Source organism: Brachionichthys hirsutus, chromosome 4, assembly GCF_040956055.1.
Source record: "Brachionichthys hirsutus isolate HB-005 chromosome 4, CSIRO-AGI_Bhir_v1, whole genome shotgun sequence".
Classification (NCBI taxonomy): Eukaryota; Metazoa; Chordata; class Actinopteri; order Lophiiformes; family Brachionichthyidae; genus Brachionichthys; species Brachionichthys hirsutus.
Window position 1 is genome coordinate 12944919 of NC_090900.1, and position 137500 is coordinate 13082418.

The 137500-nt window shown below is 45.9% G+C and overlaps 7 protein-coding genes across 7 annotated transcripts in view; 4 read left to right on the plus strand and 3 right to left on the minus strand.

Moving 5' to 3' along the window:
* Positions 1–5113, plus strand: part of neff1 (neuronal intermediate filament family member 1) — a 5660-nt gene extending 547 nt beyond the window's left edge. The window contains exons 2-5 of the mRNA XM_068760903.1: positions 739–1056; positions 1274–1398; positions 1632–1909; positions 4902–5113. Coding sequence (XP_068617004.1) covers positions 739–1056; positions 1274–1398; positions 1632–1909; positions 4902–5113 — 933 coding nt within the window. The remainder of the gene's footprint in view (positions 1–738; positions 1057–1273; positions 1399–1631; positions 1910–4901) is intronic.
* A 4999-nt stretch (positions 5114–10112) lies between these two features.
* cds2 (CDP-diacylglycerol synthase (phosphatidate cytidylyltransferase) 2) lies at positions 10113–21394 on the plus strand. The gene is made up of 13 exons (XM_068738332.1): positions 10113–10166; positions 11944–12086; positions 12316–12412; positions 12566–12663; positions 13951–14090; positions 15537–15595; positions 16234–16316; positions 16439–16526; positions 16611–16679; positions 17837–17989; positions 18592–18711; positions 18980–19083; positions 19744–21394. Exons 1-13 carry the CDS (start codon positions 10113–10115, stop codon positions 19877–19879), a joined length of 1344 nt encoding a protein of 447 aa, XP_068594433.1. The 3' UTR covers positions 19880–21394.
* Positions 21395–23058: 1664 nt separating this feature from the next.
* Positions 23059–31991, plus strand: arhgap25 (Rho GTPase activating protein 25). The gene is made up of 11 exons (XM_068738496.1): positions 23059–23113; positions 25678–25880; positions 26282–26369; positions 26659–26772; positions 27138–27342; positions 28597–28732; positions 28818–28891; positions 29044–29165; positions 29544–29698; positions 30018–30550; positions 30992–31991. The coding sequence occupies exons 1-11, from the start codon at positions 23059–23061 to the stop codon at positions 31191–31193; spliced, it is 1887 nt and encodes a 628-aa protein (XP_068594597.1). The 3' UTR covers positions 31194–31991.
* Positions 31992–34058: 2067 nt separating this feature from the next.
* On the plus strand, positions 34059–35912 carry bmp10 (bone morphogenetic protein 10). The gene is made up of 2 exons (XM_068738556.1): positions 34059–34470; positions 34852–35912. Exons 1-2 carry the CDS (start codon positions 34059–34061, stop codon positions 35910–35912), a joined length of 1473 nt encoding a protein of 490 aa, XP_068594657.1.
* A 7121-nt stretch (positions 35913–43033) lies between these two features.
* Positions 43034–45883, minus strand: ch25hl3 (cholesterol 25-hydroxylase like 3). Its single transcript, XM_068760906.1, has 3 exons — positions 45875–45883; positions 43862–44334; positions 43034–43391 (listed from the first exon to the last, which is right to left on the minus strand). Exons 1-3 carry the CDS (start codon positions 45881–45883, stop codon positions 43034–43036), a joined length of 840 nt encoding a protein of 279 aa, XP_068617007.1.
* Positions 45884–48132: 2249 nt separating this feature from the next.
* erlin2 (ER lipid raft associated 2) lies at positions 48133–54715 on the minus strand. The gene is made up of 12 exons (XM_068738554.1): positions 54674–54715; positions 51975–52082; positions 51695–51776; positions 51385–51431; positions 51035–51096; positions 50829–50954; positions 50442–50515; positions 49550–49608; positions 48956–49047; positions 48775–48864; positions 48382–48461; positions 48133–48297 (listed from the first exon to the last, which is right to left on the minus strand). The coding sequence occupies exons 2-12, from the start codon at positions 52079–52081 to the stop codon at positions 48133–48135; spliced, it is 984 nt and encodes a 327-aa protein (XP_068594655.1). The 5' UTR covers position 52082; positions 54674–54715.
* A 12438-nt stretch (positions 54716–67153) lies between these two features.
* Positions 67154–70283, minus strand: znf703 (zinc finger protein 703). The gene is made up of 2 exons (XM_068738392.1): positions 70014–70283; positions 67154–69529 (listed from the first exon to the last, which is right to left on the minus strand). Exons 1-2 carry the CDS (start codon positions 70281–70283, stop codon positions 68021–68023), a joined length of 1779 nt encoding a protein of 592 aa, XP_068594493.1. The 3' UTR covers positions 67154–68020.
* Positions 70284–137500: the final 67217 nt, after the last annotated feature.

The window sequence follows — 137500 nt, forward strand, 5'->3', positions numbered from 1 at the left end:
GGGTCATTGCCGTACTGCCATGTCAGCTGTTGACAGCACCGCCTGCTCCAGTAGAAAAAGCCTGAGTCAGCATTCGGTTCATCAACGCAACAGTCCACCTCAGCAGCCTGCTCATGTATGTGTGTAACCAGAAGACATGCAGTCTATGGTACAGAGAGTCTGCACTAAGCAACACAAATATAGCATGGTACTGCAGGTACTTAATGCATTTCATTATTCGATTGGGATTATGTTAATAATCTGTTTGATTAGAGTTTGCATCAATGCACATATTCCAGAGGTTCCACCAGCATCACTGCTGTTAGCAGGTTGTTCAATTCATTAACTACCCATAGTCCCATGCGGCGTGAATGACTGAGTTGTCTCAGTGAATCTCAGTTCTCAGTGCAGTCAGGGGGCACACTTCATCCTCCCTGTGGCACAACTTCATTTTCTAAACAAATGTGTAATGGAGCTCACCTCCAGGAATTTGGTGCCCTCCCCTGGTAGGAGGACGTCTGGCTCTGATGAACTGTGAGCAGGCTTTGAGTCATCTGTCAAAAATGCTTGATTCAAGTCCTGTCAGGAGTTTTTGAATACATTTAGTGCAATTACAAAAAAGTACAATGAAGTATTTGAGCAGAATGTGAACATATGTGCCATTTTCTATGTACGCTCACATGGATTACTTAATAACAAGTGTTATTGTTATTTATAGATTTAGCTATCATTTCCATTTTCCCCTATTCCTGTGCTCAGGTGTCGGTCGAGATGGACATGAGCAAACCGGACCTGACCGCTGCCCTGAAGGACATCCGAGCTCAGTATGAGAACCTGTCGGCCCGGAACCAGGCCCAGGCAGAGGAGTGGTACCACTCCAAGTTCACCAGCGTGACTGAGGCGGCTGCCCGCAACCAGGACGTCATCAAGCACTCGAAGGAGGAGCTGATCGAGTGCCGCAGGCAGGTGCAGGCCCGCACCCTGGAGCTCGAGGCCCTCAGGGGCCACAACGAGGCTCTGGAGAGGCAGATTGCCGAGATGGAGGATCGCCATAGCAATGAGATTGGAGAGATGCAGGTAAGCGAGGGACACGGCACGGTGCGGTTTTGGTGTTTCATTATGGTTTCATGTTTATTGATAATTAGATAAAAATCATTCTAGTAAATGTGAATAGAACAAACCATAAGTCTCAAGGGAGTCGTATGTCATTATCTGCATATTATAAAGTAACTTTGTATTAGACAGAATCACACTTCCTCATACCTACGATGGCAAAGTGATGGTGTTTGTGCAGGATACTATTCAGCAGCTGGAGGCGGCTCTGCGCAACACCAAAGGAGAAATGTCCCATCATCTGCGTGAATACCAAGACCTGCTGAATGTCAAGATGGCGTTGGACATCGAGATAGCTGCCTACAGGTGGGCTTAACTTCAGGACGTATCGTCCATGTAAAAAAGCCACTACCTAACATCAGAGAAACCTTTTCAGAAGCCTCCAGCCAAGATCAGCGAGAAAAAGCAGCAAAAGAACATTTTCTGTTTGAACATTTTCAAGTATATCAGAAAGTGAAAGTCTGTCTGTCTGTCTGCCTGTCTGTCTGTCTGTCTGCCTGTATGCCTGTATGCCTGCCTGTCTGTCTGCCTGCCTGCAGGAAGCTACTGGAGGGTGAGGAGTGCCGCCTCAGCTCGGTTGGAGGCGCGATGATCCAATCTGGCTATCCCGGCTTCTCCTACATGTCCGCACGCTCTTACACCCTTGGAGCCTACAGGAAGTCTGGAGCCAAGCCAGAGGAGGAAGAGGAGGAGGCGGAAGAAGAGGAGGAGGAGGAGGAGGAAGAGGGAGAGGAGGAGGGTGAGGGAGAGGAGGAGGAGGAAGAGGAAGAGGAGGTGAAGCAGGCAGAGAAAGAAGAGAAGGAGGAGAAGAAGAAGGGTCCCACGGAGAAGAGCAGCAAGAACTAAACCGCTTGTTTCAGCATCATTATCATCTTCATCACGATCAAACACAAACTCCAGATGCCTGACACCCTGCGTTCTTTTGTTTGCTCTGTAAACTCTGCTAGATGGAGCTTTTAGATGGGATTAGACAAGAGAGTTTAACCCGTTTACTGCATGACATACACCACAGAGACCCGCAGTTCGGTAATCCTTCCCGATGATATGAGCAACAGTGAAAGTTCCATTTACGATCTATAGTCCCAGCGGGAGCAACCAAGGGCAACAATGCCATCAGCGCGCACACTGTAAGATACGCGCACAGATCCGAGGGCGTGGTCCAGCCCAACGTTTATGGTGCTATCAGAGGTTTTCAGGAAAGAGCTGTGGAGTACTGCGAGTAAAACGAAGCTCTCAAGGACTGAAGCTCCACCCACACATTCCTAAATCCAAGGTGGTTGCCCAGGAAGGTTTAGATCTCGCGCTGTGCTTTCCTTTCCCCCTTTCAGTTACACTCCATTGCCTTCTGCATCTCAGCCTGCGAGGACCGTGTGAAATGTACCGCTAACTGCTCTAGCCCTTTTCCAAACCCCTTTTTATTTGCTGCCCTCAGTCTCACCACGGTGAGAAGGCCACACGGAGCTCAGAGAGAGCGCCCTGATCGGAGCGCCGCAGCTTCTCAATTACTAATTGCTTCTTTGAGAATGGAAAAAGTAGAATTTAAATTGCTGCTCTATATAATTTTTTTTGGGGGGGCGGGATTAAGAATAGCTCCCCCTGATTGATTCATTTGTCATGAAATGTATCGGCTGTCTCTCCTGAGTTTAACGTTTACCTACAATCTACTTCCTTCATTTCCCCCCGTCTTGGGAGAAAACGTTTTTTCTTTCTCCTTGTACAATCGTGTCCCTAATTTCCTTTAATTTGGCCAGATTAAGGAGGCAGACTGTTTGTGTCAGGCATCTGACGATGACACTGACGGCACTCGACCCAGACTGTAAACGGCAGCTGCACATCCACTGCAGGAGTCACATACAGAACGGAGCTGCATATAAGGGCTAGTTTCACCTTAACCCTTTCTTCTATTACTTTGAGATTTTTCATTTCTATTTTATCCCCTGTTTTTTTCCTTTTTGATAAATGAATCAATCATTGAGCATGAAAGCATGGCCTGACTCTTTGATCTTGAGCATCTGTTGGATGGGATAGATATGTGCTTGTTGTGTGTTCAGTTAAAATATTTGCCTTAACCATGACTCAAAGTGAAAATAAAACATGCTGTGTGAAAGGAGGCTTCAGAGCAGACCTCTGCTATACAACTGTGACTGTAAGTGCTGCTATCTCATGCAGTGATATCCCTGTCAAAGCCAAATAAAGTCATTTTAAAACACTCTTTGTCTTCAATAGTATTGGCACATACACACACAGACACACAATTTTGATGATGGATAAATACATATATACAGTACATATATATGATGGATGCGTTTTACTAATAAGAATCAATTCATGTGAAAGTAATTTTACTCTACCTCGGGCGCTTGCAGCAGAAATTGAAAACATGGATTTATAAAAGTAGGATTTGTAGTTGAGGTTTGAGGTAGTATAACGTGAATCAATGTCGAGATGACAAACTAAACACAAAGGGTAGATAGGAGAACAGACACATTACTTAAAAATTGAGTGGTAACAAGTCTCACAGTTGAAAATAGGAAAGCAATAAAATCAAATATGATGTGTTTATTGCTGGTGTGAAGCTGCTCTCTAATTTTGATCTTTAATATTCCTCTGTTTTCTGAAACCACCACTTCATATCAAGACATAAGCAGTTGGAGCGTATCCCAGGATTCCTCTGTAATAAAAGCTACTGCTAAGAACGACGAGCTTATTGATCAGTCCGACGAGCTGCGACTCGACTTCTCGTCTTCAGAGACATCCATGAACAAATGCTTTATGCTTTTAAGTACTTGACGGTCGCTCTTCAGTCATTTATCATATCTTAGATTTAAATTGCTTCAGCCTTTACACTTCAACTGCCATCGCAAATGCTTACTATTATACCGACACCATAACCTTGTAATCTTTTAAATCTCATAATTGCTGCTGATTAGCCCCGCCTCCGCCTTTTGCACCATCGCCCTGACGTCGCTGCCACTCATTGTTCCGATATGAGCATGGCTGCCTGCTTTCATCTTTCCTTTCATGTGTTGGTTTCTCGGGCTGAGTGCTCCACACCATCCCGTCCACCCAACAGCAAAGAGTGATCAACATCCTTTGATCCTTTGATGTTGACAGGTCAGGTTCCTATATAACTGTAATCTGCAGTGTGATACTCACTCATCATCGAGTGACTATAGTAATGGAAAGCCAAAGAGTCTGGTCAAAACAGCCAGTCAAACCATTCAACATGAACCGACAAGCTGATGTCAGACAGCGCTGCCTTCTGAAGACACCTGCAAAGCCCGTCAATGAGATGCTGCCCAACAAACGGCTTCCCAAGAGAAACCCGCTGCCGCCAAATAGGCTCCCACAAGTCAACAGGGCAGAAGGGGTGCCCCCAACAACCCGTGAGGGGCCATGCATCTCCACCAGAGAAAGAGTCTCTCGCAATGCTGTTTCCTGTACCAGAGGCATCCCATCCACCAACGTAAGACCAATTTACCAGCACAAGAGGCAGGAAATGAGGACGTTTGGACCACTGGAGGTAGAGAAGCCCTCCCCATGCAAGTACCTACAGAAAAATTCTAGACAATCTAAGTTACCTGACATGGGGCCGTTTCCAAGACCATCTCATACTGCCGTGACGAGGAAACCACCTGTTCCCAAACAGACGGAAGTCTCTCCTGTGAAAATTCGTCAGGCCAGAAACTTTGTGAAGGAAGCCAGAGAGCAGACGTTTGTTCCAGTGAAGCGGGAAGTTACCGACACCAAATACACAAAGAAAAAGGATTATGGGAAAGTCCCTCAATATCTGATAAAGCTGAAGAAAGAGCAACAGAAGGAGGAGGAGGAGGTGCAGAAGCTGGTGAACAAGAAATTCCTGGTAGAAGACAGATGCAATGGAAGTCTTCTGCAACAGAAAGAGCGGGGCAAGACCAAGACAAATGCTAAGTTTATCCAGAGCTTTAGCGAGCTCAAGTTACAACAGACCATCTGGGATCGAGCCAGACCCGGCCGTAAAAAGGAAGAGACAATGTTATGAGAGAGGCAAGAAGCTGTTCAGAACCAGTGTGATTCTGAATGTGGACTGCATATTTAAACAAAACATGCATTCCCTTTCTTTTCTCTTTTTTTTTTTTACCTCTAAATGACCTCTAAAAACTGGGAAAAAAATGACCAGGAGGTCTGGATCAGGCCAGGGGGCGCAGCACCGACCTAGCAGCACGGCCGCTCACAAGTGTTCCTTTAACTGGAAAACAACTGAATGTATTATAATTCACCACAGTAACACTTTCACTAGTTAGTGGGGAATCCTGTCAGATTCTGGACCAGTTGAAGGTTACAAGGCTTGCTGAAAGGCACTTCAACACTTTTTAATTATCTGAGGTGTCTATTTATCTACTTTGATGCTCAGTCCCAGTCCTGCACGCCACCCCACATGTTTGTATGTGTGTTGTTTGAGTGTGTATGTGTGTTGGTGTGTAAATAGAGAATATTAAATAAATAAATAAATGTGCTTCAGACGATCAGCGAGATTGATTACTCGTGTCCTTATAACCGGGACTTGCCCGTGATGTAATGTTCTTGGTTGCGTGTAAATAAGACGCCAGTATGGTGATTTCAGCTTGGTTTATTCTGCCGCTCGACCGGCCATCTTGACTTCCATTATAAATTGGTGTGAACAGCAAGTTTATGATGAGCAAGAGAGGCTTCAGGTAGGAGAGTACTGGAAGACTTGGTGGTGGAACCAGGAAGTGCAGAAGTGGGACACAGGAAAAGAGGTAAGTTAAGAAGAACTGGGACAATAAGAGGACCAGAAGAGAGGAAACAGGAGTACAGGGAGATGAGACGCAAGGCAAAGGTAGAGGAGGCAGAGGCCAAACAGGGATTGACTCCCCCAGCCATGCAGCAGAGCCGTCCTTGGTTTGGCCATGCCGATGTCGGTGCTGGTGCGAGCTGAGCTTTGCTGTTGTGGCGACGCATACATATTTGAACCGCTGTCCTCCTCCCTCCGCTGTCCCTCCCCGAGACCCTTTGAGCAATAAGTACTGGACCTCAGCATTTAACAACCTCATTTTCTTGTTCCTGTCACTGGAAGCCCACATGTAATCACATTTAGTCTTTACAGCCAGTTAAACAGACGGATGGCTTCTGGCAAGAAGACATCACTATGACCTTGCCAAAAAAAATGAAGACGTCCTGAGTGGTTTTGGTTATTCTAGTCTCCTTCCTGGGACTTCATATCTTACACTTTGCACCATAAAAGAGAGCATTTGGCAGAAAAGTGCACTTTCTTGAGCTCTATTCTGTATTCTCGATGATCTGGTCCCTTTTCTGTTAAAAAATAAACCCCATTCATTCAACTCTTTGTCTATCTCGGTCTCTCTTTCTCCCTCGCTCCCACCGTACCTCCACAGCTATATATAGACTTCTGCATTGCAGATGTCCCACCGCCCTGCAGTTCTTGAGGAGCTGAGGACACCCAGGCAAAATGCTTGGACTGTCTAAAACATACAGGCGCGGGGGGCAGATGAGAAGGCGTAAACTAACTGTGATCCATGAAGCAGCGCTGTTACAGCCGGACAGGACGCTACACAGTAGCCGCGAACATTTATAGTGGGTGCAGCATAACTCAGCAAAGTCCAAGCTGTCACACTGCAGCAAGGATGAAGTGTCCCCCCCCCCCAGCGTCGACGCCGCAGTCATCATCTTTAGGTGGGGAGGAGGGTGGTCGAGACAATTCTTTATTTCGAAAAACGAGCAAGTAACGGCGACAATGAAGAAGCAGCAGCCATTAAAGGACTAATAAGAAGTAGGATTTCAGAAATCTATTTTAATGTCATACTATGTAAGTGCTGTTTGAAAATATCATGATAATAAACTGAAAATACAGCCTATCTTGAAGAACCCTTATTTTTCTATTAGCATAGGATATTTTTACAATTCATTGAAAGCCGTTCAAAGAAAGGTTGAAGAAATAAAAGCAAATTAATACATTTGTTTTTTGCTTTAATGTTTTTGTAATTAATCTGACCTGTGTTTAAATCCATTTGAACTTTTGCACAGTCAAACGACTTATTTATTGCTATAACTATTTTACTATGCATCCTCTGTAAAGCGATTTATTTTGAAAGGTGGTATACAATCGATTAAGAAAGAGTAATAATAAATAAATGATCTGCTCAAAGTCACCCATTACTGAATGGGTGACTTTAAATCCACTGAGCATCATTCACGACATCCCGTGAAGCTGCGAGGCCCTGGCCGGTGAGTCATGAGCCGGTGGGCACACATACAAAGTCACAAACACACAAACTCACTCCCATTCCACCCCCACGTGCAATTCTAGTGAGCCTTTGCTGCCTCCCAGTGTTTAAGGGTGGTTTTACAAGTGAGATTGACTTAAAGAACACATATGATACTCTTTTTCCCACAAGTTAACGCAGCTCCCAGACTAAATAGCAAACAGATGCTGCAGGACAGCATCCCTCTTTTCTGTCTCAAAGAGCTCTGTCAGAAATGCCTTTGAAACCAAAACTGAAACAAACAGCTGTCACCGTAAGTTAGGTTTCCTCCAGGAGTCTTTCTGTACTTGATTACAGAACTCTAGTCTGGAACTGCCAGGGAACAGGACCTCTAGTCCTGTTCCCTGGCAGTTCCATCCTCAGCATCCTTCTACCGATATAGTCCCCGTCTCTCCTCTGGACATGTCCACACCATCAAAGTCTGGTCTCTCTGACCTTGTCTCCAAAACGTCCAACCTTCACTGTCCCTCTTATTGTCTCATTTCTAATCCTATCCAACCAAATGAGAACCTCAGTATCTTCATCTCCTCCATTTCGAGCTCTGCCTCCTGTCTTTCCCTCAGAGCCACTGTCTCTAAGCCGTCCATCATGGCTGCCCTCAACACTGTCTCTAAGCCGTCCATCATGGCTGTCCTCACCACTGCCTTTTAGACCTTTCCCTTCATCCTCGCTGACTCTCTCCTATCACTTTTGCTCTCTCTCCTTTATATTGCAGAAGTGTTTGACCTCAAGAGATGTTTGCTACTGGAAAGAAGGCAATACAATTTTACATGACTTATCAGGTGATTATGGAGCTAAACAGCTTGTATGTGTGTTTATTTTTATTTTTATTTATTTATTCATTTTGAACTTTATTAACAAAAACAAAACAAAGCGATGTGTGTTTATGTTAACATTTATTATCTGTATGAAATTAATCTGAGGGCAACAGTCTGTTCACTGAGGACAGCAGAATCCTGCACTGGTTATCAGAGAACCTGCCACTGATCATTGTTAAACGACACACGCTAATCTAATAAATGGCCATTTATTATTTTACATCAAAAGTACAGCAAATGTGTTTTCTGCTGATTAAGATTGGAATATGTATTGCTCTTGGTAAGGTTAATGAAAAGTTTAACTTTGTTCCCATCAAACACTTCATCATCACATTTACAGTGAGTCAGCGTGTGTAAAGTATGAACCATGGGCAATCCCATGTAAATGATGAAACATCTCAGAAGGCCTCTTTAATCGAGAATCTGCTCAAAAATGGAGTCCCTGTTATGTAATGAAGAAAGAGGGTACATTGGGTCATCGGTGATGCTGTATGTGCTCGGAGAATCGATAATAGGAGCACCTTTCCATCAGTGTTTGTGCTGAATGTAGCCCACACCTCCAATGACATCAGGGGACTCGGGCGACAACATCAAGTTACCCAGAATGCAGCTAAACAGTCCCAATGGCGCTTTCAAAATAACGCCTTGTGGCACACTTGAACGCCAGCCTGTCGATCAGGTAGACGCGTTTCTGTTGCTCCCAACTCTAGTGAATCATCAAAGATACAACTACACACCTCCTGAATGAGAGTATCTCTTTAATCTGACAAAGACTAACTTAGTTACCTGTTAACTGCAGAAACCCTTTATTTTAACTCAATAAATAATGGTAATAATAAGACCAAACAAGATGATAGTTGTTAGTCCTTCTAACAGTAGTAGTACTACTAGAATACAGCGAAAGAGAGATGTTGTTAGTCCTTCTAACAACGATCATCTTGCTTTGTTGAAATACACCCATCATTGACAGAGATGTGAAAATATTCTACTTACATGCAGTTTTCTCTTGCTGTTGTTACTTTTACTCCTCTCTTACTGACCCGCCTGTCTCCTCTTCATGTATTATTTTCTTATCTAGACTAACATTTCTGTTTGAAGCTTCTAAGAGACATATTTGTCCTGTACTCGAGCTGACCCCATCATTCTCTGTGTCTAATCACACGAAGACTCTCGTCCTTCTCGTATCCATCCTGTTTTTGCTTCCCACCAGCAGTCTTTGCTTGGCCCCTTCAGCTCCAGGCCTGAAAATCACCTCCCAACAGTCCAAAGCTCCAGCATGCCATTAAAGTGCACATCTAACTAATTAGCTACGGTGGCAACGACAAAAAAAACCAAGCAATCATTCTCTCTTCCATTCACATTTACCATTTTACCTGCATTGCATGTTCTTGGTGATGGGAGGAAGCCAGAGAGCCCACAAAGAACCCACGTATGCAGACACAGGTAAAACCCTCATTTAGAATTTCAAAGATCTTTTTTTTTTTAAAGAAAAGAAAATATATATTCACATTCACTGAAATGTTATGGTATTACAGTTAAGTCTGCTATCTTTTCAGGCTATTTTAAAATGCAGTCATTAAACACAAACATTAAGATATCATCTGCTTTTTGCAGTAAAATAAACTACTTACGTCACACTGAGATACAGTTTTTTTGTCACTTATTATTATTATTATTATTATTATTATTATTAATGATAAATACAAGTGGACCCAGAAAGTGGACTTTATTTTGAAAACCGGAAGTCTTCTTCTTCTTCTGCTGCTCCTGCTCACTTCGGATCGAATGGGCATTTCCAGTGAAAAGTGTCTCCGGGCAAAACCTAGCTGGGAGGTTAGCGGAACATCTGTCACGACAGACACCGAGCGTCTCGGAGCACGGACGCCTCGCTGTTGCCTTTAGGCGACGACCTGCTAGGATGACGGAGCTCAGGCACCGCGGAGCCGCAGACAGCGAGCCGTCGGAGGACAAGGTAACGTTAGCCAGGCTCGAAGCCGATGCTAATGCTAGCTGGTTAGCTATCGGCGTGAGTCTAAAATGGACCAAAACTCAGCGTTTTGTACGTTGCTGATATTTTATTTTTAATATCAAAAATAAGGGATAGAACTTGAAACTAAATTAAATACTGAAAAATATAATACAAATCATCCGCCGAACTACTCATAAATCACATTTGATTGGCTGATGCCGCTTCCGGTCTTCCTGGGTTGTGAAAACGGTGAAATCAACAGTCGCCGCTTAGTTATTAGACACATTCCGACATGTTCTCCTTATATAGTGAACCAACGGCTTCCTACATGCGCGCTTAGAACGCACCAGACGAAATTCTGGTAACATTTCGTCTGAGGACTGGTCTTTGATGAGCTACTGTTTATTCTTGTAGCTGCTCGCCTGTTTACTGGTGAACCCCGCAGGTGTAGCATCAGCCTGCCTGGTCTTCCTCAGCCGTAAAGGCTGCTTGATGCAGTGACGTCCAGGAAGATGTCTTCATTAGTCTCATACTGAAGGAGAGTAAATCGATGTCTGAGAAGCTGCCAGTGAATTTTACTCAGAGCCAATAGCTCATTTCTGAAGGATGAGTTCTCCTCTGTTTCTTAAAGCTCTAAAATCTCTTAAACTGACAGGAAAGGGCACGACCTCTCACTACTTCCACATCTAGCTGTCGGTGTTTCTCGTCTGCGAGAAAGCTTGGAAGGGGAGGAGAGCTGGTGTTAAAGGAGCAGCTATTTTTAACTCGAGCATCCTGAATGACGGATGCTGTCTCCATAGAAACCAGCAGGCGGAGGCTGGGTCTGCCTGCTGTGACGTACTTTCAGATGTCAGGGTTGGACAACTTTTGACACTGCTTACAACATACTTTTTCATATCGTCTGAAGCAAAGTCACAAGGACATTTTGGATTCTTTTCATGCATTAAATCCATAGAAATGTGGTGGTCACTGGTCACACAGTAGAATCGATGCTAAAATTATCTTGCACTGAGGATTATGTACATGCGGGTGGGGAGAGGGGGGGTTGCAAGCATCAGGCTGTTTGGCCAAAAAGTGAGACGGGTGGTGCCACGAAACAGCAACGCCATCTGACTGTCTGCTGCAGGCGTGGGAGGTGAGAACTCAGCCCCCCCCCCCCCCCCCCCAGCAGCAGAGAGAGCACAACAGGGTGAAAAGCAGGGAACAAGCTGACTGGGAGAAACTTGGCTTGTGACTGTCGATCGGATCACAACCGTTGTCTGATGTTACCACAGAGAGGTCGGCGTGTGTTTTGAACAGGCGTCCATCAGTAAACGGATGGTTCTGAAAAATCAACACTAGCCATAGAGGTTATCTGGCGCTGTGGTTAGCCGCCAGCACACACAATCCTGCACAGGCAGTCTCCATCGATTTACAGAAGATTGAGTAAATACAGTTTGGAGCAAAGTTATTCTTTCCCAATGTGTAATAAATCCAGTGGAACAATATTCTGTTCAGCAGCAATAACAGATTGAGTATCTCAATATAGCAGATTCAAATGTTTTTTCTTCTTTTAATGCAAAACTCTGCAGTCTGCAAATGATGAACCCCTAAATAGAATTCCTCATTAGACACATTCACGCATCGGAAGTTGTTAAAACATGTTGGCGGACTTCACAGACTCGGATCAGATCAGTAGAGGCCTGAAGGTTTTCCAATCCGGGCAGTTGAATGTTTGAAATGCCGAGCCTGAGGACCTGCTTCTGCTTCTTCTCGTCGTCCTCTGTCTGTTGGCTGTCAGGGCTCAGACGGCGAGCTGAAGGTGGACAAAGATACGGTGTCGGACAGCGACTCTAAGGTGGACTCGGGGGTCCCGGAGGTGCCGGTCCCTGCTGACGATACCCCCGAGGTTCTGAACAAGGCCCTGTCTGGTCTCTCCTCAAGGTGCTTCTCAGCGTTGATTGAAGAGTAGTCTTTACTCCTGAGTGTTTGTAGAAATGAAAGGTTTTCTCCAACATTAACATTAACAAGGTGCAAACAAGGATAGTTTTTACAGATATGTTTGCAGTATGTATCTTTTACTGTGCCCTTAAGGGTAAACACAACAAACATGGAAACATTAATGGTCACCTGCTCCCTAATGTGTGTGTGTGTGTGTGTGTCTTCTCTTCAGATGGAAGAACTGGTGGGTGCGTGGCATCCTCACACTCGCCATGATCTCCTTCTTCTTCCTCATCATCTACCTGGGCCCCATGGTGCTTATGATGATTGTGAGTAGTTCGTACTCGTGCAAAATCTTACTGAGTTTCGTATCCTACAGAATTATTTTAAATCGTGTAGAAATTTGTAGCGGCAAATAACAGAACCGAGTGCTTTTATAACGCACACTCACTCTCCTCATGGTGCTGTGTGTCTGTTTTTAGGTCCTCTGTGTTCAGATCAAGTGCTTCCACGAAATCATCACCATTGGCTACAGCGTGTACCATTCCTACCACCTGCCCTGGTTCAGGACGCTGAGCTGGTGACTGCACACACACACACACACACACACACACACACACACACACAGCGAAGGCCCCGCCTCACTTCTTTCTTATTACTTTGTCTTGTTTTTATCATGTAGCAGACTTCTTCAGGTTTGTTTCCTGACCTGCTCAAATCTCGAGTAGCTTGTAGATCATGAAGCCAATCGGCAAAGCAAATGTTCTGAATCATCAGCGTTGATTGATCGTAGCTGTTAGTGGTACAGTACAGTAGGCTGTAATCGATAGCCACGACCTCGCATTCATTATGCCTGGAAGATCAAAGCTGCGTCCCATGTTTGAACTGGCGTTTCTGATCATTTACATCAGGGGTGGGCAATTATTTTCTCACATGAGAAACAGAAAATATTCTGGAGGGCCGGGCCAAACTCAATTCTGCATAATAATAATAATAATAATGCGATGGTTTTATAGAGCATTTTTCTGACACTCAAAGATCCTTTATATTGTGCATTATTCATTCACTCCATACTTGGTGGTGGTGAAGTTACTATTGTAGCCACAGTTACCCTGGGGCAGATACAGCTGCCCCGGGGCAGACTGACAGGAGCGAGGCTGCCAAGCGGCCCTCCTAACCACCACCGACATTCACTCGCTCACTACATTCACACAGGCAATGTGGATGAAGTGTCTTGCTCAAGGACACAACAACAGTGAACACGTGTGCTGGAGCCGGGAATCGAACCGCCGACTGTTCGATCATAACCACCTGCGCCACCGCCGCAAGGGGTTAATTGTATTTCTTTATAAAAAAAAGCTTGTTTTGACAAGCTTGTAAGAGTATATGTTATAATTAAGCAATAAAAAATTGAGGTTGACTTGCAAACAATGCCCTTATTCATTTAAATTTCTCAAAACAATGGTAAAATAAATGTGATCGTTTTACTATTTGTGACTTATATTAGTGAACATTTTCATCCACATTTACTTCAAAACACATTTTGAGTTCAATATGCCTTTGGAAAGTTGCCTGAAGGTTCTTGGCATCCTAAAGACATCACAGATGCATCATATTGAACCGTCACTGAATGCAGTTTTAGTCCATGCATGAGGGAGTCAACCAAAGGGCCGTATGCGGCCCTGGGGCCGTACATTGCCCAGGTCTGATTTACATCCTTCGTGCAGAGAAGTTCATCAGTGACTGAGATATGTGGAAGTCTCAGCCTCTCCGGCTTTTGTGCAGGCATACTGAATGCAGTCTGAGTAGTTCCTGTTGCCATAAAGAGGTGAGTAGTGTACGTTTGTCTCACGGCTGCACCCCACAGGTACTTCCTGCTGTGTGTGAACTACTTCTTCTATGGTGAGACGGTGACAGATTACTTCTTCACGCTGGTGCAAAGGGAGGAGCCGCTCCGCATCCTCAGCAAATACCACCGCTTCATCTCCTTTGCGCTGTACCTCACAGGTACGGAACACTGAACCTCCAGCCGAGCGTCCAGACTCCTCCCGTCTTTATGTTTTTATATTCTGTGTGAATTTTGTCTGAATTATTCATACTTCCTTAGATCTCTACGGCCAGTCTCTCAGGACTTCTGTGAAATTGGGCCACAGTAGTCGTGTGTCATTATATTTCAAAGTTAATCTCTGTCTCAAGTTTCAACAGCTCTCCCTCGCGCAAGATTTCAATTTAAGGCTCTTCTTGAGCGAGACTTGCATGTCTGGTTACCGGAAGGAAGACATGTTCCTCTCTAAAAAAACCGGGTTGACACCTGTCAACCTCTAATCTCTTTGTATATCCACTATGCAAAGACAATAAAGGCTTTCTATTCTAGGATTCTGTCTGTACACCTGTCAGACTGATACAGCAAGGATGACATAATAACCACTAGATGAGGTGATCTGCTACACCAATGATGTATGATTCATTTAAGAATATGTAAATATAGGGTCAAGCTTTTAAAAAAAAACAAAAAAACCCGAAATGTATTCTTCAACTGAACAGGATTACCTTGTAAATGTGTCATTTAAATGTGTTATTCACAGAGAACATGGTTTTTCATGGATCCATATAACTGATTGTGTCAAGGAATTTTCTTCAGGCTTTTTAAAAAAAATAATCTTTTTTTTAAACATTGTGAGATAAAGATTTATCACTGATCCTTATGATCCAGAACATTCTTTTTTTTTTTTTTTTATTGGCCATTCTAGGCTTGTGGGGCCTGTAGCAGGAGTGAATGTGGACAAATGGGCAGAGTCAACCTTTTTAGTTTAGGTTAATGAAAATCATTTGGATTCGGGTTTAATTGAATTCAAAGGGACTCTTGGACTGCGGTGGAGGGAACGTGCTCCACGGAGGGTTCCTCTAGTTAGGGTGGATATTTGAGAGTTGGTTATTTCAGGCATCAAGATAACTGGAGAAGATCCACTTCCTGTGCTGTAGGTTGTCTGTTCGTACAGTCGTGCTGCTAAAAACTGCCGGTGCCAAACAGGAAGCAGACGGGAAGGAAGCGCCACGGTTAGCTTCTGTTCAAAGTGAAACTGAACACCCTATGCATTCTGGGATGCTTTCTTGTGCCAGAAAATGCTCAAGTCAGTGTTGCAGTTCTGAGATGCACAACTCCAGTGTCTGTCCAGAACGTTTAAAATGACCAGCTTTGTGTTCTGTGGACCGTGACCTCATGTCTGCCGGTATAATCCCTTTTTGTCTACGCGCCGTTGCCCACTGTCTCACGGTGTGAAACAAAAACCTCTACCTTCATTTCCTCGCTGCACATTAACTCTGGGGGTCGTCGAAAGTAGGTCAGGCTAAATATAGCTGCGTTTGACCAAATATGACTTCTTTGTTCCACCTCCAGGTTGACGCGCTCCTGGATCGTGCCTCGTTTTCACCCAGTATCTCGTGTTATTGCAGGGTTCTGCATGTTTGTGCTGAGTTTGGTGAAGAAGCAGTACCGCCTTCAGTTCTACATGGTAAGTGGCCTCCTCCATCCTCCTCGCCTTCAGCCTCGAGGCTCCTGGGTTATTGACGAGGCTGGATAAAATACAGGCAAGTGTTGGGAAAGCTCTTGTATCGATAAAGTACGGGATGTTTGCATGCACCTGAATATTCCTGTACGTCCTGTAAGTGAGTAGGACTGCTAACTTAATCCTTCCAAACGTGTGGATCTGAGCAAGATGCTATCCGAACACTAGATTATTTTCTGTCAATTCAATTCAGTTTTATTTCTATAGCTCCAGATCATAACAGAAAGTTATCTCAAGGCACTTTACAGGATTAGCAGGGAAAGACAGAACCAACAAGAGCAAGCGCTTTGGCGACAGAGGCAAGAAAAACTTCCCTTTAACAGGCAGAAACCTTGGACAGAACCTAAAACTCATAGTGGACGGTTGGGTTGAGAAAGAGAGAGAGAGACAGTGGTAGAAAGACAGAGACAATGACAGAGAGGGAGCGACAGAGACAAGGACATGTAGGAGGAGAGTCTCAGGAGACACTGTAATCATGTCTCGTCTGTTCAGCTTGTAGTACTAACTCTGTCATCACTAATATTCGGTAATGGTTGTATTTAAGTACAAGTAGTAGAAGTAGTAGTCTTGTTTCCTCTCCACAGTTCGGGTGGACCCATGTGACCCTGCTGATCGTGGTGACTCAGTCTCATCTTATCATTCACAACCTGTTTGAGGGCATGATCTGGTAAGTGAGCAGTCTTCCATCATCTCCACTCCTCTAGTAAAAAAAAAAAGAAGCTGAATGTTGAAATTCTGTTGAGTTGAGTGTGTCCATTGTTTGACTCTGTGTCTTCTTCGTCTGTTTAGGTTCATCGTTCCCATTTCCTGTGTGATCTGTAACGACATAATGGCCTACATGTTCGGCTTCTTCTTTGGCCGCACCCCTCTCATCAAGGTCGGTTGTCTTATTGTTATTATTCAGCAATAAAAGCACCGTCTGTGTAAAAGGGGGGCGATAACCCGGTGTCTTTACTCTCAGCTGTCACCTAAGAAGACCTGGGAGGGATTCATCGGGGGTTTATTTGCCACCATCGTGTTTGGCATCCTGGTAAGAAAGGAACTCATCTCATGCCTTTATAGAGGTCTCGATGTTTTATCTGCATTTTGATTCGTTTTGGAATCTTCTCACATGTTTTGGGAGGTTTTTCAGAATTATGTTGCACAGCCACCCAATAACTTCTGTTTTTAATTAGGATTGAAGAGTTTGGTAGACAAATTGAATGCTGCATTAAAGAACCCATTTGTTCGCATTAGAGAAGAGAGAGTCCACCTTGGTCTGTAGGTATGTGGTTCTTGTGCTTGACCTGGATCAGAGGTTGTCATATTTAGAGCTCCGTTTACAGAACAAGCTCTTAACGGAGCCGCTGATCAATATTTCTAACTGGAAGAACAATCGACCCAGTCATCGAACTTGATTTAAACTTGAATGAATACAATTTAAAACTCACAGTATTAATAATTCTGAAATAAAATGGATGAAGTCGTTAATAGTCGGTAACATTCTGTTCCGTTTTTGTTTTTTACCTCGGCTGTATAGTGCTTGTGTGCACCTTCGTGTAGTTCATTATATATCTATAATAATTAAAGCATTTGCATTTCCATTGAAACAGAATAAAATAATAATAATTTACCAATACATTATAATGTTCAAGTAAACTGCTGAGGGTATTTTTTTTATGTTGGTTCAAAAATAATTGCAACGCTGAAACGTGATGATTTCATCAGATCAGCCTTGAGAAATCGACTTGGCTGGTTGAATTTGTTTATTTTATGAGGAAACATCCATTAGACTAGAGGAACATCTATCTGGCAGAAGCAGAGAGAATTCAAGCTGCAACCCGGTGCGACGTTGCCGCACGAAGCGGAGCTGCTGTTAGTCGCTGAACGCTGGACACGGGGTCTTCCTGCTGGTCGGGGTCCTGGCATTTTCCTTCCTCATTAGTGCAGACATGAGCAACTACAAAGAACTACAAGGCGGCTGTGAACTAAACATTGTTTCTATTGGCTTGTCAGGATGTGTTGACCATTGAGATGTGCGACATGTAAATAAATCCTCCTTGTCCTCTCTGAACTGCACCGTCCATGAACATCTACGTTCGGCAGCAGCGGTGTCGATTTGTTTTCCATCATGTGACGGTTCTGGAAGTTAAAATAAGGAGGTTGATGGCGTGACTCCAGAATAAGTGATGGCTGCTCTCCTCCCAGCTCTCCTATGTGATGGCCGGCTGCCGCTACTTTGTGTGTCCGGTGGAATTCAACAACGACTCCAACAGTTTCCAGGTGGACTGTGAACCATCGGAGCTTTTCCAGCTCCAGGACTACGCCCTGCCCAGCGTTCTGGAGTCTGTCACGGGATGGGTAAGACTCCGCTGCCCTACCTCCCGTTCGCCATGCTTGATTCTTCACAGAGACGTTCAAGTGGGGACATGCAAGAATTAAGTTCACATGACTTCGATGATGTGAGAGAGGCCTGCACGTGCTATCCACTGGGCAGCAAGAAGGTCGCGGGTTCGAATCCGCCTTGCGGGCTTTCTCTGAGGCGTTTGCATGTTCTCCCCGTGTCTGCGTGGGTTCTCTCTCCGGGTTCTCCAGCTTCCTCCCACCGCCAAAAACATGCAGCCTAGATCCAGGTTGTTATTCCTCACGTCTTTTGAGGGATTTGTAGCCGTCCTACCGATGAGACCAACTTCATGCTTCTTTAAAGTGAATTGATTGAACGGGGTTGTAGTGATCAGGCTGGGGGGGGGGGGTCTCTAGTGCAGTTTGGTATTTTAGTTCAAGTGAAAATACATATTCTCACATCCCAGTTATTTATAGACGAACGTTTTGGCTCAATAAACACAATTATTTAAAACGTATTTCTGATACTGAAGTATTTTGTATGTACTCTGGTCCCCCTGGTTCAATGACGCGCTACTGATTGAAATGGAAGACGCAGCGGTTCTCTCTTGTCTCCACAGACCACGGTGCGGCTCTACCCGTTCCAGATCCACAGCATCGCTCTCTCCTCCTTTGCCTCCATCATGGGACCATTCGGTGGTTTCTTTGCCAGCGGCTTCAAGAGAGCCTTCAAGATAAAGGTAGGGATGAAGGGCAGCTGAACTCATCCCTCATCCCCCCATGTTTGTGACGTAAACTTTAGTTTTCTATGTACATATTTATATATTATGCTGAATTACAACTCAAATATTCTGCTGCAGCGCGACCCGGTAACGGACAAAGCGGTCTAGATGAATGAATGAATGAATGAATGAATGAATGAATGTACTGCAGCCTGCATCAAAGCCAATGCTCTTACCGAATGTCTCGGGTTGCTCTTCAGCGCATGCTGCCTGTTTGTCCTTTCAGGATTTTGCCAACACCATCCCGGGCCACGGGGGCATCATGGACAGATTTGACTGCCAGTATCTCATGGCCACGTTTGTGAACGTCTACATTGCGAGCTTCATCAGGTCAGCATGACTTTATTGATCCGTTACTCTGCCACAGCCTGCCTGTCTGTTAGTACGTGCTGCAGCTTCTATTGTTTCCCAAATGCTGGTAAAGTTCGAGGCGCTACCTCTGAACCCTGGGTAGTAACCCCGCCGACATTTAATGATGGAAACACACAGCAGATAGCAGATGTGGGCTTTTTAGACTTTTGTAATTGCATTCAGTTTCCGGTGGTGCCATTCTGAAAGCAGTTTGGGTTCAAATGCATTTCATTGCTAAGTAGATGATGCGCTTCACCGACGGCATGTAATGATGAAGCTTTTCCTGAAGGCTGTTGCTAGGCAGCGGGCTCGCTCTGTAGAGAGCAAGGAGCTGCAGGATTTCTGCCGCCTCGCTTCTATTTTCAGGCTCTTTGGCTTTCGTGGAGGCTGCTAACTAAACTTCCTCCATATTTAGTAACTAACACCACAATAAATCAAAGCCCTTGCTATAGTATCACTAAGCGCCACCACTTCTGAACAGAGATTTGCTCATTTATAGAATTACAATTGATTTTAAGTTGCTAGCTGGAGCTCACATCAGGAAAGATATCCCCCTTTTTTTTTATCAGTTCCCTGTGAACGAAGATGAGCCTTGATATTTGGGAGGTTTGTGTTTGATTTTCTTCTCCCTTTGCTCAGGGGCCCCAACCCCACCAAAGTGATTCAGCAGCTGCTGGCCCTGCGTGTCGATCAGCAGCTGCACATCTTCAACTCTCTGAAGGCTCACCTGATGGAGAAGGGCCTGCTGCCGATGCTGGAGGAGGTCGCTGCCTAGAGCCACCCCCCCCGATCGGATCGCTGCATACTCGGGGCCCCGGAGCTCTGGGACAGCGTCTGAGGAAAGGAGCTGCAGCCTCGGGTCATTCCATCGTTTGGGTTCACTCACTCTGCGAGTCACGTTTCTGACGTCCGTGTTTTCAGGTTGATTTAGTGAATTACTGTGCTGTTACACATTTCCACGAGAGCCAACTTGTATCTATTCACACTGTTGGAAAGCTGTTGTCTGCCTGTTTACAGGATAGCCTCTATACCTATTATTGTGTGTAAACAGCTTGTTGTACTTTGACTTTCAATGCACTGCTCCCAACTCAGTTATTCACTGTAACCCCCCCTCCCCCCCCACACGCCAAATTTAAGTTTAAAGTTTCTTTCTTGTGATTTTTTCTATTTATGCATAAATGTTTTTATATGTCGTATATTCTGTTAAATCTGCCTGTTTATTATTCATACTGTGGTGTTTTCACAGCCATTCCTCATTTCAAAGCTTCTCTAGCTTCAGACGCACCAGTTGATATGACATCATATCCTGCGCCCTGATGTCTGTGACGGATATGACATCATATCCAGATGCTGAAGTATTCATCTTTAAATCATCTTTTGGTTTTTTTTATGTCTAAGGAGCTCCTGCTGGTTTTAAGCATTCACTCGGCTGGTGGGATTGTTGCATTATGGCGTCTGGTTGCGACGCTTCTGCACCGCCGTCGTCTGCGTCTACGTGTTGCATCCTCTATCAGGGCTGGGCCGTGAGTGTTTCAGATGCTCACTGCTCCAGGGGAGAAGCGTTGATTTGTCACTGGCTGGCTTGGCCTTTGTGTTCTGGATGTGACCTCATGAATGTGGTGTGAAGGATGGAGTTAGACTGCAGTCAGGAGAGGGTTAACGTAGAGGTGAATGCCACCGTTTAATGTTTGTTTCATACAAGCTGAAGCTAATGTTCACTGCAGGACTGCTGTAATTCTGTAGCCATGCTAGCCATATGATGAAGGGGCTGTAATGAGCGGCTGCAGGGCTTTTATTTGAATGAAATTATTAATTTTGCTCTGTGGAAAAGTCACCGATGTCACAGAAGGGAAGCGACGTTTGATAATATTCAGAAACTTCTGATGAATATGTGTTGCATTGTGGGATATATACTGTTAATAAGATAGTTGGGACTACGAGTCCGGATGTCTCGGGATCCCATTCACCAGCCTGAACACTTATTCTTTTACGCCATCACTGTTTTTTTTTTTTTTGCCTGCTTGATGTGTAAAACTAAATTGCCCAAACCTTTGTTCTCTGTTCGGTTAAGTGTTTAAATTAAATATTAAAAGGTTTGTATTTAAGTTTGACTGGAGACCTTGATTCCATCTAAGTCTAATTTCTTTCTCTTTCATGGTTGTCGTGGTTGCGTGGGCGGGGCTTGTTACGGAAGGTAAAGGCAAATGACATTTCCAAATGTTCCAAACGGCTTGTTTTATTAATCAGATTCTGGCTCGTTGCCAAACATCAATCACCTTGTCCATCAATTTGTGCACAGTCATCATTTTGTCGTCAGTCAATAATTTATTTCCCCTTGTTACACCAAGCCAAATAAACTCTGGACGTTACTGCAGCTGTTAGTATGTAGTATTTATAGCATAGTACGCAGGTGACTTATATATTACAGTATTTACATTGGAGTACACAGGTGTAAACTAGCCACAGCTCATTCTGTGCGCGGTCTTCTAGGAGGAAACGGCAATAAATATATGATTGGTTCAGCGCTCAGTGTAGCAGCAGCTTAGTTTATAGATGTCTGTATACACCCAACGGCTTGTACACGTGCGTGTAGTCCTTCTATACATTTCCCCTAATCAGAAAGTTGCATATATTTTCAATCAAAGGCCTTTTATTTATTTTTCTGTCTCCAGATTTAGCTCAGTCGTGGCAATGACTTTTATCAGCTTTAATATCTTTCAGATGGAATAAATCGCTAAGCGGCTCCTGTTCTATCGTCACTTTTGATCGTCACTCGGATTTCGATTGTTTTTCTTCACGTTCTTCTTGACGTGCGTCTAAACCTGTCCACCGTTTCTAGATTGTACATTTGAGGTGCTGCTTCGAGGAGTATTTACAGTGTCGCTGCCATATTTGAGAGCATTTTCCCGCCGTCACTCGTGGCTATTTTCGAGGCTCTTCCCAGCAAGCCGTTGTTTGTGTCGCCTCCTCATGGGCGCTGCCCTTCGTTGTCTCCCTTTGACGGGTGTTGCTGCCCGATGCAGCCGTTCACTGCCATCCCTCTGCCTGGGCTCATGGATGCCACTAGAGAGAGCTGTAGCTCCTGAGGTCGACTGATCGAGGGTAACGCTGCTTGCCTGGCACATTCCATGATCCAAAATGTTGGGATTTTCTCCCAGGGCAGCAGAATACAGAAATTAACATGGTGATATTACAGATTATTCCCACACTGCCACTTTGCTGATATGTCTCCCCCCCCCCCCCCCCCCCCCAGTAGGACCCTTGAGCAGAAATGTATGGGAGTCCTGACTGTCATATCCTGCAGATTCCCTTTGTGGAGGTTTTATTTTGTGGCTATGGGTTCTGTACGATTTAGTTGTACTATTTATTATACTGTGCAATGGTTTGTGTTTAGTTGTGCTCTTTTTGATGCCGATGTGCTTTGCCTTGAAATTTAAAAAGAATACAAATAAAAATCACGTTTTGTGTGATTCCTGGTTTCTTCTTTCTTGATCTTTCTAGATTTCTTACATTTGAGTAAATTAAGTGCGACTGACTGCTTTGAGTCACGGCAGTCTGAGCTGTGAAGCAAGAGACGTATTCAAACACAACAAATCATTTCCTTTATAAAGACACCAGGTGATACTTTTATATATATATATATATATAAGTGAACATTATTCATTTGGAATTCCACCACGTGAAGCCCTGCATCTTTCCGTAGATTAGCTTGGAAGCCGTTTATACAGCGCAGGTATGAACAGAGGAATGAAGGCAACATGAGGGAACGCGTTTTGAAGGGCAGAAAAAAGGAGAGATATCAACCACAGGAAGGAGGAAGTGCCATCTGCAATATTTCCACTGAATGTCTGTGTATGCATCAGATGTGCATGTGTGTGTGTGTGTGTGTGTTCCAGTTGGATGTGCATGTGAGATGAAACACTCCTGAGATATAAGTTAAGGACATTTTGGACAATGTCTCTGAAACTACCTCGCAACTGGGACTTCAGCACCTTCAAGGCAGAGATAGGTAAGCTGGAGGTTGTGCTGCGTTCACTGTCAGTCGGGTGGCTTCTAATCCTCACCGGGCTGGCACGTAAACTAACAGTAAATGAGGTATAAATTAAACATTGTTTCATTCCAATCAAAACAGAGTCGGGTGTGGAAATTGTTTTCCCACATGACAGATGGGATGTACTTTTAAAATGTGTCATTGTGTTAAACTTTATTTATTTTATCCTGATGACCTGCAAATGTGGGGTTTATTGTAGAACAAAAGTACATCTGATAAAAACCCAGTGATTAACACTTTCATCGAAACTAAGATGAATTTATTTCATATTCAGGGATTTCTTACCATTTAAAACTTTAAACTGTGCTTCTTTGGCCACTCAAACCGACTAACATGTCGTCTCGGTCAGACATTGAGCAACCTAAGTCTGCCTCTGTCGTCATGCAGAGCAGACACACTAACGTCGTGCTCACTACTGTGGTTTGCTTCGGGTGGAATCAGTGAGCGAACATGCTTTGTTTCCTCTCAGGCTCAGAACAGTTGCAACATACAGATAAAAGCACACAAGCCCCGACTGGATCGGTTCTCTGTGGTAAAATCCTGCTATTGTACGCAGCATCATCATTTCCCCTTCTGTAGCCAGTGCTGCTGCTTGTTCAGAGCTCTTGAGGGAAGTTGCTACCAGTAGTGCTTCATGTTGACTGACTGTCACATGATCTCCCTGTTCTTGATTTACTGTCAAAGCATAACTTCCTGCAGGTTGATGACCCCATTCTGATTCTTTTACCTTGTGCTGAGACAGATGGCAGAACTTATAGTGTGATGCAGGCTCTCGGAAAAAGTGATGAAAGAGCTCAGTTTCTGCAGAAATTGCACTTTGAAACTGTCTGTATGCGAATGTGTCCATACGAAACGCGTGCATGCATATTTACAGTCGTAGCTGCGCATGCAGGACAGCCACAAATGTGAATGCTGCTTTAAGGATAAAAACAACGACAACTTGGCTCAGATCAACGCATTAATTAAACCCTATTCATCGGCCGAATCATGCAGGATGAAGCATTTTTATTTTTTTCCTTCTCTGGTGCTTTTAGGATTGGTGTGATCACTGCGGTGGTTCCACAGGGTCCCAAGTAAAATGGATGACTCTGCTGCAATAATGATTTCCACCATAATTCCATCAATAAGAAATACAGTGGTGGGATTTCTTCTACTTTATATCATAAAATGTGAACACTTCAGGGAGACACTTGCTTAATTTAGCCCTAATTTTAAAACAAGGCAAAACAGCCGACCTGTCTATTATAAAACAATCCAAGTTTGTTTTAGGAAGAATTTAGGAGAATTAAAATAAAATAAAATGTCCCCCCTGTATCTGTATCCTTATATGACTCAGGACTTCTAAAATGTAAAATATAACATATTTCCATTCATGGACACGGAACACTTCTTTGTGATGATGTGGGAACGTAAGCTGGTCCCATCTTGAGATTTTAAAGGAGCAGTCTGTGCTTCAGCAGAGGGAGTGGCGTGACATTTGGCCTCAGGGCTGCACTGGGGAGGGAGCGTGATGCTGTTACAGCTAGACCAAAGGACAGTCCAACCTCCAGTGTCGTCGGCCCTGGTGCAAAGACGCACCAACTTCCTGTTTACCCCAGCACAGCCCTTCCTCTTCTCTTGTTCTCCGTCATTTTGTTTAACAAGACACTGTGAATTGAGGAACAACTGATCTCTGCAGGCCAACCGTCCTGCGTAATACTCAGGCTGCCTCCGTCTGACTGTTGTCCCTGGGCCACGTAGACGTCTGCTGCTCTACATCACTCAGGGGAGACGAGCGAAGGAAGTTAATATAGTTGTTTATTACAGCAGATGAATCAATCATCATCAATCATTGAAGACGGTCCTGTGGAATCCGGGCTCAGGAGGTGGCGGCGGCTGTTGATGCTGCTGCGACCAATGGAATGATGAAGACAGTCAATCTGCATGGGTGATGATGGGGAGGTGGAGGGACGTGTATAACAGCATGACTTAACCTAAGACAGAGAGAACGGGTTTTAAATCAGAAAGCAACGAGCTCATTGGCTAACAATGTAGCCCTATTAGCTGGAAGAGACTGGCGAGGTATAGCTCAAATGAGGCCTGGATGACAGGATGGAGTGACAAACAAAAGGACTCAAAGATAAAGCTTTGCTTTACGAGAGGGACATTACAGACAAACGCATTTCTCAGTTTCTTTTCTCAGTCAAAATATATGACACCCGAGCTTCAGTTGAAATAATGATTGCGCAGACTTGAAGCGCTGACCTTTCCAGCTTATTGTCTGATGGCCGGCTCTTGAAGGCCACAGCGCTATTCCTGCAGAACAATCACATGCATTCATTCACCTTCCGCAGGAAACTAGGTTGAACACAGAGCGATTTCCTTCCGGCCTGAAACTGTATGACCAACCACTAAGAAGGCCACGCTCGGTAACCCAATGCGCTGTCATATATAAAGAGCGAGCGTCCCACTTGCTGCTGAGCGTGTCTATGACACAAGCTACCTCGGGGTTGTTGCTAAAGGTTTTGTGTGGTGTTTGGCAGCACGATCCAAGAGCGTGGCGCCTGGAGAGGGAAGCCCCGGCCTGGGCTCCCCGCACTCCGGCAGGTCCATGGAGAGGCCGCTGAAGGCCGGCTGGCTCAAGAGGCAGCAGAGGGGTTTAGTCAAGAAATGGCAGCAGCGGTACTTTGTGCTGAGAGGAAGCACTCTGACCTACCACAAAGATGACAAGGAGACCACCGTCCGGGTGAGACACTGGAAGGCTGTTTTAGTCCTCTCTTATCATGCTTTTTCTTCCTCTTTCTTACAACTTTTCGGTCATTATATAGTAATAAATTACATGTGCATTGGTTATTGAGTTGGAGCAGTAGCTTGCAGACGTGGTCAGTTCCTATAATGTGCAGAGTAACCTCCTAGAGCCTGAATAGACCCCAAATGAAATAATGATCAGCACTGAGTGTCCACTCGGATATAAAGCCTTGTAGCACATCTCTGCAGCATCCGCAGTGGAAGCGCCATCCGAAGGCTTTACGCCATTCATTTAACAGTTAATATTAACGGGGGTCTTCTGGATGTATTTTGGTGCTGTTATTATTGGTCCCTTATTTTACCTTTTCTGAGCCTTTGCTCCTCTTTTCTGGGGTGTAGGGAGTCATCCAGCTGAGGTTCAGTAAAGTGAATGAACTCCCTCTGAACCACGACGACCACGGGAAGTACTTCTTTGAGATCATACCACGTAAGGATGGAGCCACCGTGAATAGATCATGGAGGTGTTGAACGTCCAAAAGAAACATCAGGGTGTAGCGGTGATATATTCGTGTTGTCATTTGGACTCTGTCCTTTGTCACAAGTCATTTTTAATCCTTCAAAAGTTACGTAAAAGTGAATTTCAGCATACTTTAATAAATGTCACATTACAGAATAGGTCAAGTGTCTCTTTCTTATGTCTGCCTGTGTAATTGACCTTATCCTGGACTAAAAGGAAGTGAGAATGAACTCATTGTCTGCCTTCCCATCACTCCCAGGCACAACTGGAGACCGAGAGCGATGTCCCTATGTCTTCATGGCAAACTCGCAGAGCGACATGGAGGAGTGGGTTCGCACTCTGCGCAGGGTCGTCGGCGTCCCAACAAGTGGAGGTTCAGTACACTGTGACACCATTCAACTACGACTTTTGCCTTTTTAAGAAGAAGAAAGAAGAAAGCCTTTATTTTGTCATTGAATGTTACAACTGTTACACTGCAAGCACACAACAAAAATTACATTTACACCCTCGTACCAAGGGCCCCTTGAACCAACATAGGGGCCCTAGCATGCAGAGAGGGCATAGGGTGAAGGCGCCGCCGTGATCGGCGCACCTGGAGCAGTTGCTCAAGGGCACCTCGGCAGTGCTCTGGAGGTAGACTGGCCCCTCACCAGTCCACACTCACCTGAGGATAGTTGAAGCCCGTGCGATACGAGAGCCGCGCACCTTCTAACGTGTCTGATGATACTGTCTCTGCAGTGTTTGGAAAAGGGCTCACGGACACAGTAACGTACGAGCAAAGGTTTGGGCCTCGCATGGTGCCGATCCTGGTGCAGAAGTGTGTGGAGTTTATCACAGAGCACGGTCTGAATGAGGAGGGCATCTTCCGCCTGCCGGGGCAGGACAACGCCGTCAAGCAGTTCAGAGACGCCTTTGATGCCGGCGAGAGGCCGTCCTTCCCCAGGTAATCCATTCCCAGTTCAGGTCAGACTAGAGCATACGTGAGGACAATATTGCTTAGTAGATAGCTGGTTAATGGGAGTCCTTAACTGGGACATCTTGATTTGATTCCACACCAGTGGTGTGTAAATGGGGCTGCTGCCCTCTGACCAAAATGCAGGTGATTTAGCCGTAATCGCCACAAATCCACAAAATGTAGTCTTCATCAAATTAAAGCCAGTAACCAATATGTGTTCATTAAATAATTACCGGTACTCCAGAAATATCAAAAATGATCCTCAGCAGGTTTCATTTCAAGTGAATTCCTCTTAACCTCGGTGTGCAGTGCCGTCTTGATTACGCTCACACAAACCTGACCAGCAGCATTAAGCTGAAAGACGTCTCGAAATTCTTGAAATCTCGTCGGTTTCCCCTCGTGGCACAAAGCAGGTGGAAGCTCATGAAGATAAGACGTTTCTGATGCACCATGAAAGAATAAATCAGGCAAAAGATCTCTCTGAAGCCGGCTGGTAAATGTCACTGCTATAAAAGGAGAAAAATCCGTGACCTCAATCGAGTCAGAAACATCACGAGTGTTTTTTTATTTTGCTTCTGAGGGAGGACAGATGAGAGAAATGCAGGCTGGCTGGTCGGCTGCTGCTGCTGCTGAGAGCTGAACACCACATCCTGTTCTGCAGCAAAGCCTCCTCTGACTAACGCATGCATTCACACATCCAGTCTGTGTGGGGGAAACAAACAGCCAGTAAGGCCGGCAGCAACAAACAGCCAGTAAGGCCGGCAGCAACAAACAGCCAGCAAGGCCGACTGCAACAAACAGCCAGTAAGCTTGACTGCAACAAACAGCCAGTAAGCTCGACTGCAACAAACAGCCAGTAAGGCCGACTGCAACAAACAGCCAGTGAGGCCGACTGCAACAAACAGCCAGTAAGGTCGACTGCAACAAACAGCCAGTAAGGCCGACTGCAACAAACAGCCAGTGAGGCCGACTGCAACAAACAGCCAGTAAGGTCGACTGCATAATAGTTCAGATTAAATTTTAGGGCAAATTATGAACCAGAATCCAAGCTTGCTGTACAAGAATACTTTATGTATAAATACTTCTTTACGCTACAGTACTCAGAAGCCAGTCATCAGGAAAAGTAAAACTTTGACATCAATGTATTTTTTTAAATAGACTTTAATTTTTTATTTATTTATTTGTCATGAAATTGACACTTGGTCTCGTCTCCATCTGGACGCCATGCTTCTCCTCCCACAGTGACACAGACGTCCACACAGTGGCATCCCTGCTCAAGCTGTACCTGCGTGAGCTGCCTGAGCCCGTGGTGCCATGGACTCAGTACCAGGACTTCCTGGACTGCACCAACATGCTGGACTCCAGCAGCATGGAGGAGGTGGCTCTTTGTTTGATTCAGGGGGGAACCACATTTGTGTAAGAGGGATGCTATAAGCACGCGTGTCATTTTATCGTTTGCTCAGGGTCAGGAGAATTTGAAGAAACAAATCGCTCTTCTTCCCAGAAACAACTACAGACTTCTCAGTTACATCTGCTGGTGAGTAGAATAAAAAGCATTGCGGGACATTCCGCAGAGGAAGGCCCAGAACTGGAACGATGCACTTGTATAGACGTGGGTGGCATGCTGGTCTCGGGTCAGTTTGATCTGCATCTGGTAACTGTGCTGATGACTTTGTTTTGTCTTTGCAGTTTTTTATTTGAGATTCAGCTGAACTCGGATGTGAATAAGATGAATGTGGAGAACTTGGCCACAGTGATGGGGATCAACCTGCTCAAACCTCAGCTAGAAGATCCCGTCACGGTGATGAAGGGTAAGAACATGTCGCTGGCCAGACGTGACTACCTTAAGACCTTTACGTTCATTCTGCTCTGCTCCAAAATAAGATTGTCTAATCGGCGAGCACGTAGAGTGTGGCTTCGTTTAAGACATTATCTCGTCAAATACCTGTAATTGGTCAAACTGATGACTCATTTCGATGCTTTACATGCAGAAGAACATGCGTCCTTGTTAATCCCTTAAACTCTGCCTGAAATCTCTGCAAAGCTGCTGCTTTGTTTTCTTTTCTTCTGACACTGACAACAACAAACAGTAATTCAGCTCAAGTGAATTTTCAAAAGTGAGTCAAGAAACATAAAGTTAAAACATTTCAATCCTGCTTTCTGACATCGGTGTTTGTTCTTCTTGGCAGCGACTCCTCAGATCCAGAGGCTGATGACGGCAATGATCAGACAGCACGAGACTCTGTTTCCGTCCTCCACAGACACGCTTCCCTCTCCTCCCGCTCACAAGGCCCAGAGCCACAAAAGTACTCCTCGCAGCTTCGTCGGCTGGGAGTCCACGGAGGTGTGATCAGCCGACCACGAATGAAACCTCTCCCGGTGTCAGACCGGATCCCGTCCTAGTGGAATAAGGAACACACACACTGGACTATCCAGAATAGTTCCTGCTTTGTTTATTCCATCAGTTGTCTTGGTTTATTGACATAATCTCTGGATTAAACACATTCCCTTTCAATTACAATGTTTAAACAGCTGTTAACGAGAGGATATATTCGGTGATCCCATCCCCATTCTCGTCATTGTTGGCTTCTACATCATCCCAAATGTTATATGTTTGTACATATAATGTTTGTGATTATTATTCTGGTTTGTGTCTGTCTCAGATGGGAGATGCGTCCCTGTCTGAGTCTCCGGAAGACGAGGACAGTGACAGTCCAGGTCCAGGTCCGGACAGTTCAAAGTTTAGCTCTTCTACGGACGACTGGCATGAAACTCCCCGCAAGAGGACTCAGACGCTCCCCGCCTTCAACTGCCCCCTCACGGGGGTGGCAGCCAAAGCCGACGTCCTCAACCGGTGGAGTCACATCCAGCAGGGTGTGGAGGAGAAAACCGGGACATTGTCTGATGATATCTTTAAGATGCTCGACCTCGGGAGTTCCGCCTCGCTGCTTGGAGGGCCTCAGATCGGTTATAAGGGAGGAGAGGAGAAGTTGAAATGTCCGAGAGAAAATAAGAGCACTGGTTCTTCTGCTGCTGGCCTACAAAAACATTGTCCTGACCCGGTGAGGTTTGACTCCCGGCCTCCCCTGGTTCTGACTCACCTGAAGGCCAGAGGGAACCTGGAAGGGACTGGTTCAGCTCAGCGGGTCAACAGCAGGTCTGAGCAGAATAACGGAAACCAACAGCTTGTCGACAGGTGAGGAATCAGTGCTTTTTACACACCAGACGATCCCTCAAGCACTAAACACTTGATAGCGTTATTTTCATGACAACATTAAAGTGTTTCTGTTCAGAACCTGTTTTGATTTGACAACCTTCAGGTCCTCAAGAATCTAAATCTTTCATTTATTTATTGTCATAGTTATTGGAGACTTGAAATCCAAGGAGATTCAGTTCTTTAATTAAAATGCTGCAATCACCGGGGCTGGAGAGAAACATAAAAATGTGGCATGTGGGCACCGCCATTCTTTTTAACGCTGCCATAAATGTGTGTTTCAAACTGCAGTTTCCTATTCAGCCACATGAAAATGCAAAGGCGGATTCATTCATTATTATAGCACTGCCGAGTGCTGCTCGCTGCACGTTGGTTCCAGAAGAGAGCCGCAGTACAGAGACTCTCCTCTCTCCTGTTTTACAGCCTGCAGAAGGAGAACAAGGAGCTGAAGGCCAGGGTGGCCGAGCTCCAGGCTGCTCTGGAGGCAGAGTGCCGCCATGTGGTCGCTCTGGAGACCTGCCTGAGAGATGCAGAGCGCAGCCGAGACGAGGCCCAGAGAGGCACCGAGGAGCTGCAAAGAAAAATTCAGCAGTTCCTCAACACACAGTCGCAAGCGCACACCTAACAGCCATCCTCAGAGGCACTAGAACATTATGCATACGGTAAATGTCATCCTCCTCCAGTAGGACCCCGTAGTAGCAGCATAGGTCCTCTCTGTTGGAGGAGCCACGGTGCATGAGCCTTGATTTGTGGAGCCGTTAGACTCGATATGCAGAAGAAGATCATTTGATCAGAATAACTGGACTTAATAGAATGAGGTGCAACACATATTTAACACAGAAAAGTATTGTCGGTGAAAAGCAGTGACGACTCCCTCAGAGACAAATGAGCCGGTCTTATCTGCAGTGAATCCATGAAGCGTCTGCTGTCAGCATCAGGAATAAAGCCAGGTCTGAAAGCAGTGAGCATTGCATATCGTTAGCCTCATAGCAGAATTGCCTAAGACTTAGGTAATTCTGCTATGAGGCTAACGATATGATGGTAGAAGATTTGCAGCATTGTCTGCGAATGTTAGCGCACCAACATTCAGAGTGATTGTACACTAAGTACGGCTGTAACTCTGGGTGATGGGGACATTTCTCATGTATTCAGTCATGAACCAAAATATCAGGTACGATGAAATTCATTTAAATGTTCAGCCAAACTGCTCACCAGCATTCAAAAAATATAATTTGTTTCCGTAACAATGTTCAAAAATCTATATTTATATATATATATTTCCCATAAGAATGAATGGAAACTAGATGAATCCGTTCCTGCGCACCAGATAAATGGCCATTTACATGCCTACAGTTCTATTAATATGTGTAACTAAACAACAGATAACACATAAAAGTGTAAATAGTATGAAAGCCAAAAGCAAAATAAAAGTTCATTTAACACAGTTCTGTATCATTTGATACCGTTTGAGCTGTGTGTCGGGAGGGAAGAGAGAAGGGTTATTCCTTTGAAAGGGACTGTCCTCCAAAAGGACTGGGCAACTGGGTTTCATTTCCTTCTCTTTCTCTTCTTATGGAAAGTGGAAATCATTGATTTCTCCATATTGTCCTGAGCAGCAAGATCCCAGAAACATATTTGATGATAATTTCCTTCTTCAATTCAACAGTTGTTCTCACTGCTTTCCTCGTTTCTTCTCCAGTAGTATTACTGCTGGCTTTCTTTGGATCCATGACTAAGAGAACAAAGCAAAAACACGCACACAGTCTTTCTCCTGTGGCAGGTCGTTCAAACTGAACCCACTCGCGTAGACTCGATCTTCGGCTCCACTCGGGTATTTGAATTCCGAAAATTTGTTCCGTCTTCTGATGCATTTTAAACAAATTTTTTCTTTGTTCAAAAACCGAGTTTTTTGAGAACCAAAGTCGTTAGAGAACTGAGGTTCCGCTGTATTGATTTTTAACATGAAATACTATGGAATTAAATGTAAGCACTTTAAGCTTCATTCTAGCAACACACTGAGGCCCACAACACAAGCCAGATGGGCTGACTTTGTGAATACGCGTGTGTGTGTACGTGCGTGTGTGTGTGTGTGTGTAAAAGGACACATTATCAAGCCCTCTTACAGCCATCAGGAAGACGTGCTAGTCTGTTGTAGCAGCGGTTTAACAGTGTGTGAGATAACAGCATGTCTGTCAAATGTCAGCTTGGCAGACGAGTGGCAGAGGCAGGAAAAGCTCATTCTTTCCCATCTCCGGGTCGCACCACAATCAGGAGTGTATCGGCGGGTCACGCAAAGGCGCTCAGGAATGAGGGAACAGCCGCGCAGAGGAATGAGGGTTCAGGTGGTGAACGGGACGGCTCGTCAAAACCTCTGAGGGGGTCGACATGAGTCATCGTTAATCTGAGCAGAACCCATGTCTGTAGAGTGGACGTCTGACTGACTGTTTAAATGCATAGACAGTCAGCAACGCTCTGTCGGATGTTGGAAGACGTTCTCTCTGAGTCACCTGTGGACCGTACCAACGTCTGACTTTTTGTTGTCTCCCGAATGAAGGTGAGGCAGACACATTTCAGAGCGCTGATTGTCACTTTTGCGAGCGAAGAACGAGCACAAAGGATTATTTGATTGCCTTCATGAGGCGACTTGCAATGTTCTGCTCAGTATCGCTCATCTGTGATCATTAAGACCTCGCACCTCATTGAATTCCAATTTCATTCGGACAAGTGTTTCCTCGCAGATACATCCTGTTGCGTTCAGCGATATCAGCAGATACTCTGAATATGTTGCCAAAAAGGAGACGGTCAATGGAGCCCAGACAGCAGCGAGCAGAGCTCCGCCATTTACAAAGCAAATAAACACATGAGGAATATCAAACCCCGGAGCACCCACCCAAACAAAATAGCACTTCCACAAGGAAGAGGCTGCAGGACAGTGTTTACAAAATCCTCATTAAGGAAATTGTGAGATAACAAAATGTGCATCACACAGAGCTGAAGGCTAGCACGCACGCACACACACACACACACACACACACACACACACACAGCAGCAAGCACAGAGCAATGCAGAGCCCTCCATATCTCAGATAAGAGACAGAAAGTAAGAGCTTGGGGAGACGAGAGCAGATCACCGAGAGACCCACACAGGAGAAGACTCAACAGAGATGACCAGGACGGACGCGTCCAAGCCCCGGCCGCCCAGTCACTGGAGCTGCAGCACTGCCATCAAGGACATCGGAAGGTGTGCATGAGCGTAAATGCTGTGAGGTCTGGGATTGAGCAGCAGGAACACACACTGAGAGGCTCACACTGCTCATTGCAAGGGTCAACAGCACTTCTGTCTACGGCCGGGGACCAGAACTATTTTAGCCCGCTGATTAGGTGGCTGAGATTTAGGAATTTAAGAATCACAATAACTTACTGTTGCATTAACCCATGCAGAGATAGTCCCTGAGCGATCAATAGTGAAAGCTGCAGATTCCTTTTTCCCATGGCGAGAACTTGGGTCTCTAAAGTGGGAATCTTCTGCAGCTCCGAGACTTTGCTCCCGCTGTGCTTCATGCTGCTGTTCTCGCGGCCTCCGTGCGGACAGGGCAGCCCGATCTACGACACCATTCAGAGGCATCGCCCCGCTCCGGGGCTGGGAGATGGGCACGGAGGGGGGGTGGCGGATCCCTCGCTGCTGGAGCAGGACAGCAACATCAGCGTGCTTCTGGAGAGTATGAAGGAACAATTCCTCAGGACGTTCAATTTGTCCGGCTTTGGTCCTCCTCCTCTGTCTCCTGGAACTGGAAGCCAACGAGAAGAGCCTCCTGAGTACATGATGGAACTCTACAACCGTTTTGCGAATGACCGCACTGCCATGCCCACTGCCAACATCATCCGCAGTTTCAAAAATGAAGGTAAAAAAAAACAACAACTCAGGATCCTGCAAAGACAACCAGTTGATCATACTGACTAGCACTAGCATGATTGTTTTCTGTCATGAGTACTGACCTTTTTTTGATGATAATGTTTTTCATTTCAATGAACTTTGCAGTTTCCTCATCACTTAGTCAAGTCTGCAGAACAAATAGAAGTGAATCTCAGAATCTCAAGTTACCGTATGCTTGGCTTTATGATGAGTCTAGCATCGGAAATATAGAAATGCAATGGAGTTGTTCAAATCCAAGCCGCAGTCCTGACAATGAGCACATGAGATGGGGGGGGGGGGGGGGGCTCTATACGCAGGCTCGGGCTAGGATGTGTTGAACAAGCTCTAAACATGAATTCGTCTTCCTCAGATTCATCTCCCAGCGTCGTGGGTGCCGGAGTCAGGCGCCACGGCCTCCTCTTCAACGTGTCAGTCCCCCATCACGAGCACATCACGGCAGCTGAGCTTCGGCTCTACACACTCGTCCAGACTGATCGCCACCTTTACGCTGGCGTCGACCGCAAGGTCACGGTCTACGAACTGGAATCCCCTGACGGCGTGAATAACATAACCGAAGAGAACATCGTGAGAGGTGATGGATTCCGAGGGGGAGGGGAACGGGCGGCGCTGGCGGAGCTGGCTTCGCGGCGGGTATACAGCACCGATGACGGCTGGGAGGCCTTCGACCTCACTGCCGCCGTTCAGCGCTGGTGCAAACCTGACAATGGTCGCACGCGCCAGTTGGAAGTGCACATTTCAAACGTAGTTGGCGAAGACACCGTTCAACACATTACAGAAGCGAAGCACGCACCTGAAGGGGACATGGAGATCGACACCAGCCCTGAGGAAAAGCACAAACCTCTGCTGATTGTTTACTCTGATGACCAGAGCAGCGATCACCGTGACGACAAGCGTGAGCTAAATGAGATGATCGACCACGAGACCTCTGATATGGCTCTCCAGAACGACTTGGGCCCAGGCCTGGATGGGATGTGGGGGGAGCTCGGGCGGGACAGAGATGACGAGTACGAGCCAGACGAAGAGGATCTCATCCAGATGCGCTCAAATCTCATCTACGATACGGCGTCCCGCATTCGGCGCAATGCCAAGGGAAACCATTGCAAGAAGCAATCCCTGTTTGTCGAGTTCAAAGACATCGGATGGGACAGTTGGATCCTCGCCCCCACTGGATATGACGCCTTTGAGTGCGCAGGCATTTGCTCCTTTCCGTTGACAAAGCACGTCACCCCCACCAAGCACGCCATTGTGCAGACACTGGTCAGCATCAACAGTCCTCAGAAGGCGGCGCGAGCTTGTTGCGTGCCCACCAAGCTGGACCCCATCTCGCTGCTGTACCTGGACGACACAGGCGTGGTCACCTACAAGTACAAGTTTGAGGGCATGGTGGTGGCTGAGTGCGGATGCAGGTAGTCTTTGGTTCAAGTTGATTTCTCTGTAAAGTCTTATAGCAAGGGGGGAAACAATGAGTTCAAGGAGAGAGGCCAGAACGCTTGTCTTGGACAACGACTGGAATCGCTTGGAGGATAACTCACTGAGGAAGTGCTCATGTGACAAATATGTGTGTTAAACTGCAAACCAGAAACACGTGCTTCACAGAGTCGAGACTATCTGTGCGTATCACACGGTGGAGAGATAACGCGCTGCAGAATCATGATGTGAAGGTGTGTCGTCACAGTCACAAGAAAACAAAGGCACAAATTTCTCAACGGTCCAAACCACGCACATCCTCTACTGAGGGCCTGTGGGAACTACTGGGCCACCCCCCCCTCTCCTTCCCCCCTGAAATCTGTCTTCCTCTCCACTTATCTGTCCACCCTACTGAATGCAACAAATAATCAGCACTTCATGCGTCCTGTGCAGTGAAATGGCCTCTCTACGGGAATCTGACTAGGCATGAACTCTCCAGGCCCACCCCCTGCCTCCTGCAGCCCCCCCACAATAGGTGCTGTGCAGGGGGTACCAGCGGCAGGGTTATCTATCCCAACCCTGTTTCCCACTTCACATGCCTATTTCCACCCCCCCACCCCCCCACCCTGAGCTACAGAGATAGCAAGGTGTGGGGCGTTGAGAAACATGTATGCCACCACTCGGGATTGAAGAACTTGACGCCATTCTGGGCAACATTTCAAGAGTTGGGGTCGGCGGGGGGGGGGATTGGACAATTGGGGAAGGGGTAGCCCACATTCTATCCTTCACTGTCTACTCACTGACCAGCATGCAATTGTCCGACTCATTTTTATGGATAAGTTAAGGAAAAACAGGAATACAGTTTTTAAAAGGCTTTTCATACATCTGCTGTTTGTGTCAAAGAAAAGACTATTTATTGTTCTAATTTATTAATTTTTACAACAGATAACTATATATATATATATATATAGAGAGAGAGATATGTACATTTGTAAGTTACTTAGTTTAGAGCAGATTTTGTATCTAAGACAATGCATTTGCAGAATTAAATCTGTTTTGTTGAGGGGAGAAATGGTGAAAAAATAAAGAGTAGCATCTTCACAAATTGTGAATTAATCATTGATCTGTTTCCCAACAGTTTAGACACTTTGTTATTCAAACTGTAATCTCATGTTAAGGTGAACAGAGATATTTGCCACACTGGTGTTATTTTAACCCTAATTGTACTTGATCAATTTTCCATTCAACTGTATCAATCACAGGATATTGATCTTTCAACCTTTCCCTGATAAACTAATCGTCAGACTTACGACCTGTGCGACTCGCGACAGTTTCGACCGCACTGGTCTGTTTTTTCTTTTGCTCTGTTTACGACGTGCTTCTACGACATACCAGAAAGCATCATAATTTAACATGAGCTGATTTACGACAAAACCCTCGGAACCAATTGTGATCGTAAATCGACGACCGGCTGTACTACGAGGACGAGGCCAGACCAATGATCTAATGCATCTTTGTCAAATGACTCAGTCCGACAGTATCAGCTCAGAGGTCATAGTTCATAGTTGACACACAAACATCGAACCATGGGAAACCGAGTGGAAGGCCTGCCAATGAGCAAAACCGATGACCTGCTGCTCACTCTGACAGCGAGCAGATGCAAACAGTTGTGATGGAAAACCTGTTTATGAGGAGTACTACTTGAATATCAAAAAGGTCTGGAATCTGGTATCGCTTTCTGTTCCCACTGAAACGTCTGTGGCTGTTAAAACCTCTACGAGTGTTGTTCACGTAGCAACACGATAAATAAGGGATGCGGATGACATTCATAAAATGAAGCATGTGCAATGGTCAAAGGTGATTATTTTAAATGGAGCAGATGCAAAGGAATATGAAGAATTCAATCGCGTAAAGGCTGGTAATTATTAGTGCTCACGCAGTGACTTGTGTATATGTTAGAGATACAAATCTGAGGGACGGTCTGCACTGATTCATTATTTACTACAACATGAGCTAACTTTAAAAAAGTTTTGCAGATTCCTTCAATCTTTTGGGATAAGTGCACATTTGCTGAGCGCTGAATGAGGAGCTTCACACCACTCTAGTGGACACAAGAAGAAATACAAGACAGGCTACGGCTAATGCATTCATTAGAAAAAAAAGTGTGTTTTGTGAGGCTTCGATGTGAAATTACTGTTGAATGGAGCCAGGCAAGTTCACTGCCCTGTTTCTAGACTTCATGATAAGCTAAACTAATGTATGGCGGCTGCACGTTCATATTTCCTGGACAGATCCAAATATGGCATCCATCTTCTCAGCCAGCTCTGGACAAGCATATTTTCTGTGTGAGAGGGTTCGCAACAGACGACCAATGTTAGTCCCATTATTTTTGAGATAGCTTTATAAGTAGTAGATAAAGAGGAAGTGCGCGGTACGTCTGGGCTAAATATAACTCATATTACTTTGACTATTAATTAATGTCCTCCCCCTGTGTCTCAACTGCAGTAAAAAAGTATTTGTTGCAGCCAAAGTTTCTATTCTACAGGTTAATTACAGTCGTGTTGGCTGTTCAGCTTCCTCGCGTCTTTGATAGCAAGTCGCTAATGATGAGTGTGCTAAGATGAATTTGAAATCAATCATGTCTGACACTCTCATGTAAGATGAGGCCGGAGGGTTGTCTAAAAATGGCTGCAGACCAGAGGGCAAGAAGACAACAGGCCGTCTTTGCTATGTTAAGCTCACTAATTGAATATTTACAGGATGCTGGAAGAACTATGAATCTGGCCTTTGTCTCTGTCTTTCAAGAAACATGATGAAATGGGAAGTTTTTTTTCTCCCTTTCTGCTGAGGATAAGGCCTGGTGGAAAGAGCCATGTGGTTTTTCTCTTGTTGTTTTGGCATGGCTCCAACTGTCAAAAAGAAAAAATAAAAAATAAATTGTTGATATGTTGGAGTTTGAAAGAGATCAAGACTAAGGAGCACACCTAACAATATATAAGCAATCTGAACCGTTCCTCATGCACAGACGGTTCAAAGAGCTTCAGAAAGCCGTGAGGTTCTGACATCTCGATGTCGGCTGCAGAAAAACAACGGTAAACTGTGAACGTGTCTTTTTCCGCGTGTGGCCCAAAGCTGCATGACTCGCCCTGACTCTGACGTTGGCCTGTAATAGGGCCTGATTGTTTCCGTTTTGGGTCAGATGCTTATCAGTCCATCTCTTGCACCACCACCACCCAGTACTCATATCTTTCCTTCCTAAGGTCTCTTTTTCCCATTAATGTACACTTTGTTTGAGAAATAACAAAACAAAAAACAAAAACTTTTTAACAAAGCTTATAGTTACCGGTAATCAATACAATAATCAATATGCTGTCATAGGCCAGCACTGGTGGCATAACCTCCTATGACACACTGAGCTCCTCCCTCTCTATCTGATTATTCATGTTATAAATATATGTCAGTAATCTCTCTCTCCTCCCTGTAGTCTTGTGCTCTCTCTCCCTCTGTTTGTCCCTCTTTCTGTCTCTTAGTCTGCAGGTCCTTCTGTCCGTGGTGCTGCAGAACCTGGACCTGTGGCCTTCAACACTGATGTCCATATCGCTAGCGTTAGCATTTATAGTTTTATACATTTTGTTTTTGTCTGCTCCTGCTCTGTGTTTCTATCTCTTCCCTATCCATCTCCTTGTTTTTGACCCTCCTCCTACCTGTCATTCTCTCTCTCTCTCGTTCTCTCTCTCAACCCAGCCGGTCAGACAGATGGCCGTCCACTATGAGCCTTAGGTTCTGTCCAAGGTTTCTGCCTGTTAAAGGGAAGTTTTTCCTTTCCTCCGTTGTCAAAGTTCTTGCTCTTGGGTTCTGTCTTTTCCTGCAGGTCTTTCCCTGCTAATCCTGTAAAGTGCCTTGAGATGACTTTCTGTTGTGATCTGGCGCTATAGAAATAAAATTTTATTGAATTGAATTGAAAAATATCTTCCTCCACTGCTTTACAGGAAATGGCCTATGATGTTGCGAAATTTCAAAAAGCCCACTGAAAGAGTCAGTAATGAAAAACAGATGTTTTGTGCAGGCCTCAAAATATCACCTTCAGAGTTCAGACTGATTTCAAAATGAGTTCAGGGCAGAGACCGTCATTCATCATCAAAATGAATGACTTGCATTCACTAGACCCTCTAAAAATAACTTCTTGGTCTTTATTAAAGCTGAGGAACATCTAATTTACGAGTACAATACTTTTAACATTGCACAATTAAATCACTTTATCTCTGTGCAAGAATCGTATTTGTCTCTTCACTGACTCCTTTAAGTGTCACTAAGTGTTAGACCACATATCTCACTGTGATGGAAGGTTGAGCAATCTGGAGCTCTTCACTATCCGGTTTTCATGTGAGAAAAAAAAAGAGGCGTAAGTGCAACAAATCCTCCAGCATGCTCCCGGCAGAATCCTGCAGGAACTAAATACAGAGGATCCCATTATTAATGGACTTAAAAGGTTGTTGATGACGCCTCTGTAGAAAAAGAAAATTTCTCAGGTTACAGCTGCAAATCGTAACTGATGTTCCACTCCTTAAGAAAGACATGTGTTTTTGATTGTTCAGTCAAATCCCTGTGGATCCCGAGGCATGCAAATCACTAACCGCAGCAGCCCAACAGAAAGCTGAACCTGAGGTGAACGTTATTTGGTTATCTGTCCTCTGTGTGGCGCTACGATGCGCTGGCGACGCTTTCGGGGTGTACCCCAGCTCTCGCCCCGAGAAAAGCTGGGATAGGCTCCAACGAAAGACAATCTGGTACAAATTACACAAAAGAGTGGCCAAAAAAAAAGGAACGTTTACAGTAAATATTTGCATTGTAGACTAAATATTTAGTTTAACACAACTGAATCTTCCTCTCCTGTTAAGTTTCCGATCATATGGTACCGATCCTTTTAGAGAAAGCAGGGCTGTGTGAGTTTTTACAAGACAATGAGTTATTCAGTCAGGCTTCAGAGCACATCATAGCAAAGAGACAGCATTAGTTAAAGTCACCAATGACCTTTAATCTAATAATAATTATAATAATTATAATACTACTAATTATACTACTATTGTAGCCACTGCTGCCCTGGGGCAGACCGAGAGAAGCTCCATCGGCCCTCCTGACCACCACCGACATTCACTCGTTCATTACATTCACACATAGGCAGTGCACCGTAGCTCTGCAGAGGATTCTTCAAAAGAGCTTCTTTTGTTCCGAGTAGATCCACGTTCCAGGAACCCAGAATATTACATGTTTATGAGACATATTTTCTTCTAACGGGGCGGTTTCTCATCTCATGTGTCCAAACAAGCTATTCTCCTGAAAGATGGAGCTTGTGAGGCAAGCCCCCCAACAGAGATAAACAGCGAAGCAGTAGGATCCTGTTTTACAGTTTTATGAAAAGCATATGGCTGATTCTTTATTTCCATCACTGGCTGCTATGATATAAAATACCTTCTTCTTCTTCCTCCTCTATCGGCTCGCCACAGCAAATCAACTTTCTAGTCGATCGCATGTTTAAATGCATTTATCCGGGCTTGGGACTGGCTCAAGGGAGACGCTGCCCGTGCTACTCCGGGGCTGCGTTTATTATATAAAATATACTTGTATAAAAAATACATCCGATGATTTGCTGTATTTGTGGTGACTGACTGAATACATTGATTTCCAGCCAAGTTCTGGGTCATGTCTTCTGAATGGTCGTAGCAGAGGCGGCTCGTGGTCAACGTGCCCCCCCAGTGGAGGGTGGCTTATTCACATACTGTGCTGCATTCATAGGCTAATCATAAAACCCTTTGTTTGACAGTATTTAATGGAAATGGTCAGGGCTGCTTGATAAAAACTACAAAAATAAAAGGATCAATATTTGTCTTTTAATTCTTTAATTCTTAAAATGTAACTTTTCCCATTTTATTATACTCTCACCTTTTCCCAAACTCGATGACTGTAAACATAATTCCTCCTCTTTGTGACGGCACCTACGCTGTTCAGCCCTAACCCTTAACCTTACCCTTACCCTAACCCGCCCACCACGTGAACTGGACCATGTGAGATCTCCCCAGAGTGTCTCGATGATGTTGAGGCCAGGAAACGGAGACGGCCAGTCCAGAACCTTCACTTTATTCGGCCGTAACCAATGAGCTTCGGATCGTTGTCATGTTGGAACGTCCAAGTGCATCCCATGTGCAGCTGAGTGCAAACTTTCCAAACGTACTTTCTGATATCATGCTGCGTTCATCGTGACGTCAATTTAGACCAAGTGTCCAGTGCCTTTGTTGCACACGCATCCCTCAAACATCAGCGATCCACCTCCGTGTTTCACGGTGGGAACGGCACACCTTTCATCGCAGGTTGACTCCTCTCCAAATGTAGCGTTTATTTGGGGTGTATTTTAAAGCAATATACTCAAAGCCATAATATTACATCAGTTCACAATAATTTTTATTCCACAACTGAAAGCCACAATTAAATTTGATGCTTGAAATTTTCCATTTGATCCGCAGCCATTTTCGGTACCGCTTCTTTGGACTTTTCTTTGGGATCTGGCTCCCAAGATCCGTGAAGTCAACTTTCTCCTCCAACTCCTCGTTTTTCCGCTCAGTGTGGACAATCTGATTCCCAGAATCGCCATCCTCCTCCTTCCTCACAGTGATCTCCTCCTGTTCTTCATGGAGGTTCCAGATCTTTCCATTTGATACGCCGTTGTGAGCTCTTCCTCCAGGTGAAGCTGGAGCTCCTTCAGCGCTGCCATGGCGACGGTCACCTCCAGCTCCTGCTTCAATTTCTCCTTTTCGTAGAGAACTCTGGCCTTCTCTGCCTCTTCAAAGAGAGAGCGTCTCTCCTGCTGGAACTGGACAAAATCATCGTCCGATGATTTATGAGCAGCACGGAGGTTAGCGATCCCGTTTCTAAATCTCTGAAACGCCGCTTGCTTGGCCGCCTGCAGCCATTCCACAGCCTCCGTATTCCGTTGCTCTTGTCTGATGTGCTCGTGCTTGAGCTTCTTGTGGGCCATATGCAGCGCCTGGGTGTCCAATCTTTCCCGTTTCAGCTTCAACTGGGCGTGCAAACCTCTGAGCACAACTGCATATTCCACCGTGTCCTCGCGGCTACTCTGATGAGCGGTATGTGCCGAACAGCTGGTCCCAGTGGGTGAAGTAGGGGGCGTAGTTTCCCTTGTGCAGACGATGGTGGACCTGGTGGTGGGGAGCGCCTCCCAGACAGGGCAGCAGCCGGTGCAGAGCCCAGGGCAGGTCGTAGCCACAGTGGTCCTCCACCGCCAGCCAGCTGTTGCAGAGGTGGAAGAGGGCCTCGCTCAGAGGGTGGCAGCCCACCGCCCAGGCACTGCCCACCGCCAGCAGCAGCAGAGACAGCAGCTCGGCTGAGCTGGAGTCCTGAGCCACCAGAGCGAAGGGTGTGTGATGTCGGTGGTGCAGCTGGTGGATGTTCCAGTAAAGCCAAGGAATCCTGATGTGAAACACAAAGGAGTCAGATGTAAGGAGGCGGCACCTCGGGGCGGCGCTGCAGCCAATTGGCCGCACACGGTTAAACAGGAACAGGTGTGTCGGCAGGGAGGTGCCAGCTGTCGTGGGACACCAGGGCGTTTGCCGGGTCCACGCTGTGTTTATTATTTTCCTGGAATATTATTTATGTAGCCTAATGCCGGTGTTTTAATTCACGTTTGAACATGCACACGATAAAAAAGTAGTAAAACATGAATGTATCGCTATTTATCAACCAGGTACTTCTAAATCAATGATTCATCCGGACAATGAGGGGGAAGTCATTGTTTTCTGCAGTGTAGAACTTTTGATTGTTTTCTGTTCATTAGAAAAACTCAATGAGCAAAGAAAACTCGAAGTAAATCCAGATCGCGTTCCGGGCTCTGTGCGACTGGATGAGTCCAAATCACGCGCAACGCGGTGCGCGCTGCTCACCTGTGCATGCAGAAGTGCCACACGAAGTAGACCGTGTCAAAGAGCAGCAAGCACGAGAAGACTTCTACAAAGAGCTGCCAGCAGGACGGAGCCGGCTCCGGTAACGGGGGGCTCCTCAGCGCCTGAAGCAGCGCGGTGGCCGGCAGGACGGTGGACGCGTATTTGTACAGGACCCTCCCAAAGCACGCAGCCCACTGCCCAAGGGACGGCGGCGGACCCGAACCTGCAGCGATCCTCCACAGCCGGACGCGCCGGCAGACGCTGCCCAGCGCGTCCAGCGCCAAGAAAGGCGCGCAGAGCAGGACGTGCGTCAAGAAGGCGAAGGTCGCAGGGAGACAGGGAGAGAGCAGGATGTCCCTCCGCTCGCCTCGCACATAGTCCCACAGCGGCTGCAGCGCAGGCGTGTGCGCCGAGCCGTGCCCGGGGGAGGATGCGTTCATCAGCATTCTCACTTTTTCATCATCATCAAAAGGCTGCAAAAAAATAATGATAATAAAATCAAATGCAGAAGCTCCTTTGAAGCGAGTTTCAGGTCCAGAAGGATCCGTCAGGGATCAGTTAGTCCTGCTGGAGAAGCCTCCTGTCCGTGTGATGGAAGGAGGCGGGCTGTGGTCATGAGGGGGGGGGGGGGGGGGGGGCTGGCCCTCAACAAGTCGGGGGGACTTCCAGAACACAAATGTTCAATCACCGAGACAAGAATGAACTGGCTGCGAATGAAAAAGTTTCACTTTCGGTTCTCTCTGTGTCTCTGATTCCTTTGAATTGGTCGCGTTTGAGGAACATAACAGGAATAAAGACAAAACCATTAAGTCATTAATTTATTCTTCATGTTAAAAGTGTTTATATAAGAACACACACGCACACACACACACACACACACACACACACACCAAGAGGCTGTACCTTCTTTTTTTAAAGCTTCTCTCCAGATGCAACATGTTCACAATTTTCTTTGCCAAAATTAACTTTCCACTTTTCTAGGTCACTTTATTTATTTATTATTCATTGATTAATTGAAACAAAACATTTGCAAAATAAAAAAAATGGGTCGTTGCTCTAAACTTCTAAAGGCATAGCGAAGAATATCAGAAACCCAAAAAACCCCAGAGATAATTAAACATGATTTTCCAGTAAGTGCAGTTTATCACATGACCGATCTCAGTTTACACAACAGACAGTCGTTCCTCCCGGATTAAAGTCGGTTCCCATCATCTCTCTGGGTCAGATATCCGATGAACTCTGGGGAGGCCTCGCGTTTTCAGCCTTAATCCGACTGTACTCAATAGTTTAACAAACAGCAACAATCCATCACACAGTGAGACAGCATTGCTCTCCTGAACCTGATCCTGAATCAGCTGCTCCCCGGAGCTTGAGTGTCATCATTGGTCAATCAGCTGCAGCTTTATGACTGTTTAAAACGTTTGACGTTAACGATTTCTAACAACCAGCCCAGGACTGTAAAAGCCTGGATCTGGGCCCAACCCCCCGCTGGTCCCTCTTTGGACTTACCCAAAAGAGTCACATTTAATTTCACCGGTTTATTGCTCCAGAGGTTAAAGTGAGACGCAAACATTTGGTAGTAATTATAGGTAAAATAGAAACAATAAATTCATGTCAAGGATGTAGCTGTGACTAGTCATTTTCCTTGTGCCCCCCCTCTATGAATGGAGGGGCGGCAGTCCAGTAGTTCTATTTCGATGGTACATATGAAGATCACACAGCTATGAGCTTTGTGCATCCCTCAGTGAATCAGGAATCAGCTACAATATGATGCAATAATTCATTCATTCATTCACTGACTAAGCTTCTTCGAGCATCTCATTGATTTTCTGTTTATTAATCAGGAATGTTTACTTCTACCTTTCTAACTGCCCAGAAATTTGTGTTTTAAAGGTCCCATATTATGAAAAAAGCACGTTCCCCGTGTTTCTACACTATAATGATGATTTTGTGTCCTTATCAACCCAAAAACAGTGTGTGTGTGTGTGTGTGTGTGTGTGTGTATAGAAACACTCTCCCCATGACTACGCTCCACAAAATTTGGTTTCCATTTGAGTACTGCCCAAATCCAGCAGACCAGTGAGAAGGCAGATAAGCAGCTGTAGACGAATTTCAAATAAATTTTTATTAAAATCAACCATATTCTACATCAGATTTGACAATGCAATTTATAATAATAATAATAATAAAAAAAAATATTCAACAATATTTCATGAACAAATCAAGTCTCAATTTCATATCATACATCACAGCTGAAATCAGTGCAGCATGCTCGTCTTTCAGGCCATAGTCAGTTTTCATGACCTGAAAGACGAGACATTCTTACGAGAATGCTCAGTTTTAGGGTTAACAGGACAAACCTCAGAGATTCAAACCAACAATTAATAATAATCACATTACAAGACAAGACTAGTTAAATGTGTACCTAGTTACTATGAATCCAGGAAAAGTCATCTATTTCTCACACGCTCGTCTAACATAAGGGATTACCGGTATTTGGAAAACACAATGATCATAAACATTTTCGTTCTCACCACCTCCTCTGCTCAATGTGAATAACCAAACTCAAAGGATTGCTGCATCTGAGACAGAGAGCTTAAGAGCCCCCCCCCCCCCCTATATCCAGGGAAATGCATTCACTACTCTATATCCTGTGAAGATGCTAACAGGATGCACAAAAAGCTCAGATACATCAGAACAAACGACAGAAAATGGCCCATTTTAAAAATCCGATGCCACATCTGGGTGACGGTGTGCACGACACAAGAAACACTCCAATGCAAAACAGAAACAAGTGTCGTGCTTCCACGAGGGGCACGCAGTGAACACACAAAGTGCTGCACGCATATGCAGCAAAACGAGGCACAACTTAATGCAGTTGTGCAAATTAAGTTAATATTCAACCAGTCCTGTGCACTCAAAAGACATTTAGACAAACATCCAAACACAACGTGATATTACAGCCGACAGCCAGCAGCTGTCACACGGTACATTCATCATCTCTGCTCGGGACACACGGGCGCCCTGAAGGACACGGAGGACAGTCAACGAGTCCCCGTGGAACCAGCGGCGCCACAAGACACTCCTGTCCTGGAATGTAGAGCAGCATCACATGCAGATTTACCGGATAAAAGGCTCTTTGGACTGGTTCTGAATCGGCTCCAGTCAGAACTAAGTGTTTGTTAAAACCTTCCATCGGTGCCTGATTTAGTCGCTAGCATCTCAAGCTAGCTAACGTCCAACTTTCTGTATTAACCCAGCAGGCTAGTTATTCCCAGACCAATCGTTAGCATTCTACACATTACTTTGTGTGGCTGCAGGCTATGACAAAATAAAAGTCCCATTCACGACAACACATCTAGGGTGTGTGATGCTACTAGGTGTCAGGCTAACATTAGCATCTCTATTCTGGATTTAGGGAAAATTATGTCCCAGCATCCTGCTACCCATGTTAGCTTAACGTTAACACAAGAGCATGCGAGAAGAAAAAATAAATAAAATATTTCTATAAGTAATGCTGAACAGCGATAGGAGAATGCTGTTTCTTTACTTTCATGTCGTCTACATTTCAGCTGGATGACATGCGATACGCAGACGTCGAGCATCTTAAACACACACCTCAATTCCTCCTAAATTATGTTTAAAAAACACAAACATGGCCAATGCTAAAATTTGGAAACCAGTCAGCTGGCAGATTTAGTAGAAGTTATTTATTTTTGTTCATTTCGTTCATTCGTCCATTTATCTCAGACATTATCGCTCTTTGTGCTCAAGAAATAGAAATAAACTTTTTAAAAAGGGGCAGCAACATAAACAAATTCGGCTTAAGACACAAATTTGGCCGAACCCTAATCCTGGTAGCCTCAAAATCTTAACTGAGACCAACTTCCTGTTTTAATTCTAATCGGCTGGAACCATTAAAGGCGTCAGATTCAGGACCGTCTGGTCAACGACGGGTCGGCATGGTGACGAGCGGAACAGCAGCGGAGACAATCGCTTCCAAGAATCGTTTTAGAGGAGTGATTGATTTGATTGATTATATGCCCACGGGAGACGCTATATTAGTTTCTAGCATCTCATTTACAGAGTCTCTCTAGACGATCTGAGTTTCTCCTCAAACGCACGTCCTCTGGTGTGAGGTAGGATAAAAACATTTTGTAGGTCGAACTCTAATGAAGTGTTTAAGAAGGGGGGGGGGGGACCCGTCAGCCAGCCTGGGGGGGCCAGGCCCCTGCCCTCCTGGGTGGTCCTCTGGGATCCACTGCTTCATTCTAATCCATGATCTCACCAACAGTGTCCATGGCTGCAGTGGCCCTGATGGAGCTCCCTGCAGAGTCCACAAACATCTGGGGAATGTCGTTCCCAAAGTAGATTTTACTGTTGCCTGCGATAGCTTTGTACTTCATCAGCTGCAGGTACTCTGGCGTTAACTTCATCTGCAAGAGGAGGACTTCCGTGAGAAAACGGACCCCCCCTGTCATCCCCTGCGCGTCCTGGCTGAGGAGGGACGCACACGTTACCTTATTGGCCTCAGCAGCTCTCTGCGCGGAGTAGAAGTCTGCATCTGCTTTGGCTCTCTGCCGGGCCAGGAAAGCGCCGTCTGTGAATCAGAAGGAAACGCAGCGATGAGCTGCGCGGTTTAGAACGCTTCGGTAAACGCAGGGACCCGGGGAGTAAACGGGTCGACCCCCGGACTCAAACAGTACGCACTCTTTCACGTAGCATCTTGACTTTGTTCACAACAAACACAGTTGAAGTTTGGTTCTTTGTTGAGGAACCTTACACTGATTTACCGCAGGAAAACACACTGTTGAAGGTTTCCTGCATGGAAAACGCCGCTTTGTCCATTTCCTTGAGAGTTTTGAGAGGCGACACTGGCAAAGAGAGAACTTCTCCCATCGCTGGATACAAACCTTCGATTTCTGAGATCTTTTTTTCGGTTTCCTTTTCCATGACCTTCTGTCCAAACTTGATCTCTGCTACTTGTGCCACCTTCTCAGCCTCTATTAAACAAAGAGGCACCTTTTAATCTTCAGCCTGCAGAGCGTGAAATGTCTCTGAACCACAAAGGGTGACTGGCGTTTTCGTCCTCACCTATGATGGCTCGAATCCTTTCGGTCTCGGCCTCTTTCTCCACCACCTTCTGTGTCTGCTGAGAGATCAGCAGCTTCGTTTTCTCGCTTTCCCTGCAGACATAAACAAGACCTTTATGGAAGCCCACGGACCGCGGGGGGGCTTGCTCAGAGGCCTGATGGACTTCTCCCTCCCTTCTATTAAAATCATTTTGCCAGAACATTTCCATCCGCCATACTGTAAGACTCTGCGTTCAGTCCAGTGGGTGTCAAGTTGTAATGCGATGATTGGAATCACCATCTAAATGTGACTAAAGCCCGCAGGAATGAATGGAAATATACAAACTTAACAGTCAGACTTTAAAGATAATAGATTTCTCCATCGAGCCGCGCTTAGAAGAACAAAAACAAAGCAATGATTTCAAATAAAAGACCCCCAAAAGCTAAATGAAAGCATCATTAAATTAACATTAACACTAAGTGAATGGCAGCCATGAGGTGAATGTCAGCGAGAAGCTGGAGAGTAAAAACGTGAAACATCAGATACACCCATTTACAGAGTAAACGATAACACAGGCCTCACGGATCAGTTAATGGTTAAAAGAAAAAAACTTACATGAGCTCATAGTTCCTGCGAATGCTCTCTGGAATATTGGGTTTAGTGACACGGACCGCCTGAAGACGGAGAGAGAAGAAATGACACAGACAGAAACGGTCAGCGCTGTGAGGAGGGCAGGAGTGTAACAAGAAAAGAGGTTCAATCAAAACGTCAGTGGGAAAGGAGCACTGAGATGAGACCATCCTGCCCCGGCGACCTCTGAACCCTTCAGATGATCGTTTCTCAGAGAGCTGCGACTGTTATTTCAGCTGTTTCCAGAGATTTGTCAGAGCATTAAAGCCCAGCGGAGTGTTAAACACTCACAAATGATGCGAGTCAGAGAGGAAAGAAGAGATCAAGTAAGACGCCTTTCAATGGCAGCGATAATATTGTCTTTAAAAGGGAAACCTCGTCTTGCTATGATGAACCCGACAGGAAAGGAGCTTTAAAGAGGCAGAAGAACTCGATCCGGCACGGAGACAACGGTTCAAACGGGACTTCTGAAGGATTTCCTCATTTAGAACGCGATGGCGGCGACGCTTTTAAAAGGCCGGCACCTCCCGTCATGCTTCATAGTCCGTTAATCATCGTCAGTGGACAGGACAGGAAGCAGACAGGCAGCTGAACAAGTTCATCGCACGGCCACACACACACACACACACACACACACACACACCTATGGACAATTTAGTGTAACAAATGTGCATAATTTGGATCCTTTTGTTGGTGGGAGGAAGCCGGAGAACCCGGAAAGAACCCACACAGACACGGGGAGAACATGCAAACTCACAGGTTTGGATTTGAACCCGTGACCTCCTTGCAGCGAGGCAACAGCGCTAACCACTGTGCCGCCCTCCTGATGACTTGGCTCTTCCTAAAGAGACTGGGCGTTCCTCGGCGCTTGCCGTACCTGTATGATGAGCCCAGGCGCCATGCCCGTCAGGTCCTCTTGTAGGGTCAGCTTCAGGTTTTCATCGATTTGGTCTGCGGGTTGAGAGACGGAGAGAAACAAAAGTGAGTCGGCGAGAAGAATTAACAAGCAAACAAAACACACGAGCAACACTTAGAAGACGTTTATGGTTAATGTTTGGGCCAGGGGGAACATTCGCTAACCGGGTTAATGTGGCGCCCCAACACCAAAGCAGCAGATTTTACCACAGGCTGCCGCACCTGGCTCAGCGGCTGCGGCAGTCTTACACAGATGTGGTTTGTAGCGGGGTCTCGGCTGCCCGAGGAGCCTCAGGCTGACGGAGACAGACGCTCTGAATTAGCGGCGAGTTTACAGCCAGGCTCTCACCGAACAAGCCGATGTAGACCTCCTGCAGGGCGTGGACGCTGCAGAACTGGTTGAGCTCGTGGTGAACCTTGTTGAATATCAGCGCCTTGTCGTAGTCGGCGGTGAAGTTCCTCACTATGTCGTACACTGGGCAAACGGAGGAGCGCGATGACGCACGCAGATCCGTGCCGAATCGCCGTGCGTCGGCTTCACTCTGGAGACCTTACCTGCCGAGGGAACAAGGTAGTTCACCACTTCTATGCGGTCGAAGTAAATCATGACTCCTCCACTGAAACAAGAGGGAAACGCGGCATGTAAACGACGGAGGAAGCAGCTCCTGCAAACCCAGGGTGTCATCTGAGCCCAGCAAACGGAATCTCCTTCACACGAACGTGGATAATAATGAACGACTCAACCCCCGGGGCTCAAAATGATGACGTCATGAAGTAAAAAAAACAAAACAAAGAGCGACTTCTGTGTATTTATACAACTATGGAGTAAGAAGTCAAAGACACAATCCAGCATGAAAACGTCGCAGCGACAGCCGACACACTTTTAGATGTTTTAGCAGAGCTACCTTGTGCCGCATGGAACGTTCTTCACCTCGTCGGTCTGCAGCGTCGTCTGAGAGCCAAACACAAATATAACGCGTGTTAAATTCATCCTGACAGACATCACAAACACAAACATCACTGTGAAACCTGTGAATCACTGCAACTGTGTTGTGTTCCGTTAATATATCAATCGCGTTATGGATTACGTTACACACGACGACCGTACGAAAGCTGTGTGTGGATACTTAATGTCTGAGGATGAGTCGCATGCAGGGAGAAAGGAACCACACGCCGCACGGAACCTTTGCCCTTTGGAATCTTACTTCTACTCACCTGAACAGGTTTGTATGTTGTGATGAACGGAAGCATAAGGTGGAAACCAGGGCTGCTGGTGGTGGTCAGGAGAGCCCCTCCTCTGCAACACGCGCGCACACACACACACACACACACACACAGCTCTGGTATTACAATAGCGGCTCTCAGCAGTTAAGTTGCTTCAGGCACACAGCTTTGAAGCAGATGCTCTCGTCTTCATTTTGTGTTTCACAACAGACCATTTTATTACAAACTTTTCCGGCACTAATAAAAAACCCGAAGCTGGCGGCAGCCTCACCTGTAGTAAACTCCAGTGTGTCCCTCGTCGATCTTGTGCACGGAGGCCAAGAGTGCTGCTCCTCCCAGAGCAGCGATTATTGAGACTATGGCCCCCCACTGTGCCATCCTGGCAGGCAGACAGGCAAGAATGAGAACATGTGACTACGAGCAGATGGAAGCAGACTTCCTCTTTTGGTTCGGCCTTAAATACAATAAACTAGTACTACAAATACTAGTGTGCATTCACCCGCTCAGCATAACCCACATTGAGCAGCTTGTGCAGGGCTGGAGCTAACTTCTGGTTCACTGGTTTATCTCCTCCCAGCTTAGCCAGGCATCAGCTGGGACTCTGTGACCTTGCCACACTTAAAGAGGATTTAGACTAAAGTGCAAAGAGGTTGCAGCTTCAGCTTTCGTATAAAATGAACCTGTCATCTACAACAGGGGTCCCCAACCACTATATTTTCCGTTGTTCAGGTGTTTTATTTTGAAAAATAAACAGATTTTCTCAGACCTAATATTTGCCTGTGAATCATCACACGTCAAGATGCTTAAAAATAAACCCGTTAAAAAAAAAAACTTCTTTGGAGAGACAAACTGAGGAGCCAGAAGAAGAGTCGACGACCTCCAAGAACAAGAAAGCTTCTTTTAACAGGCAAACCAAGAGTCAGACTTAAAATACGGGTTTATCTACAGGTGACTCATCCACCAAGGCCGCTCTGCATAACATGTGGAGACAAGCTAGAAAACGGGACAATGAAGCCTTAAAAAATGCTTCGACAGAGAGACCAAGACCCCTGGATTAAAATATAAGTAGATATTGGTGTAATAATTGGTTAATAGTTTATTACCGTAATTGCTGAACTATTATGCGCACCTGTGAAAAAGCCGCACCCACTGAATTAAAAAAAATATATATTTTGTACTAAAATAAGCCGCACATATTCGTAAGCGGCAAGTGCATTGAGACAAATGATATTTAACGGAACACGGCTCGTAACGATATCCGCAGCAGGTCTCCAAGGTGAACAGCCTCTGGCATGTTAGAATAAGGGAAGTCGGCAAATCAGATCCGTAACTTCGGGATAAGGATTGGCTCTAAGGGCTGGGTCGGTCGGGCTGGGGTGCGAAGCGGGGCTGGGCTCGAGCCGCGGCTGGGGGAGCAGTCGCTCCGTCGCCCTCCCCTCTCCGCCCGTCGGAGGCTGCGCGGCGCGCGCGCGCGCCTGGCGGGGTGTCCCCGTCCCCCTTGCCCTCGTGCCCCTCATCCTCCGTCCGCGGGAGCGTGGTGCGGCAGGGGTGGGGACGCCCGGGAGGTCGAGGGGGCGGGTTCCTTCCCCGCTACGCGGCGCGTCCGACGCCGCGTAGCGGATGGCGGACAGGCGGCGGGGACCGGGTACGGCGGTCGGCGGCGACTCTGGACGAGCGCCGGGCCCTTCTCGCAGATCTCCCCAGCTACGCGCAAGCGGGGCTTTCCCTCCGGGCGGGCGGGCGTTAATTTTGTAACGAAAATAAATAGGCTTTAACGAAACACGGCTCGTAAAGAAAGTGGGAAAATATACGTAAATTTGCCGCGTCGTTGCATAAACCGCAAGGTTCAAAATATTGGAAAAAAGTAGCGGCTTGTACACCGGGAATTACGGTACAAGTGCATACTATAAGATGGATTGGTCTTCTTTAGCCGTTGGGGACGGCTGGTGTACATATACCATTTCCTGTTGAATGTAAGAGCCTATTAAATACTCCTTATTTTGTGTAGTGATGGTTCCAGTCTGCCTCAGTTCTTTGTAGCAAACTGACACATTTCTTCTTCTAGCAAATAAACAAATAAGTAAACTGACCCCTGAAATATATGCCCAGGGTCACAGTAACAAGGAGTGAGCTGTACATGAAAATTAAACATTAGCTAAGAGGACAGATTATTCTGTTGCCTAATTTAATCTATATGTTATGGTGTATTTGTCAAAATAATAAAGCACTTTATTGACCTGCTTTCACCAGCAGGAAATGTTTGAAATGGGCTGAAAAATGATTAAAAACAGTTACAAACTAATGACAATAACAGCAAGTGAAATATCCGAGTCAGCAAATCTTGGTATGAATCTGCCTTTTCAAGTACGGTAATATGACACGAATGAAAACATATATTAATGTTATATTTCTACAGATATATCCCACCTTTAAATGCTCCTTAGATTAATATTCTGTTCTGTATACCTCACTGGAGTGAAAAGAAGAAACTCTCACTAATCCGGGACAACAACAAAAGGAGTTTCCTTCAGCTCGCTGGTTTTACTCACAAGAAACCAGGAATGATGACGTACACATGTTTATGGCATTAGTAGGAGTAGCATGGGCAGATATCTCTTTAACGTGGCCTTAAATCTCCCAGTTACACGCTACATAATGGCTAATAACATAATGTAACACATGCCGAATGGAAAAGGGGCATTAAATGATTTGTAGAGTCGAAAAGGAATCCATGACTTTTCAGACAGTCAATTCAAAATACACATATAATTTACGAACATTTCGTTTAGGCTTGGAGGCTAGCTATCACAACAAAAGTTCTTCACCGGGATCCAGCAGCACATCCTGCAGGCTTAGCTAATGTCACAAGTTAGCATGACAACATCTGCGCGCTTTCATTTCCTTTCAGCGACTCAATGGCGCAGAAACAATATTTAAACACGTACATTCTCCTTAAAAGTTAAGTCTTACCTGCTTCTAAACGAGAGGAGGAACAACAATAACTTCTTCTTCTTCTTCTTCTTCTTCTTCTTCTTCTGCTTCTTCTGCTTCTTCTTCTTTATTTTACAGCGGATGGTGAATAACTCATATGCGCACTACCGCCCCCTATCGTGATGGAGGTGTTCGTCCTGCTTAAACGATAACAAGGTGGCTATTAAGAGCACTGTCCCTATTCTGAGCTCAGTTAGAGTTAGCCAATTAAGATGAAAAATAAAATAAAAATAAAAATATACATTCATATCTATTTGTTTTTTACCAGCATACATTTAACAACACATTCAAGGGACATACAAGACACAAGAGTTGAGCAGCTTCATTGTACAGGAATATAATCTACATGATAAAAACAAATGCTATTAAGCCAGAGGCTCAGCTCATATAAATGAGGGAGAGAGGGTGAAGTGCACCATGCGGGAGATCGAGACTCTATCTGCACTCCTCAGACCGAAATATCCCCCTCGTTCTGCAGTGATTTGAAAGCCTGGAGTTGCGTTTCTCCTCAACTGGCTTAATAGCATTTGTTTTTATCGTGGAGATTATATTCCTTTACAATGAAGCTGCTCAACTCTTGTGTCTTGTATGTCCCATTAATGTGTTGTTAAATGTATGTATGCTGCTGCAAAACAAATTGCCCTCCGAGGGACAAGTCAATAAAAGTGAAGTGATATATTTTCACCAATAATCACTAGATCCCTCAAACAATGATGCAGATCACAATAAAAATCTAATCCAGTGTTCCTTTTAGACAGAATTGAACCGAGGTTTATTTCATGAACATCAGATGGCGACAGAGAACAGCTTAACCAGTTTATTTTCATGCATAAACTGTGGAGCGGGCCGCTTCGTCCCGTCGCCCCCGACTTCCATCAACATCTTTCTTGTTGGAGTCTCAAACTTCTGTCCTGTACTGCTGTTCTTTTTTAGATTCATTTGCTTCGGACACTATTCTGTTGTTGGCTAAAGCCACGGACAAAGTGTGACATGTATTGAAGAAAATTAGCCTACAATCTACCAATTTAAAAGGGCAATCACTGAAAACCCAAAAAAGAGCATTCATTTTATCTTCAATCAGCAGCGAGCCACTGGACATGGCACCAAGTAAGGGCCTTGACACAGAAATGACTGTGAAGCTTTATTTTTAGATGTTGGCCTCTTGAGACATTTACAAAGGATCACAGCTAACCCCTAGGTGCCGCAGTGGCAGCTCTGTGCCGTGCATTTTAACCAGAGAAGGGCGGGGTGGTTGAGGGGAAAGAGAACAACAGAGCGAGGGAAAAGAAGTTTGTCAGAGTTCATTAAGTATCAAGGGAACATCGCTGGAACTGGCAGCGTAAGCCGCGCCGGGGCCCTAGTGCCATTAATCACGACTGACAAGAAACCAGGGGCCGAGGGAGGAGGCGGAGGAGGCGGAGGGGAGGCATGGCAGCGCTTCCAGAGACTCTGGTAGTGATTATAGAAAGGGGTGCAAGCAGCCCGAGCCAGGGGCGTTGAAGGTAAAACGCACCACAGCCAAAGGTACCTTCGTGAGATCACGCTCACGTAATCACTGATTTCGGTTTGAGGAGTGCAGATAGAGTCTCGATGTCCCGCTTTGTGCACTTCTCCCTCTCTCCCTCATTTATATGAGCTGAGCCTCTGGCTTAATAGCATGCAGGAGGAAGAGAGTGCAAGTGGAAGGCCATACATCTCTGTCGAGCCCCCCCCCAGAAATGTTGTGGTAGCTCGCCACGCTGTTGCCACCCTGGAAGAGGAAATAAATGGAGGACAGAATGCACGGGAAGAAAAGAAAGAGGGCAGCTCGTGACTGGTGAAGATGGAGGCCTCTGTTAAGTGCTGTGCTTGAAAGCCCGTCCGGCCTCATTAGCTGTCAGTTGCAACAATACTGAGCTGGCAGCGAAGACTGCTCCCAGTCTGGGTGCCATAAATCACAGGCTGACAGGGCCCTGACAGGGCTGGGAACCGGCACACATGCAACGCTGCGGCTCCATTTTCTGTTCTCTCCCTCTTTTTTCTGTTTTATCTTCCCCTCGCTCTCTCAGTCACGCCCTCTCTTCCCCCACTTTAATCTCTCTCCCTCTCTATCACACACACACACACACACACACACACGCACGCTCACCTACACACACAGTGCAGTGTGTCAGCAGGCAGTCCCAGACACATGTGCTCACACACACATTGGCTTTTGGATCACTTTTTGCAGGAACCATGCATAAGTGTTTTTTGACATAATGGGTTTGGAAACGTCTGTGACTCTTTGATGGATGAAATGTGTGTGTGTGTGTGTGTGTGTGCGCGTGCATACGGCATGGAGTTTGTGCAGCGGCCTTTTTCATGCTTTCTCGCAGCGTTTTCAAGCACATGTGACACGCGACCGTCTCGGCCTGACTTGAATTCGTTGTTTGTAGTCTTGGAATTGAATCGTGGGGGAAAGCTGCATTAAACTAACCCGAAAACATGAGGGCCCTCTTCTGCCCCGTTTGATGCAGTATGCTGAAATATACAGTATCAGTACCCTGAGGACAAACTCAAAATGTTTAATGGTTAAACATTTAAATTATTATTATTTTTAGTGTTTTTGAATGTTTAAACAAAAATGCAACATTTTTAAATTATAGCTTTTTTTATTTTGTAATTGACGCGTACACTGGATGGAAAGCTTAACTCTTGTGTACTGTTTGCTCGTATTTGAATTTGTTATTACGGTTTTCTTTTTTTCCTTTCCATGCCTTTTAAATATTAGCTGAAATAAATTTGTTGCTCAAATTTAGAGGGTGTAAGAACATATTGAATGTAAATCTAAAGCTGAATCAGATCCAGGTTCACAGGAGGACGAGGGTTGGGGCGTCAGGTCGACAAACGCGGCGGCTCTTCCAGCAAGGCTCTGAGGGGGGGGGGGGGTTGCATGACTGGATGTGCATGTGGAGGATGTTTTGGTCTGTTTGCAACCGTCTGTCGGCGTCCATTATGGTGACGCGTGATGATGATGTGTGTGACACGACAGGAAAGGAAGGAAGTTACAGAATGCAGGACTGTGGCTCATTAATCATTGGTCGCTGGCACATACACACATAAACACACGCATATGTGTATTTTAAACACACACAAACACGCATGAAGCCCTGAGTTTGCAGCTGGAATAAAGGCGACTGAACATGTGTCCTCTCAGTGAATCTGCACGGTGTGTGTGTGTGTGTGTGTGTGTGCGTGTGTGAACGTGAAAATCAACGGGAAGAATTCTGTTAGGGCAAGCTGAAACAATAATTAGAAAAAACGCTGTGAAGATATGGATCGGTTGGTTTACTGGCAAACATGAATTACAATTCAGATTTATTCTAAACAAAATATTGATTATATATCAACTTTAAAGTGATGCATTAATCCAGTCTGTTGCAAAGCTTCTGCTCCCAGTCTGAGGCCAACATGAGCATCATGACCTGAAGCCACGGTTTAGCTGCTCTCATGAATCAAACCTCTTTTCATCTTCTTTTCGCTGTGTCATCTGTCGACGTTACTGATCCAGAGTTTAGGTTGTCCTGCTCTTCACGGAGAAGAGAGCCCATCTTGCACAGCTGGCCTGCTTCTCTGGTGCAACATTAATCTTCCTCCACTTGCAAAAATCTGCCTTTAACATCTTCCTGGAGGGTGTCCGCCTGCTCTTGCTTCATGGTGTGAGTGTGTGTGTGTGTGTGTGGGTGGACAGGGTAATTGGTCCAGTCTTAGACTGAACGATGCTCCAGTCTATGTACAGTGTGGTGCTGTGCTGAGCTGTGGGGGTGTGGGAACGCGATCAGAGAGGACTTCAGAGGGAACTGAGGAAGAATGAGGAAATTGCAGACAGATAGGACTAATGGCCGTGCTGAGGGAAGAGGTTGCCGGGCCAACAGCTGCTAGCCATCTATCTGGACGAGCCCGGAGAGCCGGACTGGACCTCTTCCCAGTGATGCATTGGCCCTGTGGAGATGAGAGTCCAGGGACATTCTGTCAGAGCTGGGTCAATAAGTATTAGCAGAACATTCACAGAGTTTGCTTATAAAATCGCTTGAATTGTCAGTTTATTCAAAAGCAGTGACATAAAACTTGGGTTATGGGGCTGGAGGAATCCAGCCTGCTGACGCCGAACGGGAGAGAACTATGGGTTTGATTCATGTGCACCAAAACCATTATATCTGTGGGGGGGCATTTGTTGGCATTAATGCTACAGCTTGACAAGTTATTTCACACTTAAGAATGTACGGCTTCATTCTCGGGTTCGTACTGTGATTCTTCCCATTCGGTGTCTTATATTGTGTGTATGTACCTTCTTGTTTACCTGCCCTGGTAGTGCAAAAGGAAATCAGCTCGGAGCTACATCTGGGGAAAAGCATCTCCTCTAAGACGAACGCATTTGTAAACAGTCCCTGATGTAAATTAACTCGAACTAACGTAAATAAAATAAAAAACCAAACACAACAATGTCCGCGTCAGTGTGCCAACGTCTGTCAGAGTTCTCTAGAAGCAGATTACTGCCCAAAGTGCGCGTGCCTCATCCGTTTGCTTCCAGAGATCGTAAAGAGAAGTTTAATCATAGAGATGAGGATTGAGTCGTGAGTTGAACTGTCCTCTCACTGCCTGATGGGACCGTCGTGCAGCAGGTTCATCCTGAAGTCTCCCTCAGGATAGGTGGCGTTCAGAGTCTCAGTTTTATCTGCTGAAGCTAATGATTCAAGGTCCTGGTGCTGCTGGCTTGGAGCCGGACACAGTTCTAAATAAACATGCAAATGAGAACGTGGTCCTTAAACTGACCTCATCAGACCACACGCCGATGCCAAGCTGCAAGATCATTCGTCACGTTTTTCATCCGATTACGATCGGATAAGAATGACGTCAAATCAGGGTAACATTTCCAGAAATATTGTCTTTGGCTCGACGAGGTAAACCGACACGCCAATAATAGCCTGATAGACTTTTCATTAACTAAAACTAGAGTGAGATTCTTCTGCGGATCAACACCCAGGACACCGCACTCCCGCTCGACTTCTAACCGATGGCGGCGCGCCCCTATGAAGAAGGTGACATTATTCACGGCAAGCCAGATGAACACCAGTCACAGCTGAGCAATGAGAGACACGTCGCCTCTGTGAGGAGGGTGGAACGTCGATCCGGTTGTTGACGCTCAATCACGAGCCATAAAATGAAAAACGTCTCTCAGCTGACATTCTCTGGTTTGTGCATCTGATTTAGGGTGAAGGCTGATGAGGAGAATTTCTCCCTGCTTGATCCTTCTTCTTCTCTACTCGCTCCATGTGCTTACACACACACACACACACACACACTCTAACCTCACTATGGTGTCACACAGCAGGCCTGCCATAAATCAATTGGCAGGATCGTGTCTGCCAGTTAGACTAAACAAGAGCATTTGTGAGGATTTGCTCTCCCCCATTAATCATCTTGACAGCTTGAAAAACACATTTCCCCTTTAATGACTGTATTTGGATAATCAGCCCTGCTTCCCTCCCCGCCCCGCCCGCCCTCTCCCCGGCTCTCCCGCCATCCCCTCCCCGTCTTCTCTTTTTCCTTCATTTGAGCCCCGTAGGCATGGAAGCTCACTGCAAGCTGCAGGAGGGACTGCAGAGGTGAGAGAGGGTCTGCAAACGTCCAGAAAAACAGAAGAAGAGAAAAGTACAAATAATCACGTTGCCTGTGGGGAGAAAAAAAAAAAGAAACTTCACTCAACAAACCACAAGGCCTCGGCTAATATAAACACGACTATGTGCTGCACATGTGACACAATACTAACGCCTCTCTTTAAAATGAATGAGCTCAGTTTGTTTCTAATACTTAAACTAATCTGGATTATGGCTTTCCTTGCAAGTTATTCAGCACAAATATAGAATTTATCTCCAATTTAGTCAGATTATTGACTTATTTCCTGTTTTCTGAAAGAAAAACAAAACAAAAAGTGCAACTGTGAAGGTTTAGAAAACGCCGTTGCAAAAACTGGTTTCATACTAAAAACCTGCCTTGAAAGCAAAGTATTGAGAATAATCAGATACAAATAAAAGCAGTAAAAGCGAGAGGCTACAATCAATACAAATCACGGCATGGAGCTGAAAGGAGCTACAGGGTCGGGTCATAATTATCAATATGCAGCAAATAGTCGCAGTCATCATTGCTATTTTTTAAAACACGGATTGTAGCTGCTTTGAATTAAGATACCGCCCATTCAGTGTTGTCTGCTCTCACCGTGCTGAATGTGAAACAGGTGGATAATCCCATCAGAGTTCTCGCTCATTGTGAGGAGTTGTTCTCCACAGCTAGATTAAACCTACATGTTGCATCACGATCAATAGGGAGCATCTTGCAGAACAGTTCAATGGAAATATTCTGTGGCTGTAGAAGAGTTTAGTCAAGTCTGACAAAATAATGATGATGTTAATCGGGTAATCTGGGCTTGAGCTTTGAGGCTATCAGACAGTCTGCTTTACTAATTTGGTGATTAGACTTTGAAAGATGTGAGTAAGATGTCTGGCAAGAGGTGGAGGATCACATTACGTTTTTTTAAATGGATTGTTTTAAGGTTCTTGCATGTGGACAACAGAAGAGCCAAATGTTTTCTCTCAATATGGAGAGCTCAGGTTCTCATTTGTCTCAAAGCAACTTCTGTAGAGCCAAAAAAGATGAAAAGCTGAAGTCCAGTATTTGAACTCTTCAAAGCTTTTGTGAATTTACATACAGCTACAAATATTACCACATGGTGGTTTTAATGCTTGAAATGAGTTTACCAAAGTCTTCGCTTCACTGATACAGAGGAATAAAAACGGTAAATAAATATATTAGAAGCAAAATAGTGTGACATAGATTTATTTTACAATTTAATGGCCATATTATATATTTGCCTGTCATTTATCAAAATGTTATTTATTCAAAAATTATGTTTTTATTTATTTACATTTTGAATCTTTTGGGCTTCCGTATAAGACAGGCAGAGACAGTCATGCATTCAATCAGCCATCTGAGAATCAGAGCTCACATTGCATCGTGTGAACGCCTGCTGATGAGTAATGAATATACAGCAACTGTGACAATGGGCTGAGCTCCTACGTGTTGACATGTAGAATAATGCATGTGTTTAAACAGTTGTGAGGCCGCATTGTCTGACCACGATGGCGTAATGGTGAGACACAAACACACTGGATTCTTTAGGCTGGCAGCTGAGGCCACACTCGACTGTCTACCAAACAACTCGTTTGTGTGTGTGTTGAGACTGAAGATGCACAAGTTGCGGCATCTCCTGGTTTTTGCTGCTGGATTACGGGTTAGATTTACTGTATCTACCACAGTCACACCTGTGACTACAAATGTATAGCCTCTAAATAACTTCAAATCCTTAATGACAAACATCTCCAGTTCTTTGTAGAGACTCTTTAGCTGCTATGACCCGCTGTGAATGTGACCCATATCCAGACACCAGCTAATGGCAGCGTTCCTAAGGAATATTAGCCCATTCCTAATGAACACAGAGCAACAGTTTCAGTTTATTCCTGGTTTGCCTACTGCAGCCAAGTTCTTTATCTCTCACCAGAGGCTTTCAGCAGGTTCAAGGCAGGCGAGAAGTATCCAGGACTTCTTCTGAAACCAGCTTTTGGTAGGCTTTGAGGTCTGCTTGGGATCATTGCCCCTTTGGAATGTCGAATTATTTTTCCTCACAGAGGACGAGATGTCTTCCATGATTTTCTGATGCTTGATGGAATCCATCTGATCCTCTACAATATGCTGCAGGATTCCAGTAAGGAAGATATGGATTGGGTTGAATAATTAGTAGCCAGTGAAAGTAGAGTTTCATGTTGAATGAGGAAATAAAAACATTTAAGCTGTTATTCTGTTTATTACAACCAACTTTAAAAATGGGCTAAATTGAATTTTACTTTCAGGTTTATGCATTTTCATAAAGATTCAGTCTGTTTTAATGTGGCTGCAACTAACCTGCAAGAAAAGTTCAGCCACTAACATATAAGTGGGGTATGAAATGTGTATTCTGGCTTGCAGTGTGTGAGCTTAGTCATCATAAAGGTAGACTCCGAGTCTGGATCCGTGTCCAGGAGAGACATTAAACAGAACCATGCTGCTTAAAGCGAGGACATTATGACCACACGCCAACCCGGAGTGAACGGAGAAGCCCGGATGTCAATCAGAGCCTTAATCACGTTTTTCAGCGCTGCTTCTCGTTCCTCGCCAAGGCACGCTCATCGACCAAATGCTCGTGATATCCTTTCCCATCAATCAACGCCGCAGCAAATGGAATCCAGCTGGACAGTCCAAGTTGCTATTAGCAGGACACCAAACTGCAATTGAAATGTTCATTTCTCCACAGCCGGTTTGGGAGGGCGTGTCTCTTAACAGTGCTCGCTCACACCACTGGAACTTTGGCCAGACCGCAGCAGCTCTGGGCAGCTGTCAAGGTCAGGCGAGGTTTGCCAAGGTCGGAGCCGGCTTGAAAGAGAAATCAAATGCCCTGCTCCTGAAAGGAAGGCTGGCCCAACAGCCCCTCTTACTGATCAATAAAATAAAGAAGGATTTATAATTAGTTGGACAATGCTATGTCAAACAACAAGTTTAGTATGTAAATAAGGAATGTGAAGTATATTTCAGTACCAATAACTCAGGAACTGCTGTCATGGACTTGCATAATTAAAGAGTCACACACAGCAACCGGCGTCTCACTTCCTTTCAGGCCAGGAGGTGAACAAGCCTCATTTTGGAACTGATTAGATTGTTATTAACACGATCACATCATGATTTATGGCCTCTTGGTGAATCCCTGGTACCGCCTTACACACCTGTCTGACACCTGCAAGTTAAAACAGGTTCAGATTGTGCATGCCAGCTCAGCTTCAGACAGAAAGCAAGACAATGTATTAGTTTGTATCGGGTGTTTTGGGTTAGAAGTGTTAAAGTGTTAAAATGCCCACAGCATTCTTAAAACGTATCTGGAAGCGCTGAGAGGCAGCGAGCTCGTCTTATGAGTGGAAGATTACCATAGACACTTGAACACAACCTCACAACCATCAGGTTTAAGCACCACGACCTTCCCAAGGGTCGGATAATTAGATCAGCTCATGAAAACCAACAGTTGTTTTTTTAATGGATTAATTAAATAGGTTAACATGTGAGTTAGTGAACATTAAAGGTGCTTGCAAGCAGATTTTTTAGATGTTTGACAGAACCAGGAATGCCGTTTCACCTTAGATCCAGTATTAATGCTAAGCTAAACTAAGCCAACTGTTTGCTGGTCAGTCTGTGTACAGACAGACAGACAGACAGACAGTTGACACGATTGCTATGGATGACAAAATCATATAAAAAAAATCAAATAATAATCAAACCTACTTTTTACTTTTCGGAAAATAGCACAAATATATTTATGTATCTGTGATTGTTGAAGAATGACATAAAAATGAATCAGAACTTTATTTTAATCTAATTATTGTAAGCCAATGATCTACCAATCACACGGCTCATGATGGCAGCGGGGAAGTCAGGTGACGTGGTATAAAGAACAAAATGTGGAGAGCGTTGGAAGGGATGAAAAAAACCAAGCAAGTACTTTTTCGCACAGACGCGACTAACCTGTGTCTGTTTCACAATACTCACCATGCTCCAAAGAATGTACATAAAACAGCTGAACTTTCCTAAAACTATCATTTACCCATCACACAGCAACATAATCATACCCGTCAAGAAATGTCAAAATGATCCCATTATTGTAATATTTATGATAATATATAAAAAAAAATACAGCAAATAACTTTTACAACAAGATAATTAATCTCATGCTTCCAGAACTAAGATTATAAAACATACAGACCATGTGATGCCGACTGTCTCAGATGAAGGTCTTGCACCTGTTACAGATCCAACGTTCATGTATTTGGCACATTTCGGCCCTCATGGTTGTAAAATGACTGCACTTGTGAATGAGGGAGAAAGAAACCCACTGCCTGTAAACAACCAGGGAGTCCCCACTGTAGCTGTTTTCCTGGCGCCCATGCGTTTGAGAGGGAGGGAGTCGAATCAAGAATGTAAAATAGTCACTCACTGGGGGGGGGTGTTTATGTGGAGAAATAAAGCAGAGCTTGTGTGACAGGCCCCCGATGAGGGATGCGTTCACGCCATCTGGGTTGCTTTAACACTGCGGTCACTGTTGGATGTTGCAGGCGCTGGATTGTGTCCTGATGTTAAAACACAGAGGTGGTAGTCATGGAGCTGAGGTTAATGTTTTGTTCTAGAGAGAGAGAGAGAAGTGGAGTGTCCTTCTCGCTCTCTCTCTCCCTCTGTCCCAGCTGTCAGCAGGGTTGTGAGCCGAGTGGAGTTGGCGTCTAATTGAAGAGCAGCTCCACACCCTGTCGTCATTAATCACCAGGCCTGTCAGCCGGCTGCTCAGGGCCTCGCCGTGGCCCTCTGCATCATCCCGGCTCTGACATGGGGAGGGAAAATATTAGTCCCCTCCGTCACCATCTCTATCTCCTCTGATCATACGGCTACTCCTTTGAGCAGCGTCTCCGTTTGCACGACTTCCATTGTGTATCACTTCCTCTATTGCTTTGACTCGGTGGCTGCCAACATCCGAGCTTCTAAAGGAAAATGTTTGAGGCAGTTCTCGACTTTTGGTTTTGAATCTCTTTAAACGATTAGAAGATGAACACATTTTTGAATTTGAATGTAAAATAAAGCCAGCCTGATGCGTTTGCATGTTTTTCTCAATGATACCGAACACAGAGGACTTTTTTTTTTTTATTGCAGAGCATTGGAGTCGATTTGAGAGAAGAAAACTGCTTTCTATGTATTTAAAACAATACAAATAAAATAATAAAATAATATTCTTATTAATTTGGAAATGCTGCACCATATCAACATTTACCAAACCACGAATGAGACAATGCCTCAGAAACATTTCATGATATAGTGAACTGCTTGTTCACAAATTGCTGGGAATTTGTGGTTTGACACTTGTTTTTTTTTTTTTTTTTTTTAGCATAGGCCTACCTAAATTCAAACCGTGGACAAAGGCCGGCCGCTGGAAAACACATACTTACACACAAACACGCACGGGTGACATAAATGGAGAGTGTGGGTGTTGACTCAGCTGTGAGAGTGTGTGTGTGTGGGGGGGGGGGAGACGAGAGATGGAGGAGACTGATGAGTGCAGGGACGTGGAGAATAGTGAGGCATTTGATGAACGAGTGTAAATAATTCCACCCCCCCTGACGAGATTGAAAGTTCTCCCCTCTGTTTGACCTCCAGTGTGAACCATCCTCAGATCAAGACATCGAGATCGAGGTAGAGAAGACATACCCACAAACTGTGCCTGCACTTCACCAACACTGCTACAGGGGGCATCACCGTACAGCTCTGCGAGTCACAAAGAAACACGCTGCACTAGATGCATCACAGTAAAACTGCAATACCCGTGACCCATTAACCTAGACTACTTTATAAACTCCAGCAACAGAAGCAGCAACGAAATAAAAAAAAAGAACGACAGTGTAGCATTCCTAAGAGCTACCCCAGGGTGGCAGTCAGGGCGCCGTGACCTTGTTGGTGTGGCAGGGGCTGGATTTGGGTTGGGAGGGCCATCCATTTTGTTAATGGTCCTGTCAAGTGACACCTGTGCTCGCCTTTCCCCTGTCGGCAGCGCTAATGAACCACGAGAGTAGAGGAGTCTGAGAGTCGGGGTCAATATCCGCCTCACAGACTCCAGCCTCTCCGTCAGCCCGATAGAGTGGACGCCCGCGGAGAACATCAGGGCCGAAGCACTCTGATGGCAGCGGTGTGGCCTTACGGTAATGCCATCCTTTTGAAGTAGTGCCTGCCAGGCTTCAGTACAACCGGCAGAACGGCGTGACGATGGAGGCCTCCGTGGTTGTGGCTCCTGGAAGGGAGAGCCCGCTCTCCCCTGGGGAGGTGGCAGGACTTTGATGAATATTTCTCCATTAACCGCCTCCCATTGTTAGCGCCGGCCTTTGTGTTTCAGGCCAATCCGTCAGACCTCGAGGTGCATCCTGGGTCGACACCTCCCTCGGGTCATTATTGAACCCCCCCCCCCTGACCCAGCGGCCATTCCACACCATCGTCCGCTCTGCTGAGGAAGCTGTTTTCCGGGCCTCACAAACAAGAATCAGCAATTAAAAGTTGCTGTCATGACAACAAAAGCAGCGTGGGTGATGGAGAGGGATGAGGGACGGAGGTCCTCAGAGACTAACTAGCAGCACTGATGTGACCTGGCCTGCCCTCGTCGGGACGCCATGTCAACCGATATGAGCCATGAAATATTACACATAGCCACATATAGCACGGCTGTAACAGCGACGATGACAGATGGCCTTGGATAAATGCAGTGCAGCAGTCTCTGATGCTTCTGGCAAAGTACGACCCTAAATATAGGAATCAGTAAAAGAAACGAACGCCTGAAAATGCAATCATGTAGCTTTTATTTAACAAAATAAGACATTTTCCTGTAAGTTGGATAGCACAGCCATCATTAACAGCTTTCATTTATAGCATCACTTCTTATCTTTGCACCATTTTGCATCGGTAGCTCCAACTTGCACGCACAAAGTTACCGGTATCTTGAAAAAAAAATATTACATCTTTCCAGATTTACAAATAAAAATAATGGCATCGTATGAGATCATTCTCATCAACATGCAATCCAGAGTCTGGATAAGATTTAAAAACAAAAACAAAAACTGCAGAAAAACAGCAGAGGAAAGGACATTAAAAAAAATACAAATAAAAGATCCCCCAAATAAAGCCTCACAGTCCATCTTCATAATGCAATATATTTTATTTTTAGAATGTATGCATATTGGTGTTATATTTAAACCATTATTTTTTCTGTTAGAATATTTCAGAACAATTTTATTTGGACAGAAAAGTCCCCCCCCCCCCCACCCTCAAGAGCTGAATGCCAAACGCTTCAGTGAAAAATAAATACAGACTTTCATATTTAGGAAACAGATGTAGAGAAAAAGAAAAGAGGAAACCCAAACCAAGACCATTGTAATCCCACAGCTCCATAACTTTCGAGCTCTGTCTGCCACTGTCTTTAATCTTGAATAGTCAGTTCTGTGCTGCAGAACATCCATCAGAGTGTTTCGCCTTTGGCTAATCCCGAGGCTAGCGGGTGGTATCCCTGACAGGCAGGCCATCGGGCAGGATGCCCTGCACTTGTGATGGTCCCAAACTCCAGAACTCCAGAACTCATCTTCAGGGACACTCTGGAGATTACAAGTTGGTGCCTGCAGTATGCGGGCATCAACGCAATTTCTGACATCACTGGTAGCCAAGTGCCGAGGCTGAGCCCAGTCTTTGACTGTAGAGGGCATAGGGGGAGTAATAGGCTGGGGAGGATGGGAGGGATGTCATGGGGAGTCCTGGGGCTCCGGCCAGGTGAGACTTGCTATAGGGGTGATAGCGAGCCAGGCCCAAACCAGGAGAGCCTCTGAGAGAGAATGAACTTGGCAGGGTACCCGGGCTGCCGTGTGGGGGCAGATGGAGGTGGCAGGAGGCGGATGAAACTGATGAAGGGTATGCTGACAACAGCTTACTGTCCACCATACCAGGGAGGGCTGTGTGGGTACGCAAGTGGGCTAGCAGCTCCTCTGACGTGGGAAAGCGCTTGTCACACGGACCCCCGACAGACACCCAGTTACAGGCATGAGGCAGCGGCTCATTGGGGAGCATGAAACCATAGGTGTAGAGGGGGTGGGACAGGGAAGGGCCGGTGCTGGAAGACAAGGAGCCGGAATGCAGAGAATGGAGGTGGTGGGGGGGATAAACTAGGGGGAAACCAGACTTAAGGCTGGAGGGATCATGGACACAGGTGGCGCAGTTACTTCCTCCTAGGTGGGGTGAGTTGGGGTACGTCAGACAGTATGGGTCCCGACATAAGCCCTGCATCAAGGATGGAGGTGAAGCTCCAGAGAGGGGGCTGGAGCTTGGGTGCTTCCCTGGAAGTCCTAACCCCAAACTAGACTTAGGATCCAAGCCGGGAACAAACTGGGAAGGGTAGCCAGCGTAAGCCCCCACAATGGAGCCGTGGTAGCCCAACGTGGCAGGAGGCAACGGGAAGACAGAATGTCCTGGTTTGTAAGGCGAGACGGGGGCGACGTGCCCAGAGCCCAGGCCAGGCTGCGAGGAGAGCTGCAGGTCAGCCCTGCTCTCCGGCCGTGGGCTACTGGCAGAGCTGGCATTGCTGGAGTTGGCACTGGCCCGTGTGTGGCTGGAGTTGGCTAACTGCGCCCCATCCATCCCTGACTTTGCTGCATCAGAGTCCTTTTTGACAGCACCGTTGTTGTTACTGTCTGCATTTGTCTGCTCTGCACTCCCAGGTTTGTTGTCCATGTGCAAGGCCTGAGAGTGTGGCGGTGGCGGCGGCGGCGTGGACGGGGAATGGCTTTGTCTGTGAGGCTGGCTCTGAGAGTGCAAGGGAGGAGACTTGGAGCTCGGTGATCGGGAATGGGGAGGAAAGGAGGGACACGAAGTATTGCCACTGCTGGAGTTTCCATTTGGTACCCGGAAAGCCGCTTTATCGGAAGGCCCCTTTGCCGCTTGAACGTCCTTACGAGAGTCGCCTGGAGACTTGGCGTAAGGCTTGAAGCTCGACTTGTCCTCCAGGGAGTGGTGCTGCTCTCCAGATTTTGAAGATCGACTCGATGATTCCTTGTCTCCCAAACTGCTGGAGGAGAGGGAAGCCAGTTTGGAAGCGGACGGAGGGTCTGGTTTGCCAATCTGAGAGCAGGTCTGGGCCAGCAGAGCCAGAGGACTCTTCTTGGCATCAAGCTGGAATGGAAAAGAGAGGAAGAAGGTTACCGCCTGTTTATTGAGCTTCCATTAATCCACGATGCTCACAACTTCAGTGTGACAAATGAAGGACGATACATTTTATTGTCCAAATAATATGCTGAACATACATTTAATAAAAACAGGAAGTGTTGTTCAGGACTTAATGGTGTTTTAAAGAAAGAAAGAACGAAAGAAAGAGCAAAAGATAGAGTGAAAGAAAGAAAGGAATAAAGAGAGAAAGAAAGAAAGAAAGAAAGAAAGAGAAAGAAATAGAGAAAGAAACAATTTACCAAACAATTTACTGTATCACATTCTGAATTGCTTAACTGGCGTTAACCAACTAGCACTTAAACGTGCGTAAAATGGCGCATACGCAGGCATTCCTCAGATGAATATAAGAACAGCTCCGTGCGGTTCAGCTTGTCCGCGTCACGCAGCGCAAACCGCAGATTGTGAGAAAGGGTCGTTTTGATTGACTTACTTCAATGCTGACCGGCGCGGACGTGAGAGGCTGGAGATACTCCGGGTGAAGCAAATGGCCGCTGTGCGCAGTCAACATGTTTAGGATCCGGATGGGAAGCCTTTTCGCCTGGCGTGAGGAATCCGTGGGAAATGCGCACGGCTTGGGGAGGGAGACGGACGCTGTTCGGGCTCCTGCGCGCCGTGGACAACCACTGGCGTCGGCGGCGGCGCTGCGCTCCGGTGACTGGCTGCGTAAAAGCGGTTCAGGTCTACCGGGGGGATCTCTCATCTGGCTCTGGGCTCAAAATGGGACTGCGTCAGGCAAAGAGCAGACGCGATGTAGAAAGTTATTTACCAGCACGTTTCATGATGATAAATTCAACAGAAGACAGTGCGGTAATCCAAGGGGGCATGTGCGCAATGCGCGTCGACGGAGCCGGGACCCAAGCTGTCTCTACAGAGGAACAAGTCGCACCAACCCCATCCTCTAATCACTCCGAAATAGTCCCGTCTCCAGTGCTGCAGAAAAAGGAATTGACCCAAAATATATATATATATAAAAAGACCAAATGTAGAAACTGCTCATCAAAAACACTCCGCCGGGGTGGCTCGTGCGTGTGCGCGCCCTCCGGTGTCCGCGTCTCTGTCCCTCTGCCGCGGCGTCACGGCGCTTCACTTCTTCCACATACTCACTTCGCGAGGGGGAGGGATTTCCAAGCGATGCGCCGCCGCCCAATCACAAGTGCGGGGATTCATTGACAGGGGCGGGATACCTGAAAGGGGCGTGGTTTATGTTCCTTCTTTACCTCAAACAGGTTGTAATGAATGCGTGAAAATATGTCCGTGACCTCCAGGAACCGCGTGGACGCGCGCCAGCCCTCCCCAGTGGGGGTCGGTTACGCGACATCAACTATCTGTGGCTTTGTGAAACATGCTCACCCATTTATTACAAACAGGTAGATTAATTATATATATATATAAAAAACTACAACAAATGCAGTTACGAATATTTCTGGTGTCTGGACATTATTTCTGTTATCAAATTGTACTTGTTACTGGATGTTATGCAGCAAAATAAATACAGTGCAGGAGGGATGCCTAAATATCCCAAAGGCTGCTAGTACTCCAGTACTCTAGTACTACATGCACACTATACACGTGTTCTCTGCGGCTTTTCCACAGGAGGCTGTTACATCAAAGAGTGTTTTCATCTCTCATGAAGAAAAACGCGTGCGTTTTGTGGATTTGCATGCAGTTCATCAGCAGCCTCGGCCGTAATCGATGCCGTATTCAGTCTGTTTGCGATTGTGTCACGGATCATCGATTCACCGGCTAAAGAAAAGCGGCGCAAAGCCTTCCTTCCGAGCTTTAAATGGCTAAACCGGTTTGGCATTTGGCCGTCAGCCCGCTTGCTTGATTGTAAACGGCTACTCCGACGAGTCTGCAGCAGAGGAGGAAGACAGGAAGTCAAAGTCACCTCGGTCTCACTCATCAGCGTCACTGCCTGGCCCGTCATCATTAGGCATAGTTGTCGCTCATCGCCAGCACATTGCCGCTCAAGCCTCAGGGATCCGAGAGCATATGGCTCTGACGGTGCATGCCGTCAAGCTAAGTGAGGTACGATCATCGTTTGGATCGCCTGCTTGTTTAAAAGTGTCTGTCACCACCTCAAGGAGACGCGTAAACAGCTGACGTCCAGCAACCGTGTCCCCACGGCGAGCTCTAAAGAGAACGCAGGGAGCTCCCAGGGGAATTCAAACAGTCCTTTACAGCACAGACTGGCTACATTGTGAGGTGTCTGACTGTGTGCTTGTTTATCACACACTCATCCACTTGTTAAACAGTGTGTGTGTGTGTGTGTGTGGGTGTGTGTGTGGGTGGGGTTGCATAAGGAAGAGGGGCGTTTAAAAGGGGACCAAAGAGGAGGGCGCTTGGAAAAGGCCGACAAAGGCAGCAAGAGAATGAAACAAGGGAGGGTTCAAACAACAGGGAGCAGCTCCTTTCATCTGCCCCCTTGATGTCGGCTGGTAACAGCTGTTTTGGCGTGTTGATGAATGATGGCTGTTTCCTGTTGTGGATATTTTAAGAGGACAGCTTTCCCGTAAAAAAAAGAAAAGAAAAGGGTTTCGCAGCATGCCCAGGGCCCGCTGGCCTTCAGGGCATTTCCATACCCTTACCATTGGCTGTATCAAAGCCGTGGGTTTGGCTGGAGCACCAGTCAAACACCCCCCCCCCCCACACACACCCAGGATAAGGCTTGGTCTGAGGAGGCGCGAGGAGGAGCGGACCCCACATGCCCCTGTGATCCTGTGATTTATAGAGCCGCTGAGGCCCGTAATGGACGGCGCAGCTCTGTGGCGGGGTCTAACTCATGCCCGTGTTGAAAAGCTGCCGTTTGCCTGACTCCAGGGTAAATACACAATGCTGCCACGAGGCACTCGGGTTCCTCAAACTCGGGCTCAAGCTCATCGGTCTCCTGCGCTGCGTTTGGGAATGCTGGCGTGTTCCGTGCAGCACACTGGGATTATGTAGAAATGCTGCGTGTGATTGTTTAATGAGGGGCTGACACTGATGTGAACTCATAAGAGTCTTGTTTCTTTTCTCTCGTTTCTTTTTCAAGTTATTACTGTGTACTTGTACAGGCCTTGACTGGTGTCGGCCAGACTTTGACAAGGTCTGGCTGCGAGTAGTACTGTACAAAGAGAAGGAGAGAGAAATGATAAAAGTGCCAGAGAGGCAAAAGGAGGGAAAACGAGTGTAAATAACTCCTATTTAATTATCTGTGACTGACTTATGGGGTGTGTGGAATGGGAATAGAGGCCTGGGGCTGGAGCTCTGCTCTACCCCTTGTGTGTTTTTTTCCCTCCAGCAGTAATAAAACCAAGAAGAAGAAGAAAAAAAAAACGTGGATTAAGACAGTTTCATGGGGTGTAGCAGACATGGCATTTAGACCCAAACACTTAAAAAGAGCCTCGCAGGCAACATTCCAGCCCGGACAGAATGTTGAAACAAGGATTTCCTTGAGCTGAAAGGTCCACAAACAATATCTACACAGTGTACTTAATTTATTCACACTTCCTCGTTTATCTTTCTGTGGTTGCCGCTCCCTCTATCTTTGACATACGCGCACTAATCCCCCCCCCCCCCCCTGTTGAGTGTGCGTGAGCTCGCACAAACACAGACGGACCCCACTGTGCATGATTCCATCTCAAAAGGTGTGCGTCTGTAGTTCTGGCACATCATCTATCTGACTCTGAGGAGTGTGTGTGTGTGTGTGTGTGTCAGAGCTGCGACTGACAACCTTATCGCTCCAGTTTAGGAGGAAGATTGTCTCCCCTGTCAACTCCTCCCGTCTTGGAAGCCGGCGCTCTTATCCACTCTGCCTACCTGTCGTCTACCTGTCGGCGTTGTAATCACAGCAGGATAATAGGCTTCCCTCTGTGTTCTCGGATTGGCACTTTATTTCTGAGTCCCACGCTATGTCGGGTTGCGCCTCGTCGTACTCGCTACACCTGAAAAGCATTCATAGGCAGACACAAATGCTGACACAACGCCCCCACGCAGGCGGAAACCTCAAGTCCTCTCGCCGCACTGGGAAACAAAATATGCTATTGTCCTCCACAAGGAGAAGCTATCAAGAGCACAGGGAGAGGAGGAGGAGGGAAAACAGGCTTGCGTCTGCCTCAAATCAGATCGTCCTACATTGTTGTGTGAAATTTCGTATGATATCAAAATATTTATTTTAAGTTTTCGTCCATTCGTCTGATAGTGGAGGGGGTCACAAGCCGAACCCGTCGCAGTTCTGGTAAAAGGAGCGACAGCAGGACGCTAAAAAGTAAAAACCTGCCCAGCACATTCCTGCTGCTCGTTAGAACTGATGCTGCTTCGTTGGCTCATGGCCGGAGTCGCTGCCTCTGTGTCTTCACTACCCGACCGCCGCTGAGGGCACGGCTGTTCCGCATCTCCCTTTAAAACCGTCCCCGTTTCCACTAAGTCATAACCATGACACATTCTCTCATGAGAAAAGTGAAGGGACTTCTAAAAGCTAAGGTTTAGAGCTGCTGAAACTCATCCCCACATGTTGATTTTAGGACATTCATGACCTGATCAACAACACAACTCACAAACGCAGCCCGCAAAGTTCCTGACAATAATTGCCAGGAATGATGGCGTGAGGGATTGGCAGGGCGCTGCAGCAGACGTCATGTTAATCATCGCCTGCAGTCAGACACTCATTCGCCACGGGTTTTACGTGGGAGAGGATGGACTCCGTCAATAGGGGAGCCAGTCATAACCTAACAGGTTTGACTAAACAAACAATTATTAAATTGTCACACCCTCGTCATTAATGCTTCGACGTGTGCCAACGCTGTCCCTGCAGGAGCAGGGAAACCCGACACAGCGAGAGGAAGGAGAGTATTAAACACAGAGAATGTACACGGTAAAATCAATATATATGTATATATATACGTTACCATGTGAAGGTCAATCACACGCAGCGAGCACAATCCCGATTTATTGACCTGAACAAAGCACGTTAAGCCGAAGGCTGGCCTTCGCTTCTATGAATTCTCCCCCAAATAAAAAACAGGTTTGCGAACAGGCAGTAATGGAAAAAGCATTCCAGACCTCGTGTGGCCAAAACATTTGTCTCAGCTGGGTTCTTGTGGTGACAAAGTACCATGCTTGTCCCCGGTAGTAATTCACTGGCTCGGATGAATGCATGAAAGTGAAGCACTGCTATATATCACGCAGCCCCCCCCGCCTCACAAAGTCACACACGGCCGTTTGTTATGCGACGGTGTATTCTCATCTCGAACCCTGTGTTGAGGGCTGCGGGCCAAGCTGACACTTATGAAATATTTCCCTCGCTGACCTTAGCTACTGCCTCAGCCGGGGAGATTAATCCTCTGTCGGCAAGACACTGGGAGTAGACTGCAACACACACACACACACACATTGCTTGTGGTGATGCAAGGCAACAACTCTGTTCTGATAGGAGTAATTATCAGTTCGGAATAATCACCATTGTTCACCAGTTACGAGGAAGGTGGGACGACAGATGCTACAGAGGTTAAGCCCCGTGTTTAAGGAGCCACCCTTAGACATACACTGAGATGAGAGGAAACAATGCAAAGAGTTATTACACGCTCAGGCTAACACTTTCACTAACAGGTTTTTCAGTACACACAGATTTCCGTAAAGCAATTGAAATGCTGCGGTATGGAGGCTGGAGCCGGAGTTTGGCGGTGCAACTGCAGTAAGGATGGCTTGTACCGAAACACCCGAATCATGCGCCCTGATCGGATCATCAATCGGTATGAACCACCCCTCTCGATCGGAATGAGCTTGATCGGATTGAGCTTGATCGGGTCAGACTATTCCGATTTGGGTGGGTACATGAAGCATTTTGATTCCGATCCAGGCTTTTAATCTGATTAAATGTGTCCATGTAAATGCAGCCAGTGAAGGATTGCAGGTATCAGTCCTTCTCGTTCTTGGTGTGGCTGCAGTCCGCTCAGCCCCGTCCTCTTAATGCACAGCAGAGGAGGACTTGGCCAAGTTTGGTCTTTTGTAAAATGTTATTCAGTTGCCAGGGGAGAGAGAGAGAGAGAGAGAGAGAGAGAGAGAGAGAGAGAGAGAGAGAGAGAGAGCAAGCTGCTCTTGCAGTTCCTGCCAGAAGGTTGCACTATCTATGTATCGTAAATTACTCAAGACAGCGTACAAGTAGGGGGGGCTACTGGGCTGACGAGGGGAAGGAAGGGAAGATGGGGTGAAAGAGTAAGTGCAGTTTTCTTTTTGGTCCATGGTGATGAATGAGCCTCTGGACCAGGCAGAAAATACATCATATCACCTTTAATGGGTACACATTTCTGCAGCCATAACTCAGTGTTTAAAAATAGTGGGGGGGTGAAATACGACATCATATATTCCTCCCAATGACACTTTTACGAGTCCTCCCTCCAGTATAAAGGCATTGATTGCTATTTCAAAGCTCTATGTTAGTCAGTGCTGAGCACCTCCAGCTGCCAGTGGTGAGAAAAGACAGAAAAGCCCCTTTAACACCCAAACTGTGCCTGGGTCCGCGGCGTAAGGGCCCGGGCGCTGCGGTTCACACATGGCTTTTCTATGTGGAAAAAAACGCGACTCTGAAAAAGTCACGGTGCCGTGTAAAACTTAAATAAAAACAGAATGCCATCATTTAGAACAAACTCTGTCGACTGTCAACGGTTTTATGAAGTGTTGCTGAGCCCATGTAGTAATTTACTTCACACAATCCAAGTTCCACAGAGTGGTGAACCCGTTCCCGGGCCTGACTCGTGAAAGACTGAGCCTTTCATGGATTTCCTTTCATACCAGTCATAATACTAAATCCTGTTAACAATTAATATATCTCCGAGCTAGTTAAGGGACATTGAAAGTGCCTGTTCCCTGAATGGATACGGGGTGCCGGATGGCGCTGGCAGGCTGGTGTTTTACGCAGTGTGAGCTCTGCACATGGCGAGAATCCACAGGAAATGAATGATCACTATAGACGGAATAACCCTGCAAATATAAATACCAAGAGGTTGGTGCAATGAGAGGAAATTCTGCAAGTTACTCAAGATCAGCAGAAATGCTTGAAGGCACTATAGCCAGAATTCAATGTGAATTAGAACAACATATGTTGCAGCATCCTCAATGACCTCGTTGATACTGTAAGTGGGGAGGGAATCATTCCCTCTGTCTTTGCTGCTTTTAGATAATCATATCCTCCTGCTATATACCTTTTTTCTTGCGTGTGTATTTACGCCAATGGAGAAGATACGTCTCCAACCAAAAGCTGTTGTTTAAAGTGGCAGAAACCTTGAGCAGGTCAGGAAGGACTGTAGGGTCTGTATAGACTGGTTGGGGTGAAAGAGAGAGAGAGAGAGAGAGAGATTTGGAGAATAGGTGGAGAGTAATAATATTTATAACGAGAATGATGATGGTGATCTACTATTGTTAGGGAGTAGCAACTGTCATTAGTTTTGAAACTGTGTGAAGTTTGAGACAAAGTAAAATGTGCACGATGATGGATAACTTCTCATGAGTTATCCTGAGGCCCGGGATGGTAACCCACCCAAACGTTGGAGATACCTGGGTCCAAACTGGTGCATATTGTCATTAGCATATCTGCTAACACAGCGAGAAGATGTGCTAAGGACAGTAAAATCAAACCGGTCGGACTTGTATGATCATCAGCAGGTTAGACGCTTACCCTGAAAGAAGGAGTCACTCATCCTCTGAATGAGTGTGAGAGAACAGGATGGAGACCTGGTCAGAGTGACAGACTGCTGACTCCAGGGAGTGGTGCTGCTCTCCAGAACCAAATCCATGGTCGAGCCAAGGTCGTTCATTTCGGCAGGCCTGCAGGCATGTCCTCTCAATACAGCGAATTATGACAGACAGGAGCAAATTAAAGTGTATCCATGTGTCGAGTACAGCAACCTGTCCTTGCATCATTTTTATCGATGATTCTGGAAAGTGATGTCATGTAATTTTACATGATATACTGCAAATTGAAAGAGAACTCAAGGGGTGGTTTGACAGGAATAGGAGCTCCTTTAGAGCTGTTACTCTATGCATCTTCTTCTATGCTATTTAAGTATAGAGTATGTAACCCACTTCTGAGTATGTACGCGTAGCGCTGCCCAGGTCCGTAGGGGCTGAGAGGTAAAGCAGACACAGGTATAACGTAATGAAATGTAAATGTTGAGTTCAACAATATTTAAACAGTTTATAAAGAGTCAGTAAAAAACAAGAAGGTTTTCATGCAAATACTAAAATCCTATCAGCGATGGCGAGCTAGTCGACAACTTCTCGTTTCACACAACATAAACTTGCAGTTTTTCAAAATAAAATACACATTACTTGTACAGGTCGTCGTCGACTTTTTTTTGTGTCTGTTTACAAGGCGTTTTTACGAGAAAAGAAAGCGAGCGAGTGTATCGGGAGTACGACAGTTTCTGTGGTTTCACCCACGATGTCTACCGGAAGGTAAATTGTCTCTTTCTACGCCGATATTTTTTCAATCATGACGCAGCATAATTTAACATGGGGCAACTTATGACCGAGTCGGCTTACGACAAAACACTCGGAACCAATTGTCATCGTAAATCGACTACCCCCTATAAAAAAATAATGATCAGAAATAAATAGAGATTATTAGTTAACCCTTCTTTAGATGGGTTACATCTGTTCAGGTAAAGCATATGACTAATGTTGGCCCAGTGTTTTTGCTTATATGTCATGTCTAATCTAAGTGATCCAAATTGAATCAACTAATTCCTTCAGCAGTCCTGACCTTATAAGGTGCATTATGAAAGTTTGTGCTCAGTTTAAGATGACCTCACCCTTTAACACAACTGTGTGTTATATGTGCGTACGTGCACGCACCTGGAGGGCAGGCAGAAGTGAATCCATTACTGCTTTTTACACAAAATATAATGAGAAACTCAGACTGCAGTTTCTGCAACACACAAGCAGAACTCCTTCTTCGTTGGAAACCATTTAAGGCCTTTCGTAAACTCTTCGTTCTACTCAGAGAAGGTCTCCCTTTGCTTCCTGTTTGGTCATTGTAAGTTGGTGTTTTTGTTCTTTGTAGCGAGTAGGGAGAATTTTCCTCTCGACGATGAGGAAACAGCAAACATAAACTCTGCCACAGGGCATCAAGGCAAACGCTTGGCGTTCCTGCCATTTCCAGGCTGACAGCTCTGTAACTGATCAATAACACCTTTTCTTTTTCTTTTCTTTTTTTTTTAGCTTTGGGGAAATAAACAAAAAAAGAAACATTTATCATAATGACTCATTCATAAAGAATTGAGTGATACCATCAGTGCAAAGAGGACTAAGTCTAAGTAAAGTAAGTGGATGTGGCCCCTATAAATGACCCTCAAAACAATTTCACACAATTAATAGAGGTAGCTAAGATCAAATGTGCTGACAGTTGTTACATCGGCAGGAAAAATTGGTGGAATATTGGTATCTATATTTCGTATATCTCTTTACACACAGAACCCTCTAAGAAATATCCTGCATACTCAATGTATCATCCGGCCCAGTAGTGATCAGGTCAGGAAGGCACAATTTTATTGTGATAGCAGAGTAAGATCATGCAGAGAGATTTTGGTGTTGAGCAGTTATTGTTGCTCCTGCTGTCATAAAGTAGAAATGTAAAAATCCATCATATTTGTGTTTGACTGCACAGACAGATATGTTTTTATTTAAAAAATACAGCATTACCTCCTTTAAATGGAGCCTCATTCCGGCCACAGCCTCGTTTACGGGCCAATGTTTTCATCACATCGTTCCAACTATCATTCGACCAGAGTCTTTTCTAGAGATTCGAAACATGGCCCATCATTTTAGAGGTGAAGCTGTCGAGAATTATTGTTCTGAAAAATCCCAAAGCCTTTTTAAAAAAACATATATCAGAATTCCGCAACATGAATCCGGTTTTCCTGCAAACACAAAGCTCTCGGCGACTCTTTGGCACTGCAGCACAGACGAAGACATAGAAACGTATCGCTATCGCTGCATTTGAGGAAGGCCAGGTTATGACTGACAGCATCTGTGATGTGTAGGATTCACCCTGTCAGGATTAGCCTAAATAGCTTCATTGCCATATGTGCTTTGGATATTACACAACCTTCCGTGCTGTTCTCAGTGATTTAGACCAATCACATCAGAGATCTCCGTGGGAACCTCACGTTGCTTCGCTTTCTTATTTCCTTGATTCAACCCATCTCCAAAGACACTATCAGTTTCATTATGAGGTGTGGAACTGCATGTGGTATTTTGCAGAGACTTGCTGCTTGTTTGACCCCAAGGAAGGAAGGATGCAGGCATTAAGCGCAGGCGTGTGAGAGCATTATCGGGCTCGCCCTCTTTAATATGGAGCGCTCATTAAAAAGGCTGACATGATTTACCTCCCCATCAGAGGCGGGCATTAACACGAGAGGAACAACAACAGGGCTTGAACTTTCTACTGTCTTTGTGACTGCAGGATCAGTCGTCCCTCAGGCCAACCCATCATTGAAGGCAGAGAATATAGAGGAAATCATCTGTCGAATTCCTCGTCTCGCTTTCTCACCGCCCGTATTTGTCATCAGCGTTGCTCTCTTTGATCAGCCAGCCGGACAGGCGTGTCGTGCCGTTTGCCGTGAGACTGACAACAATACATTAGGGTTTACTCGGGATCAGTCATTATGTAGATCGGGCATGCTCACTCATTATTTTGATGGAGATAATTGACTCCGAACAGATTAATGACAGGGAGGATTCACATGCTGTCATTGCTGACAATGCCTGCTGACGTTTGTTTGGCACAGACAACTTCTATTATATTTTTGATGACACGTATTGGTTTTTCCTTCAGTGCCGTCTTTTAACAATTCATTCTGATGTACAGAGCATTAATCTGGCGAAAGGAAAAAAAATGAAAAAGGTTCTTGCAGGTTTGAAAAGAGAATGCCAGTTATCGATCAATCACATTCACCAACGAGATGAAATTGTATCTGCTTGTTTTTTTTTTTTTACACACAACTTTTGTTTTGTAAATGTAATCAGCACTTTTTTTATAATTTATAATTTATAATAATAATGTGATCGCTGTTACCAGGGAGGATTTCCGCCATTTTTTTTGCTGCTGCTTTCGATTTAGTAGGTTTGTGGGAATTGTTTTAGAAGGCTTGACACAAACCCCGCCCACAGTCTTAATGACGCTGCTGCCGAAGATCTATGAGTAAATCTAAATTCTTTGACAAACCCAAAGCCTTTCTCTATTTAAAAATAAGAAATAAGGCACATTATTTTTGGATCTCTCTGTGGCTATGAAGGCAAGCTGCTTCTATATTTCATTGTGATTTGCTGCGGCTGGCGGATCGGATCGGCGAGCACGGCAGCTGTACGTACTTGTACATGCTGCGAGACAAAATAAGAAGAAGAGGGTTTAGTGCTAAAACTGTGAAGGATTATCTGCCATTTGGCAGGGCCGGGGTGATTTGCTATCAAAATGGATTTAGCTGGGGGGAAAAAAAGGAAATAAGAGGAATGGGAAGATGATGGAAAGGGATGAAGAAGAGGAAGAGAAGGAGCAGAAATGGGGGGATTGAAGAGAGGAGACGTCGTACAGGGAGGATTTTGTCTTCTGTTTAATTTCTTCCCCGTTCCCTGCCCTTCCTGCCCCCCCCAGCCAATGAGCTGCGTGTCAGTCACATTGTCCAGAATGATTGGAGCTGTCAGTCAAAATGTTTGTTTGCCGCTGGAGACAGCGAGAGAACGACAGTGGTAGTTTAATGACCAGAGTTTTATAAAAGGCCACACGCCTGAAATCACAGACAAAGAGGTGACGACAAGCAAGATGGTGACTCTGACGGAATCGGATGTTCCTCTTGGTTCATCAGCATGTGACTGGTTTTGCCCGGCCCCTGGAGTCGCCCACTATACCCACTGTATTGTACGATGCTTGTCACCCCACTGACAAGCTAATATCCTCATTCCTGGGAGCTGAGCGGGCTTCTCTTGATGTTTTTGAAGGAGGCATGAGGTGAGACACCTCTGCTCATCAAAGACAGTGCAACTTTAGCTTCAGGCTTGACACTGAGTGCTGGAGGAGATTTTATTGTATAAAATAGCTGCCTATTCAACAGAATGGACAAAAGGAGTACAGGGGATGAGGAGCAGTGGGGCCTCAGATAGGATGGAATAAATTACACTCATGTGGATAACCTTGGAGTGACAAGGTGGCGCAGTGGATTGTGCTGCTACCTCACAGCAAGAAGCTTCCGGTTCGACTCCTTTCTGTGAGGAGCTTTTCTGTTGGCCGAGTGCGTTTTCTCCAGTTTCCTCACACCAAATTTAGGCTACAATTTTACTACAATGTTTTTTCATGAGCAGGAAATTTTACTCATAAATACGTCATGTATTATTTTTGTACTTAGATGAGTTTGTCTACATATAAAGTGTTTCCGTGGCTGTGATCCAGGGAACGAATGAATTGTGCTACTCCTCACCTGATGATTCATGTTTGTGCCGTAGGAGTGTCTCTGAAAGAAGAGGAAGTTTGACTGATTTTCAATGTCTTTGTCCCTGAATGCGCTTCTTGGCTCATGGCAGGTACTTGCCAGATTATTGTTGCTGTTCTGAGTTGGTTTCCGGGTTCACCACTGCTAATAAAGTAAAGTAATAGCAGGAATACTTTCCATATTAGGACAGAAATAGCATTAATGAAATATGTCAGATTGATCAAAGACAGCTCACCCACTGGACAGATTGGCTGCATCGATCTCCTGCTAATGTAAATAATTAGAAAACTAGAATAGCTTTGATAAAATGACGGCCTTGGCGGCGCGAGCTGCAGCTCTTCGCCTCCACCTGGGCGCCCTGGGACTGCCAACATCAAGACAGACAGCAGGGAGAGATGACGGGTGTGACCGAAAAGGTGCAATTAATGTTTCACAAACTCTCTACTTTCCCTGAAGGCAAACTATTTCCACGTCATCTTTTCTTGAGAAGATTAAATGATGCTCCTCTTGCCTTCCTTTTTGCTCCTGACCTTCTTGTCGCCCGACTATCTTTGTGAACTTTAAGGGATCAGGCTTGTGAGGGCTGGATGGACTCCTCAGGTTTCACTCCGGGCCGCGTGTCTCCCCAAGGCGACAGGGAGATGTCAGCATCTGTCAGCCTCTGTCTGTCATCTAAGCCCCGTCAGTGGCGGCGCTGCCTGCGCTCCATCACGGCTCTGTCACTCCGAGTTTCCTTCTGGCTTATGATCTGAGACACCCGGCTCAAGATCCCCACCCACCCCACCCCCCGCCAGCCCCTTCTCCCAGGCCCTGATAGCTTACGTGACACGACAAACACAGGGTCAAGGTGTCTGTCATTTTTCACCGTGCGGGCGTGAGTGTAAATGTGCAGGCATCACATTGTTCCCAGCGTTGCACCGCCTTGCCACTGAGTGCAAGAGTGCGCTGGGATGTTGTGAGTGACAGCGTGAGTGAGGTGCAGCCAGGCGGCGGCTCTTTGTAAAAGTGCACCTACCTTCTCTTCCCACAAGTCCCTCCTGGCAACAAACTGTCACCGCTGACAGCCCGCACAAAGGAAGGAGAGGGAAGGCAGGCAGGGGGTACGGGGATTAAAAAAAGTTTAAGAGATGAAATTAAAGCAAAGAAGGGAACCTGACAGCACCTTGAGAGGAGGCATTGTCTGTGAAGGGGAATGCATGCGTGCGAGCAGGCTTTGATCAGTGGAGGACGAGAGCAAGGAGGAGCTTGTAAAGCCGGCTCCTGAAACCCGTAGAAAGGAGGGGAGAGGCGAACATCAGCCCCCACAATTACCTCAGAGGAGAAACGCTGTTCTCCTGAGAACCGTAAGGATGGGCTGGATTCACTTTGGGCCTTCAAGCTGCACGTTTCCATCTTCTAGTCACTGGGAAACAAGGCATGGTCAAAAGAAAACATCGAGTAAAAGCTTACTCTCATTAAAATAAAGAAAGAAAAAAAGATGGGTGGAGAGGAGGAGGAGGAGGAGCAGGAGGAGAGGAGGTTTTTGCATACCGACCTTTGAATCACATGAAGGGAACACAGAAGGAGGAAAAGGGAAGAAGAGGTGGAAGTGCCGGCTGGGATGGGAGGAGATAATCACCTTTATTTTGTGATTCAGTGTTATGGGCGGCCGGCGGGGGAGGTGAGGAGCGCTGCTCCCGTGGCCTCTCGGCACTATAAGAGCACTTTGATAGGCAAAGGAGCGTGCTGAAGGGGAGCCTCCTGCCGCTGAGATCTGAGGAGGCTGTTTACAGAAGAGCTCTGTTGATCTGAAGCCCCCCCCCCCCCCCCTTGAATGGAAAACACTCGTCTTTTGATGTCTCTCTCGCTCGCAACTTCTTTCTCCTCTTACTTTTCCCTCCTGTTTCTGCCGTCTGTCATGGGGAGGTTGGAGCATTTTAAGAACAGGGTGCATTATTCAGTTTGAACCCACGAAGCCAAACGCATGCGTAAAAGTCTTATCCTTCAAGTGCGTAATAACGATTCTTTGAAACGCAGCCTTGAAGACAAGGTCAAACGGGGCCCGTCACCAGGCGGTCCACTTTAACGTGACATTAATGCAGCCTGCCAGCTCTAATAGCTCTAATAAATATGCAAACATGTGCAATGTCTGCAGAGTCCATAACTTTGCCTTCCTCTCATAAAATATTAAACACTTGCGCTGCAAACTGCTGAGTGTGTCCATAAAGCAGCAAACATGTTGTGCTTTCATTCTCCCCAGACACTGGGTTTAGCATGTGTGCCAGTGGGGCTGTTCGTGTCTCTGGACACAAATGTGTGTGTGTGTGTGTGTGCGTGTGCGTGTGTGTGTCTGTGATTATATGAGCGCAACTGTTGCTCCATCTGAGCGGTTCATGGCCGTTCAGGTTAACATTTGAGAATCCCTCGGTGTCTGATCATCAGACAGAACGCACCCTTGTGTGTCTGTACTCATGATTTATCTTTAATGAAACAGATCTATGTGAGAGCAAAGCAGCACAGTTCACAGAGCGAGAGAGTCCCGATAGGTGGCGTTCAGGATTAGAGTAGAGGGTCACACATGACTTTCACCCAAGATAATTAGGATTTCACGATAAGCATATCTTATAAAGGCTTTGAGGCTGGAAGGATTTGTGTATCAGCGTGTCATAAAGCTACAGCATGTGTCTGGATGACAATGAGAAAAGAGTGACAGCATGCGCCAAGCTGAAATGAGAATGTGGGGGGGGGGGGGGGGGGGGAGTGATGACCACGGGGTGCATGTTTGAGTATGGGCAGTGTGTGAGACAGAAAGGAGACACCTAGTACCTCTGCACCACAGGGAGGTCTCTCAGAACGGAGGTGCCTTGTTAGGAGCCAGTAGAGGAAGCTGCTGCTTTCCAGCTCGGCGTGGGGCTTACATCGCTGAGCAGAACTGATTCATCAAATAGGGGGGGAAATCAAACTGTTGAGGCAGGTTACGGAGAATTTTCATTCCCCTAACTCGGCACATTCCCTATAAAACAGCACAACGTTCCCGATGCCACACAGAGAACACCACTGAAATGATTCAGTGAGCCGTCCTCTGTTTTTGCCTGTTATCTTTTTGCTCATTACAGGTACTATACCGGTAATTATTTGTAATCCTCCTGTTACATGTGAATGTAAAGTTTTGTGTATGTTAGTTTTGTGATTCTCATTATTCCTTGCCTTGGATGTTCGTATGTTTTACTGTATTGTGATCCTGTGTTTTATGTTCATATGAACCTGTCTGGGGAAATTAGCTTTTGGTTATTAACTGTCATATTTACGTCTTTTCATATTATGTACTATTTAAATAAAAATTAAATAAATACAAAACTCACGTTCACGCTCCTGGTTCGTGTCCTGTGGCTCATTACCAAGAATGGGCTGATCTATAGGTCATCTATAGTCAGCAGTCGTGTCATGTGAAAGGAGCCGGCATGGAATTGTTCAATTAGGAACGCTGAAGCATTAATGTAATAAAACAACAAACACAGACTCAGAAAGAAATGTTGACATTCATATGTGACAGGAGAGAATAAGCTACTGAGAGAGAAGAATGATTTCTGTGTCAGGGATCGGCTTTTTAAACTGATGGTGCCCATTACTGAAACAACAGATCACTCTGCTCTGGGATTGATTTATACTGTCTGTTATTTTTAATATATCGTCCATTTTATATCAACAATTTATGGTCCATTAGCTCCGCGAGGAGCTGGAATGCAAATGAGCCATAATAAATCAAATCAGACGAATGACTCCGAGCGCGACACGTTTTCATGGGTGACTCGGTGGCCCTGTGCTGAATCATTTGTCCTTTGTAAGTTGGCCAAACATTTTACAGGAAGTCAGCATGAATGGCGGTGACGACGATATATCTACATGGCCGTTCGATGGCGTTCCCTTGCTTTCACAATTAGGTGACAGAAATAAATTACTTAAAGTAAAGAAGAGCAACGAGGCGTGGAGCCTTCAGAGCTGGAACCGCCGCGGTGCTCATTCTGAACGAGCAGGAAGCCGTTTGGAGGCTTTGCCTGTGCAGACGCACATTAATCTTTAGGGAGAAGGTTTCCATTAAGTGTGCATTACATAATGAGTCAGAGGCGGAGCCTTAAAAACTCAGCATGCTCACTAGACATTTTTTATATAATTTAATCGCATGAGTAAGACAAATAGTCTGTTAGCTAGCCTGTAGCTATCAGAGGTTGCCTCATTCAATAGCATCTCCTGTGTCCCAGCATGCCAGCCTGGTCACTGATAAGCCCACTCCCGTTTGAGTCACTAATTTACCCTCCACTCCTCCGCTCATCTGCTTCTCCTCTGACTTTTGCTTCTCAGACCCCCCTTTGTGCTTTTTTGTGATCTGGCAGAATATTTGTTGGACATAGGCACAGAGAGATTGAATAGAGAGGAGACGTTACTCAGGAGGAGAATGGATCTAACTCGCTGGAAAAATAGAGACTCGATCCCGAGTATGAAAATAAAGGAGTTCCCCTCGCTCACTCAAATGCGTCCGCTTCTTATGCACAAAAGACCCAAATTCTACCAATTCCTCTGTCAGTCCACTCAGTTGGAGAACAATCGTCTTCCATTGAGCTCACACCCTGCTCCCCCCCATCCCATAACCCCTCCAACCCTCGCTTTCACTCCTGTCCATCTGCGCCCCCCCCCCCAAACCTCAGTCGACACAGTTTCTGCATCAACCAGTGTGTCAGATTGGGCAATGACACACATGACAGCAGTTCTAACGGGAGACAAGAATAGGATTAGACATGTGATTCCGTGTGAAGAGGTCAGCAGGAAGGGTTGAACCAGCCTCCCCCCTGCACACACAAGCATACCTTCATCCACATCTGAACCAATGCTAATTGTGAAAACATGATCTGCCTTCTTTGCCACAGTAGAATGATGTCTCTGTTGCTTGCAGCGCACGCCCATTTCCAGCCTCGTCACTATCAAACCCGATCAAAACTGAAATCTGCAGAGGAGCCGGGGCCCGTCGCTGAAGTGCAGCGGCTCAAACTGAAAGTGACAGCTTGACACATAATATGGCACCCATAACGTGATTAGGCCAGCGTGGCACTCTCTTCTTAAACTCCCACATCCCAAAGAGCGAGCCTCGTGTCCAACTCCGCCAAACACACTCAAGCTCTTGCCTTTAAAAGGGGGGGGGGGGGGGGGGGGCAGACAGGGCCGTCTCCCACTTTAGTTTCTCTTGTGATGCTTCATGCTTTGAGACGAATTGAGATGATACCACTGTTGAATCATAACCCACCGGAGGGTAATTATAAACACATGTAGGGGGGTGAAAGACAGGCTTTCTGGGTTTAAAGGCACTGATGCCAAGAACAGAGAAGCTGAGTGGGAGAGGGGACACAGTGGATTATCAGAATCATCGCCGGCCTGGGCCCCGTCAGTCTCTGTGATGTAAATGAACAGTGACGTGACATTTGATATTGATGTCACCCACAGCTGCTCTTGACAGAATCAAGAGGTGGGATGAAAATGAAATGTTGAGAAAATGATGAGGAATCCAGATGAAGAAATTATGATTTGCAACATTTACATAGCAGTTCTGCAGAAACATAGTGAAGGCAGTGGAGTGTAAGAGACGCAGGACGGGGGGGGGGGGGGGGGGATGTTTCTAGGATGTATCTCATGTGTGCCCCTCAAACCACAAGTCTTACAAACTGGCTGGTAGCAATTAGTTGCTAACTCAACAAGGACAAAGGAAACTGGTTTAAAAGTGATTCTAAGATTGAATAGTGATCTGAAAAAACTTTACAGGTTGCAAAAGCAGCAGGGAGCTAAAGCTAAAACAAGGGGGGGGGGGGATTTCAGAGATGATTTCAGGAGAAAGTTTCATAAAATACCCCAAAAGGCCACGGTTGACAGTGAAATATCACAAAAGTATAAAATGGAGCAGGAGAAATTAAAAAGAATGATCGTATTTGGCAAAGACCTGAGGGAACAAGAGCCCAGGGCGACATTTCCAAATGGGCTGTCACAGATTGAGAGCAGCTTGGCTCTGCTCACTTTATGCATGAAAAGGAGCTGGTGCACACGTCTCTTTTCCCTTCCTAACGGAGATCGCCTTTCTCTTGGGGAACTCCCTATCATGTTGGTGATGACAGAATGAAAGATGTAGCAAAAGACTAAACGGAATGGATGGCGGGCCCAGCAGTCGACAGGCTGTTGGAAATCCAGGTAAAGTGCATTAGAATTGAAAAGCCTTGTGTTTCCAGAAATGAGGGCCATTTCACGACTGGTATTCAAAACCAGAAGCATGGACTCAATTTAACAGTTTTCTTGCCCTTCAAATCATACACGTCCACCTGCCTGCCCCTGAAACCTGCCTTTTGTGCTTCAGCATTAAAGCAAATCAATGTTTTACATCAGCCTCCAAACCGCTCATCTGTCTTTTCCAAGATACATTCTTCTCTCTTTCCACCCCCCCTCCGTCTCCTCACTTCCCCACGCCAGCCTTTTAGCTGCAGAAAAGCCTGTCAAATGAAATCAAGTCGAGTTGAAGACATAGTTGAGCGCCTGTGACAGGCTGAAAGCAACTCAAATGGGTCTATAATGAGTCTAATAATGGTGTGGGTAAGCATAATTTACCAGGACTGGGGGCCCCCCAGTGACACAGAGGCAGCCGAGGAGAAAGATGACTGCAGTGGCGGCTGACAGGCATTGACGTGTCCTCGTTCCCAACGATGCTACAGGGCTGGAGCAGGTGAGCGAGCTCCAAGCCCACCAGTTTCTCTGCAGGCGGGGGCCCTGGAGGCTGAGCCGTGGCCAGAGCTGCTCATCACGGCTCATCACGGCGCACCGGACTGGAAAATCACACACGACTGGTTGCTTCCGCGGGGCTTCGGCTGGCTCATCAGGGACCCTGTCGCCTTTGAAATAGAGAAAAGGGTGACCTCACGCTGCCTTATTAGGGCGTACATGTAGATCCTATCTCCCCTCAGCAGCGTGCACAACATGCGTGTCGTAACTGTGTGTGCGTGTGTGTGTGTGTGTGTTTGTGTGAGCGTGGACCAGTGACAGGGCAATAGCCACAAGCTAATCACCCACAGTCCCGGGGGAAATGGGTCCTTGGTTGAAACCCAAGTAGAACGATATCCACAGAGGGAAACCCAGGAAGCACCAGCACATATGCAGATCCGTGCTCGGGCACTGTCCCTGATGCCGTCCGGGTGGGGGGGGGGGGGGTGAAAGGTGCATTAGACCTTACCCTGGAGGCTTCCACGCTGAACTCCATTGACTGTCAGATTCTGCCGTGCCTCTACCATTTAAAAATGTTCATATGTTGGGGAAATGCTCTGAAAACTCACGGACGTTGGCGTCTGACAGCTTCGGTGCCGAGCGTCCAGCTGGGTGGCGCCGCAGTCCGTTTCTCACGCTGTAGATGTGCCTTTCTTTCGTTTCCCGATGATTTCATACATTCCTGTCATCGCAGAAGCACAAGAGAATTTAAAATAACAGAGCTAATTGACTTTCCGTTCACGTCATGTCAAGTTATCTCAATTTCACAAGCGCTTCCTAGAAATGAAGTCTTTCCTTTTCATTTGGATGCCCGATATCTGTGAATGCTGCTGCTGCTGCTGCCACGGCGACGCGAGTCAGAGATGTGAGTTGCAGCATGATGGCAAATTCTCTCTTCAGTCCGTCATATTGACTTGGAATGCGGACTTCTCCATTACCTTCTTGCACAGAGTGCACATCAGTTGCTAATGCCCAACTGTACTGAGCATGCTCGCCGCAACGTGCTTCTAATCCAATGAGGTGCCTCATATCAATTTATAATCATTACCAACCTGGCCAGTCTGAGAGCGTCCTCAACAGTCTGCCCGTGGTTTACAGTGGTGCAGGAATTTTATTTCTGGCGCTTGGAATCGGTCAGCATTGACCTATTTTTCTGTTAAAAAGAAAAATACAGTATATCAAAACCAAAATGCTTGAAAGTCAATGGAACAGTAGCCTGAAGTTCTTTGGCCTCAACAAAGTCTGTCATCCAGGATATTTGGCCTCGGCCCTTATTTTAGATCTCAAAGCCAGCGTAATGAGTTGGGCTGTGAGACAGGAAGCTGTGTGGCGGAAGAGCCACTGTCTGGTGCAGCAGTATGATGGCATAGCCAGGCAGCGTGTGGGTGTGTGTGTGCGTGTGTGTGTGTGTGTGTGTGTGTGTGTAGCAGGTAGATGTGTGGCTGCCTGCCTTGGCCGGCAGCCTCTTCATCCGTCACTTTCTGAAAGTCGCAGTGACATGTGGCGCCCCAAGCCCCGCGTGGTTTACGTTATAGGAGTGGTAATGGCCTAATATTTGACATTCGTGTTTCGGGGACGATCGAGTGGTGAGCAGATTAATGTCGGACTCAAATATTTTTGAATCCGTATCCAAAAACATGCTCCACCAGTCAGAAGCGTACATTTGTATTTTTATAAGCATGATTCTCTTTTCCTCTGCTTCCTTCTCAACGTCGCTCTGTCGAACCTCCTCCAAACACGCACAGTCCCTCGTTCTTGCTCCCTCACAAAAAATCCCTTTTATTCAGAGTGTGTGCGTAATGGTGCTGCATTTTGATGACTCGATTTCACCTGCGTGTATTTCTGCTGAACAAAGGAAAGGCCTAATGCAGCTCCAGTGTGTCATTTTAAATGGCACGCTGGCATTCTGTAAGTAGAATGACGTTTAACTCAGCAGCTTGGCGTCTAGTTTTGTGGTGCGTCAGGGTTTTTGTCGAATATTGCTTGGCGACACAATTATTCAACTTCCTGTTTGGAGGCGGTTAAAGTCGACCTCTATTCGTAGGAGCTCCCTGACCTCTCACTGTCTCTCCAAAAGTCAAAGACACTCTTGAATGCTCTTTCTTCTTCTTCTTTCAGTTAGCTGCTAATTGCTGCTTTTCCAGTCTGCAAATCAAAACTGGCCGTCAAAATGTCCTACCACCTCATTGGCTTGCCAGCTTATACAGAAGAGGGCTGGATGCCATTATGGCCTCTGCTGCTGACTCACAGATGGAACAACAACAACGATGCTCCATTACACCGGTGTAAAGTTTAGAGAGGACGGCGAGGCGAGCTAAAGGCCCAGCGGTTCCGCCTCCAACGGGCTGCGTGAAAGGGGCCTCTGTTCTCCCTCCTTTATGAGGACAGCGACGTCCCAGCCTGTTTGGCGCTCTGACTGTGTCTGATAGCTAAAGCGAGGAGACAAGCTTCTGACAGGCTCCGTGCCAGAGCTAACGACGCCAACAGCGGAGATTTGTGAAAATATGGCCTGTGCCATTTCCTCTCCATTTCCCTGACAACTTCATCCTGTCAGAAAGCCTTCGTGTGAGCGCGCGGATAGGTGGGCGGGTGGGGATGGCGTTTGTTTGCGTTTGGGGGGATGAGATGTCTCAAATTGTCTGTGGGTGGATGAGTGAAGGGGTGTCGAACCTGATATCTGCATGCGTGCAACAGAGGAGCAGAGAAAGATCAATGATTCACGCCCGTCATCACAACAGTTTTCCAACAGTTGACGCCAAACGATGAAATGTTCCTCGCAGGCATGCCTTGAATGCATCTGCGCCTCAAACTTCCACGTTTTTGAACCCACACTTTTCAACTCGGTGTGCCTGCTCTTCAAACGGCTCTCCAAAGCTCCCCTAGAACGTAATCTTTGATCCCTCCTTTTGGAATGCCGGCTGAACGATAGCATTTCACGCGAGGCAAAGCAAAGCAGGAGGAAACAGCCTGCAGAAAGCCAGCGCAACAGAACAGGCTGGCTGTCAGCTGCTTTCGCTTAATGCGATGCCTCTGTCTCTACCACCGGCGGTTGGGTCTAATCTCGTTGAGCGCTGGAAATGAACGCCGGTGACAGGGATGTCAACAGCAGTTTGTTTCGAGCTCGGCGGGAGAACAGTACCTGCCTGTGCGTCTCTGTTACACAAGTGCCTCCAGTATTTCTCTCCCCCCCCCCTTGTGTGCCCAAGTCAGCCGGTGTTGCTGTCAATCTCAAAGGCCAACCGTATGCTTAATCACTCTGCACCACCGCTCAACACACACACACACACATTAGCATGTTCCTCTGGTTGACAGCTTAAATAGAATCCCAACATGCCGCACAGTTCAAAACATCTCAGCTGAAATGTTGTTTTCATTGGGATGGAATCTGTGTCGAATGGCTGTCAACATGGCGACCAACAGGTAAGGAGGTGTGTGTGTGTGTGTGTGTGTGTGTGTGTGTGTGTGTGTGTGTGTGTGTGTGTGTGTGCAGGAGTGGCGTTAGCCAGGGTCGCAAGGTCAGGGTAAACTGATGAGCAGGGTCATGCCTAGAGTTCAGGAAGAGTGTGTGTGAGTTGAGGTGTGAGCTGGAAACTGTCTGCACCATTACTGTGTGTGTGTGTGTGTGTGTGAGCAGAAATCCCCCCTCAATGAGGGGCAGATCTGTTGTGGCAGCGAGACAGCAAATCCGATTCATCGTGATCAAAGGCTGCTGCCGGTGACAAAGGAGCGTTTGTTTAGTTTCAGCCTGACATGGATCTGAGAGCCATAAATTACAGAGGGAGTTAGAGGAGGTTTGCTGGATCTCATGCTCGTGTGCCTGTCTGTCTCTGTGGGTACAGCAGACACACATGCAGTCACAGTCGCACAGACCACACACACACACACACACACACACAGAAGGGGTTGGGAAAGGAAAACGGATCTGTTTGTGGCGCTGGAAGTGATGGTGAGAGACGGGAGCGGGCATGTGCCAGGCGTTGAATGAGATGAGCTTTTAATAAGGACCAAAGCTGGAGCTGGTCCAATCGCTGGCTTGATATTGCTCACAACACAAAACACGGCTCACTTCCTCACTGAGACTTTTTGAGACAGTATTTTTGTTGTGAGTTTTTGTTGTTGTTTTTCTAGCATTTTGCAAACAGGACACAGCAGATAGAAAAAAGTTACTCAGACACCACCGCTGAGGATTTATTCTTTACATTGTTTCTTACTCTTTAAATCTTCTTTAAATAGAAAAAACTAATATGGAGGGTTGAAACGCAGTGGCTGGGTCAGATACACAATCACGCATGCATGGTGAAACCGCTTGCCCTCACTCATCTAAGATATGCTGCTCTACATTTGTCAGTGTCTGGACTTGGACATTCTCCCTACTTTACTTTTCTGAATGCTGGAATTGTATCAGCCTCACACCTATTTGTAGTTTTCATTGAGTGGTGCTTTTCGTCTGAGAAACATATTTGTGGATCACAATTTGTTACCTTCGACTAGGAGACAGTTGTCCGACAGGGTTGGTTTGTATATGATGATGATGATGAATATATTTATTAGATAGAATGTTACAGCAGTACAAGTACAGTCAAACACCCTAAGAGGAGCATTTTAAAAAAGCCCTTGCGGTCTTGTTTCCGTTGAAAGTCCTTAGTACATAAATCATCAACATTTAACAATACCAATAAAATAAAAATAAATTACTAAATTGATGCAAAATAACAATAAATAAAAAAGTGTGACAAACCCTTGTCAATACTAATTACCCTTCTTTAACAGAACATTAAATGACGGCTCAATGAGCAAAAGCACAGAAAGTTGTCGAGCTGACGAGCCATGAAGGTTGATCCGACTCCCGACTCTTCAGAGAACAATTCCTCTACGGCAACCTGTTGGAGATAAATTGGACTTCGGTGGGAATTTATTCAGGCCTCTTTCAGTAAGTCCATGGAAAGTGATGCGTTTCCGTCTCAGTGATGTACAGTTGAAGGTTTCCAGGATTATCCTTTCAGAATACTGCACGGTACTGGCCAGCATATTTCTGGGAATCCTGTCAAAAGAGAGGAAAAAACTGCTGAAATTCATTTAAACAGTGGGGAAAAAAAGCTAGCGATATTTGACAAATTAGTTTGAACACTTTTGACTGTCAAGCCGTTAATTTATGGCTGAGCAAACTTTCAAGTGTTTAGCTTGGAAGCCTAACATAGAGGCCCACAGCTCTCGGAGGTGACTATTACATGAAATATGGAGGCAGCCGTGCTATTTATTTATTTATTTCCTAGCCTGGCGCTTTCATGGCCCTATTTGTTTTAATCCTCACGAGCGTTGTAGGAGAAAACGATTCCTGTTCACATTAATAAAAATAATATTTTGCAGTGCAAGGTCTAATGGTCAAAATGTCACGTCAATGACTCTCTCTTTTTCCTACCCGCAGCCATAATTCAATAAGCCACTTTTTTTTATCTGCTTCGTTCTGAGCTGCCATGGACACGTCTGCCTATAGCCGCATTCTGTCGGTCCCGGCGGCCCAAAATTAAGGTTTGTGTAGCTTAGATCACAATGCCACCATGTTTTTTGGCTTAAAAAGCTCTTGAAATATGACCTGTTTATAGCGTTAAAGCTCAGCAGCCCATCATGTGATGCTCAATGTCTGAACTAATTGAATCTTTTCAGCGAGTTAGCAGCTCCTTAAGGCTCAGCAAGACAAAGGTCAGCACAAGTTCTTCAGGTTCTCGCCTCTGAAAGCTGCTAAAGATGATTCATTCTCGTTTAATCAGCAGCATTGACTGATGTGTGTTTTAATTTGAACAAAAATCAACTGTCAGCACGAAAACTTCAAACCTGACTTCTTTGCAAAATGTCACTTTTGAGCAATTTGACTCTCCAGAATGCTTTTATTCTTCTGTTGTGAAAAGGTTGGAAGCTCTTTATCTAACTGCCTGACTCTGAGCCTCTCTCTCTCTTTCTCTCTCTCTCTCTCTCTCTGTGGAATCGCTCCCCTCTGAGGCTTTTGACTGAAAACATGCACTCTTTAATCACTGGGGTAACGGTCCCTGCCCTGTGTTTGCGCCTCTGCCCCACTGCGACAATAAAGGCAGGGTCACGCTCAGTGTCAGCTCTAGGCGTGACGTTTGAAGGACGGAGCAAGGAGAAAGAATGGAAGAAAGAAAGCGAAATGGGCGAGGGGGGGCAAAGGAAGGGGGGAGGGATGAAAGCAAGAACTGAAAGGGAAAGGGAAAGCTCAGAAAAATATTGCAAGCATGTCTTGCACAGGAAGAATGTCCCGCTCAACAACAAAGATACAGGAACTGATTCAAAGTCAGCAGGATTCAGGCGGGCTGGTTTGACTTGTGTCTGCAGCGTCTGCTGAAATCCAGTGTAGCAGCGGAATCACAGGATCCCATGACCCCATGACCTGGGGGGGACCTTGTGCTTCTGTTTGTCTAACTGATTGACAAATGAAGGGCCAGGCAACAGGGGGCTGAGTGTGTGAGCGTGTGTGTGTGCGTGTGTGTGCGTGTGTGTGTGTGTGTGTGGGGGGGGGGGGCAGAGTTCTTACTTTATTTATTTCTAAAGTATCCATACATACTTCACTGATTCTGTAAACTTTGAGCAGCATTTCTGTTTGACGTGCAATGCCGCATTTTAAAATCAGATAAAAAGGTGCACGCTATTACGTTTCAGCGTGTGTGTGTGTGTGTGTCCATGCTTTACGATGCATGTACAACTTTGAGTGTGTGTGTTTGTCCCTGAATTCCTATGGAGTTCACGGTGAGGCCAGGCCCCATGGCGCAGAGCCGGGAGAGCCCATTAATTACAGAGCAGTGACACCGGGACGGTCGGGTCCGGTAATTGATGCCTCCTGTGTGGCAGGAGAGGCGCTCAGTCACACGGCGAAAGGAAAGGGTCGCCCTGCAGAGCAGCAGTGGAGGGTGGGAGGGGGTGGGGGGGCATCGGCCTTTACATCGACCTTCACTCACGGGGAAACCATCACAGCCGTGTTTAAAGATGTTGCATAAATGCTACAGTTGTGCACTCTTCACCACTATTTTTACTACTCCCACCTACTGACAGCGTAGCTAATGCTAATATATTTCTTTGACGAGTCATTGCACACGAACAGAACATGCGTGGGTAGTTTTATAGTTGTTTGCTTTTTTTAACAAGCCTGCTTCGGGGATTGGCAGACCTTTGTTCTGCCCTGCCGTTTCTGCGTGAATGCTTTGAAGATGTCATGAAAGTTTGTGTCGTTCTACGTCTCTGACGGCGGTGGAGGCAAGAACAGCCCTGAATAAGACACCCGTGGTGGAACAAGAACGGAATGTGACATCTTGAGCACGCATTACATGTGTCATCCAAAACCGGAGGGGCTTAGAAGCAGCGTGTAAGCAGTTAGCGGCTAATACAGAGAAGAAGAAACTCAAGTGAATAAGCTCCTCACAGGGGGGGGGGATCAACCGCCGAGCAACAGGGAAGGTAAATGATCAACGCTGCTCCATGCAGATGTGAAAAAAAAAAAATCACAATAGACATCTCACTATTTAAAATCGCACACTGAAGGAGTGTCGTACTGGATTGTTTTTTTAAAGAATGTCGTGTCATTCAGTAACGGCAGCAAAGACAGGCGTCTTCATTGCAGCATTGTTGCACCACCTGTGTCAAAAGAGCCAATAGGATCACGCCACATGCCAAAGGCCAGTGATGGAGTTTGATGCATGATTCCTTAAATGTTTGTCATTAATTGTTTATCTAGCAATTTGTGCAAAATGAGTTTGATTTAGCCGTCATGGTGGCGTAGTGGGAAGCGGTGTCACCTCGCAGCAAGGAGGCACCGGGTTCATTTTCTGTCTCTGTGGAGCGTTTATGTTCTCCTTGTGTCTGTGTTGGTTCTTTCTTTTTCTGCCGTTTCCCCCACCACCACCAAAACATGCCGCTTAGGTGAAGTGATCGTTTCCAAATCTTGCACTGGTGACATGTCCGGGGTGTACCCCGTCCCTTGCCCGTAGTCAGCTGGGATAGGTTTCAGCAGAGCCGTGACCCGCAAGGTGGATAAAGCAGCGGAAGATGGGATGATTGAGGTCATCTCCTCTACAAGAATATGGATATATAGTTTGATTTAATGTCATTACGGTTTACGTGCACCAATCAGATCAAGCTTCTACAGTATGTAGGGACATTCGTATTTGCACCAGTCTTACATTAGTTTGAGTCACAGTGTCATATTAATGTTTGTTCAAGGTGAATTAAATAGAATGCAGGGATGGAACATTATTGATGGCTATGCCATTTTTTATAGAAATGTAAAGTTAGTTTAAAAAAAAAAAGCACAGCCCAGATTGTGAAATTAGCTGGTAGCTAATGTGTTATTAGTCTTGTCAATTTAGGGGAGGGAACACGATATCTGATTTTTTTCAGTTGCACCAAACACATTACAGTTGGCTGAGAGATCGATCAAACATGTTGATCGAGCTAAGAACCTTCAGAATGATGGGAAATCCATTGAACTGCTTTCCTGATAATATCAAGATAGCAACAGGATGCAAATAGCATGGCTCAGCCCAGCTTTATTTAGCAAGGGGGGAATGAGGGAAACTGAAGCTGAAAAATCAGCAAATGAATACCTCTGAAACTGATTCATGAGGAGTTTGCTTTTTTGCTATAATACTGTATTCATTAAATGCAATATTGTTCATACAAAAATGTAAACGACAAGTGTGTGTTGCAGCACAGCTACTACTAAAAACCGAGCTCTCTGTTCGTGGTGAGGCCTTTGCTGAAGCTGTTTTACGACGAGGTGGAGAAGTTTCAAGCTTTTATCAAGGACAAAATCACCACGTAGGATTTGAGCCATTTCAGGCACGGCTCTGCAGCGGAACCAGCAGTCAGATGTAGAGTGTGCCTCGCTGTCAGAGGATGAGCGATGGCCTGCCAGCCAGATGGACTCCTCCTTTTCAGGGTCCTTTCACTTCCTGCTGTTGTCCTTTGATCCGCCTGATGACTAATGACTAGCCTGTGAAGAGCCAGGCAGGCTGACACGGGATCCCCATGTATGCGTGTGTATGTATGATAGAGGGCTTTTACATGCTGCACAGGGGGTCTCTCTTTGGAGGCTTTCAGTTTAAGGGACCCCCCCCCCCCCCACCTTCCACCTCTTGGTTTGCTCTCCCGTTCCAACAGATGAAGATGAGGGGGAGGAGGAGGAGGAGAGGTGTCTGAGGAGACAGGGCCTGATTGAGAGGGGACAGACAAGGAGGTCAGACACAGGGCATCAGGAGACACTCAGTAACCCACAGACATTGTGACAGCACCTCCTCAGAAGACACCCGATCTGACCTCGATGCAGAGGGTCGTCTCTCTCTCAGATAAGTTTGGGATCTGAACTGATGCAAGAAGCTCGGTGGCACTTAGATGACTCAATAGGGTGATTCTCCACATTTGATTCATGTCATGGCCTGCAAGTCTTCATCTAGGCCCGACTATTCCATCTAAACAGAACTGCCCTTGTCAGAGAACGGCTAATCTCTGCTGAACATCTGACTCTCATAGTCGATATTCTTGGACAGCAATGGCTTATTTCATGCCGGCAGCTGCACGTCCTCCACTCTCCACTTGCATGAGGACAGACAGGGAGACAGACAGGCAGATGGTCTCCCTCATGCGGCACTGATGGAAAGAGAAATGTGAGAAATGAGAACCAGGTGTGAGAAGGATGGGAGGAAGATTGAGTGGACAGAAGGAAAGGGAGGGGGCGTGTATGTTTTAAAGTGACCTCAGCCAAGGGCCAACAGGTCAGTCAGAGGTAAGGGTGAACAGAGGGGTGGGGGGGGCGGAGGTGAGAAGGTTAGAGAGGTGAAGCTAAAGGAGGGGCGCTACGGTGTGTTGGTTTAAACAGGTCACCTTTCAGCCAGTCACCAGGGGAGGTGACCCGGAGCTGGCCTCCTGATTGGCTACTGGTTAGTCGACAAGCATACTTTCCCTTTGGTTAACTGGTGTGGCGTGTTTCATGTTGATTCATCGCCCCGGAGCCGAGTGAGTGACAGTGGTGCATTGGCGGGACGTCTTTATCTTGCCAATTACTGCAGCCGGGTCTTTTGCTGCGGCGCTGCCAGCCCTTGGGAGAGATCACACAGGCTGCCAGTCAGAGCCGGATCCCCACAGAGACACCGAGTGATTGACAAGCGCACGGAGTGACAGGCTGCTGCAGTGGCTGTGTGTGTAAGTGAAAATGGCTGCTGCTGTTTCAGCATGGGGCTAATGAGCTGAGATACTTCCACTCTTTTCTAAACGATATGACAAATAACTTAGGTGTGATCAAAGTGGGTGAAAAGAAATCAAGGCGTGTAATCGGATTTACAATTTAGGCATTTAAAACGGCACGTTGAAAGAAGGGACTCGTGCCTGACGCACACAAAGTGGCCGCTGCAAAGGTTGCGCGTCTGAACTTTCTCACCATTAAAAAAAAAGCCTGTCTCCAACTGTGATTCCGTATTAACTCCTGGCGTGAGCTAGGTGCTACGCTACCTAGCTCACGCAGTTCACTGCATCATTTCAATGATAAAGCAGATCACACTTTCACAGGCTCTCTGTCGATGAATGATCACATCGCACCAGGAGGGCCCCGACCTCGTGGAAAAAAGAGGCAACTTTTGACATTTAAATCAATAAGCCTGGGCTGCCATTCTTCCCCTGGACTGCCGTGAACCTTTCACACTGGCGACGGTGCTTTGAAGAATGCAAATATGATCCAGCCCTCTCGAAACATTTACAGGAAAAGCAGCGGTGGCAGTGAAGTGTCTAAACACTACTATGATTTATCACCAACAGGATGCATCGGCACTGCGCTGCAATGAGATGGGAGCAAACCAGTTCGGGATCAAAGATAAACAGGAATAAATCCAGAGAAAAAGGGGAGGGAGAAAAGTGGGCAGTGGGCCTGGAAGGATGTGGAAATGGGAGGAGGTGGTAAAGAGGGGGAGTGGTGGGTATTTGATTTATGGGGCTTTTGGTATTTAAATCATCCCCATACCACATGAACTCATGTGCCGTGTTCCCACCTTTCAACTCTTTTAATCCCCAGCTGGTGACTCTGATGCTCTGGTGACAGGGCCGCATTTTTAACTCGGGCCAGCCAATGGGGTCGCTTCGCCTTCTTGTCGTCCATCAGGGCCAAATGCCAGGAGAGACTTGAGAGAATGATAGCCGACATGTCATACTCGTAACCCCTGGCAACCTATTGTCTGTGAACAAACTTGTGTGTGTGTTGGTGTGCGTGCGTGAGTGTGAGTGTGTGTGCGTGTGTGTGTGCGTGTTGGGGGAGGCTGTCTGCAGGGTGTCAAAATGATGTAATGATGGCCGCAACGCCATGAAAGGAGGCCTATGTTTAATTTTCCAGGCAGTGAGAAAGAACAGGAGGAAGGGAAAGAAAGAGACGTCTGGAAGGGAGAGGCAGCAGGGAGGGAGGGAGGGAAGGAGGGAGGAGGTGAATGAGCAATATATGAGTGTTGAGAGAGTGGAGGGGGAAAAAGAAGGAACGCCAAAGCTCCAGGTTTGATGTGGGCGTTTTTCTGACAGCTATAATTCTCCAGCCTACAGAATTTCATCAACACAAGTTGTGTTAAAGCTGTGCCGCAGGGCTGCGGCCCTTTCAAGTCCCGAGCTCTGACAGGTAGATTTATTAGTCCTGAAATTTGTACAGATCAGACGTCACTCATGGCAAACTGTCAACGTGTCAGTGCTGCAATGTTCCTGCAGGGGCCCTTTGCTTTTTCTGCACATTTCTCCAGGGACGGAAGGTTTTTCACCACTGCTCCAACTCCAAACATTTGCGCCGCGTGAGCCAGAATACGAAGAACAGGATTCACATCCCACTTAAGTCGCCTGATCCAAACAGTTCTGACATTAGGCGGAAATATAGAGTGACATAAATCTTTTTTTTTTTTTAAGTACATCTGAGATTAGCAGCTAAAAAAAAAAAAAAAAAGAGGAGAGGAGAGAAACTTTTATAAGTAGTATCTGGACGTATTTAAGGGACAAAGCAGTTCAGGGTCAAGTTACACTTTCTGGGCATAAGCTCACTTAATCATTGGAAGAATGAGTATTTGGAGCTTGATTGAGAAAAGGAAGCCAGCTGGTTAGGTGAGATTAGAGATTAGGTGGAGGTGTTGAGTGACGTCGAGGAGAAAAGGAGAGGAGGTAAACAAAGGACATGGGCAGGTGAATTTCTCACAGCCAGATTTATGAGCTGGTGCAAAGTGTTGGTTCTCAACAAGACGACTCAAAAAAGGCGTGCCTAAACCACGACGCCAAGAGAATGGCGGCGAGAAGGAGCAGGTTGGAGGAGGCTGCTGGCGCTATGCAAAGGGAAGCTGAGCATTGAGACCGAAGAGGAGGGCCGTTGCCGAGGGAAGGAAAGAGGAGAGCCAGCGCTCTCCTGGCTGCCTGTCGAGGACTTCCTTCAGCTCCACATCTGGTTCTGATGTTTCTGAGTTAATTAGTCATAGTGAGGTTGCTGAAGATAAATGTATCACCCAGAAAAGAACACAAACACGTTGAAAAATGAAAGGAAGTGAGGTGACACATTGCCTGGAGTTTAAATAAATCATTTCAACATGATTAAAAACTTACGGCCTGCTGATGGGAGCGAGCAGCTCCAGAGGGAGGGGGCGAATGGGGGGGACGTCATACAGGGAACGCTTTGTGTTTTAATTACTGTGTCTCCTGCATGTTGCAATAAGGAGCAGAAAGAACTTCTTCTCTTCTCCTGGGCTGCGACTTAAAGAACATTTCATTCCGATTTGCCCTTTTCAGGCGGGAGATATCTGGTAAAGGGCCTTGATCTCAAATTTGGGACCCATTATTTTCTAATCTTGCAGCAAGTGGCCGTATGTTTGAGATTCCAGGGGAAATCTGCAGAGGCCCTCCTCATGGGAGTCGTGATCTGATCTGGAGTTTAAAACTCCTGCTGTGTGAATGACAGTTCCAAAGTAAATGGTACAAAACTCTTTCATCTCCAAAGACACTGTTAAATGCGCTATTTAATTATAGCGATCACAAAGCTAATTTGGTAATTAGCATAGAGAACTCACGTCTCTGGGCGTGTGTCTCGTGGAAGGAGCTAGCCGTGCGTGCGTAGCCTGCTCTCACCGGTTCACCTTTAACGCCGGCCCGATTTTAGTTTGGAATGAAATGAAGTTATAATGAAGTCAGTTTGTTCTTGATGTCTACAGAGGCAGCACCATATATGGTTGCAACAGGAAGCACATTGTTTGGCGAACAAGCGCAGAAGAATACAGCTTTTAAACTTTGCTGTTGTGTTACATGTTATGTTGCAAAGCATTGGCTTTTGCTGTGAATGCACTGATCAATGGGGTGTCTCACGATCGTCAAGTTTGAACGAGCCCAGAAGTGTCACGGAGAGGGGAATTCCTTTCGGCACTGTTGCACAATGCTTCTCTGGAAGAGGCTCCTGTCTCCGAGCAAGTGTTTCCTTGTTGAACTGCGCCACAGTTCTAATTGGAAGGTTTGGCGCTCAACACTTGTGCAAAATATGAATGTGTTTACTCACGAGTATGAATAGTTTAGCGGAACCAAAACTAGTCCACAAAATGTTGTTGCCCACATCTCCTCCTCTACCACGTGGACGGGAGGATGATTAGCTTCTTTTGTTTTAAGATGAAGATTCCATTTTAATGCCTTTCATCGGATCTCAGTTTTCTGATTCGGCAGGATCGCGTTTGAATACTCGTTTTGCTATAATTGAAATGGCGCCGCACAAAGAGAGCAGCCCAGCGCTGCTGCACGCGATGCAATAGATTCAGCCTCGCAGAAAGGCCTGAGTGGAACAAAAAAAACACAATAAAAAAATGACTGGCAACCAAAATGGTATCTGTCAAGAAGAAAAAAGGCAAGATGAAAGAACATGTCAAGGGAGCGATGATATCTCCTCTGAGCCTGAGGCAGATGCGTGCACACACACACACACACACACACACACACACACAGTCTGACAGAGTTTTAATAAAACCTGCCCAACGCCCTCTCCTTGGGTAAAGTGTGAGTGATGGCCTGGATATACTCCAGGCTGAAAATCTCTCTCACACGGAAGATGAACAGACAGACAAAGAAGTTGGGATGATCTGCCCTGATTGACATCCTTGTCTCATGCTCGGCTTCACTCTAACACCAGGCTGCCTTCATTTTGAACTCGCATCATTTCTGTGCCGCCATACAGGACATTTGGGCTTCTGTCTGTCATCTGCCTAGGAAAACACACACACTGGGGGGGGGGCTAGATGGAGGCACTTTTCTCTGCGGGGTTGCTCTTGAATCATCATGGACAGACTGTTTATCAATAGTTTTGGAGTCAGGCGGGTACGTTTGTGTTTGATGGAATACCTCCACCTTCAAATTGCCTGCAGGATAACGTGTGTGTGAGTGAGAGGCCAGACCTCCGAAGAAGAGGCCCGACTGTTTGATTAAAACTGCTCGGTGAGCCACAAACCGCTCTGCACGTCAGACTGACACACAAATATCAAAGCAATTTCTATATATTTCTATTTTGAAATGTGTGTGTGTGTGTGTGTGTGTGTATTATTTTAAGATTATGATTAAGATTTTACTCCACTTGTAAGCCAGCCTGTCTAAAGATAGTAGAGCCCTGCACCAGTCCTAAAATCGAGTCTCCGTTGAGTCTCCTCTGGCCCCGCCCCCTGGGCAGAGGTTCAGGGGGCGGGCCTACAACATCAACACCTCTCTGTTTGTTACCAAACCACTGGGAATTTCACACACACACACACACACACACACCCTCACACACACACACACACAGTTTAGCCCTAACCTACATACAAACATTTGGAAAAGCTCAACATTAAATCGCTCGTCTCTTACTTAGCTTTGGGTCCACCTGACTGCTGTTTACTAATCTTTCAATGTAGCTTTGAATATTTTGAAGGCTGTTAATGGAATATGAAAATCACAGTCATCACTGATTGTTTTCAGTGCATGAATGATATGGATGGCTGGAGGAAGGAAGGATTTTCACTGCGGCCTAATAAACCTGCCTGCTAATGAACAGGCTGATGAATGGATGCAGGGTTCTGGGGGGGGGGCACAGCAGTGACTGGATAGGGATGAGCGTGGTGGTCAGTGTCGAGAGGAGACCAAGCAAAGAGCGTTGTAGTCACTCAGTAGCATTCTAAACTCCTGGAGATAAGGACCAAAATGTAAAACACAAAATCAAAGCAGGAACAATTTGCACCATGAAATAAAATGCAAAATCACTTGAGTCGGAAACACTCATCTCTCTCTCTCTCTCGCTCTCTCTTGGACGTGTGATCAGAATTCATTAAGAAGTATAAGGAGGCCAACATGAATGAAAAATGAAATGAAATGTTCAATTTGAGACCGGATCTGATGTGATTATCTTGACTGACTCTTTCAACATTTGACTGTTTAGATGAATACAGAGGTCAGTTTGATTTTAGGGTGGTTTTTTTTAGGAAGAATGACTCATCGAACATCTCCCATAGTGTGATATATATACACGAACTGAACTGAAACAAACTGCCAAGGTGACCTGCCTATATTACTGAAATTAAAGTCTCCATGTTTTCCCAGAGGTAGCAGCTCAATCGGAAATGGATGTATGGTCGCCTGCCAGAGGCGCTTCTCTGCATCTATTAACTAGTCATCCATCAAACAGTTTCCCGTTTCTGAGTCCTCAAATCACAGACGGACACTGTCCTGCAGCATCTGTTTGCTATTTTGACAAAAGCCTTTACAGATATTTCATGTAAGTGTCTGGGAACTTCAATAACTTGTGGAAAAAGGGAGTGATCTAGTGACATACTTATCGTCTCATGCCTTGCTTATTGGGTGTAGGATTGTTTGCTGCACTTTAAGAATCTGGTATGTAGTAAACAATAGTATGTACGGAATACTGACTGAGTCTTCCATTTATATCAGAGGAAAGAGTCGATGCAGACACTGCAGGTCTCAGAAATACTTTTTTTTTTTAAACAAATGAAATCTGATGTTGAGCGCGGCTCAACCCGGCGGGTCCTGAAGTGTTGAAGGATAATTCAAGCCAAATGCAGGGAGAAATGAACCACACTGGATATCTGAGCTTAAAAAGAAAAATGGAAATACAATCCTTTTTAAAAGACTTAACCTGAGCTGCTGTTAGCCGTAAGATTTATGGCTGTTTGATGCTTTTCAAAAATACATGTGAAAAATTTTATTGTAATTTTTTTTGCTTTCCTCTGAAAACATATGAAACGAGAAAAGCACTCAGAGAGCTCAGACCTCCGCCGAGCAGCTCATTACCCTCCTAACTGGATTTACACCGTCCACATGCTGATCTGGATCATCACCATACATTTCAAACTGAGCCATAATCCAGGATCTTTTCTGGATTGTCACCGAAATGTAATCATCTGTTCCTGGTCACATCCAGATCTGTCCAGGACCTTTTGAGTTATCTTGCTAACGGACAAAAGGACAGAGAGGCAGACAGACAGACAGACAGATGACGGCGATGACATACCCTCCACCTCGCCTCGGCCACTTTGGCGCTTGATTCTCCTCCTCCCACTGCTGTCTCCTCCTCTGTTTCCTCCCAGCCCTGGCACGTCCCCCCCCCCCCCCCCCCCTGTCATCAGCCGGGTATAATGGGACCTGTCACCAACCCCCACTCTACCTGAGGCAGGACTCTGCTGCCAGCTGCCCTGCAACGAGGGCCTAAGAGTAACGGAGGGTCATTCTGTCAGTCGAAGGCCCAGGTGAGAGTTCAAGGTGCTGAAGTGTTCATTCAGGAAACACACTGGGCTGCTTTGCAGACGTGCTGGAGGAGGTGTACTGAAAGCTATTGGCATTGTGTGCTGTGTATCCGGAAGATTTGGAATAGATGCCAGACATATTCAGTAACCACAATGACATAATCAATGCATTCATTGAGAGCATCCACTGGCCACAAAGAACAGGATCTCAATACTCATACAAGCAGTTTGATGTGTAATCAAACCCAGTGATGACTCTTGGTCACCGGGAGGCCTTCTGGAGGGCTTGAAATATCACACAGGAGAAATGACTCTTTTTTTTAATCATACTTCTGAAGACACCTTTGCCCCTCGAAAAACCAGGGAACCAATTTTAAGGAGAACGAGGAACATTGAGGTTGTTTGTGCCATGAAGAAGAGAAAATATTTAAATTCAAGTCAAGTCAGCTTATTTATGGAGATGCCAAATCAGAGCATGATGTTTCGGCGTACTTTCTAAGAAGAGCAGGTCTAAATATACAGACTCTAATTTAGACCGAATAACCCCCCCCCCCAAGATAAAGTACAACTTCAGCCAGTCCTGGTTGGAGTTGTACAGTTTACTGTTTACTTGTTTACATTATCAAATTATACATTTTGTATGACAATTAAGTGCAAATTAGGATTAATCATGGTTTTGTTAGATTTACAGTGCATGCATGATCAAACGATAGGCAATAGTACTAACAATGGGGATGTTGGGCGGGGCGGGGCGGGGGTGGGGTGGTTCAAAAGCCCGTATAAACACACCTGTCTATGTTTTAAAATGTCCAGATGCTTCCAAACTCATTTATACAACAACAATTTCCCAGCAGTGGCGAACGTGCGGTTCAGATGTCATGAGAAAGACGATAGAGACACGGCGACCGTGTCAAGGATTCTCCTCTGGGGCTTTTGTTGTCAACTGGAGACCCAGATTCCATCAGAGCTGCAGGGCAAGGCTGAGAGAGCAACTGTCACACAAGGAGAACAAGCGTTACCTGGTGGGAACACGCTGGTGGCTGACGTCTCACTATTGGTCTGTAATGATTTACGAACTCACATTTAACCACGCCTCAGGGTGACGTCTCAGTCTCTCTCTCTTTTCTCCAGCTACTCCAACACTTGTGTCACATGAACTGGATTTGACCCGCCACGCTGCTGTTGTTTCTACAGTTGTGCCCTCCAGCTTCACAGCGTTAGAGGAGCCAGAATGTAAACTGTAATGTAACACAAGCCTGCTTTGCCCAGTCACGAGGACTCCCAACAGTTGGGGCCATTCATCACAGTCCTTGTCTATTAAACCTGACGTGTTCATGCGATGAGTTCAGGGACGTCTACCTCGCCGTTTGACTCAAAGAAGCCCCTCGCTCTGTTTCAGCGACATAAATACTCATACTGTGTATACACAGAGGTGACAGTGTATGTTTTAGATAAGGGATGCGTGATTCAGTGTGGTGCCGGCTGTGGATGGGCTGACCCCATTAGAAATAAGGGGGGGGGGGGGGGGATTAGGTGTGGGGGGGGGTAGAGTTGGCTCAGCTCTTGCCTAGGCTGCTCGCTTGCAGGATAATTTACGACCCCTTCATCCTGGCGGAATGTGTTTGTAGCCAGGCGTAATGGAGGCCATCCATTCTCCCCGTCAGCGTTGGGGAAACACTTTTTTAGCTCGCGATGGGAGGAAATGCTTGACAGGGAGAGGGCAAAGCCGTTTCTGTGCATGGTAGCTTGGAAGGAAGGCGCACTTGTGGGCTTCAAGTGTTTGTGGTGCACACGCGTGTTCAAGATGGTGTTTGTTTTAAGCATTTCTCATCCCGTGAATGCGTCCACTCAGAGCAGCACAATGGCGAGGGCTGCGCCGTCTATTTTAGGTTTAGAGAAACATTTATATCTGCTGCATGCCTCTGCTCATGTTTGTCAATGGAGCTTGCAAAGTCTGTTTATTGCTCTGTCATCGATAATGCACTATTCCTAGGAAGATGGAGCGTAACATCAGCAAAGCGCCACATCTCCCAGTGCATCTAACACGGAGTCGCAAACATTTTACAAACCGTAGAGGAATACCAGAGAAGACGAATGCGAAATATCTCATTGATTTCAAAGTGCTAGAAAACAGCTGCGGTCTGACAAAAATGTTGGAATCAACCTGACAGAAAACAGCTGCATGGGGAGAACAAGAAAAGTCTGTGATGGCGAAGCTCTTTTGCTCAACCCACAAAGGGATGATACTGACATCAAGCTTCCAGTTGTTCCAATGCGGCTGTGGGAAGTTCTGCAGAGAAAGAAGTGAGCGTTTAACTCGGGGCATTATCCACGGACGCAGGATCTACAGGCGCAGACAGAGGAAGCTCACCTCCAAAGCGGCTGAGCAGCATCGCCTCCGCAGCGACCTTCATCGAGAGCCACCGGCGAGGGGAGGGAGCGACGGCAGCAAGGGAAATAAATCGCACACAGATACACGGACCTGTCTGTGTGGCTCTGTGTGGGAATGTGTCTATTTATTGTTGCGTGCTTCCACGTGCGGTGGGGGTGCGTTGCCACTTTAATTAACTCCCCCTATCCCTTCACAGGAGCAGCTTCTCGTCTCCTTGTCGCCTCGGCGGGCGACTCTCGTTAGCCGCACAGCAGGCAGGGAAGTTCACTGCGCCTGACAATATAATTCACATTGTCTGTGGAGAGTGATTGGAGCGCGGCGGCCTTATTTATGCCGCATTAGGGGATTTGTCTGTGCTGCCATTCCCAGATCCAATCCGTCAGATGGCTGTTATTCCAATGGCGCTTTGTTGGAGCGTGCCCCGGAGAGCGCTGATTTGCAGGGAGCTTATCTGTTTGTCTGAAAGTGTGACAGTGCATATGAGCGTTCTGGTGTCTTTGCGGATTGTTGTGGTTCTTTCGGGATGGCCCCTTGTGTTTCCAGTCAGTCAATGGACTGTGTCCATCATCTAGAAAAAATATTTCATTCTCCAACAGACCAAATTACCGCTATAACTTCAGAAGGGGAACATGGATGGAAATCTTGCTTTCAGTGGCTGTCAGGTGATCCTCTATTGACTTGTTTTTCTCTGAAAGCATCCCAAATTACAATCAAGTCCACCTCTGAGCATAAATTTGACTGGATAGTGTTCTCACAAAGTGAGTTTGATGCGAAGTGACACGTGTAGTACAAGCGTGGCAGGAGGCTTGGGGTACAGGAATTAGCATCGGCTAGTTTTGGCAGTGGAACAGCGTAATGAAAGACACCAAGGAGCTCATTTTTCACGGAGGATACAAAATGTCAGGTCCGGAAAGGCATGTCGACACTGCGAGGCGGCAACACATGCAGAGCCAAGTGTTGCTCGTTAATCACAAACTGGGGAATGGCAGCAAGGGACCCGTGTCTATCCGCAGCGTACTTATGAGAGTATTATAAACGTGCAGTGCAGCTGGTTGACGGAGAGAGTAAACAGGAGAGCAGTGTACTGCAGAGTGTGTCCTTACAAGGGCACCAAGCCTGCTGCACCTGTTAGGCCACGCCGACGGCGTCACGGTCACCTGGCCCACAGTGCTGCCCTAAACAGAACGCCAGAGCAGTGTAGCACAAAAGGAAACTACTCCGTGAACAATGTGTGATTCTTATATGAACCCATGGTCATATATTTGCTTTATTTATCATGCCTATGTTCTGATAGGCAGCCCTCTTCTTTATATTCCATTAAAAATAAAAATAAAGAAAGGCTTGAGGAACGATGATGATGATGATGTTGATGATGGTTGTTTCTTTACGCTTAAAGCTTTGAAGTATCCATTAAAAATCAGTGAGAAGAAGGCAGTGAGAAGAAACTGTGCACGATGATGATGGAGATGAAGCATGAAATCATCGATGAACACGACCGTGGCGTCCGAGTCGGTGATTTGGCATCGAGTACATCGACGCTATGTACAATCCTCAAACAGAAGGATGCTCCAAGAACACAAAGCCTTCCAAAGGCAGAACTAGTATGTCCAAGTTTATGTAAGTGTACGTGTGAAGGTACATTTACTGTATAAAGTGTCTACGTACCGTCTAACTCTCCTTCCCTCCTCCTCCAACGCTTTTAGCCGCAATCGTCTCTCTCACAGGTAAAACTCATAATAAAACCACATTTTATATTACAGTAATACTGCATATCATTTGTTATATCATTTTGTGTGTGTGTGTAGGTTTGTGTGTGTAGGTGTGTGTGTCTATAGCAATTAAAAACGTTTTTTTACATTGTTATTAGTATTGATTTGGGTGTTTTTATACAGCCGGACTGGATATTTTCTTTTCCAGTCATGTCTTCAGTGTTTCATCTGTGTACTTTGATACAGTTGAAACACGAAACAAGTCATTTGACATGCGTACAATGGCTTCTTGCATCAAATGAAACAAATGGAAGTCAGGGAAAACACATCGTTGTTGTTGTTTTTTTATCTGCGGTTATATTTTGTAACAAAAATGTTAACCTTCAAATTAGTGTGGCAATCCAGCAAAAGACCAAAGAAGGTGGCCACGCCCGAAAAGAAGGGGGGGTGGAAATCAGGTCAAATCACAGATTCCTGCATCAAGAGTTGCAGACAGCTGCGATGAACTGGCGACTTGTCCAGGGTGTCCCCCCCCGCTGCCTCTCTCCCGTTGACTGCTGGATATTGTCCAGCACCCATGCAACATGAGGCGCCTTAGTTTTTAAGTCTGGGATAATATTGCCCTGCTTTAACGGGACAGTTAATGATGGCAGTGTGTGGGTCAGGCTGCTGTGTCAGTTTGAGTAGCTAACGAATATAGAGGCCTGTGTTAGGGGAGGGTGGTTGAAAAATTAGGCTAGAATGAACTTTACACCCCAGCCCTTACCACAGGGGGTGGGAGGGAGGGAGGCAGAGGGAGAGAGAGAGAGAGAGAGAGAGAGATGACAAGCCCTATCAAAATGATGGAGCGGCTGTGCTACTCTTGGCTGCACACTGCTGTGTGCGCTCATTCTCATTCGCCACTTGTTCAAAGACACAGGCAGAGACACGCTGCTTTTCAAACACACGTCTGCACTGTCTCTCTCCCATAAAATAGTAATGCACCTTTGAGAAAGCGTCAAAAAATCAATCGAGGAAGCAAAGCAACCATCGCTATGTACGTACGAGAAACACAAATGCTCTTTATTCATACACATACACTAATCCTATATATCGACTGTATATAAATGTCTCATGATAGGGATTGCATCCCAGGAGCCTTCCTGAAAGCCTGCAGTGTGTCCAACAGGTCGAGTATCTCATGCTATACACCAAGAACACTTTCGAGGGATCCCGCGTCCTCTCTCCTGGGAAAACCTCGGACATGAACACAGAGAGGAAGAGACGGGATTCAAACCTGCAGGTCGACTGCCCTGACTTGGTGGAGTGTGTCATCCATGAACTTTACGGCTTGGGTTAAATCCACAACCGAACTGAGAGCTCATGATGGTAGGTAACTTGAGGAAGCCACATGATGGACGGCGTTCCTGTCTGCAGAGCGGAGAGTGAATATCTACACATGTCGGTGCAGAGTCTGCCCCGCTGAGGTGATGAGCGACCAAACAGGACGCTTCAAATGCCCTGCTGAGAAAGAAAAGTCTTTCATGAATGGACTCAACACCATATATTAAAATGAATGAGAGCCACACTATGCGTTAAAAATACCACTCTATTTTTTTTTAAAGGACAAAGCAAGTGTTCTTCGCTGCTGATTAGACACACACACACACACACACACACACACACACACACACTGCCCGTCTGCTCCTGTGGAGTGCAGGCTAGAACAATTGTCACAGCACTTAATTCAGTGGGACAGAGATGAGGGGTGCGCAGTGCCTCCAAGCTGGGGGAGATGGCGATGCTGTAAGCAGGGCAGCGCTCACAGGGAAGAGGGCACGCTCTACAGGTGTGTGTGTGCGTGTGTGTGTGCATTAAACGTGTGTCTCTGTAAGTCTGGACATAAACTTCATAACTCTTGTGTCTGCACAGACGATGGACTTGTCTAACGCGTGTTATGTTATTTATAAAGGGCATGTTTGCAGGACAGAATGTCATCATCAAGAAACAGAGTAATGTAAGACGGGAGCTGCGTTAATGAAATGCAAATGTGCTGTGAGCAGACTAATAGTCAGTTTATCTTCTTGCAATTAAAAATCGCACCAACCTTCCAGCCTCTCAGATCCGTCGTCGGCAAATCGACATTAACTTGAATTTATAAAACTCCCCGCGACTGATCCAAATATGTTTACTCCCTCATAATGATTTAGATTTGTTGCTCAAAAATAATTGATAATGATGAGAAGAGCGTCTTGGGTCATCAGCATCAGCATCGTGACTATCTACCTCCCTGTTTTCTGTTCTTTTTAGACTAGCCATGAGCAACTGGGAGTCAGATCTCCTGCATGGGACAGACAGAAAATGTATATGTAACTCTGCTTCACATGATTTATGAGTAGATTCTTTATAATAAGCAACCTAATTAGAGGAGGTATTAAAATTACATGCCGCCAAACCAATTAAGTTGTCTGGCTCTCGGAGTGTGTTTCCTGTGGGGCCATTTAAGGTTCATCAGCAGTTACGGAGCACAGTCATTTTATTGAGATATACAGAAGATCGTAACCACTGAGCCGTTCCAGTGTGGGACACTGTGTGTCTGTATGCGCTGAGTTTTATAAGGATAAAGCTGCGAGGACAGAGTACAGCGCTCAAGGGTCTGAGCACCAATGAGAAGGGTTTCTGTTTATTATTTTTATTGTCACGAGAGGGACCCGTGACAGGAAGGCCTTTTGCTTTTCTGCCTGCACTCGCTCTTTGTTTCCTCGCTCCTGTTCACTCCGGCTGTGTCTGCTCTTTGCTTCGTGCTGGCGGAAAGGAGGGAAGGAGGGAGGCTGTGCGAATATAAAGCTATTCGGCACTGCCACAAATGTTCCATCGAGGAGGGATGGGGGGAGCTTAATAGGCGAGGGGAGCGACGGAGGAGTGGAATCGCTACATCCATTATCACTGCGCAGGAATGACACAACAAAAGATGGAGTGCTGGGAGAGGCCTCTCGGCTGCGAAGGGCCGGGGAACTCGAAACAATATTTTTTGGCGCCTGTCAGGCTGCCCAATATGGGAGGGCGATATATGAACTATCTAGCACTGATGTAATGCGCCCCATAAATCTGCTTTAATTACTCGGTGTGGGGACAGCCAGTGGGAGCCCGCGGCGGGATTTATGGGATCTACTTGGCATCTTAACGACTCTGTGCTTTTAATATCATTACCCTGTAATTTATTATGCTGCCAGGGTGCACACCCAAACCTTCAGCATAACTCTTGTTTATTTATGCCCGTTTAAAGGCCACTTCAGTGACCCAGGCATTTAGCACATTTCAACTGGCCTTTAATCATTTGTCCTAATGAGGCCATTATGCAGCGATGTCCTCTGGCTGGCTACGAGTGCGGCTTGACGGCTCCGGCCAAGCACTGGGAAGCTATAAGACAGACTCGGTCGGGTCAGAGTCCTGCGTAGGTGCGTCTCGCTTCTTATCCGGAGCCAGTGCCACATTCTGGGAGGTCGGGGCCTGAATGGCAGCATTTAGTACTCGGTGTCTGCATCATCAGGCACGCCGGCAGAGAACGCTTCTACGCTTCCGTTCCTGTCTAAAGATGGAGAAAAGCCCTCAGTGCTCGTCCCCAATGTCCCGGCTGAGCCGAATGAACAGAGGAAGAGGAAGGAGAGAAGGAAAGGGTGGGCCGATAAAAAATGAGTGTAAGGTGAGGACGAGCTCTACGTTTCTGCTGCCATGTCATGCTAATGGTTTCCCGATCAGGATCCATATCGCAACCCCGGCGACAGTCCGTCTCAGCCGCCTCCCTCATGCTGGCTGCTAAATGCCTGCGCAGCCACGGGTGACAATGACGTATTAGTTTTGCATCCCTCTGCAATCTGATACCTCGGAGTTTGCCACCACACTAAAGATTTGATTAATGATGTTCCACTTGGGGCCTGTAATTGGCTGCGACTGGAGCGCAGCATAATCAGGCGTTCCTATCCAGAGCAGCAGGCGGCGAGGGAGGTAGAGAGAAGGGGGGGGGGGGGGGGGGGGGCAGCAATGCTAATGAGCAAGCTAGTTAATTAAGCCTGCAGCACAGCGACGACAGTTAGTGATGACTCCTTTGACAAACTGGTCCTTCGCTCTGCTCCTCTACTCTTCCTCCTCCTCTCCCTCCTGCTTCTCTCCTTCCCTCATTTGCCACGCCTCCAACCGATGGTGAGAGATGTGGCGGTGAGAGATGTGGCGGTGAGAGATGTGGCGGTGAGAGATTCACACAGAGCTCGTACTTTTTGAGTGCTTCAGTTGAACGGCAGTCATTATTCAGTCGGTGCAGGTGCAGGTGGAAGTAGCGCCGGTTCTTCTCTTTTTGTCTCTTTTTACTTTCCTGCCATTTCAAATTAAGACTTGTCAGTTTGAGGTCTTTACTTGTGTGAGGATGTGGAAATCATTGTCAAACCCTTTGGTGCTACTGTACATTGAGCATGCACCATCATGTGGTGCATGCTCACATGTGTGTGTGTGTGTGTGTGTGTGTATGTGTGTTTAGTCAGTACTGAGCTGCCACCCAGTAGACTAATGGCAAGGCAAGCAGCAGGTTAAGTCTGTCTCTCTCACTACCTGTATGTGTGTGTTGAAAGCTCTCTCCTCTCCCTGACAGTTGTGGCATTACTGAGCAGCAGGGCCAACAGTCCTTCAGTGTGTGTGTGTGTGTGATGACAGCAAACAGAGAAAAGCAGCATGTGCAGGAGGAGGAGGAGGAGGAGGAGGAGTGGGAGGAAGACAGGAGGACTCAACAACTTGTTGAACTGATGGTGACCTTAGAATAACCCCTCTGGTCTCTCTTTGACCCCGGACGACTCTGCAGAGTCCCTGCAGAGTCCCAGTTAGGAGTGGACACCACTTTTAAAGGATAGAAAAAACGTTTGTTCATTCTATTGACGTCCATTAGACGATAAGGAAACCTTTAAATTAGGTCTTTTAGGATCCTTAAAGTCACTCAGTAGCATTATCTGTCTTTTTTCTTTGCATTTGGAGACCAGAATTTCAGTGGCCGTATGTGACATTTTTGATCAGTCATTAAAGTCTGTCAATGAAATTGTTTCATAAATTTACCTGTGTAAAACACAATGGCTCACCACAAGGGATTTAAGCATATAATCAATAATAAAGTTCCATTTGAATAAACAAGATGGATGATGACATTTACATTTTATATTCCAATTTTCACTTTTGCTTTGAAACATATAATTGCTGAAAAATAAGATAATCTGACACCCCTTTGGTAAACAATTTTCACTCGAAATGTGGAATTTTTCAGATCTGAAATTCATCATTACACACAGGGATGCAATGACATTGTCAGAAAGCCAAATACTGGTAGTTGAAATTGCAAATTTGCATCTAAAATTCCATATTTTAGCTTATTACAGTTTATTCCCTTTTTCATGGCCGCGTTTCTCACAATGAAATCCCATGTGGCCTTATCGAAATCTGTCAAAGTAGTAAGTAGTTTTCCATATATCACATCAAAACCACTTGAAGGGATAACTGGCAGCAACAAACAGAAGGCGTTGTATCTTTTTGTCTGGCTTTTATATTGTTCTTCCATTGTTTCTTGCAGCAGCATATACTGGCTGCAGTACTGACCACATCTGCTGACGAAACAAAACAAAAAATCAACAAGTAAATGACCCTTTTCAATGCTTGCATTTTTTGCATTTGCTAGGGTCAGTAACAATATGAGCAGCCATAATACCTTTTATATGAGGCCCCTGCACATACTGACACGTAGAGGTTCTTCTTTCGAAAGTAACTCAGCAAATTAGGCCCAGTTCAAAAGGCTCTCGGCTTCTCATCCATTTATGAGGGAATGATTTGCGACCTGAGCAGTCCCTCTTTAAGCAAAGGCGGGAGGAGGGGCAGTAAACATTGACATAAATCTCACGGGACTTTCCCAATTGTAAATTGCAGCTGTCTCACTTTAGCCACTTTACAATCTCCACCCTTGATCTCTTGGGAATCAACAGAACAAAAAAAATAAAACATCGAGTAAACAAACCCACGCGTCCCATCCAGCGACAGACAGGGACAGGGACAGACAGGGACAGAGACAGACTGACAGCTATCAGTATGGGTTAATTAATGACAATGACAGTCAGTATTCTTTGTGATGAGGATTGATTTTCTTTTACTGCACCTTTGGTGGCTTATTTATATCATGGCCTCTCAGGACATCTGAATGAACCCAAGAATCTCGGCGCCTGCTTTCCTTATGAAATGCTAGCATGTTCTGGAGTTGTGTCCAAACGGAACGCAAAACAAATGTTATAGGAACTGAATATAGAGTCAAAGATTGGTCGGAAAACAGTAACAGGAAAATAATTCTTCAACATGCTGAAGAAAATAACGAAAAACTGTCGTTATAAAAGTCATTAGGTCCTGGTTCAAAGTGATGCTTCCTGCTGTGTATTGATGAGGAAATGAGGATTCACTGACCAATCAGTGGTCTGCAGATTTTGCATGTCACCTTTAATATCCGCTCAGCTTTTTTGGAACCTCAACAGAGGTATAGCAAAAGTAGGCAATTTTACCAAGTGTAAGCTTTAAAAAATAAAATAAAAAGGTGCGTTGTGTTGAGTCACGCTGCAGTGCTGTGGAAATGTGATTTCATGTCTCACAGTTCCTTCCTAGCCAGCTGCAGCTAACCGTCGTATAGTTGAAACAATGGCGGTCTAAACAGATAGGACACTGTAAAAAACCACTCAAACACACAGTGAATAAAAATAAAGTCCAACTTCATAACGCTGCGTTTATCTTTGGCCTCTGTGCTGTCCTCCCTTCTGTTCTGTGCCGTTTTGTGGTGCCGTCGGCGAGTCGGACCTCGCCCTGCATTGTTGCCATGAAGCCCTTCATCTCAGACGGCTCAGTTGTTTACGCTGGAGCTTGAACTTGCTGCGACTGATTTATGGGTCTCGAGCTGGTCAGAGACAAACAGATAAAGAGAGAGAGAGACAGAAGAAAGAAGGGACCAACAAACCGACAGCGCGGATGAATAGGCCTTGATCACTTGTCTCATTGCCTTCCTGCCAGTCTGCCCGCCGGGCTGTGACTCTGCGATGTTTCGACCCCCCCCCTTTAATTACACTTTACGACATGCTCTGCAGTAAATGCTACATAAATCTTGTGACGCCCCCCTATTGCACCCCCCCCCCCCCCCCCCTGCCGTCCCCACACACACTCCTTATCATGCAAACATCGTAATCCCTGCCTGCAATTTCCTCCCTTTATTGGCAGTCACTTCTGATTTAATGGTGCTTTGATGATTGCTCAGTAAAATGCTACATGGGGTGAGACAGGTCCCAATTGCGTGGTGTGTGTGAGCGTGGAAGTGCGTGCCCCTGCCAACTCTCACTGTCAGTGTGTTTGCCGACAGGACGCAGGCATTGCTGGCTCTTGGGTCGGCATCCTGCAGCCGAGGCCTGTTTGGCTCAGCCGGGCCGGTGCAGCCATGCTGCTTTCCTGTTTTACATCATCGTAAACATCCATTCCCTGCTGCCTCCTTGGCACCAAAGTAGCATAAAGGAATCTTGACTCCAATCACTGTACACGGCTTTAGAGAGACTGAGTAGAACTGACAGTGAGCCAGTATTTTAGATCGGAACCGAGCAATAAAAGGCATCTGAACATCGTTCATTTGATTCTGTCTGATCTGTTACAAACAGAAACATTGTACTTGGTTATTACAAAAAAGGTCAGCTTTAGCCTTTAGATCAACTCACTCTTTCAAAAAAGCCTTTCTTAAGTGATGCTTTAAAATGTCAGTAAGATTTACACGATGAAAATTAAGTCAGTCCGGCTTGTTCTGGCAGTTATAGTAATTGTGTTTGCCAAAGCGATGTACAAATTATACCGAACTACTTCAAAGAAATATGAGCAAAATCACAAGCAAGCCCAAAAACCAGCCACCACTTAGACTTAATAAACAACGAAGACACACAATCTATCTATCTATCTATCTATCTGTCTGTCTGTCTGTCTCTCTCTCCGTCTCTGTCTGATCATATTCTAACGTGTCTTATTTTTAGTTTACTTTTGATTGATTGCCTGGAAACATGTGATACAAATCAATCTTCGACTTTGTTAAGAACTGGATAGGTGTCCAAAATGTACAATCAATGAATGAGTCTAGCTCTCGTTTCACTGCCGTTATCGCTGACGGAGGAGGGACCGATCGGGACCAAACTAATACAAAGTCAGATCCAGGCTGTTGTATCCAGTAATGTTTCTGTAATCCTGCTAACAAAAAAACAAACAGACAAACATAGAAATAAACGCTGTCAAAAACATAACGTTCAAGGCAGAAGTAAAAAGCAGCACGTAGAGGACATGCATGATGTGTGTGTGTGTGTGTGTGTGTGTGTGTGTGCGTGTCCTTGGTCATCACCCTTAAGCTTATCACACAGTACTTTAAAACAAACTGGATGGAGGTATGTGGACGATATTCCCATTCCATTCACATCGCTCTGGAAATGCCGCTCTAGAGCTGCTCTGCTGTCCCGGGGTGTGTATGTTGTAAACACCAGCGTGCCACCATATTGTCTGGCAAGCAGATCATATTTTGCTATGTTAACACACCATCTGTTTACCCTCATAAGCATGCATTACACACAAATGAGCACACACACACAGGCTGCCACACATTGCCGCATGGACACACACGTGCATAATATATGAAAGTATACAGTACAAATATTTATAATTAGAAAAAACCAGTGAGTATGCATGTAATCTGGTGCTGCATGCACAGTATGTGAACTAACTCATAATGTATTTCTAACACACACTATCTGTCTCATTAACACACACACACACACACGCCAACTAGTAAACAGCTGGTCATAAGCATTACAGCCTTAGTTTTACTTGTTGTAATTCTGTTTTCTACACACATTAAAAGATGCGGTATAGTGCTGATGTCAGGGCACAGACAGGGAGGACCCAAAAGCACGACAGGAGAAGAGAAATCCAGAAACCGTTCTTTATTAATCACACGGGGTAGTCAGTCCAAACCAGCGGACAGATCCGAAGGGGCGGGCAAAAGGGGAGGTCCAAAAAACAGGCAGCGCTCAGACACCAGATCAACCGGGCAGACTAATCCAATCGGTCAGGCAGAGTGCTGGAAAGTAGGATCATGTCACGAAACAATCTGGCTAGGGCGCGTTGTCTGAGCTGAGTATATGTAGTGTCCGGGCTGATGACAGATTAGCTGCAGGTGAGCATGGGAGCACAGGTGACCGCAATGAGCTGATTGCATAACAGGTTTCATGTGGGTATGTTAAAACTCTGGCGTCCACTTGAACAGGGAAGCAGTGTTAGCTCGCTGGGATCATTCTTACGCTTCATGATGGCTGGCAAAAGATCCACTCTTAATGCAATCCTATTGTAATTGATGGGGGGGTCAATCTCCAGAGCCCCATGAGAATACTGACTAATCTATGAGACTACTGAACAAATCAAGGACTCATCCTTCAGAGTTACTGAGTAAAAAAACGTCCTCTGTGTCCTCAGTGTTCTTTGTGGGGCGCTGGTAGCACACAGCACATTATAAAAGAGCCTCTAAATAGCCAGCGCCAACAGGGAGAAAAACTGCTCTAATCAAAAAAAGCTTTCATGAAAAAAAAAAAGCTCCTCACTGTTTCCAAAATGAAAAATGGAAAAACAGCTGATCGTTTGTTCAAAGAAATCTCACAAAAATAAGAAGAACTTTGATCATTTCCCATCCAGAGTGAGTATTTCATTAGCATACATGTGCATATACTGTATTCCTAGAATTGTCTGGGAACATGATTAAATATATGCGTTAATATCTGTACCGTTTTGGACTATTTGAAGCTAATAATTTCCCTTTATTGTTTCTGTAAGTGACAACAACATTTTACTCACCAAAGTAAGGTTATGTACATTCAATTGAATCATCTGAATCCTTAATGAGGTCGTTGAACTCTGTGCATCCTAAATGTGCACCGCGGGTCAAACTTGAACCGGGAAGTTGATCTATAAACTGTCTTGTTTACCAGACGAGGGGAAGATGCCAAATGACCTTGTCTGACACGCGTTGCGGTCCCAGTTTAATAACAGATACTAGAATGGCACAACAGTTCTGTCCATTTACCCAAATCCACACCAGAATGTAACAGTGTCTATTCTGGCCCGGGACCCATCCTGCCACCGAGTTTGGTGGAAATCTGTCCGGTAGATTTTGCATAATCTTGTCGAAGAGCTAACCGACAAACAAACATGAGCGAAAACTCAAATCGAGAAGCAATTTGTACTAAATTGGAATTTAAAAGACTGCCTGTTCTGATGGTTTCCCACAACTGAATATTTTCTGAGCATCTGACAACAGACAGGCTTCTTCTAATGGACATCACTTAGCCACTGCTTAGCGAGAGGTTATTTACCCATATAGCCATTTTGTTGCCAGCTGTCAGAGAGAATATTTATGGTACCGTGCAAACAGTTGCTCTAAGTTTGTTTGTGGCTAATTATGCGATGGTTTTTGGGAGCGAGAGAGAAGGCAGGAGAGGGGCGGGGAGCCGAAGGGGAGGGGTCGGGGGGGGGGAGGAAGGTGGGAGAAGAGGGAGACGGGTCTGGCTGGGCTGACACAGGTCCATTCATCCCACACAGCGAAAGCAGAAAGTGAGCACTGAGGGACACAGCCCATAAATCAGTATCTGTCACAGCCTGCTGACACACCGGCACACAGACAGGCACTCACACACCGACATGTTCCCTGTGTGCATTCAGAGCCGCAGACAGGCACTGCACACACACACACACACACACGCACACACACACAGGCAGACACATTTATTCTACCTGCACAGTTGCAGTAACACGTGGCCCCCCGTGTTTGCCCCATCCTTCTGTGATATCTGTATATTTTACAGTACATATATAGTCTCGTGCCTACAGTCCATACATATGACTATAAATCCAGTCCACTGTTTCTCTCTCCCTGCTCAGAGAAGCAACTCCATTATCTTACCATCTTACAAAACGTCCCTTCTTCCCCTCCCATCATTAACTCTCCGTTTCACCCCTCTCTTAACTCTTTTGTTTTGGTCCGGGGGTCTAATAGAGGATGCACTCTAGCAGGCTAATGATTGGCTTGGCCGGGGGTTATTGACCAGGCACATGATGGATCTCAGGATCCCTCCGATTATTGGGTCATTAATCAAGTGTAGATTACCCTATCAATGGAGCTGCCACTGACTGGACCGGTTGGAGATGGATGACCTGAGGGCAATAGGAGAGGATGCTGGATGTTACTTTCCACATGGCAACCTTTCTTACAGGGAAAGGTTGGAGCTGAGGAGGAGGGAAAGCGCTCGATTTACCGGTCAATCCACGTTCCTGCTCTCACCTACGGCCATGATCTCTGAGTCATGACCGAAAGGACAAGATCCTGGATACAAGCGGTCGAAACGAGTTTCCTCCGCAGGGCGGCTGGGCTCACCCTCAGAGACCGGGTGGGGAGCTCAGTCACCAGGGAGGAACCCGGAGTAGAGCCGCTGCTCCTCCACACCGAGAGGAGTCAGCTGAGGTGCCTGGGGCATCTATTTCGGATGCCCTCTGGACCCTGGACCCCTCCCTGAGGAGGTGTTCGTTGCATGTCCCACTGAGAGGAGACCTCGGGGAAGACCCAGGACACGCTGGAGAGACTATGTCTCTCGGCTGGCCTGGGAACGCCTCGGGATCCGCCTGGAATAGATAAATAAACTTTAATAAAGACTCACCCCAGTTGTATCATACATAATATAATAATATGTACTTCTTGGCGATTTTGTTCTTATTATTTTTGGCGATTTTATTTTTTTATTACTGACTATTTTGGGTGGCACATTGGGCAGTGTTTTTTCCTCACTACAAGAAGGTCCCGGGTTCGATTCCTATCTGTGGTAAATTTGTACGTTCTCCCCATTTCTGTGTGGGGTTTCTCTGGGGTTCTCCATAATCCAACTCCAAAATCATGATATTCAAGTGAATTCATAACTCCAAATTGTCTGTAGATGTGTGTGTGTGTGTAGAGTATAATTAAAAATGAAGCACCTATTTTTAAAAAAAATTCTTTGTTAGTAAACAGATCACTAAAACCTTTTCCCATGGTTTATGTGTCCCCTTCTGGGATACACGACCTCATCTATGTGCTTTATCATGCAGCATCTGCTACTCCTTTGGTCTTCTGGTTTCTTTTTTGACTCCTCACTACAGTCTGCTGTCCTGTCTGTGGTGCGTTCTTGTGCTTTTTGGTCCAGTCACAGGTTACGTGAGGCGACACGAGATCCCGTCTTTGTTGCCGCTAGTTTTTTCATGTCGGTTTTGCTATGTCTGGGGCTCGACAGAGAGCAGTATGGGAAAGTATGCGTCTGGCTCTTGCTGTGGTAAACCAGCTGAACGTCAGACTGTGTGATTATGCAGTTGCATATCTGTGGCGGCCTATAGATCAACATCTGTGAGACGGTCTGCTTCTCTCTGTCAGTCTCTACAGATCATAGAAACTGATTAGAGCAGAAGTATTGTAGATGACGCAGGGAAAACGTTTGGTGTGGGGAATATTTAGGGTTACTCCAAGGAATGTGGTCAATAGACAAATATGTGTCCCTCTGTTGAGCTGAAACTATGCTGGGCGAGAGACAGCCAATATCACTACTCATAGAAGTATTTTTTATAAACTTTGATGTTTCTGAAGCTAATTATGAATAGCATGTCGTCTTGTTTAACCCGAGCTATGCTATAGTGATGACAGCATCATTGGGAACCATTTGTCTACGTTGCTCCCGGTGGCTTTAATACTGTCATACCTTATATGTGTTTTTGGCTCTGATTTGGTCTCCACCTGCTCTAAAAAGCTGGTTAGCCTACATTATTTACACTTTAAGATACTTCAGACAAATAGCACAGTTGAAATGTATTCTCTTGCTGATTCTGCACCAGCTCCATCAACGGCTGGAGCTGCTTCTAATTGGGTATCCAGCAAGAAAAGGGGTTTCTCAGGAGTGAGTGTTGATGGGGTCGCGTTTAATGTCCCCTTTGTGTCTGATCTTTATATATCTTTGCGATCACAGTCCCCCCTCCCCCCCCCCACTGAGAGACAGACTGATACGGAGACCATTATGGATGAAGGCCTGCCCATGATCAATGGACTGGGGGACTAAACACAGATCAACCATCAACACACACACACTCTGATTTTATTTATCATTTATCATATAAAGCACACAGATAACTCCCAGGTTGTGGATGGAGGTAATGATCCGGGGCCACGGACGTGAAAATAAACACCACGAATTGTAAGCAGGATGTTTCATTGTTGTTTATTCATAGGAATGTAATGGGGGGGGGGGGGGGGGTCCCATTATTTCTGGCAACAGACCAACATGAAAACATTTGGTCATTAGACTTTACACCGTTTACCGATGTAAATACCAATGTGAACTTGTGCTAGCTGTCAAGATAAGAATAACCTTCTATGTAGAAAATGAGCTATTGCACCGCAAAAAGTGCACAAAGAGGGGAATTATATCAAATTGTTGTGTAATTGACTGGAGCAATCCTTGACTCAAACACAGCTCCATAAACGCCAAGCCCTGAGCAGCCCCAGTGGGGGGGGGGGTGTTTTTTACCCTTGCTGAGGGAGGACTGGTTTGTGTTGTTCCTGTTCCTGTGCCCAGATTCAGCCGTGGTCTCTGGAATCTGATAATAGACTGCCATTGATTTAAGTCAGCAATGTGAGAACGCTGCCCCGGCGTTCAGCCTCCCTTGTCATTTGCACACAAAGCTAAGCACTGTCTTTCTGCCAGTTGCTCTGACACCATTTCGCCCTCTAACTTTTGATTAAGTTGTTTGTGTCCTCAGCCTGAAATATGGTCCCGAGAAGCACGCGCACGTCTACGCTTCTTACTTCACAGAAGTTCCTCACTTCTCCTCCGCCTCTTGAGCGTGAGCGTGAGGAGACGCTCCCTCTACTGCTCACAGAGATTACATTTCTAAAGGATCAAAAAATACATCAGGCAGTCCTGCTGGGGTAATCAATCATCGTGTGTGTGTGTGTAGGTGTGTGTGTGGCTAAAGATATGAGCTAAAGACAGGGAGAGGGAGAGCGGTGCAGCCAAGGCGAGGGGAGCGCTGTGGGGGGAAACTAAAATACGTAGATCTAGTTGGGAGTGTGGCCTGCGTCTATGTGTCTGCACTGGGGAATTGGAGTCATAAATCAAACAGCCTGTCAGAAGTGGCGTTGGGGTTGCTGGAGAGCACGGAGGGGGAGAGCGCTGTGGTTGGAACAGAGGGGAGGAAGAGCGGGAGGAAGAGCGGGCGAGCCCCAGCCATTCACACACTGAGTCTGAATGCAATTTCCTCTGAACGTCAGACGGAGATGCAAGCTAAGGCAGATAAGAAGGTTCCATGCGTGCGTCCCTGTCCTCGACCCCGGGACACAAGACACGGAACCAAATCTCATTATGCCGACATGATAGAATTTGCTCTCTGCGTTAACCTCATTGTCCCCACTGTTAGATAAGGCCCTGCAACTGCTGGCAGAAGCAACAGCCATACAGACGTGCCTGTTTGAGTTGCCCACACTTTGTGTGTGTCGTGGTCTATCTTGTGAATGAAGTCAAGGCAAGTCGATGATCAATGCCTGCAGAGTTAAGTGAAGCGCAAAGTGCGTGATCTTCAGAACCCAGTCTAGGTCTTAATGTAGGAATGCTAGCAGTTGTTTTTTACATAAAAAAGGCCTTTTAAGGGCCTGAAACCCTGATGCAATGCTAGAAATCAGAGCACATCTGGAAACGATGACGCCACAGCCATGCCTCTGGTTCCATTGTTACTTGTAGAGCGAACAACAAACACTTTGTACTGCAGATTCTGTTGAGTTTATTCACAGTGGATTTCTGTTTCTGAGGAAAAAGGATCTGTTTGCAGACTTTTTCAGTTGCTGTTCTTTTAGGTTGTAGCTGCTGCTAGGTGTGTTTTTGCATCTCCATATTAAATATTTCAATGTACAGCTTCAATAGACAGGGGGCGCTGTCACGGGCCTTAACAACAACAAAAAAATAAGCCAGAGTGGTGGTTTGCACACGTCACATGTTATCACTATACATCACATCTCGTCCTTAACATGCTGATGTTCAGTAGGTATGTTCAACATCTACACCATCCTAGCTTAATAAATTAGCTTGTTAACATGCTCACAGGCAATAAGCAAAAGGTTTTCCAGCCTGAAGCAAAGCTGATGTTATCATCTCCAGAGTCATGCTGAAAGTACATGTCTCATTTCCTCAGTAACAAATACTACTTTGTGTCTTTCTACCATAATAATACATGTGCTTGTTCGATTTGGTCACAAAGTTCTTCTTCATCTCTGAACAAAGAGGTCAATAGTCACAATTTGCCCTCAATCTCACCTTGGGTTGCACCAACACTTGCCATTTTATGTTGTTATATTGGCCGAGAATATTTATGGAATACAAAATCTGAGATTATTTTTCAATCTGAAAAATGTAATGGCTTGGAAGTCTCTTCAACTCAGCATGACCAAAACACTTATTGATGAATTTAAGTTCCGGATTCTGACTGTTACCTTTTAAGTAATTCATATTCATATCGTACTACATATACCAAGCATATTTTAAAACTTGGTTCACCTATCCTCAGGGACATCACACTGGGACACTGTGGCAGTATCAGCAGTTCTGACAGGCCTGCTGAATCAAAAACATTGGATCAGGGACAGTTGCTGGTGAAAACGTCGTATGCGATCCCATTGATTTGATGGAACTCGACGTTCCGTCAAATGGATAAAGAGTTTTGCAGCTGAGTTTGTGGAGCAGCCCTTTCAAAAGCTGTGGAGCAAACATCCCTGAGTTGTAATATGCCCAGAGGAAATGAGGGACGGCAGCGGTGTAGGCCGAAGCAGATACAGTATTGGTAGTATTTATTACAGGGAAGCTGCAGTTCAAGCAAGGCACAACTAATCAAGAAAAAGGTTAAGTGAAAAATGTAGAGAACTAACACACATGTCAGGAGGGAGGGATGTAGCGAGAGCACATAAAGGCCTTACAATGTACTTCACAGTGCTGAAGTTGTACAACTCAAGAAATGAGGTTCATTTTATTTCCACAGAATTCGTCAAAATCATCTGATCATTGTATTTGATGAATTCAATTTTCAAATTTAGTATGACATGACACAGCAACAGCACAAACACTGACCCCAGAAGCAGAAAGTGCTGACGTCCCTCGGCGGCATTTATTCAGCTGTAAGCAAAACACCGGGCTCGTCTCATTCTGGTAAGAATAGCAGTCTCGTGGTTGACCTGGTTGAAACTGAACCGTATGTTAGGTGTGGGTCTACAACACGGGTTCAGACACCCTCCGACCACCCACAATGCACCTCGATGGGATGCCTCTCTCCTGCTTTTGCCAAAGGCAGCAAGGAAACACAAGCTTTATGAGCTTGTGGGCAGCAGAGGAGGAGAGGGGAAACGTCGATGATTTGTAGAGGGGCCGTAATGGAGACAAATGATCCGTTTTTGGGTCCGTCTGCTGTTGAATCAGCGATGCCACCCAGTAGGGCGGGGGTGCTCTCTGGCGTTGCCCCCTTTTATTCCTCTTTTCATGCTGACCCTCTTATAGACCTACACTGCAGGCTACAGTATTTCACCTCCATCCCAGCCCATGCAGATCACATCGGGTCGTGTAGCGTGACTCACAAGGTGAAAGGGACAGCAGGCAGCAGCAACCCAACCAGAAGCAAATGCAACGGCAAAACTAATGATGCATTCAGTAAGAAACCACAATAATCTCTAAAGTCCAGTTCACTGGAGAATTAAGTATTCAGATTATTTACCACATTTTAAAAAATACTGTGGTCGGTGCTGTTGCCTCACAGCAAGAAGGTCACAGGTTCTAATCCGACTTGCGGCCTTTTCTGTGAGGAGTTTGCATGTTCTCCCCGTGTCTGCGTGGGTTCTCTCCGGGTTCGCCGGCTTCCTCCCACCACCAAAGACATGCAGATTAGGTGCATTGGTTAGTGTGTGTCCCCCCGCCTCTCGCCCGTTGACTGCTGGGATAGGCTCGAGCACGACCCGCGACCCGGTAACGGATAAAGCGGTTCAGGAGATGAATGAATGAACGAATGCATGCATTAAGTGAAACTCCTTAATTCACTCAAAATGTAACTTCGGTAAAAGTATAGTATTATTAGTAACATACTGTATATCTAAGGAATCAAAAGTAATCGTGTTAACAACAAAATGTCACAGTACTTGTTATTTAAATTATGTAATACTCTGATATTGACCTAATATTACCGATCTACGTATATTATAAATATTTATAAGCCATATCTGCTTCTGAAGGTGGCAGCGCTACTGTTTGTCTCTTAAAGTGTTTACAACAGGAAGATACTGAACCATAAAAGTCCTAATCCAGCTGTAAATAAAGTGTTGCACTTTTTTAAACACACCTATAAATATTGCTTTCCTATACCAGGTACATGTATAAATTCTAAGCCGCTATGGACCCAGGATGATATGATGACATCACACGCTTTAAAGAAAACGCTCAGCACGGCCCTTATTGCCTCGGATCGCTCGGGCAGGTTGATACTTACTCATCCCTGTGTGATAGATATGAAGTGACGGCTCCCCGAACACTCTGTGAAACCACAACTCGTCACATTGGGATTCAACACATGTTACTTCTATTGGAATCCAGACATCCTGATTTGGTTTCCATCCTACGGAGTCATTGCGTAAAACCTTTCTTTAGTCACTCATAATGGCCACTTTCCCTGGTGAGGGAGGGAGGACACAGAATTTGGACATAGCTGAGCAGTCTCATCAGCCTGACTGACGGACGTGCAGGCCAGCTGCATGGATGGACGAGGACAGAGGGATGGAGGAGGACAGGGATGTGTGTGTGTGTGTGTGTCATCTTGTAAAGAGATTTGAAGTTGCCTTCATCTCTTTTGTGAGAGTAGCACATTCTGCAGCTCTTTGTCGGCACCTCCTCCAGCAGGGTGGGTTGACAGGCTGTGAATGGCCGTCCCTGCTGTGCAGCGGCGGCCTGCGGCCTGGAGTCAAACCTTCAACAGCCCTTATTAGTGTCAGCAGCTTGCAGACATGAGGGGCCTCGAGCGTGTGCATGAGCAGCGGTGAGCATGTGCTCAACCCTTCTCTTTTTGCTTGAGCATTTTATTCTGATTTGATGTTTTGGGTAATCCGCTCGCTGTTATGTGGATTATTGAAGTGAGCTGGGGAACAGGAAGTGTGTGTGTGTGTGTGTGTGCGCATGGGGGGGGGGGGGGGGGTTGCCAGGTTAAGCACCACCTCCACCTTGTCCCTCTTGTCCTGCCTTCAAGTCTGACAGTGATTAATGATCTTCAGTTGTCAGGTATAGTCAGGGACAACCTTTCACAGAATTATACCTCTAATGCAAGCACTGGAAACGTGAACCAGACTTTTTCACTGGTCTGATTGCGTGTGTGTGTGAGAGAGAGAGACAGAGAGAGAGACTTTTCATCCTGCATACATGTGTGTTTTTACATATGTGAATGAGAGCGAGTCATGAATGTGCCATGCAAAGACATTTGAAAGAGGCCAGATGTCGGGTGTCAGGCGTAGCTCCCCCCCCCCCCCCTCCTGCTTCCAGCCTGATGATGGATGACGGCGAATAAGAAGTTTCCTCTGCTTGACTGCTGACTGGAGCCGGCTGCCGTCAGAGGACGGGCCATCTGCTTTCCATTGCAAGGGCCGGTGGGGGCCCTTGGATTTGGGCTTGGGTTCTGGCTGCTTTGGAAACACGATGAGACAACAGAGACGGCAAAGGAAAGAATAAACCCTGAAAGCGTCAAATGAAACATCATGTTTACGTTCACTTAAAGTGCTTTTAGGATTTATCAGACCGGATCTATCGAGATCATGTGATGCAAATCCTTCCCAAAACTGGTGTCTGTATTATAGCATGTCAAATATTTACATCATACACAATTTATTTGACTTTTAAAAGTCCAGAATTCAGGAAAACTTTGCATTTCATCGAAGAATAATCTAGAATATAGGAGATTACTTGGGTCCTGCTTTTTGGCAGCATTTAAAACAAGAACACACAGACCAGATATTCCACCCCATCTGTCTGCAGCTGTTGTACATATCGTAAGTCGTGTCCATAAACATGAGAAATAACAGGCCTGACGCTCCGTTCACACGAGCCCGAATCAGTACATTCACATCTTTTCACCACAGTGGTCTAAACAGTCCGTCTCTGTGAGGGGAGAGGCGGAGCGGATGCTGTCGGGGTTGATTGAATTTACTTTAATTTAACTTTTATTTAGGGTCCCATGCCAGAAAATAGAGTGGAGTGTTATGAGACAGGGGTCCATTAGTAAACCTTTTTGGGTTTTTTTGCAGTAAAGTGTGAATTCTTCCCTGGGCTAAAGTCACCCTGAATGCAGCCTTAGCAATTAGCTCAACAGCTATCACTATATTCTCGTGCTGACTTCATTATTGTCCATCTGATAGATGGGTCAGAGTCTTCAGCGAGGACACGTGCATCTGTTCTCCCACAGAGACGAGCGCTCAGATTCATCCAACCTCACATGAACCGAGCAGCGAAGCCTTGTTGTGGAGTGTCAGAAAGTCACTGGCGGGACTGGAAGCTGCAGATATAAACAGACGATTTGAATCAGAGTCCATCCAGGGTCATGTCGAGCCAATAAGCCACTGCTTGTTTATCAGTCCTGATTTATTAGGCCTGGAGGTATTAAGGAGACGGGGATGATTACTGGCAGCGTTGAGGAATCACAAGCCGGAGAAGGAAAATAGAGAGAGGAACAAGGAGAGAAAGAATCGTCTCTTCATCATTTCATATTTGGACGTTCATTTCACAACATTTATTTTAGTTGGAACACGACAGGCTGCAACACAGATATGTAGCCTGTGTGCGCGTTACGAAATGGAAGAATGTGGATACAGTCTCCAAATATGTAACAAGCCTACGGACGTTTTGCTGAGTCATCACCAACCATATTTTTGCCACAACCATCGGCGAGCATCCCATTGTTCCGTTGTCCCCATCCCTCTGCTTTCATCCTCCACTCCCACACACACATCCTCTCCTCTCCCTTTTTCGCTTTTTTTTTTGTTTCTGGTATTTGTCTCACCCACTCTATCCTCTCTTGCCCTCTTTTTTAAAGCGAGTGGGCTCTCCACCTCGCTGGCCCTTTTGTTCTTGTTTCGGTTGGAGCAGGAGAAACGCAGGGGTCTGTTGTGGGGTTGGTAAACTCTGACCTCAGTCGCAACGAATGGCCCGAAATATTGAGGGCAAAGAATCTGGAGTTTACTCCTTTACACGTCCCATTTTAAAAGATTATTTCAATAACATTCGAGTTCTTCTCCTCGCTCTGCTGACCCGTGTCAAAAGTCAATCGCACCGGTGGTCAATGGGGCTTGATATCAGAAATAGCGTCACATGCAGGCGTGTGTTTGTGTGTGTTTGTGGGTCACTGTCCGATAAGTGACATCTTTCTTTTCCTGTCTCCTCCGGATGCCCTTCCCTCTGTCACCCAATGGCCTCTGTCTATCACTGAGATTAACGACTGCCCACCTGTGTTTGTGTGCGTGCGTGTGTGAGTGTGTGTGTGTCCAGTCTCCAGGCCTGCATGGTCTTAGTTTTCATCTGTCGGACATCCTGCATTCACACGCCTCCAGTCGAACGCTCACTCAGCCGTAGGCGCATTGATCGAGCGCTGGATCGACAGGGAAAGAGGCGGGAGACGGCATTGATGAGGCAGCAAATGGAGTGATTGGCAGGCTAAATGGAATCCCCCATGGGAACAATGAGCATTCCTTGCCTGTCTGTCTGGGGACGCAAGGCATAATACTGAGCACCAGCTCCCATTGTGAGGACAGTTCAAAAGGACTGCGATAGTATCAGGGCGTTGCAGACACGCGGTGCACACTTCCTGTGTCTGTCTCATGTACATCCCATGCTTCAAACATTCAGCACTATTTTTGTGGCAACTCATATAGTGTAAGTAGATATATAACCCTGAGCTTGTTCTGGATCAGATCCAGAAGACATTTTGCATGATAGTGCATATTGGACCCCTTTGTGACTGTGATTTTTGTGAAAAATCACGACAGTATCCGTATCTGATTCGGATGAAATTCAGGGGTAAGATAAAAGCCCCCACCCTACATGGCTGTGTCAAATGTCATAAACATAGGTCAATAATCAACCGAGATATTGAGCAACACATTTTGAACTTCCATTGACTGTGAAGTTAACAAAAAAATCAAAGTGATTCAGAATCCAGGCTCTCTTCTGGACCATCACCAAAATTGTATTATCTGCTGCTAATAACATTCCCAACAATGCCTGAAAATTTAATCAATATCCGTAAGTAAAGTTATCTTGCTAACAGACAGACAGACAGACGATTGCAGGCAAAAAATAATAATAAAAACTCCTTGTCATGTTACTGGGTTCTGAACATTATAAGCTTGCTTCTCATCAATTATATTTATTTAATACTAATTCACAAACAGGTAGAGAACAAAACCCTGTTTACCTGTTAACCCTGTTAAATAAGCAACAATAAGGATTTAGGATGATAATCATGGTTTCTACCCTCAGCTGGAGACGAGGCTGGTGTTTCCCACGTCAAAACAAATCAATATTTTTATAAATGTATTTTTAGAATGCATGGCGTAATAAGCACTAGACTTTATGGTGCACGGTTTTCTGTGTTTTCATAATATAATCACCAAACTGAATCATTTACTGTAAAATGCCTGCATTTTCTGCATGGATGGATTTTCTTTCTCTCTGCTGTGTGTTTTTCTTTCGTTTCTTTTACTTCAATCCAATCATAACAAGAGAAGAATGTACTCTTGGTAAAGCTCAGCGCTCTTTATCTATTTTCTAAATCCAGTATCCCAAAGTTTCTTACAGTGAAAACACCAGTTTGATCAGTCCAGGTGGCTCTACGGTATTCGATAGCACTCCTGTCTCGTCTCCTCTTTCACCTTAAGGACCAGCTACTTTATGAATATGTATTGCATGTATGCATAAAGGATTAAGATCTCCTTCAGTTCATCTCCACCTCCATCTCTTCCTCACTCTATCTGTCTCTCCTCTCAGCTGTTCAAATATTGTCTTTCTATTTATACTGAGCTTGGGGAAATATTTATCCTGGGCCACTGAAGCAGGGTGGATATGAATGGGCATCATCTCAGCTTGTCAAATTAGCTGCCGCTTGCTGCCTACTAATGCGTCTGCAGCACGTGTTGCTGCACGTCTTAGAGGCCTGGGATGCTTCACCACGAACACTGAGGTCACCTTACAGGGTACAAATTAAAAGGATTTAGATAACATTTATATTTACAAGCAGCTACCTGAATCTACGACTATCCAACAAAAGTGTACCGACATATCAGATGATATGATTTGTTCGAAAACCAAAGCTAAAAAAAAGAAAAGAAAGAAAACCGAAGCTATATTTCCCATAAGAATGAATGGTAACTAGATAAATCCGTTCCTACGCACCAGATTAATGCCCGTTTCCATGCCTACATTATATTAATATGTAACTATGTGTATCTAAACAACTTTTACATCCATATTGTTTTGGTATCCAGATCACTCTCAAGTGATTTTGTATTTCCCTTTTGAATATATGAGTAAAGTGTTTTTGTTGAACTTTTCATACACAAATATGACCTTTTTAATTGCCAAAAGGTGGCACGGTGGCGCAGTGGTTCGTGCTGTGCCCTCACAACAAGAAGGTCCCGGGTTCAATGCTTTTCTATGCCGAGTGTTTAGCAGGTGAAAGAGAGCGGGCTAAAAAAGAGCCCCATACAGATGAGAAGACGGGTTCGAGAGTGAGAGGAGAAGGGTGAAGTAGGAAGGGGAGAAAAGAAGTCACGGCTCTGATATTGATCTTCTGCCAGAGAGATTGATAGAGCAATAAGGAGCTGTGGAGAGGAGCGACGAGAAGTAGAGTAGAGGAGGAGGACGGCAAGGTGAGGGAGAGGGAGGGAGTTGAATAGATGGAGGGGTGAGGGTGGAAGAAGAGAAGGCGAAGAAAAGATAAAAGAAGAGGGGGGGGGGGCTGAGAACGAGATGGACGCCAGATGAAAAATAAGGGAGAGGTGATTTTGATAAAGTGGCCAGTCAGCGACATCTTTTGAGAGGTGAAGGATCAGGTGTCTCTCCCTTAATTAGGTCAAGGAGAGCAGAGCGATGGAGTGATGGATGAATTAGTGGAGGGCGGGGGAAGTGATCGAGCGAGATGATTGGATTTCATGTGTGAAAGGGAAACGTGTGTTCGGCTCTCCAAAGCACTAAAGGTGACCCCCCCCAGCCCCTTAATGGCACAATACATATACTTTAATGAAGTCCTAGTGCAGTCACATCTAACTACAGCTTCTGTGAGCCGAGTGAAGATGTGTGTCTGATGCACGGAGAGTGTGACATGTGGGACACCATTCATCTGCAGACACCAGGTGTGGGGGGGGGGGGGGGGTATATGGGAGTGGTTGTGAGTGGAGGACCAGCTCACCCATCACTCAGGTCCAAGGCCTAATGGAAAGTCCTGGCAGACAGCCGGCTGATAGATGGCCTGACCATCACACACACAGTCATCAGATAGCAGGATTAATGTCTGCTCTCCCTCTCCACACGCCCTTCAGGGGGGACGGAGGGATATGAGAGGAGGGGGAGTGTGCAGAGCGTGTTTCTGTGTGTGTGTGTGTGTGTGTTGTGCACTGTGAGTCACTGGCATGTCTATATTTCTGCTGATATGATCTCAATTCAGCCATCTCCTCAGTTTGTCAGGAGCCATTAACATCACCATGGATTTTAACTTCCTGGGAACACACACACACACAAACACACACACGTGGATATGTTCACAATTACACTAATGACTGTTTGAATGTACAAGTAGGATCAAGAATGACACACATGTACACACACACACTTGTAGCAGCCGCTGCAGTCACATGTGTTCCGTGTTGGTGCGGTCGCAGAACGCGGCCCGCCTTCACTCTTCATTAGCCTCCGTTTGAGTGAGATGCTCGGAGACAGTGAGATATTGTTACAGGCCGATAAAGTATTTAAAGCCCCTCTGGTGGTGGTGCAGGGGGCAGCTTGGTGGGCTGAGGACATGGCATTCCTGCCTTGTCTGAAGACAAGAAGATATTTTCATTTTCATTTTAGATAGATTTACTTCATATAAACTAAAATTAACATATGAACAAATGTTACAAATGTACAACTTAAGAAAAGATAAATCATATATAAATAGCACAGAGAAAGGTCCTGCACTTAACCCACAGCGTTCTTATTGTGAGGTGAGTGTTACAAAGTACAGCATGTTTCACTACAGCATCACATTCATTGTATTTTTACTCGAACAAGAAAAACGTATCGTTCTCTTGTAGTGCAGTAAAATTCCTAACATGTAAAACCTCTAATTGGTGGCATTTCATAATATTGCTCTGACAATAAAGAAAGTCTCAGCCCTCTACTGGAATATCATGCAAACCAGTATTGTGCCTTGTTATTGGCTCAGTCTAGTTCAGTATTAGCTGGAATAATTGGATAGAAAAAAAATATATCTATATATTTTTCTAATGCAATAAATGTTTGAAAAGATGACATTTCTTAAATCAAAAGTCAGGTCCCATAAAAAAGTTTTTTTTGTACTTGAAATTCATTTTTCTTAGTCTTGCGCCTCGTTACTTCTACTACTGTACTATCAGCTTGTCCCGTGAGGGGTCGCCACTTCACCCTGTCCTTTGCATCGTCCTCCCCAACACCAGCCACTCTCATGTCCTCCCTCACTACGTCCATGTATCTTCTCCTGGGTCGACCTCTAGCCCTGTTCCCTGGCAGGTCCATCCTCAGCATTCTACTGATATAGTCCCTGTCTCTCCTCTGGACATGTCCAAACCATCAAAGTCTGTCCTCTCTTACATTATCTCCAAAGCAAAAGAGTAAATAGGTCAAATTAAGTCAGGAACGGTGACGGTGTTATCACCTTCACCTTCAGAGGAAGAAAAACAAGAGTTCGTAACCGTTCTACGCAGGTTGGGATTCAGGTGTTCCATCCGGAACTCGAGCCAGCTTTGGTTTTGTCTCATTTCACTCTTGTAGAATGTTTCCACCTCAGCCGAGCATGAGAACTTGTAATGTGTCCGTTTTTCTTGGCATGAAGCATTTTAGCAGCAGATGGAAAAGCGCATGCTGTCATTGACAGCATCTTATACACCTTTTTTAATACGAGCCGTGCCAATGGCGAATATTGTATTTTTTAGGACATAATTCCTCTCCTCCATAAACTTGCAGCTGAAGTGAAGGAAGACATCATTAAACAGCACAAAGGACGCTCAGCTTTCGACGTAAATGCCTGCTTAGATATAATAGATCTTGCTTTGTGGACAATAGGTATAGTCCTGCTTCATTGATTTCTCACCAGCTTTTATTGCACTCCATCCACGGCTAATGCCCCTAAGATCCTGCCTCAATCTAAATTATTCAGCAGGAGTGTTTTGTTTTTGTGTCGGGGCTGCCGGGCTGCGGGGGTAATTCTAGATCTGTGATATTTGATGATCTGCTGCTGGAGTAAAATGTCTACACTGAGGGTAGCAGAGCAAATCTTTTTTCAAAGGTCACACTTTTGATTTGTGTGTTGGCTGACGCAGGGTGTCCATATCCTGTTGAGAAAGGCCCGTGACAGTGATATTTAGTGTCTGGCTACATTCCAATATTGTCCCAGACATCATCCAAGCTTCTCCTTTCAAACAAGACAGACGGGTGGAATGGGATGGAATAGGAGATGATCGACTTCTCAATATTACAGGAGATTAAAAGAGGCAATGATGGAATAACTCAGAGTGGAACATTAGCCAAAGCTACAAAAAACAAAAAACAAAAGAGGGAGAAAGAGATGAAGCGAGAGAGTCAGAGGCACAGAAAGGAAGAGTTTGGTACCAAAGAAAAAATGAAGCAGTGGTTAAGACAACAGCACAGGAGGAATGCACACAGAGAGAGGGAAAGAGAGAGGGAAGATGTGGGAGGAGAGGAGAGGACAAAAGTGCTTTGGTTAAGATTCAGGGCAGGCGGTGGCGCGATGCTATCATTACCATACATCAGGACAATAAATGAGGCTTTCAGCAGGCCGTAATAAGAGTTTGATAAATCATCGGGGCCAGAATTAACTAGACGTCAAAACAATGTAAGGTCTCTGATGGATGGGAGAGGAGGGGCCGATGGCACAGATTAGTCTAGCTGGACGTGAAGGCGCACTGAGTGGGGGGGGGGGGGGGAAGAGACACGAGGGAGGAGGTGGAAGAGGTGAGGAGTACAAGGACAGAGGCAGGCAGACTTTTAAACAGGAGTGAGACCAGGTCTACACTGACATGTTCCTGTTGATGCGGACGTTTGTGGCGATGACAAGAGGTGTGTGTGTGTGTGTGTGTGTGTGTGTGCGAGTGTGTGTGGCTCTCAGCACCCCACAGCTCGTCCTGTGGGCCTCCATGATCAGAGGTTTCTGCAGCATTGCTACTGTCCTCTTCCTCCCCGCCGCCTCTTCCACACCCCGGTGGGTAGCTTTAATTGCCGGGCTCTGACCTTTGCTGAGCGGTGGTGACAGGGCCTGTCTGCGACGGTGGGAGGTGGCAGTGGCTCGATTAGCTGTGACAGCAGAGCCGGGCGACCGGAGAGAGGGAGAGGGAGAGAGAGAGAGAGACTGCTCAGGCTAATTGGAGCTGCTCATCCTCAGAGCAGTGAGCTAGAGAGCAGTCACAGTGGACTGAGGCAAGTGTGTGTGTGTGTGTGTGTGTGTGTGTGTGGAGAAAGACTCTAAGTGGAATGGACAGTTAGATTGAACAGAACGAGGCACAATTACCAAGTGCGGCTAAGAACATAATGTTGTCCCAATCATAAACTTACCCCCCCGCCCCCTCCCCCTCTCTCTCTCTCTCTCTCTCTCTCTCTCTCTCTGCACCCTCCTCAGCCTGCATACACTCTTTTCTTTCCTTCTTTGGAGTTGGACTTAAAGGACAGGAAAGAGCCCGTTAAACTCTGGATGAAGAAGCATGTCCTCCCCAACTGACATAATGGTTACCGTGGTGATCGCGTGTGTTAGGAAACCGTCTTTTGTTTCCCTATCGTCAACAGATATTACAGAGGCCGCTGATGGCGATGAAACTATATGATTGAAGGGGCCTCTTCACTGTCTGATCAGGATCACGAGTCACTCTAAGAACTAACGTCTCAGCCTGATGCTGCCAGAGGAGATGTAGGAGGTCACACGAGGGAACACGAGGCAATAGAAACGTGTTAATCACGCAATGTTTCAATTTTAATGATTTCATTTTGGATATTAAGGAGTCCTAATGCATAAATACGAGATGGATGCAGCTCCTCGACTGAACAGCAGTTTGAGCATTTTAAGCAGAGTCTTCTAGGAAATTGAATTCAATTGCAGTAACTGCACTGCTGAAATTACTCAGCAACTTAGATCGGGTTTCCAATGAGAGGTCGTCGGATCATAGTTTATCCAAACGCATCAAAGATCCTCTTTGTGACACAGCGGCGTTGGGGAAACCCAGGGCTGGCTTGCCCTGTCCCGTAGTGGAAACGCGCTTCAGATTGACCTTATTTTATTGGATTGCTTCCTCATTTCTGAAACATAATACTCCGAGGAGTGACCTGATGGGGAGATGACAGACGGAGAGGAAATGAGCAGAAACTTCATTCAATCGGACTCTGCGGGAGGAAGATGAT

Coding starts and splice junctions, on each gene's coding strand:
- cds2 (XM_068738332.1), top strand. CDS start 10,113: ATGACGGAGCTCAGGCACCGCGGAGCCGCAGACAGCGAGCCGTCGGAG. Junction 12,664..13,950: donor TGGTTCAGGACGCTGAGCTG/GTGACTGCACAC, acceptor TGCACCCCACAG/GTACTTCCTGCTGTGTGTGA. Junction 18,712..18,979: donor AGAGAGCCTTCAAGATAAAG/GTAGGGATGAAG, acceptor TTGTCCTTTCAG/GATTTTGCCAACACCATCCC.
- arhgap25 (XM_068738496.1), top strand. CDS start 23,059: ATGTCTCTGAAACTACCTCGCAACTGGGACTTCAGCACCTTCAAGGCA. Junction 28,733..28,817: donor ACTCCAGCAGCATGGAGGAG/GTGGCTCTTTGT, acceptor TCGTTTGCTCAG/GGTCAGGAGAATTTGAAGAA. Junction 28,892..29,043: donor CTTCTCAGTTACATCTGCTG/GTGAGTAGAATA, acceptor TTGTCTTTGCAG/TTTTTTATTTGAGATTCAGC.
- bmp10 (XM_068738556.1), top strand. CDS start 34,059: ATGGCGAGAACTTGGGTCTCTAAAGTGGGAATCTTCTGCAGCTCCGAG. Junction 34,471..34,851: donor CCGCAGTTTCAAAAATGAAG/GTAAAAAAAAAC, acceptor CGTCTTCCTCAG/ATTCATCTCCCAGCGTCGTG.
- ch25hl3 (XM_068760906.1), bottom strand. Junction 43,392..43,861: donor TGGCACTTCTGCATGCACAG/GTGAGCAGCGCG, acceptor GTTTCACATCAG/GATTCCTTGGCTTTACTGGA.
- erlin2 (XM_068738554.1), bottom strand. CDS start 52,081: ATGGCACAGTGGGGGGCCATAGTCTCAATAATCGCTGCTCTGGGAGGA. Junction 49,609..50,441: donor CGCCTGGGCTCATCATACAG/GTACGGCAAGCG, acceptor CTCCGTCTTCAG/GCGGTCCGTGTCACTAAACC. Junction 48,865..48,955: donor AAGGATTCGAGCCATCATAG/GTGAGGACGAAA, acceptor TTTGTTTAATAG/AGGCTGAGAAGGTGGCACAA.
- znf703 (XM_068738392.1), bottom strand. CDS start 70,283: ATGAGAGATCCCCCCGGTAGACCTGAACCGCTTTTACGCAGCCAGTCA. Junction 69,530..70,013: donor CCGCGCCGGTCAGCATTGAA/GTAAGTCAATCA, acceptor TTTCCATTCCAG/CTTGATGCCAAGAAGAGTCC.